This window comes from Callospermophilus lateralis, chromosome 4, assembly GCF_048772815.1.
Source record: "Callospermophilus lateralis isolate mCalLat2 chromosome 4, mCalLat2.hap1, whole genome shotgun sequence".
Lineage (NCBI taxonomy): Eukaryota > Metazoa > Chordata > Mammalia > Rodentia > Sciuridae > Callospermophilus > Callospermophilus lateralis.
In genome coordinates, this window is record NC_135308.1 from 159,881,478 (window position 1) to 160,003,373 (window position 121,896).

General features: G+C 39.0%; 1 protein-coding gene across 2 annotated transcripts; it reads left to right on the plus strand.

The window, feature by feature from the left end:
• The first annotated feature begins 40,984 nt into the window (after positions 1 to 40,984).
• On the plus strand, positions 40,985 to 121,552 carry Ep300 (EP300 lysine acetyltransferase). 2 transcript variants are annotated; one of them, XM_076855217.2, is made up of 31 exons: positions 40,985 to 42,266; positions 63,476 to 64,113; positions 72,080 to 72,256; positions 74,382 to 74,643; positions 75,737 to 75,850; positions 77,141 to 77,386; positions 82,862 to 82,955; positions 83,499 to 83,636; positions 86,060 to 86,177; positions 86,969 to 87,143; positions 90,126 to 90,203; positions 90,829 to 90,938; positions 92,734 to 92,871; positions 93,333 to 93,770; positions 95,989 to 96,168; positions 96,392 to 96,536; positions 98,738 to 98,856; positions 100,199 to 100,438; positions 101,057 to 101,145; positions 103,794 to 103,874; positions 105,376 to 105,432; positions 106,505 to 106,582; positions 108,544 to 108,611; positions 109,859 to 110,009; positions 110,142 to 110,288; positions 110,822 to 110,935; positions 112,505 to 112,670; positions 113,405 to 113,569; positions 114,971 to 115,132; positions 117,635 to 117,916; positions 118,286 to 121,552. In XM_076855217.2, exons 1-31 carry the CDS (start codon positions 42,173 to 42,175, stop codon positions 120,452 to 120,454), a joined length of 7,233 nt encoding a protein of 2,410 aa, XP_076711332.2. In that variant the 5' UTR covers positions 40,985 to 42,172; the 3' UTR covers positions 120,455 to 121,552. The 2 variants fall into 2 exon arrangements, with proteins under 2 accessions (XP_076711332.2, XP_076711333.2); XM_076855218.2 differs by lacking the exon at positions 77,141 to 77,386.
• The last annotated feature ends 344 nt before the right edge of the window (positions 121,553 to 121,896 follow it).

The window sequence follows — 121,896 nt, forward strand, 5'->3', positions numbered from 1 at the left end:
ATGATTTTAGTTCTTTTGGATAAACACCAAGTACTGGGATAGCTGGGTCATATGGTGGTTCCATTCCTAGTTTTTTGAGGACTCTTCACTCTGTTTTCCAGAGTGATTGTACTAATTTGTAGTCCTACCAACAATGTAAGAATATACCTTTTTCCCACATTCTCACCAGCATTTATTATTATTTGTGTTCTTGAGAATTGCCATTCTTACTGGAGTGAAATGAGATCTTAGTGTAGTTTTGATATGCATTTCCCTGATTGCTCGAAAGGCTGAACCTTTTTTATTTTTTAATGTTTATTTTTTAGCTTTAGGTGGACACAATATCTTTATTTTACACTTATGTGGTACTGAGGATCGAACCCAGTGCCTCGTGCATGCTAGGTAGGTGCTCTACCACTGAGCCACAAACCCAGCCCCTGAACGTTTTTTCATGTATTTTTTGGCCATTAGTGTTTCTTATTTTGAGAAATGTCTAATTCTTTTGCCTATTTATTGATTGGACTGTTTGCATTTTTGTTTTCTGACATTGAGATTTTTGAGTTATTTATATATTCTGGATATCAATCCCCTGTCAGAGAAGTAGCTGAAAAAATTTTTTTACCCCATTCTGTAGGCATTTTCTTTACTCTCTTAATCATTTCCTTTGCTGTGCAGAAATTTTTAGTTTGATGGCATCCCACTTATTGATTTTTGGTTTTATTTCTTGAGCATCAGGGGTCTTGTTAAGGAAGTTGGTGCCTGCACCTATATGATGGAGTGTTGACCCTATTTTTTTCTTCTAGCAGTTGCAAGGTTTCTAGTCTAATTCCTATCTTTGATCCATTTTGACATGACTTTCGTGCTGGGTGAGAGATAGGAGTCTAGTTTCATTCTTCTACATATGGATAACCAGTTTTCCCAGCACCATTTGTTAAAGACTATCTTTTCTCCAACACATATTTTTGGCAAGTTTATCAAGCATCAGATGGCTCTAAGTATGTGGGTTTGTCTTTGTGGCTTCTATTCTATTCCTTTGGTCGTCCTGCCTAACTGTTTTTGCTACTATAGCTCTGTAGTATAATTTGAAATCAGATAATAGGATGCCTCCTTCATCACTTTTCTTGTTTAGAACTGCTTTGGCTATTTGGGTCTTTTACTCCAAATGAATTTTAGGACTATTTTTTCTAGTTCTGTGAAGAATGTTATTGGTATTTTGATGGGTATTGCATTGAATGTGTATATTGCTTTTGGTAGCATGGTCATTTTAACTACATTAATGCTGCCTAGTCAAGAACATGGAAGGTTTTTGTCTTTCCATTTTCCCTTTGGTTTTGTTTGCAGTTCTGGGGATGGAAGTAAGTGCTTCACACAAGATAAGCAAATGCTTAACCATTGAGCTATAAACCCAGTCTTTGTTCCTTTGTTTGTACTGTGGGACATTTCATCTCTTCCATAGCTCTTCGCATCTGTACACTCTACAAGAAAAGCCTCTACAACAAGGGAGTAGGGAATCACCTGTAATCATAATCAGTAACATGATTTTTCCTTGTGTGTGTGCTGCTGGCTTATGTTGTCACACAATTATAATTTTTTTTAAATATTTTTTTAAGAGAGAGTTAGAGAGAGAGTTTTTTAATATTTATTTCTAGTTTTCCGCTGACACAACATCTTTGTATGTGGTGCTGAGGATCCAACCCGGGCCGCATGCTTGCCAGGCGAGCGCGCCACCGCTTGAGCCACATCCCCAGCCCCACAATTATAATTTTGAGGTCTGTTTATGGATCCAATGAACCTGAACTTCTAACATGGAATGCTTCTATCTGTCTGTCCCTGCCACACCTGACATTCATTCTGCTCTGTTCTATAAGGTAGACAATCTGACATTGGCTGCAAATGTGTGAAGGGCATCAATTAAAGTCCTACTGACTATTCCCAAAGGGATGTACTTTGAAACAAGGACAAGTCAGTGTACATAGTGGATTCCAGAAGTTTTTCTTTCTTTCTATTTTTTTTTTTTGCGGGAGGAGTACTGGGGATTGAACCCCGGGGCATTTTGCCACTGAGCTATATCCCCAGCCCTTTTTACTTTGAGACAGGGTCTCACTAAGCTTCTGAGGGGCTTGCTAAATTACTGAAGCTGGCTTCAAACTTGCAATCCTCCAACTTCAGCCTCCCAAGTCCCTGGAATTATGGGTGTGTGCTCAGACCCAGAAAATTTTCCCTAAATATTTTGGCCCCAAATCAGAGCATGTAGTAGCTGTTGTGATTTCCTTCCTTAAAAACTTTTATTTTTATTTTTTTGCTTTGGTTTGCATTGTTAAACTAGCATTACAGTATAGAAAATTTGGTAATACAACTGTTCAATTTCGTGTATTTTCTTTTAGTCTTTTATCAAGTGTATTTTAGGTTTTTTTTTAATCCACTTTTCTATGTTTAAAACTGTCTTTTTATTTTATTTTTTTATTTTTTTATTTTTTTTTGTGGTACTAAGGATTGAACCCAGGGCCTTGTGTATATTGCTAGGCAAGCTCTTTATCATTGAGCCATATCCCCAGCCTTATTTTAGTTTTTAGTATGATTGAAGTCATATTCCGTGCATAACTTTATGTTTATGTTTTTACTTTTCTCACCTGGCATTGTGTAAAAGAATTTTAAAGCCAAGTGTGATAGTGCACAACAGAGACAGAAAGATGGCAAATTTGAGGCCAGACTTTGCAACTTAGAGAGGCTCTGTCTTGAAATGGGGATGTAGCTCAGAGGTAGGGCACTTGTCTGGCACATGCAAAGCCCTGGGTTTAATTCCTAGTAAACACACACAAACACACACACAAAAAAAAAATTACTTAGAAAAGCATATGAAAATAACATTTTTATAAAACAAACTTTTAAGAAAAAACAAAATCCCAAGCTTCTACATACATAAAAATACATAATAGTGCCCTCTGCAATTTCATTACCACACTTTCAAAGATAGTATATGGCAAAGGTAATTCTTTTTTTTTTTTTTTTTTTTTAAGAGAGAGAGAGAGAATATTTTTTTAAAAATATTTATTTTTAGTTTTCGGCGGACACAACATCTTTCTTTGTATGTGGTGCTGAGGATCAAATCCGGGCTGCACGCATGCCAGGTGAGCGTGCTACCGCTTGAGCCACATCCCCACCCCAAAGGTAATTCTTTTATTACTTTCTTATGCCATGTGAAAAAAAAATTTCACTTGCTTTTTTTTTTCCTACTTGTTTCTTTTATTAATATTGAGGAGTAAATCACACTAAAAAAGTGTTTCTTGCCAGGCACAGTGGCACATACCTATAATCCCAGCAGCTTGGGAGGTTGAGACAGGAGGATCACGAGTTCAAAGCCAGCCTCAGCAAAAGCGAGACACTAAACAACTCAGTGAGACCTGTCTCTAAATAAAATACAAAAAAAAAAAAAAAATAGGCCTGAGGATGTGGCTCAGTGGTTGAATGTCCCTGAGTTCAATTTCTAATACCCCTCCCCCCAAAAAGTGTATCTTGATTTATGTTTTTTTCCTTTTTTTTTGGTGCTGGGGATTGTACCTGGGTCTTACCTGTACTCCACCCCTAAACTACATCCACAATTCCAATGAAACTTTTTTGCAGCAAATAGAGTAATATAATTTTTCATCCATTTTAAACCATGGGTGAAATTTCCACTGAGTAGAAAGGAAGCACTGGTAGGTAGTGGAGACAGTGTGTGTATGTGTGTGTGTATGTGTGTGTGTGTGTGTGTGTGTGTGTGTGTGTGAGAGAGAGAGAGAGAGAGAGAGAGAGAGAGAGAGAGGGAGAGATGTGTATCAGTGTTCTTCAGAGCCTTTGGTAAATTTTGCCATTGCATCACCCCTACTTCATAAGGCAAACGTTTTAATTACAATGACTGAATATTTATAAATATTTCGAGGATATGTATTCGATATTTTTGAGATGCAGTTTATGATGTCAATGTAAGAGTTTAACTTTTAAAGTCAATTTTAAGGGTTTACTAATCAGAAATTATAAGGCAACAGAAGCAACTGAAAGCTAACAATTAGAGAACAGCTAATTACGTGATACCATATACACTATCAATAGAATGCTAAGCAGCCATTGCAAGTGAGAATCATAAAAATAATGTCGCAACACAAAATGCCACTCTTGCCACGTTCTGTGAAAGTGCAGAATTAGGAACTTCATGTGCTCTGTGATTATTTATTTCATTCAATGCCTAGCATCCAGAAATACTCAATAAAGGGTATGTGCTATTTTTAATACCAAATTATATTTTTTAATTATTAAAAATTTGATAATGTAAAACTAACAACAATACAAAAATGGAATTGGAAAATGGACAAAGGGTGTGAATGGATAGCTCTCCTGAGTGGAACTGCACGTCAGATGGAAAAATGTTCAGTTTTCCTCAACATAAGAGAAAGGTGAATTATGATCCCTCTGAGGTATCATTTTAAATCAGATTGGCAGTCTGAAGAGTCTGACAGCAGTTGCTAGTGTGTAGATAAACAGGGGCTTTCTTACCATGCTTATGAGACTGTAAAGTGTGGCCAGCAGTTTGGCAATATTATGTAAATTTGAATTAGACATGCTGGGTGGGTGCAACTCAGTGGTAGAGTGCTTACCCAGTATGCACAGGGCCCTGGGTTCAAACCCCAGCACTGAAAAAAGATGGATTAGATGTGCCTAAACTAGACAAGGTGACACAAGCCTGGGAGTTCCTGGGGAAACACGGGAACCCAAGAGTTGGAGGCCAACCTGGGCAACCTAGTGAGACCCTGTCTCAAAACAACAAAACCAAGAAACAAACTAATTGCCTTCGACTCACTAATTCTGATTCTAGGAATTTATCCTATGATTTACTTAAAACATATGCAAAATAACACAAAGAAGCCTATATATTGTAGATTATTGTAATGTTGAATGATTGGAAATGACATAAATGTCCACTAATAGGGGTGTGTTTCAATAGTCTATATGAAGGAGTATTCTGTAGCTTTTAAAAGGGTGGAATTCCCAGCTACTCCAGAGGCTGAGGCAGGAGAATTGCAAATTCCGGGCTAGCCTGGGCAACTCAGTGAGACCCTGTCTTGAAATAAAGATTTAAGCCGGGCATGGTGGTGCATGCCTGTAATCTCAGTGACTCCGGAGGCTGAAGCAGGAGGATTACATGTTTGAGGTTAGCCTCAGTAATTTAGTGAGACCCAAGGGCTGGGGGTGTGGCTGAGTGGTTAAGTACCTCTGGGTTCAATCCCTCAATACCAAAAAAAAAAAAAAAAAAAAAAAAGAGGTAGATGGGTGTGGGAGTGTGGGTAAACACAAAAATGAAGACTTCAGTGTGTGCTATTAAGTGATAAAAGCAATGCGCAGCACAGTCTATACGGTGTGTTCCCCTTTGTATGACTAAGGAAGGTACACATTATCACACACACATTATCTCTAGAAGCATGAAGGCAAGTCCCTACAGAGGCACCAGGTTGAGACACAGTTTGTCAGGAGTAATTGGAAAGGTGCTTCCTTGTATAGTTTCTTCATACCTTTTGAATTTTGTAGCTTTTGCACGTTATCGAGTTTAAAAAAATGGGTGAAGTAACATCTGTTTAATTTTAAAAGTTGGCAAAATGTAACCACTGTTCTTTTAAAAATTAATAAAAATCAGCTGGGCGTGGTGGTGCACACACCTGTAATCCCATCTAGTTAGGAGGCTAAGGCAGGAGGATCGAAAGTTTGAGGCCAGCCAGGGCAATTTAGTGAGACACTGCCTCAAAAGAAAAAATACAAAGAGCTGGGGATGTAGCTCAGTGGTAGAGCATCCCTGGGGTTCATTTCCAGTACTGAAAGGAAAGAAGAAGAAGAAAATAGTCACAAAAATTTGAGGAGATAAATATGTTTAACCTGAGTTAAACATTACACCATGCACAAGGCCCCTGGGTTTCATCCCCAGCACTGCCAAAAAAAGAAAAAAAAACCACCAAAAAACTTGATGCGGAGGGGGGAAGGGAGGGTGCTGGGGTTGTGGCTCAATGGTAGAGCGCTTGCCTTGTACACTTGAGACACTGGGTTCAATCCTCAGCTCCACATTAAAAAAAAAAAAAAAAAGTAAATAATTAAAATCAAGGTATTTTGTCCATGTTCAACTAAAAAAAAAAGAAAAAACAACAACAACATGATGCCATGTGTATGTGTATCACAACATCTCATGGTGCTCTATTAATACATACAGTTTTTGTGTGCCAGTTAAAAAAAATAAAATTTAAAGAAAATTTTAAGCAAAAGTGGAGCCTATGGTCCTTGGGAAGCTAAGGCAGGAGGATCAATGGAGGAGCCTGGGCAACATAGTGAGACCCCCACCCCATTTAAGAAGCAACTGTGATCCTAAAACAACAGTGATCATCTTTGCACCTTTCTTCCAGTCTTTGCAAGACACATGCACATGTTGACAGTCAGGAGCTGCAGACAATCCCATTGTTTGCACGCCCTGCCGATTATTTTGCCCTTATGAATCAAGTGCAAAACAATCATTAATGCTGTTCTCCTTTCCATCGGCTATTACAATAGTAAAGGGAAAATGCCATTGCAGACATTTCTAGGCAAAATCTCACAGGAGCAAAGTAAGCACATGGACGAACTGCCCGGAATTCACTCTCATCAGATAAGAAGAAACGCCAGCCTTCTGGTATCCTGCAGTGAACATACCCTTGGGGTGTGTTTCCTATTCTTCTGGCTTCAGTTTTTCTGGTCTCTCTGCCAGTGGCTGGATGTGTCTGGTCAGTGGGCATGTGTTTTGAGCATTAATGGAGACTGTCGGATCAGTTGCTTCCTGTTCATGCTGGTTTTTGCAGCAAGGGTACAGTCAGGATGGCTGCAGGGAAATCCTGAACAGTGGACTGGCTGGTCCCTGGGACCCCAGAGAGTGTGAAGGCGTGGCTTTATTTCAGACTTTACAAGCCAGTTTCCAGCATCGCTTTTGCACGAGCCTCTCTGTAGATCCACCCTGTTTCTGATGGGTAGTACAGACCTAAGGTTATTTAAGGAAGCGTTTGCCCAGCAAGGATTCAAAGCCAAACACCAAACCACCCCTGGTTTGAATGCAACTGGGGGGCTTATGGGGGTGGGATTCTAAGCCCCTGCCTGCTCCCCCTCCCCACCCCCACCATAAGAGGCAGCACTGGCTACATTGACCCATCGAGTGTCATCAGTGATTTATGGCCCTGCAGGGCCCAGCTGTTGGCTGTGGACAAGGCAGCTGCTCAAGGTTAAGCAGGCCCAATGTAAGGGACTTGTCGGGGGATGGCCCCAGTGCAGTTGTCCCCTCTCAGTGTCAAGGCGATGATTATGTGGCCAGTCTAGAAGCCAATGAAAGCTAAGGAGGAATTGTAGGGTACCCCTGCCCCCAATACCCACACTCGCCCCCATCCAGTAAGGCCCAAAGCTCTCCTCACAGCCAAATCCCCCGGATAATTGGACTGACGGGTTATCTAAGAGTCCTGGCCCAGCCTGCAGGATCAGTAGGTTGTCAAAGCTGCTCCCCCCATGTCCTGTGGTGTCACCTGATTGTCACTCAACAAAGGACATGCATGGGAGCAAGAGCTGAGAGAGGAAGGGAACATCCATCTTTTTAACTGGCCCTTACTGAGCCCCAGGCTCTGTCCAAATGTTTCACTTGCATTTTCTCATCTATCCTTGCAACAAGCTAGTGAGGTAGATTTTACTAATATTCTCTTAAACCTTTTGAAAATGGAGATTCATAGAGGTTAAGAAACTAACCAAGATCCCTGTCTCTGGAGTCAGAGCTTTTAACAAAGTGCCTGCTCTTGGCTAGGCGGTTGGCATGGGCCAGTATTCCCTCTCCCCATCCATGCTCAGAGGCCAGCAGGACAATCCCGGTTTGGAGTTGAGGATGCAGGTGTGGGGCCTTTCATCAGGTTGCTCAGGCAATGAGTGTGGGAGCTGGGAGTGTCTCTGGTATGCCTGACGCCATGCTGTGCTCCTTTTCCTACTCCTTCAGCTTTGCTGCACTCCCCCATGCTGAGGGAAACTTCAGGGGGACCCATGTGCACTTTGTGCACTTGTTGCCAACAGGGGAGGAAAGCCTGGGGTAGACTCTGTGTCCTGCCTGCGCCCCCTGCTCACTCAATTGCACTTGATCCTTTCTCCTTCCCCGAACATCCTTCTCTCTTGACCTCAGTTAGTCCATATTTTCCTGGGTTTCTCTTATGCTGCTGGCTGCCCCTGTTGGGGCTCCTTGTCTGACTCTCCCTTCTCTCCCTCCACTGTGGAAGGTCCCCAGAACTTGACCCTGAACTTGCATACCTGTTAGTGTCTTTGTACTGAGCCTTACTCATTCCCACCTGTGACCTGATAACTTCCAATTCATTTCTCCTGCTCTAGAAGCTCCTCTAAGAGACACACTTAACTGCTCCCTTGACATTTTTAACACCTTTATTGAGATTTAATTCATATACCATACAATTCATCCACTTAGAGCCTATAGTTCAATGGGACTACATCTCCAGTTGTTTTAAAAGGACTACATCTAAGGGCCAGGATTGTGGCTCAGTGGTAGAGCGCTTGCCTAGCACATGTAAGGCACTGGGTTCAATACTCAGTACCACATACAAATAAATAAAATAAAGGTATTGTGTCTATATGTAACTAAATATATGAAAAAAAAAAGACTATATCCCTGCTTCTTTATTTATTTATTTATTTATTATTAATTTTGAGCCTGTAATAGTGGCACACACACCTGTAATCTTAGTGACTCTGGAGGCTGAACCAGGACGATCACAGTTTGAGACCAGCTCAGTAACTTAGGACATAAGGACTTAGTGACACCCTATCTCAATAAAACATTTTTTAAAAGGGACCTGGGGATGTGGCTCTGTGATTAAGCAACCCTGGGCTTAATGTTTAATCCCCAGTATGATATATATATATATAATTTTTTGTTTTTGTTTTTGTTTTGAGACAGGGTTTCTCTAATTGCTGAGGCTATCCTGTAACTTGTGCTCCTCCTGCCTCAGCCTCCCAGGTAGCTGGGGCTACAGGTTTCAGTCTAATGTTTTTAAGGTCTATCCATGTGGTAACATGTGTCAGTTCTTCATTTCTTTTATAGTCAAGTAAAATTCCACTGTATGGGTGGAATTTATGAATGGATAATTTCATTTCTCCATTTATCCATGGGTAGACATTCAAGTTTCTATTTTTTAGCTATTATGAACAATGATGTTAAGAAAATTGATGTAAACATTTTTGTGTGAATGTGTACTTTCATTTCTCTGGTATACATACCTAAGAGTGTGTTTTGCTTTTTTGCCACTATGGCTAAAAGACCAGAACAAATGTAGACGAGGAAAAGTTTATTTGGGGGCTCACTATTTCAGAGGTCTCAGTCCATAAATAGCTGGCTCCATTCTGCGGGGCTCGAGGTGAGGCTGAACATCATGGTGGAAGAGTGTGGCAGAGGGCAGCTGCTCATATGATAACCAGGAAGCAGAGAGAGACTTCACTGCCGAAGACAAAATACATACTCCAAAGCTAGGGCCACCTCCTCCAGCCTCACCCTACCAGGCTTCAGTCGCCAGGTAGTTAATCCCATCAGGAGATGAATTCACTGATTGGGTTAAGCCTCTCATAACTTAATCATTTCTCCTCTAAACCCAATCATTATCTCACACATGAGCTTTGGGGGGGACACCTCACATCCAACCATAACAGGGTGGAGTTATTGTAGCACAGGGTAACTCTACATTTAACTTTTTTTTTTTTTTTTTTTTTTTGGTACTGGCGACTGAACTCAGGGCCATTCGACCACTGAGCCACATCCCCAGCCCTATTTTGTATTTATTTAGAGACTGAGTTGCTTAGCGCCTCACTTTTGCTGAGGCTGGCTTTGAACTCTCGATCCTCTTGTCTAAACCTCCTAAACTGCTGGGATTACAGTGTGCACCACTGCACCTGGCTTCTACATTTAACTTTTTGAGGAACTGCCAAACTGTTTTCCCCTGTGATGTGCCATTGTGCATCCCTACCATTAATGTGTGAGGGCTCCCCATTCCCGCATCTTCTCCAACACTTACTGCCTGTCTTTGAATCCATTCATTCTAGTGGATTCCAGTAGTTTCTCACTGTGGTTTTGATCTATGATTTCTTAATGGCTAATGATGCTGAGAATGTTTTCATGTGCTTCTTGTCCAAGCATTCATTTCATCTGTCTATCCCTCCTTCCTTTCTTCCTTTTCTTTCTTTTTTCAGGAGATTTGAGTTTTTCATTTTTTTTAATTTCAAGGTTATTATGGCAGTTCTGGGTCCCTTGTATTTTCATTTAAATATTAAGATCAGCTTGTCAATTTTTTTTTAAAGAGAGAGAGAGAGAGAGAATTTCAATATTTATTTTTCAGTTTTCGGCGGACACAACATCTTTGTTGGTATGTGGTGCTGAGGATAGAACCTGGGCCGCACGCATGCCAGGCGAGCGCACTACCGCTTGAGCCACATCCCCAGTCCATTGTCAATTTTATTCTAAAAGCCAACTAACATTTTGATAGAGATCACATTGAATCTATAAATCAATTGGATAGATTGTATTCTTAAAATATTAAGATTTCTGTGAACATAAAATTGTCTTTTCATTTATTTATATTTTATTCGGTTTCTTTCAGCAGTGCTTTATAGTTTGCAGGTAAGTCTTACATATCTTTAGTTAAATTTATAGCTAAGTATTTTATTCTTTTATTTTTCCTGTACCTGGAATTAGTTTCCTAATTTCATTTTTGGAATGTTCATTGCTAGCATGTAGAAATGCAATTGATCATCATGTCCTGAGCTGCCTTCCCGTCACCCTTCCACCCTACAACATGCTCTGAGTAGAGAAGTTTTCTTTCTTTTCTCCTTTTTTTTTCTTTTCTTTTCTTTTCTGAAACAGAGTCTAAGTTGCTTAGGCTCTTGCTAAGTTGCCCAGGCTGGCCTTGAACCTGTGATCCTTCTGCCTCAGCCTCCCCAATGGCTGGGATTAGAGGTGTGCACCCCTGGACCTGGCGAAATAGTTTTATTTTTCCCTTCTAATATGGATACTTTTCATTTCTTTTTCTTACCTGACTGCCCTAACTAGAATAATGTTAGGTAGCAGTGATGACAGACAACATCCTTATCTTATTTGTGATCTTAGGAGGACGTCATTCAGCTTTCACCGTTAAGAATGAATTAATTATAGCCAGGTATGGTGGCCCACGCCTGTAATTCTAGTCCTTCAGGAGGCTGAGGAAGGAGGATCACGAGTTCAAAGCCAGCCTCAGCAATTTAGCAGGCCCTAAGGGTCTCTAAATAAAGTATAAAAAAGGGCTGGGGGGGCTGGGGATGTGGCTCAAGCGGTAGCGTGCTCGCCTGGCATGCGTGTGGCCCGGGTTCCAACCTCAGCACCACATACAAGACCAAGATGTTGTGTCCGCCGATAACTGAAAAATAAATGTTAAAAAAAGGGGGGGGGGGCTGGGGGTGTGGCTCAGTGTTTGAGTGCCCCTGAATTCAATCCCCAGTTCCAAAATAAAAGAAAAAGGAATGATGTTAATTGTGGGTTTTTCACAGATTCCTGTTATCAGGTTGTGGAGCTTCTCTCCCCTCATACTTTTTTGAGTGTTTTATCATGAGAGTGTGCTGGGCACATACCCTTTTCTGTATCTATTGAGATGATCTTATGGCCATTTTTTTAAAAATATTTTTTAGTTGTCATTGGATCTTTTATTTTATTCATTTATTTATATGCAGTACTGAGGATCGAACCCAGGCCTCACGCATGCCAGGCAAGCACTCTACCACTGAGCCACAACTTCAGCCCGGTCCTAGGGCTTTTATCTTTTATTCTATCAATGTGATATATTACATTAATTGATTTCCAAACATGGGGCAACCCTCAGGATTGATGATTCACAAGGACTCTGAGGACTTTGCATATGTTATATTCCCAGCTGAGATTTATCATAGTGAAAGGACACAAAGAAAGATCAGCCCAGGGAAACAGCACATGGGGCAAAGTCCAAAGCAAAGCAGGCACAAGCTTCTAAAGTGCTCGTCCAGTGGAGTCAATAGATGACAAGCCTGATTCCTCCAGCAGCAAGCTGTGACAACGCCGTCTGAAATGTCTGCCAGAGAAGCTCACGTGAGACTCCGTGCTCGAGGTTTATTACTGGAGCTGGTCACGGAGTCAGCTTCTGCCTAGCACATACCCAGATCACAGATTCCCAGAAGGAAAGCAGATATTTAGCATGAACCACATTCTTTGTGCAGTGGAGGTACAGCAAGCCACTCTTACCAGTCCTTAAATCCCTGTTCCCAGATGCCAGCCAAGGATAGAGTTCAAAAGCAGGCATTTCAAAGGATAGCCGTCTCAACTCTACCATATTAACTTTCTTCTGCAGAAGATGTTAAACCAATTTAGCATTCCCAAGATAAATCCCACTTATCATGGTGCATAATCCTCCTGCTTCTGTTTCCCTAGTGGCAGGAATACAGCCATGTGCCACCATGCTGGACACATAATTTTTATATAATATTGTTGGATTCAATTTCCTAGTATTTTGTTCAGGATTTTTGTATCTAAGTTAATAAGGTATATTAATCTGCAATTTTCTTTTCTCGTGAAGTCTTTATCCAGTTTTGCTCTCAGGTTGTATTGGCTTCTTCCAATGTTTGGAAAGTGTACCCTCCAATTTGTTAGAAGTGGGTAAAAGACTAGTACATTAGTTTCCTATTGCTGCTGTAAATAAGTTACCACAACCTTAGTGGCTTAAAATAACATAAATTTATTTTTTTATAACTCTGGAGATTGAAAGTCCAAAATGAGTCTCTCAGGGATAAAACAAGGTGTCAGAAGGCCCATTCCCTCTGGAGGTTCCAGGAAACATCCATTTCTGGTCCCTTCCAGTTTCTAGAGGTTGCTCATGGCTACTTCCTCTATCCTCAAAACCATCTGAGTAGAGGTTTTTCTTTTTCTTTTTTTTTTTTTTGGAACTAGGGATTGAACCCCAGGGGTGCTTACCATTGAGCCACATCCCTATCCCTTTCTATCATTTATTTTGAAACAGGCTTTCACTAAGTTGCTGAGGGTTTTACTGAGTCACTGGTCTCCAACTTGCAATCCTCCTGCCTCAGCCTCCTGAGTTCGTGTGATTACCAGCGTGCGCCAAGCATGCCCAACTGAGTAGTGGCTTTTCTTAGACTGTGTTCCCTCTGCTCCCTCTGCTTCCTCCTTCTTACGGTCTAGATCCAAGTCTTCTGAATCCCTGTTATAAGGACCCTTGTAATTACATCAGGCCCAGAATAATCTTTGCATTTTGACATTCTGAATTTAACCCCATTTGCAAAATGCCTTTTGCCAGATAAGTGAGCATTCATAGGTCTGTGGCTAGGACGTGGGTATCTAAATTTAGAGTTGTTATCCAAATACAAAAAAATTAAAAAGAAAGAAAGAAAAAAAGAAAAAGGAAAAAAGTGGTAATTTTTCAGTAGACCACAGTTGGTGTTAATTCTTTAAATATTTGGTAGAATTCTCAAGTGAAGCTCTCTGGCCTGTGGGAAGTTTTTAATGACTAATTGGATATCTTTACTTGTTATAGGCCTACTCAGATTTTTCAATATTTTTTTTATTCTTTATTTTATTTATTTGTTTTTATGTGGTACTGAGAATCGAACCCAGTGCCTCACACGTGCTAGACAAGTGCTCTACCACTGAGCTACAATCCCAGTCCTCAAGATATTTTTGAGTTAGTTTTGGCAATTTGTGATTTTCTAGAATTTGTCCATTTCATCTAAATTATCTAATTTATAGTACAGTTATGGTATTCTCTTGCAATTTTTTATATTTCTATAAGTTTATGTCAGTGTATTTTTATTTTTAAAATTTTGATCAGAATCTTGCTAACTTGCCCAGGTTGGCCTTGAACTTGTGATCCTCCTTCCTCTGCCCTTTGAGTAGCCGGGGTTAAAGGCATACACTACTGTATCAGGCTAATTTATTTTTTTAATTAAAATTATTTTTAACTGATACATAATATGCATATTAATGGAGGGCCATGTGATGTTTCAATACATGTTTTCATTATGTAATGTTTAAATCAGATTAGACATAGCTATCTCCTCAAACACTTATCATTTCTTTATAGTGAAAATATTCAAAATCCTTTCTTCTAGATTCTTTTTCCTTTCCTTTCTCTCTTTCTTTCTCTTTTTTTTTTTGGGGGGGGGGAGGAGGGGGCAAATACTGGAGGTAGCCCAAGAATTCTCTGCTCTACCACTTAACTACACCCAAGTCCTTTCTTAATTTTTATTTTGAGAGAGGGTCTCAATAACTTGCTGAGGCTGCCTTGAACTTGCCATTCTCCTGCCTAAGCCTCCCAAATTGCTTTAATTACAGAAGTGTACAGTCACACCTGGCTTCTTGTACCTCTTGAAATGTATAGTAGATTATTGTTATCTATAGTCTACATAAGCCTAAAGTGGACAATCTGAAAATATTTAGACCATGAAGAGATCAAGCAACTCATTTATTTATTTAATTTTTAATTTTTTTGGTACCAGGAATTGAACCTAAGGGTGCTTAACCATTGAGCCACATCCCCAGTCCTTTTTATTTTGAGACAGGATCTCACGTTGCTTAGGGTCTCACTAAGTTACTGAGATTGGCTTTGAACTCATGACCCTCATGCCTCAGCCTCCCAAATTCCTGGGATTATAGGTGTTTGCCACCCATAAGACCCTGTGATTTATAAAGAATATAAATTTGTTTGTCTGACAGTTCTGAAGGCTGTGAAGTCTGAGCTGGTATGCTGAGCATGGCACCAGCATCTGGTGAGGGCTTTTCTGCTGCATCTTAACATGGTGGAGGGCATCACATGACCAGACAGAAACCACGGTAGCTCAGGTCTCTCCCTCTTCTTATAAAGCCACTAATGCTACCATGGAACCCCTATCCTCATGACCTCATCTAATCCAAATTACTTCCCAACCTCTTTACTTCCAAGACTCATTAACAAATGAGTTTGGGGATTAAGTTTCCAATACATGAACTTTGTAAGGAACACATTCAAACCATAGCAGATTGGTAGTTCTGTCCCTTTTTTTGATCTTTCTTTTTCTCTCTCTCTCTCTCTCTCTCTCTCTTTTTTTTTTTTTTTTGCCAGAACTGAGGATTGAACCCACAGACATTCTACTACTGAGCTATATCCCAGCCCTTTTAAAATTTTGTTTTGAGACAATGTCTTACTTAATTGCTCAGGCTGGCCTTGAAGTTGGGATCCTTCTGCTCTGGGATTACAGGTGTGTTCCACCTTCTTTGACTTCTGATTTTAGTAATCTGCATCTTCTCTCCTCTTTTGTTAATGAATTTAAGGAAAAGTTTATCACTTGTGTTAATTTTTTCATGGGATCAACTGTTGGTTTTGTTGATTTTCTCTGTTCTTTTTATATTCTTAGTTTATTTCTGATCTAGTCTCTTCTGCCATTTTTTTTTTTTTTAAACTGGTAGGGAGCTTGATAAATTGCCCAGGCTGACCTTGAACTTGTCATCCTTCTGCCTCAGCCTTCTTTTTTTTTTTTTTTTTTTATTGCTTTTATTTTTTAAATACATGACAGCAGAATGCATCACAATTCTTATTACACATATAGAATGCAATTTTTCATATCTCTGTTTGTATATAAAGTATGTTCACACCAATTCATGTCTGCCTCGGCCTTCTGAGTAGCTGGAATTACAAAAGTGTGCCGCTGCACCCAGCTCTCCTTCCTTCTTTTTGCTTTGGGTTTAGTTTGCTCTTTTTCTTTCTCAGTTCTTTGTTTTATTTCATTTTGTTGATGCTAATGATCAAACCTGGCATCTCATGCATGCTGGACAAGGGCTCTACTGCTAAGATAGGTCCCCAGCTCTCTACATTCTAGTTTCTTTTCCTCCTCCTCCTCCTCCTCCTTCTTCTAATTGTTCTGAACAAGTATTTATAATGGAAAAAATAGCTTAAATATTTGAGAAGAAGAATGGATAAAGATATTTTAGATTCATAAGATAAAATGTAATATCTATTAAAATTTTAGTCTGAATAACTAGAAAAATGCTCACAACATAATTGGATTAGGATACAAAATAGTTTAAAATTTACACACACACACACACACACACACACACACACACACACTCTCTCTCTCTCTCTCTCTCACTGTGGACATAACTTCTGAAGAGGGTGCCAATCCAGGCACCACGGCTCACTCCGATAATCCCAGTGATTTAGGAGACTTAGGCAGGAGGGTTGCAAGTTCCAGGCCATCCTCAGCAATTTAGCAAGACTCTAAGCAACTTATTTATACCCTATCTCAAAATGAAAAGTAAAAAGTGCTGGGGATGTGGCTCAGTGGTTAAGCACCTCTGGGTTCAATCTCGGGTACCAAAAAAGAAAGAATCAAAGAGAATTTTTCTAAGAAAAAACTTTTTTTAAATGAGTTTACATTAGCCCAAGTGTTCAGTGTTGTAATCTACAGCAGTGCATGCTAATGTCTAGATTTTCACATTCACCACTCACTCTCCTCTTACTCAGAGCAACTTCCAGTCCTGCAAACTCTTTTCTTTTCTTTCTTTTTTGCGGTGCTGGAACCCAGGGCCTCATGTAGCACTACCATGAACTACATCCCCAGCAGCGGTAACTCCTTTTGTGGTAAGTGTTTATACACGTGTACTATTTCTTTGCTTTTTGTTTGTTTGTTTTTGGTACTAGGGATTGAACCCAGGGGTGCTTAACCTCTGAGCCACATCTCCAGAACTTTTTATTTTGAAACAGTGTCTCACTAAGTTGCTTACAGCTTTGCTAAGTTGCTGAGGCTGGCTTTGAACTTGCAATCTTGCTGTTTCAGCCTCATGAGACACTGGGATTATAGGCGCGTGCCATGGTGCCTGGCTATTTCTTTACTTTTTATACTTTAATTTTTACTGTACCTTTTCTATCTTAGATAACTTACATACATAGGTGTGATTATATTGCAGTTGCCTATGGTATTCAGTGGAGTATAGTGCCACACAGGTGTGTAACCCAGGAGCAACAGGCCCTCCCACCTAGTCTAGGTGTGTAGCAGGCTGCACCACCTTGGTCTGTGCAGGTGTACTCTGTGATGTTTACATTACGGTGACATCACCTAACAATGCAGTCCTCAGAAATGTCTTGCCTTATAGTTGACATCTTTTTGACATCCTTTCTCCATTTCTCGCTCCCCTACCAAACTTGTTACATAACTTTGAGATGGACACACGGTAACTCACAATGACAATAACACTAGATATGACAATGGTCTAAGCTTTTGCTGGTGAGATATAAGGAGATGTGTTTTGCCACAGCTGCCTGAACAGGAAATAAGAGACTGTTGTGTACCCTGCTCCTGCTTCTTCTTTATCTCTTTGCCTGAATTTCTTCAGGTAGCACACTGGAGCTGAAGGATGAACTCTACCCATTGGCACAGGAGGGCAGAGCAGGGAGCTGGAAGCAAATAACTTAGTGGAACACAGCTTCTATTCCTGCCTGTGTACATCTGGTATTTTTTATTCTATTCTAAGTCATTCAAAGTAATGTTGTTTTTGACCCTTTTGACTTCACAACACACTAAAGGGTCACAAGTGCAGCTTGAAAACTATCACTGAGCTACCTCCCCAGCAGTGGCAACTCCTTCCATGGTAAGTGTGTTATTTCTTTGTTTTTTTATACTATAAATTTCACTGTGCCTTTTCTATGTTTTTTTAAATTATTAATTTATTATTTTTATTTTCATATGGTGCTAAGGATTGAATCCAGTGCTTATACATGCTAGGCAAGCACTCTGCCACTGAGCCAAGGCCCCAGCCCCCTTTTCTGTGTTTAGATATGCTTAGATACACAAATACTTAAAATTGTGTTGCAGTTGCCTATGGTATTTGGACCCCCAAACCAGATGTGGTGGCTCATTCCTGTAATCCCAGCAACTCAGGAGGCTGAGGCAAGAGAATCTCAAGTTCAAAATTGGCCTCAGCAATTTAGCAAGGCCCTCAGCAACATAGTAAGGCCATCTCAAAAGAAAAAATAAAAGGGCTGTGCCTCAGTGGTTAAGCACCCCTAGATTCAGTCCTCGGTATCAAAAAAAAAAAAAAAAAAAAAAAAGAGTCTTGCAAGAGAAAGATTCAGGTTGAAAGGTGCCAGCCTGTGGCAAAGATAGAAAGCATATAGTGGCAGTTAGTTTCCAATGCAAGTTGCCCAAGAATCCTACAACATGGAGATTTTCAGGGCTAAAAACAAACATCTCTTTTGGTATTGCAAATTGCAAATTTGAGCAATGGGCTGGGGGTGTCACTCAGAGGCATAATGCATGCCTGGCTGTGGGTTACATCCCCAGCAGCAAAAACAACAATAAAAATTTAAGGGGGTGGGGAGGTGTAGCTCAGTGGTAGGGTGCTTGCCTAGCATGTGTGAGGCCCTGTGTGATCCCTGTGATCTTCAACACCAAAATACATAAATAAATGTAAACAACTATAAGGAGTGGTTTGGGAGTAAAGTCTTGGCACAAGATGAGTCTAACTTCTCCCAGAGGCTGTGAGCCTGGAGGCAAAGATGGCGCATTAAGGATGCCACCCTTCCTACCCCTGACTCAGAAGCACTGAAAGAGGTTGTCCTTAGGCTCAGCACAGCCTCATTTGCAGAACAAAGCATTTAGATTTTAAAAAGTATGTCTGGGGGCAGGGGGTTTAGCTCAGAAGTACAGCATTTGCTTAGCAAGTGGGACCCTGAGTTCCATCCTCAGTACCAGGTGGGTGGAAAAAGTGTATCTCTAGGAGCTCTTTTGTTGTGGTCATTTGTGCATGAAGCAAATTTAGTCTGGAAATCTCCTTAATGTTGGAAGGAATTATATTACCAAAGAAACCACTAGCTGGCCTATAAGTCTTCAAAACCTGCACCAGCTCTGAAAACTGGGCAGCCCCCTGCTGCCTACCTCTCCCGTATCTACAGGGGAATAATGGAAAAGGAAGAACCTCCCAGAGTGCAGAATGAGGGGCTATCTGAATGGTATACTCAAGAACCAGTTCTACTGCCATAGAGGGGAATCTTCCCTGTCCCTCTTCAGAGGATGACATGTTTATTTAGCCATGCTGGAGATGGAACCCAGGGCCTCGCACATGCTGGGCAAGTTCTTTACCACTGAAGTATTTGTGTGGACAAATAGGCTTTCTTTTCTCTTGGGTAAATCCTTCAAACCTTTTTTTCAGTTAAATATACATAACAAAATTGACCATTTTAACCTTTTTCTTCTCAAGGCGGGTTCTTGATACGCTGGCCAGTCTGGCCTCGAATTTGCTATCCTCCTGCCTCGATAGCTAGGATTACAGGTATGTATCACCATGCCAGGCTCCATTTTAATTCCTTTCAAGATATAGTTCAGTGATACCAAGTATTTTCACATTTTTGAGATACCACTTTCACTATCTATTTCCAAAACTTTTTCATCATTCCAAATAGAAATTTTGTATTATTAATAGTAACTCCCCATTCATCTCTCCCCTAGACCCTGGTTACCATTACTCTACTTTGTCTTTATGCATTTGCAAAATCTAGGTACCCTATATCAGTGAAGTTATATAATATTTGTCTTTTTGTGTCTGGTTCTTTTACTTATCATAATGTTTTCAAGTTTGTCCCCATTGTAGCATCGCTGACTAATATTTCATTGTATCTATATCCCACATTTTATTAATCTAATAATCTTAGGACACTTAGGATGTTTCTGCATTTTGGCTACTCAAGCAACACTGCTATGAACATGGATGTGCAAGTATTTGTTTGAGTCTCTAATTCAGTTTTTTATTACCATCAAGGAGTAAAATTGCTGGATCATATGATAAATCTGTATTTAACTTTTTGAGGAATTGCCAGACTCTTTTCCTCTTTTCCCCTTTTCAGCAAAATGGAACATATTTAATAATTATTTGGGATAACAGTGTAAACTGGGACTGTCCCAGGCAGATTGGGATACATGGTCATTTTTCCTATATATAGATATATGGCTGAAATGTTCAGAGAACATTGTTCACCAGTGTACATTTTCCATTTGTGCTATAAAACTTCGTTGTGCACATGGCCACTCAGAATGAAATTTGGTTCCCTGGCTGCCTTACAGCAAGGTGTAGCCATGAAACCAAGTTCTAGCGAATGGATGAGCCATGGCGGGCAGCTTCTGGGGGGTCATTCTTGTCTCCTGTCTTTCTCTCTCTTTTCTCCTGGCTTGAAAAGAGAGGTGATGGCTACTAGATCCTGAAGCTTGCGACACCTTGGAAAAAGAAGGTGTACAACACCGAACAAGGGGATAAGAGGAGGCCTTGTCCCTGACAACAGATTGGGATTCCTGATACTGCCCTGGACCACCTACCTCAGGATTTTTACTTGAGAAAGAAAGAAATTCTTGGTGTCTTTCTTTCTTTCTTTCTTTTCTTCTTGATTCTAATTCTTTCATGTGTTTCTAGTAGCTAGTTACCATTTTTTTTTTCTTTTTCTTTGAGAAAGGGTCATGCTAATTTGCCCAGCTGGCCATGAGATCCTCCTGCCCCAGCCTCCCAAGTGCTGGTATTATAGACAAGCACCATCGTTCCTGGCTTATATTGATCACTGTGATGCTCTAAAGGGGACCATTTTATGTTACTGTTCTTAGAGTGGAAACCAGCTGCAGTATCTGGCCTTCTTTGCTTTGTTGGACCTCAGTCTAGTTTGAGTTCCTTTGCCCTCCACACATCCTCCTTCCTTTTTCTCCTCAGACTTTTGTTCCCCCATTCCATGACAAAGCCTCTCAGCCTAACAGTCACTATTTTCTTCACCAATTGTCCTTCTTTTATATATATATATTTATTTATTTTTTAAATTTTTTACTTTTGTAGTGCTGGGGCTGTAACAGGGCCCCACGTCTGCTAGGCAAGCGCTGAACCACTGAACAACATCCCAGCCCATCTGCCTACTTGTTCTCGCTGGAACCTGGCTCAACCTGGCTGCCCCATAGGAGCCGAGGCTCCTGGTCTCCTCCTACGTCTTTGCCTTGCTCACTCTGCAGCCCCCTCTCTTGCTCTTCACTATTCCCCTTCAGTCTCCTCTTCTGAGGCTGTGTGCATGTCATCCCTGCCATTCCAGCATGCACACCAAGAACCTTAGCATCGCACCCTCTCATGGGGCAGGCAGTACAAGGAAAAGAGACCAGGGACTGATGCTGTTGGTTGTGGACCATGGGTTCCAATCTGAACCTGGTCTCACTAAGTTGCTTAGGGCCGGTTGAGGCTGGCTTTGAACCCATGATCCTCCTTCCTCGGCCTCCTGAACTCCAGGATTATAGGCAGGCGCTGCTGCACTCAGCTCAACATTCTTCAGGGGAGTACCAGGGATTAAACTCAGGGGCACTCGACCACTGAGCCACATCTCCAGCTCTATTTTGTATCATATTTAGAGAGGATTTCACTGAGTTGCTTATTGCCTCACTTTGCTGAGGCTTGTTTTGAACTCGCCATCTTCCTGCCTCATCCTCTGGAGCCACTGGGATTACAGGCGTGCACCACAGCCCCTGGCTCGTCATTTTTTTAAAAATATTTTTTTAATAGTTGGTAGACCTTTATTTTTATTTAATTATACGTGATGCTGAGAATTGAACCCATGCTGAGAACCTCACACATGCTAGGTAAGTGCGCTACCTCTGAGCCCCAGCCCCTGACTCATCATTTAAAAAAAAATTTAATGATTTATTTTTGGGAGTACCAGGGATTAAAACCCAGAGTGCTTAACCTTTGATTTTGTGTGTGTGTGGTGCTAGGGACTGAACCCAGGACCTTATGCATGCTAAGCAAGTGCTCTAGCTACATCTTTTTTTTTTTTAAGAGAGAGAGAGAGAGAATTTTTTAATATTTATTTTTTAGTTTTCGGCAGACACAACATCTTTGTTTGTATGTGGTGCTGAGGATTGAACCCGAGCCACACGCATGCCAGGCAAGCGTGCTACCGTTTGAGCCACATTCCCAGCCCCCTGAGCTACATCTTCAGCCCTAAACCCAGCATTTTAAAGCAGAGGATCCTTCTTGGCATGTGGACCCTCCCTCCTTGTGCTCTCGAATCTTCTCTGGTTCTTCTACTGATTTCCTGTTCAAGCCCCTCCAAACTTAAGTCCCAGCTCTGCCCCCATGAGACTTTCCATCCCTCCTGATGTGAGAGAGGTTCCAGGCCATTTTCCTCCTGATGTCAAATTCCAGCTGGAAGGTCAGTAGAGTCATCCTGTGCTTGGTTGTCCTCGTGGATTCCCAGGAAGATGGGGTTGGGGGTCTCTTGTCCTTCCAATCGTAGGTGTTTCCTTCAGTTCCATCCCTTTCTATCAGCAGTGGCTATAGCCATTTCACTTCTCAGTTACCAAAGGGCAGATTCACCTCATCACCATAGAACTAAATTTCTCCCAACCCTCCAGTCATAAAAAAGCATAATTTCCTCCTATTGACAGAATCTTTCCCTGTTCCCTGAAAAATGGTAAAGATTCCCTAGGCTTTGGTCCCAAAAGGGAATTTTCTTTCCTTTTCCTCCTGGGCTTTTTTTTTTTTTTTAAACTGGGAACTTAACCACTGAGTCACATCCCCAGCTCATTTTTAAAAATTTTACTTAGAGACAGGGTCTCACTGAGGTACTTAGGGCCTCAATAAACTGCTGAGGCTGGCTTTGAACTTTGAATACACAATCCTCCTACCTCAGCCTCCCAAATTACTGGGATTACAATGCCTGGCCGGTATTTTTTTTTTTTTTCATGAAAACAATTAAATGAAAATGATTAGGGCGGGGTTGTGTCTCAGCAGTAGAGTGCTCACCTAGCACATGCGCGGCCCTGGGTTTGATCCTTAGCACCACATAAAAATAAATAAATAAAATAAAGGTATTGTGTCCAACTACAACTGAAAAATAAATACAAAAAAAAAAAAAAAAGATTAAATGCTTCCATCTTGACTATGAAGAATTTCAGCAAAATACTTACAACTGGGTGGGTAAATTAGTTGTAAATTAGAAGTTTATTTGGCTCACTGTTTTGGAGCTTGGGAAGTCCAAGATCAAGGGGCTGCATCTAGAGAGGGTCTTCTTGCTGCTTCATAACATGGTGAAATCCATCACATGGCAAGAGAGAAAGAAAAAGAGAATAAAGGAGAAAAAAGGGGCTTAGCTCCCCTTTTATAAATAAACTGCTCCCACAATAACAACCTTAATCTATTTATGAGGATGGTGCCCCCATGACCTAATCGACTCTGAAAGGTTCCACCTCTCAACTGTCATATTGGGGATTAAGTTTCCAATGCATTAATTTTTAAATATTTGGTTAATTAGTTAGTTAATGGTACTGGCAATTGAATCCAAGAGTGGTACAGTTCTCTACCAATGAGTTACATCCCCAGCTCCTTCTTTTACATTTTTATTTTTTGAGACTGAGTCTCATTAAATTGCCCAGTCTGGCCTCAAGCATTCAATCCTCCTGCCTCAGCCTTCCAAGTTTCTGAGATTACAGGCATGTTCCAACATGTCCAGCACCAACATATGAATTTTTTTTAAAAATATCTTTTTAGTTGTCAGTGGACCTTTATTTTATTTACTATATGTGGTGCTGAGAATTGAACCCATGCTAGGTAAGCACTCTACCACTGAGCTATAATCCTGGCCCCCCAACACATGAATTTTGAGGGACACATGGACATATTCAACCCATAGCTGCGAATTATTTTTTTTTTAATATTTATTTTTTAGGTGTAGATAGATACACAATGCCTTTATTTTTTATTTTTTTCTATGTGGTGCTGAGGATCGAACCTGGGTCCCACCCATGCTAGGCGAGTGCTCTAATGCTAAACCCCAATCCCAGCCTAGTTGTGAATTATTCTGAGCTAGATCTCTGATTCCTAAATTTTTCTCTAATCTTGGTAGAGTTTGGTCATTTTGCCAGACTACTGAAACTGAAAAAAGAAATAGGCATCTAGTAGGGGGATGTGAATGCATTACATTCTGAAGACTTTGCTCTGTGGGGTAGACAGTGAGAGAGGAAGCAGGGGAGTTTGGAGTTCAGCATAGAGAAGGCTGGAACTGGTCTTGTGGAGACAGAGATGACTACAGGAGAACCACTCACACCCATGTTCTCCACACTGTTGAAGGGCCCAGGAGATTGGTGACCATGAATTCTAAGCTGCATCATTTGGCCTCTGCAGTGTACAACTTCCAGGGGGCATCACTGTCCTCGGTCTACTTTTCTTGGTCTACTACTAGCACCATTGTCCCCTATATTGTGACCTCAACCTCATATCTGGCTAGCTTATCAAGGACCAACTTTAAAAATGCAACTGCTAAATATTCCTCAAATCCATCCTCTTGTTTTCTTTCACTTTTTAACAAATTCCTCTGTCCTCTCTGCTCCTCTTCTCTCTATCCAGCTGATAGACTGGATGTGAGGTGTTTGGTAGAAGGAGATGTTGAGAAAGACTTTCTGCTTTTGGAGACTCCCTAACCCCTTGACCTCTACAGCTCTTCCCTCCTCCATGATCATGCCTTGTGGATCTTTCCATGGCCCCATGTTTCACTGTAAGCTCCTTAAGTGATGTGATTCTCCAAGATCCCTTACCGTCTCTATCCACTCTTGCTGGAAAGCTCATTAACTTCAAGTTTTAATTATATGTTGTCATTTTATAGGTCTTTATCTCACTTTTTAACTATTTATTATGTTCCACATCATTATTTCTACCTATTGGATATATTTATCTAGATATTTATTAGGTAGGTGCCTCAAAGGGTGGAGGATGAGAGAGAGACATTTTAGTCAAAGGGAGCAAAATTTCTGTTAGGAGGAAGATTGTGGATTGTGGATTGTGGCAGTCTCCTCCTAGCTATCCTCCTTGATATCTGGTCTTCTCCTGCTCATCCTCCATGTTACAGCCATGGGGATCTTTTTGATCTTTTTGAAGGGTAATCTGGCCATATTCTTTCTCTCTTTACCTCTAAAGTCATACTGCTATTTTCAGGATAAAATTCAAGTTCCTTGTTCAAGTACACCAAGCTTTTCAGGATTATATCTCCATCTCCAGCCATATCTATTTTCCTTTTCCACACAAGCACCCATTGCCTCAGATTGACTGACCCCCTGGCAGTTACTGAATATGTCATTTTCACTGTTACCCCTACTGCCCCTCCACCCCCAATGCCCTGCCCTGTCACTACTTGTTCATCTGTTAAGGAAGCCATGCCCGCTCATATTGGATTGGACATCCTTTTCCTCCTATGTGCTCCCACAGCACCACAAGCCCAGCTTGCCTTTCTCACAGCATGAGTTTCACTGCTCTCACTCCATTCATGGTCCCAAAGTTCCAAGAGGACTAGGACAGGATCTGGTTTGTCTCTGTGTTCCCTGTGCTGGGTGGTCCCTGGCACAGAATTGTTGAAAATACTTGGAAGAAAACTAAATGATAATGAAAGCATCTATCAGAGTTTCTCTTTTTTTTCTTCCTCCTTTTCTTTCCTTTTTTCCTTCCAGTACTAGGATGGAACCTGGGGGCCCTCTACCACTGAGCTATATACCCAACCTTTTTTCATTTATTTTGAGACAGTGTCTCAATAAATTTTCCAGGCTGGTCTTGAACTTGAGATCCTCCTGCTTCAGTCTCCTGAGTCATTGGAATTACAGGTGTGTGCCAGTGAGTCCAGCTAGGGTTTCTACTACCTATTTTTCTAAATACATTTTTCATGTTGCTGACAGTGTTAAATTCCTATTAACAAGATTTCATCATGTAACTTATCTGCTTAAAAAGCTGTCTTGATTCTCTTTCCTCTTATTTAGTTTATCACAGTTTAGCTTCATCCATTCCTTTGACTTAGGTTCCTTCCTTCCTTCCTTCCTTCCTTCCTTCCTTCCTTCCTTCCTTCCTTTTTCTCTTTCTTTCATACTGGGAATTAAATCAAGAGGTACTTTCCCATTGAGTTACATCCTCAGTCTTTTTTATTTTTTAATTTTGATAAAAGGTCTTAGTAAGTTTCTGAGAGTCTCATTAAGTTGCTGAGGCTGGCCCAGAACTTGCAGTCCTCCTGCTTCAGCCTCCTGAGTTCCTGGGATTACAGGCATGTACCTCTACACCTGGTGTCACTATTTATAAGTTGATTGTGCCCACATCATCACTGTTTTAAACTCAGAATTCTCTCTCTGCACCCCCATATGTATGTGTGTGTGTGTGTATGCATATATGTATATATGTATATGTGTGTTTGTGTATATATACATACATACATAGACACCTACATAAGTAGGTAACAATATATAATGTTTTACATATACAACAATATCACATATAATTTATCTAATTATATAATTTATAACGTGTAATTATTTTATAATAATGTTGTATTGATACATAATTAAATAATAAGTATTATAACCAACTTGTGAGTCTTGAAGAAACATTAAACTAAAAATTCAAATGCACATTTTCTGCTTCAAAATTTTTCCTCTCTTGTATTTTTTCTTAATAAATACCATCATAAATAGCATCATCAATCACTGAGTTTCTCAAACTGTACACCTGGAAGTCACCCTTAGGAGATGGGTTAAGAGCATGAATTTGGTAGCCAGACAAATGGCTTTAATTTTTTCTCTGCCATATGCTAGTTATGTGACCTCAAACAAGTTCCTTAACCTCCTTAGCCTTCCTGTCTGCAGACTCTCATTATGGCAGTATCTATTTGCCTAGCTTGCTGAGAGGACTGAATGACAGAATCATGCCAAGTAGTGGACAGGTGCTGCTACCTGATCGTTATTATTATAGCCATTTTCTCTCCCCACTCCATCACCTTATCACTAACTCTGTAGAACCTACATTCTCAGAATCCCTTGAATCTATCCCATCCTTTCTTTCCCCACTGCTACTTTCTTAATCCAACCTCCCATCCCCTCTTGTCTGACAACTGCAGACGCTTCCGGCCTTGCCCTTTTCAATCCTTTCTCCACATTTCTAGCGTAACTGTTTCTGAAAACCAAACTTGACTCATGTCAGCTTCCGGCTGAGGGGAGATCTTTCAGTTCCTCAAATGGACAGAGCTCTGCTCCCCTCCACAAATGCCATTTCCTCAGCTGGGGCCTTTCAGCCATAAGCTACCTCTATGGAGTGGCTCCCTCTTCTTTCTGCTCCCCAAGTAAACCTCCAGCTGCCTGTCCACCTCTTGGATGTCACTCCTCTGCACCACGTCCCTCCAGAGTGCCTCTGTGTGCTTTGTCACAGTGCTCATCACAGGTCAGGTTCATGCAGTGCTGGACTCTGAGTCCTGACACTAGACCAGGAGCCTCTGCAGGCAAGGTTTCTGTTCTGTTCAGCACCATTCTTCTACAACTTAGCCCATAATAGGAGCTGAATACTCCCCCCATCCTTTTTTTTTTTGTGGTACTGGAGATTGAACCCAGACTACTCTGCCACTAAGCTATCCCCAGCCATTTTTATTTTTTATTTTGAGACAGAGTCTCGCTAAGTTACCCTGGCTGGTCTTGAACAACTTGTGATTCTTCTGCCTTAGCCTTCCGAGTCACTAAGATTGTAAGCATATGCCATGATAGTGTGTAGCTCAATCATTTTAAAATTTATTATTTAATTTACTTTTAACTGGTAATACATGCCCATAGTAAAAAATCCAGAGGATGTAAAGGGACACAGAGTAAAAAGAAAAAGAAAAGTCTCTTTCTGCCCTGTTCCTCAACCACACAGTCCTTGTGCCTCTCTCTGTACCTATTTTATTAAGGATCCTTCCAAGATATTCTATGTAAATAAAAGTATATATGTACAGATATTGTGGATATGGTAGAATTTCTACACGGTATTCTGCACATGGAATTTTCTTACTTAACCTTATATCTTGGAAAGATAATCCTTTTCAGCTTATGTGAAACTGAATTTTTAAAAAAAATTCCGCATGGTGTCCCTTTTTAAAGATGTGTCCTAGATTGTTTAATCAATCCTCCATCATGGGCACTTAAATTCCTTTCAGTTGTTAGCTGTTATAAGCAATGTTACCCTGAATAGCCTTAATCACAAAAGTGATTATATCCATAGGATAAATCCCAAGAAATTAAGCTATTGAGTCAAACTGTGTGTGCATCTAATAGTGTGTTAGATATTCCAGACTGATCTCCATAGAAGTTCACTCATCTACTCTCCCATGCATAATGAACTACTATACATTCTTCACAAGATTGTCAACACAGTGTTTTCAATCTGATCATGACAAAAAGAGTGCTGTTGTAGTTTTGTCACATCCCTTTTTATAATTGAAGGTAAACATTTTATCATATATGTAAGATCCATTTGCAAAGTTAAAAGTCAAATGACAAAGTGGAAACTTATAAACCAGATCGAAGACAAACCAATAGAAAATTGAACAAAAACTTAAACTGGTATTTCACAAAAGAAGAAATTCAAATAGGTTAGAAGGGAGTTACAAATTAAAACTTAAAATGATGAAATGGTAGCAATTCATACCCATTGGAGTGGTTGAAATTAAGAAATCTGGCTGGGTGTGGTGGCGTACACCTGTAATCCCAGCGGCTCTGGGGGCTGAGGCAGGAGGATCACAAGTTCAAAGCCACCCTCAGCCACTTAGTGAGGACCTAAGCAACTCAGTGGTCTCTGTCTAAATAAAATACAAAAAAAGGGCTGGATGTGGCTCAGTGGTTAAGCACCCTGGGTTAAATCCCCAGTACCAAAGAAGAAAGAAAGAAATCTCATAGTCCAAATATTGTCAAAGAAGTGGAACAACAGGAACTCTCAGACACTGCTGGCTGGGATATGAATTGGTAAACTTGCTAAGAAAAAACAATTTGGCTTTATCTAGAAAAACTGAAGATGTTCATATCCTGTATCCCAGTAATTCCATTCCTAATGTCTGAACTCCTTGAAGAAGTCTTGTCCATGTATACCAAGAGTTGTGTAAATTAGAGCACAGAGTAAAACTGCTTTTTTTTTTTTTTTTTTTAAAAATTTAGTTGTTGATTGACCTTTATTTATTTACTTATATGTGGTGCTGAGAATTGAACCCAGCGCCTCACACATGTAAGGCAAGCACTCTACTAAGTGAACCACAACCCCAGCCCTGTAAAACTGCTTTTATACAATACAAATGGAAAAACTTTTTGGGGAAGGGTGCTGGAGTTTGAACCCAGGACCTTGTGCATGCTAAGCATGTGCTCTACCAATTAGCTACACCTCCAACCCCCAAAATGGAAAACCTCAGGTGGTAATCCATAGTAATATAGAAAAACAAAATTGCATTTTATTGATTCAGTAGAAACCACACAACAATAAAATGCACAGCTTCATGCATCAATATGGTTGGACTGCATAAAAATAATCTTGAGCTAAGTGAGTAAGTTATCAAAGAAAAGTATATAGCTGGGTGTGGTGGCACACATCTGTAATCCTATTGACTCAGGATGCTGAGACAGGAGGTTTGCAAGTTCAAGGGCAGCCTCAGCAACTCAGCAAGACCCTGTGAAAGGTCAAAAATAAAAAGTACTAGGGATGTAGCTCAATGGTCAAACACCCCTGGGTTTAATCTCCAGTACCAAAAATTTTTGTTATGGTTTGATTGTATATGTCAAACATCAGAACTGTGATTGTACAATTTTTATCATTTGTAATTTACAGTTCATATATTGAAACCCAATCACCAAAAGGATGGTATTAGGAGGTGGGACCTCTGGCAGGTAGTGATTAGGATGAGGGAAGAGCCCCTTGCTTTGTTTTTGTTTTTGTATGATGCTGGGGATTGAAAGCAGGGGTACTCTATCACTAAGCTACATTCCCATCCCCAGCCATTTTTTAATTTTGAGACAGGATCTTCTTAAATTGCTGAGGCTGGCCTCAAACCTGGGATTCCCCTGCCCTAGCCTCCTGGGTCTTTGGAATTACAGGCATGGCATCATGCCTGGCTCCTCCCCTTTCCTTGGGTAATATACCTTTTCCTACTTTGCATGAATCCTCAGACACTGTACAGCAGTTTAGCTTCACCCCTTTGACCTTTATATAAAGAAAATTACACTCCTTTGTGACCTGCTGATTTAGCTTAGGATGATATTTATGCAGTCCTGCTGTGTCAGTGCATGAAGCTCTGATTTGTTTGTTTCATTGCTGTGTGATTTCCACTGTATTAAAAACCACAATTTATCTTTCCACTTCACTATGCATGGACATTAGGCTTTCCATTTTTCTTGTATTAGAGATAGCTCTGCCATGAATGCTAATTTACATAATTCTTGCTACACAAAGGATCAATGACCTTATCAAGGAGGCAGTGTTCATTCCTTTTTGCCTTTTTGCTGTATGAGGACACAGCAAGAAGGTTCTCTCCAGGGACTGAATGTCAACACCAAAATTGTAATTGTAAATTATAAACAATTTTATTGTTAGTAATGTACCCAGTCTAAGGCATTTTGTCATAGCAGCAGAAGAAAAAGACTAAGACAATAGTACATTCCACAAGAAATAACAATAAAATGATAGGAATAGCATATATAATATACAATACCATTTAAATAAGAAGGAAAAAGTTAACATATAAAGAAACATAACTTTGGTTGCTTACATATACAAGGATTATCTCTGAAGCAAATGTAAGAAATTGGTTGAGAAGAGACTAGGTGGCTGGGGACAAGAAAGGGAGAACAATATACCTTCGAAAATGTTAAACCATGACTTGATTTATATAAACACATGCATTTTTATAAGACTGATTTTTATAAGACTCATTTTTATTTCCTTTCCTAAAATGTTGCATTTATTTTCTGTTACTGCACAAATTACCATGATGTCAGTGGCTTAAAACAACACAGATATTTATTATCTCACATTTGATGAATCAAGAGTCTGGGAACAACTTCTTGAGGTCTCCTGCTCAGCTCAGGGTCTCCCAGGGCAGCAGCTGGGTTGCATTTTAATCTAAAGTCTCAAATGAGAAAAAACATGCTTCTAAGAGCTTTCAGATTGTAGGCAGAATCTTTTCCTTTTGGCTGTGTGACTGAGGAGCCTGGCATTGGACTGCTGTTGGTTGGAGGCCTCTAATGGCAGATCCTAGGACCACCACAATGGGCTTCCTCAACATGTTGGTTATTTCATTGCTTCATTAAGCCAGCAAGGAGAATCTCTTGATACAGTCTGCTAAAATGGAGTCTTAGGTACCCAGCATAACCTGGAAGTGACAGCCAATCACTTTTGCCATAGTTTATTGGTTAGAAATGAGTCACAGATTCTGTCTATACTCAAGGTGTGGACTCAAGGAGATGAGAATTATTTGGCTCACTGTACAGTTTATTGGCCACAACTGCCTATAATTTTTTGGGGGAGGGGGTGCCCATGTTTTTGTTATGCTTTTGTAAGAGCTCTATAGATCAAATAAATTGATCCTTTCTTTGACACATAAGGTGCCAATTCAATACTTTTTTCAGGGCAGGTATTGGGAGTTGAATCCAGGAGAGCTTTACCACTGACCTACATCCCCAGACCTTATTATTTTTTATTTTGAGACAGAGCTTTGCTAAATTGCTGAGGCTTGCCTTAAACTTGAAATCCCCTTGCCTCAGCCTCCCAAGTTGTTTGGATTATAGGCATGCCCCATGGCACCCAACTTCATTCAATACCTTTTTGATAAACAAGCAAATGACTTCATGAATCTCCCACCAGTTCTTCTATACTCTTAGCTCCAACAACAAGGTCTTTCTAGAGTCTGTTTCCCTTACCAGGGAAACTGAACTAGGTCAAAGTTTAGAATTAAACAAAGGTTCAAGAATGGGTGAGAATATAGGGATGAACCTGACTACTATGTATGAACATAAAGCTAAAATAAAATAAAAAATAGTAATAAAAAGGTAATAATAATAAAAAGGACTCTCAAAATAGTAATAAAAAGGACTTAGGATAAAGTTTAGTGGTAGTATGCCCCTCATTGTGATTTACACCAAGATGAATCAAAGTAGTTTAAGGAGTCAACCTATAAGGTTGCAATTAGCAGAAAAGATCAAGTCTTCCTCTTTTTTGTGGAAATCCACTTGGAGTCCTGTGGTCTTGGAGGCCCACACAGAATGTTCTGTAAGGTAGGAGAAGCATGAAACAGTGCAGCCGTGCCTGTAATGACCTCAACTCTCCAAAACATCTTATGTCGCCATCTTATGCCATATATTCAGTTCTCCAGTAAGCCCGTGCCCACTGTCCGGGTTCTGGGCTTCGTGGCGCTGGCTGTGGCAGCTTTGGTCATGCTCCCCTGACCTATGCCTGGACTCCCACCCAAGGAGTTGTCCAATTATTTTGCTTAGGCTTCCCCCTACTTTTTTTTTTAATTGAGAAAACTACTCTTAGTTATTCATGATTCAGATACTACAAGAATGTAAAAATTTCCAGGCCATGGTATTGTCACATTGTCTTGCATGAACCTCTGTGTAAGTGTTCACTACAGAGTACTGAGTGTTTAGACTTCCTTCTTTCACTAGACAGCAAGTCCTTCCCTCCAGGATTTCCCTATAGACCCATATATCCAGCTGCCCCCCGGTGACCTCCCTATAGGTATCCCACAAGCACATCACCATGTCCAAAGATGCACCCACCTGAAGCACCCCCTCTGAGTGTCCATGTTACACCCAATCCTCTATTGTTGTATTGACTACCTTACATTGTAGTTGTCTGTACATGAGTCTGCCTCTCTCTAAATAGTGGGTTTACTATTTAAAAGAAGCCATTTGAATTTTATTATCTTTTATCCCTGGAGTCCAGCACAGTGCCCCCACATAGGCATTAATGAATGTTCATTGAACTGAATTGGATATTTGTATCTTCAGGGCAAGGGACTTGAGGGGTACCTAAGACATGCTCAGGACAGGCTTGTTACATTAGATTCTAGGAAAGATGCTTCTCCCAAAGCCCTCTGCCCACCCTCCTTCTCTGGCAGGCTTGGATTAAGACTGGGAGCCAATAGTTTGTCACATAGCAACAATAGTAAAGAATGAGCTACTGCAGAATAGAGCAGACGCTTGCCTGCTGCAGAGCAGAGCAGAGCTATTTTAGGTAGAGTCCCAGTCTGATAGGTCCATACATTGTGGCTATAGTTACCATACACATGACATAAGTTTAGGGGCTACCAGGAATGGAAAAACATCTGATTTGCATATCTATCTCTTTTATCATCCTTTGGAGCAGCCTTTTTGAATACAAAGGAGGGATTTTAGGTCACAGTTCTTCCTATTTTGAAGTTAATCACATTTGTATTTGCAATACTGTTAACACATTTTAATATTCCATGAATTTCCTTATGGATGTGTTAATTTATAGTTTATGCTATTCCAAGCAAAAAGAAGGACAAACTTCAGCCCAAACTTCCCAGCATGACACCAGTGATCCCTGATGGTATGGCTGGGCCCACTCTGTGTCCTCTTCTGCCTAGGCACCAGGTGCCAGGAATCAAGCACTTCTGCTTACAAACCAGACATCCTTGTTAGGCTAAAGGGAGCCGCGCTGTGTCCAGTAACTATTCATGTCTGAGTTTCTCTCCAAGTAGATGGTGTGCTGAGGATAGGAACAGTGAGTGCCTCCTCCATTTTTTTTTTTTTTTTTTTCTTGTTCAAGTGCATTGCCACTGAGCTGTATCCCTAGCCTGTCTCCTCCATCTTTGAATCCACACCACTCAGCACAATGTTGAGCACAAAGAAAGGCTTAATAAAGGATGTTCAGGGCATGGTTACCTTAGGTTCTGCTGGTTCACTTCAGTCCTAACAGTGGGACATCATGCCTAATGACATAGAAGGTGACAAGCTCTGTGTCTGCTTTTATAGGTTTGGTAGGCAGAGTTCTAATTTTATAGAAAAGATATTGTGTGTGTGTGCAAGGCTGTGAATGTTTTTTTTAAATAATTTTTCAGTTGTAGATGGACACCATATTTTATTTATTTATTTTTATGTGGTGCTGAGGATCAAACCCAGTGCCTTACACATGCTAGGCAAGCGCTCTTCCTCTGAGCTAACCCCAGCTCTCTGTGAATGTTTTTATGTGCACACAACACCCTTCCTTCTTATCTCCTTCTTTCCTTCCTTCCCTCATTCTATAAGCATTCATTGGCCATGAATTCTGCGCCAGTACCTGTACTAGGTGCTGGAGTTTTGAAGAAGTTGGAGACCTGCCTCCCCACTAAGGAAGTAGCAACAGTTCAATAAAAAGAGGCCTGGATTTGGGAGAACTGAGTTCAATCCTTGTCACCTTCTATGTCATTAGGCATGATGTAGCACCATCAGGACTGAAGTGAACCATTTTGGAGCCCCGTGAAGGACACTTTGCTTGCTTTATGGCTCCAGTTTCCAGATCATTAATGAGCACAAACACTTACTTGATATAACTGTAAAGAATCCAGATCAAAATATCAAAAATTCCAGGAAAGACAGAGATTGACTGACACCCTGATGGACAGGTAAGATAGATCATATCTTTTCCAAGACCACAAAGTCTTTGTTGCTATGGTAAAATAGATGAAGCTGGAGCAGAGGGACCCCCGTCCCAGATGAGATTCAAAACTCAATGGTATCCATTCATTTGTTCAAGAAGTTTGAGTTGCATCCCTGGTATGCATCAGGTCTTGAATTAGGAGTTGGGGAGAGAGAGTTCAACAACACAGTCATCTTTTTTGTTATCACAAGGAAAGGACCATCAAGAACCTAAGCACCTAGAATGAAGAGTTCAATGTGGAACCATTCGAAAGCACAGGGTGCTGGTTGGGGACAACACAGGCATCTGGAAGATCTGTGAGGGCTTTATAGGAAAAGAAATGTGTAAACTAAGACCTGATGGGTGATTGATAATTAGATGGGAAAAGGGGTGGGAGGGGTAAGGATTTCAGACAGAGGAATATATGTATGGTGTCTCAAGGGCAGAGAAAACATGGCACAAATGGTATACAAATGATTCTACTTGGCCGCAAGAGGGAAGCGGAGAGAAATGAGGTAGGTGGGCAGGCACCATTTCCTGCACATGAAACTTATCCTAACAGCAAAGAAACCCTTGACGTTTTTAAAAAAATTCTTTTGGGTCCCAGTTTCAAGCATCACAAACATTTATTATGTACAATGACAGTTCCCCACAACACTTCTCTTTCCCCCAAACTGTGAACAGTTTGGTGCATATTCCCCTGGCTTCTAACCCATTTTTATTAATAATTACATTTATAAAAATAGAGTCATCAAATAATTGTTAACCTCTTCTGTTTGTACTTAGCAATATATAGATATCTTTCCATGATAGTACACTTAATTTTTTTTTTTTTCAGAGTCCTGGAGATCAAACCCAGGGCGCCCCTCCCCTCTACACAAGGCAAGCACTCTACCACTTAGCTACATCCCTAGTCCTCAAAAATTTTAACAGATTGTGCTTAACCATTTTTGAGTATCCAGTTCAGTGTTATTAAGTATATTCATACCATTACCACTGTTTCTCCAGAACTTTTTCATTTTCTGAAACTAAAACTCTGTTCCCATGAAACAATAGCTCCCCATTTTCCTTTCATGCCCACCAGCATTCTGCTTTGTGTCTCTAGAAATTTGATTAAACTAGGTATCTCATATATGCAGAATCACATCCACAGTTGTGTGTGTTTTTTAAAGCTATTTTGTGAGTCTTTTTTAAAATATATTTTTATTAATTTATTTTTATGTGGTGCTGATGATTGAACTCAGGGCCTCACACCTGCGAGGCAAGTGCTCTACCACAGAGCTTCAGCCCCAGCCTTTTTTTTTTGAACTGGGTATTGAACCCAGGGATGTATAGCCACTGAGCTACAGCCCCAGCCATTTTTATTTTGAGACAGGGTCTTGCTAAGTTGCTGAGGGCCTTTCTGGGTTGCTGAGGCTGCCCTCGAACTTACCATCTTCCTGTCTCAACCTCCAGAGTCACTGGGTTTATAGGCATGTGCCACCATGCCAGGCTGCATCATTTTGTTGTTTTGGTGGTGGTTGTTTGTTTGTTTTTAACCATTTAGCTACACATGGGTTGTTAGTTTGTTTCCTCTGTTGGCAGAAGTGCAAGGGAGGCCACTGCAATACTACAGGAAATATTCTCATACCATCTCTATGCACTTGTAGGCTGTGTCCTATACATCCTGGGATTTTCAAAGGCTATAAACATTTGGTTTGTACCAATGCTCTATTCCCACCAACAGTGTATGCAAACCCAATTCTGCACATCCTTGTGTATGCTGGCACTCAATTTTTTTTCAAGAACACATTTTATTAAATGTGATATAAATAACGCATCCCTGTAAATGCTGACAATATTTTGGGTGAGTATATAAATCAGTCTCTTGTAAAGGGTGTGAAGCCACTTTCATAACCCTGTTCACATCCCCATTCCCATTTGCAAGAACAACCCCAAAGCACAAACCATTCTTCCCTTGATGGCAAGTGTTTGGGCAAAAACAATGTTGAGGCCACACTGATACAAGCCTTTTTAATTTAATTTTTGTAATACTTCCACATGACTCAAAATGCATTTGAACTAGAAAATAATTTCAGAAGTAGAGTCCAAAGGAAGAGACTGACAATTTGGGATGACGGAAGAGGATTAGGGAGGACTATGTGTTTTCATGGATGACTCTCAGGTGTCTAGCTGGTAAAGTAAGAGGACAGAGAAATTAGTCATAGGAATAGGGAAGACCAAAAGAAAAAAAAATGTGTAGATGTGAAGGTAAAAGGAAGGAGGTAAACTGAGACTACAGTGCCCGTGGACAATATAGGCAGCAAATTGGCCAGATGTAGACTGATGAACACACACTGGAGTAATGCATCTCCCCTCCTATTCTTTTTTTTTTTTTTTTTTTTTTAGTTGTAGATGGACATAATACCTTTATTTTATTCGGTGCTTGAAATTGAACCCAGTGCCTCATAAATGCTAGGCAAGTGCTCTGCCGCTGAGCCACAGCCCAGGCCCTTCTCCTCCTAATCTCGAACCCACTCCCTAAGGTTCTTCTCTTTGGCAATCAGAACACCTGGGAAGGCAGGTTAGTTATCAGAAGGTTGTGAGGTGCACAGAGAATCTTCAAATTGGATGATCATATGGGATATTTATTTCTGACTATGGAGAAGCCTAACATGCACTCATCTCATTTTTATTCTCTGAGTAATCCTTCTGAGTTGCGTACAATCCTTTTCATTTTAGAAAAAAATGATTGGAAGCAGCTACGGTGTACTGAGTGCTTACTACTATGTGACAAGCCCTTCAAAAAGCCTTTATTCATAAATTTTCATGTTTAATCCTTACAATAAAACAGGGGTGATTTTGTTGTGGTGGTGTTGATAGTGGTTATGCTGAGGATGGAGCCCAGCATTTCCTGAAAATTCAGTACACACTCTACCACTGAGCTATATCAAAGCCTACAATAAGTTAGGTCTAATCATGAAAGCTACTTTACAAATGATGAGTCTTCCCAAGTCACACAGTTACTACATCACAGAGCCAGAATTTAAATCTCATCTTGTTTCACTTCAGCATCCCTATTCTTACCTGCCAGTCTGCTGCCTCTTGGGCTCCCCAGCTACTGACCAACAACTTCTTCCTTTTTTTTTTTTTGAGGTACTTGGCATTGAACCCAGGGGCATTCTACCACTAAACTACATACCCAGACCTTTTTTTTTTTTTTTTTTGAGACAAGGTCTTGCTAAATTGCTGAGGCTAGCCTTGAACCTGTGATCCTCTTGCTTCAGCTTCCCAAGTAGCTGGGATTACAAGTATGTGCTACCATGCCCTAGCCTCAACGACTTGTTCATGAATGCATTCTTTTCTCTTTTTATTTGGTACTGGGGATTGAAGCCAGGGGAAATTTACCACTAAGCTGCTTCTCCAGCCCTTTTTATTTTTTTTTAATTTTCAAGACAGGGTCTTGGGCTGGGATTGTAGTTCAGTGGTAAAGTGCTTGCCCAGCACATGTGAGGTACTGGGTTCGATCCTCAGCACCACACACAAATAAGTCAAATAAAGGCAGTGTGCCATCTACAAGTAAAAAAAAAAAAAGCGGGGAGGTCTTGCTAAATTACTGTGAGTCTCCTTGAGTTGCTGAGGCTGGACTTAAACTTGCAATCCTCCTGTCTTAGCCTCCTGAGTTGCTGGGATTACAGGCTTGCGCCAATGTGCCCAGCATAAATGCATTCTTGTGGCAATCTTTCTTTTTTCCTTTTTAGTAATAGGTGATGAACCCAGGTCCTTCTGCATGCCAGGCAAGCACTCTACTACTGAGCTATATCCCCAGCCCACTTCCAAGAATACATTCTTTTTTTAAAAAAATATTTATTTAGGTGGACACAATATTTTATTTCTTATTTTTATGAGAATTGAACCCAGTGCTCACGCATGCTAGGCAAGCGTGCTACCACTTGAGCCACATCCCCAGCCTCAAGAATACATTTTTGATCTGCACATAATACCTCATGCTTGGCTAAATTTTTATTTGATTAAGTTAGATATAATTCAGGCTGATGATTTAAAAAAAAAAAAAAAGTAAATCATCTTAAGTCTCATCTGATTTGCCTTTGGACCCCCCACCCCCCCACACACACTTCTAACACGGCAGACTTCAGGACATCATCCTGGGTAAAAAGCCAGAGTTTAAATCCCAGGAAGATTCACCAAGCATCAGAGTTCTCTATTTACTTAGAACCTTCCCTCTTGGCCAGGACTGTGTCCTCTCAGTTTTCTCTCTCTCTCTTTTTTTTTGGTATGAACTCAGTGTGCTTTATCACTGAGCTTCAGCCCCAGGCCCCGCCCCCTCCTTTTTTTTTTTTTTTTTTTTTTTTAAATTTTGAGAGGAGGTCTCACTAAGTTGCAGAGACTGACCTCAAATTTTCAATCCTCCTGCCTCAGCCTCCTAAGCAGGCGCCTTTGCAACTTGCTTAGACCTCTCATTTTCTTTGTGGAATCTTCTCATAGCATGTTTTTCAGGTCTCCTTTGATTTTCTGTTTTTTTTTTTTTGATACCAGGGATTGAACCCAGGGGTACTTAGCCATTAAGCCACATCTCCAGCTCCCCTCCATTTTTATTTTCTGAGATAGTGTCTCACTAAGTTGCTTAGGACCTCACTAAATTTCTGAGGCTGCTTTGAACTTGTGGTCCTTCCTTGTGTTTCCCAAGCTGCTTGGATTACAGGAGTGTGCCACAGTGCCTTATTCCTTTGATCTATTTCTTAAACTGAGTCTTACAGTATCTTTGCCAGGTGGACAGGGTATGTCTGAATAGGAAGACTCAAGGTGGATCTTCTGCAAAACTAGTCAAATATTTTTCCTAAGGTCAGAAATCTTCAAAAATTGGGTAAGCAACCCTCTCACAAGGAAATCACAGACCATGGTTCCAGGTATCATCCTCATTTCCTTCCTTTGTCCTCATTACTATGAATGGAGGTATACACTGTTAAAGATTCCTAAAGGTCCATCTTGTTCTTCCCCCTACACATGAATCAATCCCCTAACAGTTTTAAGATAAAGAGGTATTGTCCTTTTCAATCTGCCTATTTTTCTACTGAAGTTTGGGTAAACTAGGCTTACTGTTTGTGCAACTGAACTCATCTTCCAAGACAACTTGAGTTGTTTTATAGGATCTTCACACCTAGGTTCTTTTGGTACTGGAGATTAAACCTAGGGCCTCACACATGCTAGGCAAGCTCTCTACCCCTGAGCTACATCCCCAACCCTACTCCTAGGTTCTTATTCTCTTCATCATTGGGGTGGGTCGGGGGAGAAGTAGGCCCAACAATATGTAAACACCAACTAAGGAGCATGAAATGTGAAATATGAGAAAAAGCTTTTAATCATCTTGATAGATAGTGGTTTGGGGTTTCCTTAGGAGGCCATTTACACCCTTGCTATCTTCTCCAGTCCCAATTTACCCAAGGAAGAAACACAGGGGAATCCCGTACTGTGTTGGAATGTTAAAGCATACTTTCTTCTTTCTACTGCAAACTTCTTGTTCCATACACCAGACTTCAACACCTTCCATTAATTAGTTTTGTTGTTTTTTCACAGTTACATTACCTTTAGTACCTTACATTTCTGCTTTTATCCCATACACTCTATTTAAGGCACTACCTAATGTGGTCTTTATTAAGCTGGTCTATTGGCGATGGGCAAAAAGAAATACCCTAAAAATATCCTAAACCTTCAGTTTAATGGTCAAGATTTGGGGTTTGGACCTAAAACATCCTCCCATTGCTGTTATTTTTCTAACTGCCGAAGTAATAAATATGCTTGTCCAAAAAATGAGAAAATTCAGATAGGAACAATTCGTAATAAGTGTGGTCTGGAGATGTGAACCATTCTCTTTGGGAAGACGTTGGAGGAAAGAGTGGGTGCACGGGGTCTCTGTCCTCAAACCCGGGACGGCGGGTATCCTCTACCTGGTGGATAGACCGGCCAAGTCGAAAGACCGGCCGCTCAAGGGCCCGGGACTCGGGGCCGTACCCACCAGCACTCCTATTAGTCCACCTGCGCCGTGACTTGGCGCCTTCTGGGGCGCAGCTCCCGGGCTCCCTCACCCCGGTTCCCACCAGTCCTCTACGCGGAGACCCAGCCCTAGCACCTTCCCCCGTAACTGTCCACCGACGGAAAATAGGTTCCGAGTCCGCCTCTGGCCCCCCCCTTAAAGCCCTCCCCTTTAAAGGGGGCCGCGGGGTGACGCCGGGGGAGTTTGCGGAAGCGCCAAGCGCGTTGGGGCCTTGGGCGGATCCCGTGATTGGAACCGGCCCCGCCCCCGGCTCCTCTTTCCCCCATTGTGTGAGCGGCTCAGGCGAGGCCCCGCCCCCAGCCACCTCCCTCCGGAGCCCCAGCCCCTCCCCTTTTTTCACCCCCCCTTGGCTCATTTCCGGCCGCCGTCGCTACCGCTAGCCTGTAAGGAGGGTTCGGCAGAGGGAAGAAACAACAGCCGCCATCTTGTTTGTGTGCTAGGCTGGGGGGGAGAGAGGGCGAGAGGGAGCGGGCGAGAGTGGGCAGGCGGGACGCCGGGCTGAGTGCGAACTGCGGGAGCGAGAGAGTGCGGAGGGGAGCCGGGCCGGAGAGCGGCGGCTGGGGCCGAGACAGTGGCAGGGGGCCCGGGGCGCACGGGCTGAGGCGACCCCCAGCCCCGTCTCGCCCGCACACACCCCCACCGCGGCCCGGGAGCCCGGCCGGCGTCGACGCCTAGGGGGGACCATTACATAACCCCGCGCCCCGCGGCGCCTTCGCCCGCCGCCGAGGGCGGCCCGAGCCGAGCCCGGGGGGCGGGCGCTCCCGGCACTTGGCCGCCGGGGGTGGGGGCCGTAGCGGCTGCCGTATTTATTTATTTTCCGCGGGAGCGGAGGGCGAAGCCGGAGAGCGCGGCGCGAGAGGAGGCCGCCTGCGCCGCCGCCCGAGCGGGGCCTCCTCGGTGGGCTCGGCGTCGGCGCGGGCGGGCGGCGCTGCCTGGCCCGGCCCCCTCGGCCCTCTGGGCCGGCGAGCCCCGCGCCCGGCGTCTTAGCCGCGCGATGTGAGGCGGCGGCGCCAGCCTGGCTCTCGGCTCGGGTGAGCTCTCTGCGGCCATTAGGGGCCGGTGCGGCAGCGGTGCGGAGCGCGGCGGCAGGAGGAGGGCTCGGAGGGTGGGGGCGCAGGCCCGGGAGGGGGCACCGGGAGGAGGTGAGTGTCTCTCGTCGCCTCCTCCTCTCCCCCCTTTTCGCCCCCGCCTCCTTGTGGCGATGAGAAGGAGGAGGACAGCGCCGAGGAGGAAGAGGCTGATGGCGGCGGCGGAGCTCCGAGAGACCTCGGCTAGGCAGCGGCCGGCCGTGGCGGGCCGGGGACTGCGCCTCTAGAGCCGCGAGTTCTTGGGAATTCGCCGCAGCGGACGCGCTCGGCGGATTAGTTCCTGTGCCCTCCTCCGGGCCTGGCGGAGGCCCGGCCCCTCGCACTTGCCCCTACCTTTCCTATCGAGTCCGCATCCTTCTCCAGCCACCGCGACCCGGCGAACAGAAAAAGGAACTTCCCCACCCCCCTCGGGTGTCGGCGGAGCCCCCAAGCCCACCCCTGGGAGCGGGGCGGGGACCCCAGGCCGAAGAAGATATTTCCTGAGGATTCTCGTTTTCCCCTCCTGTATCTCCGAAAGAATTAAAAATGGCCGAGAATGTGGTGGAACCCGGGCCGCCTTCAGCCAAGCGGCCTAAACTCTCATCTCCGGCCCTTTCGGCGTCGGCCAGCGATGGCACAGGTTAGTATCGGGGAGCCCCGGCCTTCCACATCCCCCTTCATCGTTTCTGCTCAGTCTACCTTTATTCTTCTGTATTTTTTCCTCTCTTTCTCTCCTCCTAGTTTCCTGCCCCGTAATTAATTTTAAAGGTGTTTGAATGAGCTGGTCGAAAACGTCCAGTGGCCCAACCATTTTCTTTGCCTCCTGATACATTCGTTGCAACACTATGTCATATCGATGTGTGTTCTGGAATTAGAGCTCTTAAGTGAGTGTTGTATGGAAATGGCCTTTATTGTTACTCCAATGCAGTTTAATTTGAGAAATGCCAATGCATTTGTGTGTAAGAATTTTTTATGCGATTTTAGTTTTGATTTTTGTTGTTAGTAATTGAGGAATTTTGAATTTTTTCTCCTTCGTTATACTTATTCTGTTTCCTTTACTTTCCCACTTTTCCTTTTCAAGATTTTGCTCCTTTCAGAAGATTTTCTGTTGAGAAGTAGGATGTAAAAAATCTTGGTTTTGTGTGTGTGAGATAGTAGATTTCAAGTTTGACGTAAAGTTTTAACAAAATTATTTGCTCTTACCAACCATTTTTAGCCTTTTTTTTCCTCCTTATTTGTTTTAAGAATCAATATGGAGCGCAGTTCATTTTACATCTCCCAGTTCATTTTCTCTGAGACCAAAATGTCTGAAACTCTGGGTTTTCGGGTTGGGAGAGTAGAGGCATTTTCTTTGCAGTTTGTCACTTTCTTATGGTGAGTGGGGAGAGAAAAGATAAATGATTTTCTGGAATTGTGTATTTGGAAATTGAGATTCGAAGTTGAAAGTGTCCCAGTCATGAACTTCAAACGTGAATTGTTTGTACAAAAGTTTTAAAATATGCATTAGGTTTGTGTTTGTTTTTGTCCTTATACTCTTCAAATATATTTGAAGGTCTTGGTTTCAGTTTAAAAGCTCTCTGATTCTTTTCTTCCTTGAGTTGTAGACAGTCCCTTTGTTAGGGGAAATTCAGGGAAATCTCTTCCATCATTCTTTTCTTTTCCTACTTACTGTTTAATGGTGTTATCCTGATGGCCAGCGACCTTCTCTTTTGCAGTTGTAGTTGTTTGAGATGCCTGGATAATGAAGAGGAAGAATGGCTGGCCATCTGACAGTCCCCAAGATGTTCCCCCTTACTATGAGCATCTCTTTAACTCCCTGAGAACAGGGACAACGTCATCCCTCCATCTGCCAGTGAGAGTGCCTAATGGAGTTAAATGTACCCTTTAAGTTTGCAGAAAACTTCTAAAGCATGTTTCTAAGTAGAGTTCATCTCAAAAGGATGAAAATACGAGGATATAGCAAATGCTTTGAATTTTTTGCTTTTATAGAGTTAGGTGTATCATAAGTCACAGGTCCAAGTTAACCTGCAAAAATTGAGAAGTAGGAGTCTTAATAGTGTTCTTCTTCCGAAGAACAAGCATTGGCCATATGTGAACTTTGATCTGTGCCTGTGCCTTGAAGTTTCTGGAGTTTTAAGGGTTGTTTTTTTTTTTTTTTTTTTTTTTTTTTTTAAAGCTCTTTCTCTTCAAAGTTCATACACATTAATATGTTGTATTTCTTTGCACTTACTACGGTGTCATTCAAATTTTAAAATCATCTTAAGACATGTATTTTCCTGTAGATTTTTGTGTTATTTCTTCAGTTTTTGTATAATACAGTTTTTGTTCTTTAGTTTTTGCCTAAGGTGGTAATGGATTTTACATTTGCATTAGCTAGTAACTGTTGTAGGGAAAACTTTATATGCTTTATTTTGTTGAGTCCTGATTTGAGCAGTTTAAACTTGGAGTTCTGTTCTTGTCTGTTCAGGTGCACTACTTATTCTCCATTACTGATCTGTGCCCTTGACTAACTTCTGTCAACTTGGGCTAACTCATTTTGGTAGTGTCATACCAGATTAATAAGCAAAAACTGTTTTACTTCTTGAAATGTCTTTGAATATTATGAGTCCTAAATGTAAAAAAAAAAAAAGAGTCCTTAAACATTGGAATTAGTTAATTCACTAATTCTTGAATTTGATCTTAACGGTTTTCTAAGATTTGTAGTGAGAGTTAATCCCCCCTTATCAATTCTTTACGCCTGGAATTCTTTGTACAATTCCAAATTTTAACCACTCTGGATTTTTGGGGGGGTGAGGGGTAGGGGATGAGTATTAAAAAAAAAAAAAAAACCTGCCACTTTCTGAACTTCACTTCATGCTGAGCACCATTACATTTTGATATTTTTTTGTGTAATGTAAGTTTGCAGGTCGTTTTTAATCGAGACACATTTAAAACTTCCCATTTCAAATTTACAACTTTACATTTTTGACTTTTAGCTTTACTATTTTATAAATGTAAAAGGAAGCTGTTCTTTGATATTTGATTATGATTAGAACTGGCCAAAATGAGCCAAAACTTCTGGATCCCAGAAACTTTCTTTTTTGGTACTGGACACTGAACCCAGGGGTGCTTAATGACTGTGCCACATCTTCAGCCCCTTTTTTTATATTTCATTAGAGATGGTCTTGCTGAGTTGCAAAGTGCCTCGCTAAATTGCTGAGATTGGTTTTGTTTTGAACTCGAGATACTCCTGCCTCAGCCTCCTGAGTACTGGGATTACAGGTGTGTGCCTGGCTAGATCCTAGAAACTTTTAAAAAGTTTCTAGTGTTAAGCACATACCTACAAAGGATGTTTGAGTGTTTTACTCTTATAGGAATGAAAACTGGAATCCAGTGGGTTGACATGCTAAAGTATTACAAAACAAATTAATACTTAAATCCCAGCTTCTGAACTTCTAAGATTAGGCCCTGACAGAATGAAAATGACTTATTTAATGCTCAAGTATAGTAAAAAATTTTGTATGTCAAAATAGGGAGAAAAAGAGACTTTTTATCTTTTCACCTTTATGATTGTTTCAATATTTGCATTTTATTCATGGAAATTTCTGTTTAGTTTGGGCTGGGCCTAGTGGCTTGGAAGGTTGAGGCAGAAGGATCACAAGTTTAAGGCCAGTCTAACAACTTAGTGAGTGCCTGTCTCAAAAAGGACTGGGGAAGTAGTGTAGTGGTAAAGCCCCTCTGGGTTCAATCCCCAGTACCAAGAAAAAAGAGAACATTTTACTTGGTTTGGTATGGTTAGGGCAAAATCATTCAATAATGAAATGCCTTTTTATCCTACCCCTTTTCTCCAGAAAAGACCATAAAAACTGTTTATAAAAATGTTTTGGTAAATTTGACTAGAAAAGTTAATAACAGGTAAGTTCTAGAAAAGTTTCTTGAACCTGTTTTTGATAATCTGAGTAGAAATGAGAAGGATGATCCGTTGCCATCTTTGCTCAGTGAATATGTTCTGTCACTGCTTTGTAAGCACTTAACTGCTATATATACTGAAAAGAACAGACTTTGGGATGATGGGTGGTCCTACTGTATATGTTGAGATTGGCTTAGGTTTATGCCTTCCCCACCTTCCCAGAGGTTCAGGGCAAAGTATAAAATATAGCAGCATGTCAACCACTAGATTAATGTATACATTAAAAAGATGGTAAGGATTTTTGAAATGTCAGTTTTACTTTGTCAAAATAATATTATGCACCAGTGACTTACCATCCTTAGCAGAACATTTTGATGGAGGCCATTCCTTTCTCAGTTCTTAGACCTGTGGTGTTATAATTTTATTTTTTAGGCATGAATGTTTACTTTAGAGTTATGCTTCTGGCATCTTTGGTTTAGTGAGGTATTACTGACTGGAGCATTTTACCAACTCCCTTAATTTTCTTTGGCCTGGTAAGATTTATTCTTCTCAGGGCCTAGTAAATTCATTGATAAAACTTGAAGAAGATTTTTTGTGGTCGATAGTGAGTAAAAGTGACTTTTTTTTTTAAAGTTGTAAGACACCCTTTTTCACCAGGAGTTCGTGTTCTATTGCAGGGATGGGAAATGTATTAGCATGTCCAGTAAATAGATGGGAGAGAAGTTTTGAGGAAAAGCTTTCTGCCTTGGTTACCTTTTGGCATTTTTTGTTTCTTTAATTTTCTACCTCTTCTAAACTAGTCCATAAAAAGGAAAAAAAAAATAGAAACAGTTGAAAATTAGTGCATGGTGGTGTTTGTAGAAACATTAAGTGGTTAAAAAGGAAAGAGGAAAAGAGTGGGAAGAATGTTGCAGATACAAGTGGGAGTGTAAAATACTTCTTCCTGGTGTATTTACAAAAACAATTCAGGAGTTATTCTGCCATACAACCAGATTGATGGAAAAAATAAGACATGGCTTCTTTTGAGTGTTTGTCCAGATTTTTAGTTTCCTCCTTTCTGAACCTGAATTTATTTATGTTTATTTTTATTTTTTGGAAGTATCAGAGATTGAACAAGAAGCCTCTGCCTCTTGTATGCTGGGCAAGCACTCTGCCACTAAGCTATACATCCAGTTTTTTTTTTGTTGTTGTTGTTTTGTTTTGTTTTAAATAACATGCTATTGCAGTGTTACCGAGGTTGGCCTAGAACTTGGGCTTATAGGCATGTACCACTTGTCCTCCACCTGAAGTTGAATTTTTTGAGTATAGCAAACAGTGAAATTAATGGCCAATTGAAACACTATAGCAAATATAAAATTTTTAAACACTGAATTTTTCAGATTTTTTTTCACATGATAGGTGGTAGTTTCCTTTTGAATTTTTTTTAAAAATTATTTTATTTTTTTAGTTTTCGGCGGACACAACATCTTTGTTTGTATGTGGTGCTGAGGATCGAACCCGGGTCGCACGCATGCCAGGCGAGCGTGCTACCGCTTCAGCCACATCCCCAGCCCTCCTTTTGAAATTTTAATAGGAATTTTTTATTATTGTTCAGTTCTCAAAAAGGAGTTAAGAGAATAAATATTAATTGAGGTATTAAGCCTCTTTTAAGCAATTTGGATATAATTTGTTTTCAGATGTAGATCCTTTTTATAAATGCTCAAAAGGGCAATTAGGAGTAATTTTGTTAAGTGAGAGAGATAGTAAAATTTAAACTACTGGGGGGAAAAATGAGTGGTAAAGAGAATGAGATTAGAATCAAGACTATCAGAGTATAGATCCCATACCTGTATTGACTGACTGAATCTTGGGCCAGTTACCTAATCTGTGTCTCAGCCTCTTTTCCTCAAGTATCACTTTATAGGATTGTGGTGAGGAGTAAAGGATGGTAATTCTTTTTTTTTTTTTTTTCTCCCTAGTACTTGGGATTGAATCCAGGGGGCTGTCCCACTGGGTACATACACATACATACATACATACCCCCAGCCCTTTTTTTTTTTTAATTTTAATATTTATTTTTTAGTATTTATTTAGTATTTAGTATTATTTGCGGACACAACATCTTTGTTTGTATGTGGTGCTGAGTATCGAACCCGGGCCGCACGCATGCCAGGCGAGCGCGCTACCGCTTGAGCCACATCCCCAGCCCCTCCCAGCCCTTTTTTAATATTTAGAGACAGCTGAGGCTGGCTTTGAACTTGGGATCCTCCTGCCTCAGCCTCCTGAGCCACTGGGTTTACAGGTGTGTGCTACCGCTCCTGCACTCCTTTTATTTTGAGACAGGGTCTCACTAAGTTGCTGAGGTTGTCCTTGAACTTGTGATCCTCCTGCCTCAGCCTCCCATGTAGTTGAGATTATAGGCATGCGCCAGCATGCTGAGCTGAGAATTCTTTTTATAAAATGCATAAAACTACTTGCTGCTACATAGGTTGTACTTATTAACTTTTAATTGTTTTTAACTTCATTGCCAAATACATCACAGGAAAAGTGGTAATATGTTTTGTTTTTTAAATGGTTATATATTTAGAGTAGATAAAGAGAAGGGCAAGTACATGAAGTTTGGATAGCAGTGTTAGAGTGTGATTTTATGATGTAGGATTACATCATCTACCCAAAGATTATTTTTTTTTGGAGTTTAAAGGATATGGAATAAAGATTAAACTAAGATTAAAAGTACTATATTATTGCATAGAATGTTTTGTATATGTAATTGAAGATGAACAGATATTTAAAGCATAATGAGAAACTGGAAAACAAATTGTTCTCATTTGGTATTGCTTAAGATAAGAATGGCTTTTTCTAAAGAATTGTGTGATTGAATACTATTTTTTCTCTCTTTCATTTGCTTATCTGGGTCTTAAGATTTTCTTATGGAAGAAGAAAAGTAGGAACACTCAGTGCTTTTCAACAGTTTGACCACACCCCATTAGAACTGAATTTTATATGTAGAACCAGAGACACTGTCTCAACAAGGGAACAAACAATATTTATTTTTACTACTTGTACTCCAATATTTTCTGTTTCTTTTTTTTTTTAATATTTATTTATTTTTTAGTTATCGGCACACACAACATCTTTGTTTGTATGTGGTGCTGAGGATCGAACCCGGGCCACACGCATGCCAGACGAGCGCGCTACCACTTGAGCCACATCCCCAGCCCCTGTTTCGTTTTTTTTAAGCACAGATTTGCAACCCAGTATATTGATTTCATGACCCACTGTTGGTGTATGAGCCACAGTTTGAAGAGTATTTGTTTAGAAGAGTTGACAAGATGGCAGTTGTTAAGTATTGAGGCAACATTTTCTGTATGGTGGGATTTTATCCTCAGTATAGGGAACACTGTGATATCCAGACAGACATAGTTCCTTCTTTTCCTTCCTGAAGTTTATAGATAAAGGGGAGAAGGGTGGGGGAGGTATAGGGGGACCCTTAACCCAGTAGTTATAGGCTCTGGGACCTGTCTTTGAGGATTGGTGTCGGATGGAATTTCATGGGTAGAGATAGGATTAATAAGAGTGAGCCCAGGCTGGAACAGGAGAATGTATGAGGCCAGAGAGGATGGCCTCTTCAGGGAACCTCAGGAATAGAAAGAAGTGCACCGTAAAGTGAATAAGAGGTCATTCATACAGGGCTGATGATGTTTATAGGAGTTTACACTTTGCATTTTAGCTGTTTTAAATGGACGGAACTAGAATTATACCTTGGAGGATTAATTTAAGTGAGAAGTTCTTTGGGAAGAAGAAGGGAAAAATAGAGTGAGCAGTGAGAAAATGTTTCAGTGTTGGTAAGGATGGGCTTGTCACAGAAGGTGGACAAAGGTGGAAAGATCTGAAGGAAGATTGATTTGATGTTAGGTAGCTCATGGAAAAGGCAATGATAATTCCCAAGTTTCAAGTTGGGGTAGCTGGAAAGGTGATGATTTACTATGTTAGAGAATGTAGGAAGATATTTTTTGGTGTGTAGTGTTACATATATAGCAAGGAGGCTAGTAATGGATTCAGTTTTGAATATTTTGAAGTGGTATGGTTCTCCTGAATTGAATAAGTCAATTTTCATTTGCTCTTCCTGTATCTCCTTTCAGCCAACGGAACATTGAATACCTACTAAGTTTAGGCATTTGGAATGTAAAGAATAGTGCTTTCTACTTTCAAAACCTTAAGGGATCTGGATGGTATATGTGTACATAGTTATCTCACAAGTTCTGTTTCTGAAAAGTTTCAAAGGAAGAGGATAGGGGTCATTTCCGACAGGGTGGGTTTTGGGTTTGGCTGAAAATCAGAAAAACATTTATTTGCTGGAGCTGAAGATATCTTACCTTTTCTTAAAAGTAGGAAAGTTGGAAGAGTGTTTCAGGTGGAACAAATACAAATGGTTCTATGTGTCTGTAACAAAGGCTGTGTAGTTGGGATTTTTTTTTTATTATTTTTTTTAGATGTAGTTGGACACAATACCTTTTTAATTTTTATTTATTTTTATGTGGTGCTAGGCGCATGCTCTGTCGCTGAATCACAATCCCAGCCCAGTTGGGATGTTTTCATGCCATGCAGGTGGAAGAGAATGTTGGGGTCCTATTATTGGAAAGACAAAACATGCTAAGAAATGGGCCATTTATCTTGCCATTGGGGTTAAAATTGTAGGAGCAGAAGAGTGAAATAGTAGACAAAAACTGGGAGAGAACATAATTGGAAGAAGATCAGGAGTAGGTTTTTCATCTCTTGAAATGAGCTTATCAGTTGCCTTGGAAGTTTATGGTAAATTAAAATTACCAAAGTGAATTGTTTTAAGATCCATATTTTTTAACCAATTAACATAAATGTAGAAAATATAGTAGTCACAAACAGTTCACTTTCCCCTTTGTTATTTACAGATGTGCAATTTTAGGAGATTTTGTTAAAGAGATGGTATGATACCTTCTCCATATAGGATCCCTATGGGCATTTGTTTGGAGCGAACCCCAAGGTGTACTCAGAATCAAGAAATGTTCAGCGATAGTTAAGCACACAGTATGTTTTTTTAAAACTTATTTTTTATTGTTGTGTTAATTACACATAATATGGACACATAGATACGGACACACAGTGTAGATAAGTAAACATATCATTGTGTTGTTAAGGTGGATTTTAATAAATAATAATATTCTCTTGTGGTTATTTTCACACTGTTACTGTATGAGAACATTATTGATAAAGAGCAAGGCAGATAGTCAGTGTAAAGCTTCTAAAAGAGGGTCCCAGTCACATTCCTGATTAGTTACAGTACTCTTATCTCTGTTTAAATTTTAATATATAAGTGATAATGTTTAAGAATGGACTTCCAAGTTAATCTCTTCCCAAAGTATAGCATCTTTCCCCAACCTCTTGCTGAGGATTGAACCCCAGGGATGCTTTAAAACTGAGCTATATCCCCATCGCCCCCTTTTAATATATTTTTAGTTTAGATGGACACAATACCTTTATTTAATTTATTTGTTTATTTATGTGGTGCTGAGGATTGAACCCAGTGCCTCACATGTGCTAGGCAAACTCTATACCACTGAGCTGTAACTCCAGCTCTTTCTTTTATTTTTTGCTTGCCTTTTAGTCCCCAGTACTAGGGAGGCTGAGGCAGGGAAATCAAGTCAGGAAGACTGCTTGAGGTCAGCATGGACAGTATAGCAAGACCCTTATCTCAAAAAAAAAAAAGTGCATATTTTAAAATTTGCTTGTGATTTTGCCCTTTGATTCTATTGGATTTAAAAGTAAGCAGTTGCCAGAATGAAGAAGTATGTGATCCTGTACAATCATCATCCTCAGTCTAAATATAGATAAAGAGATTTTTCAGTTGTTTTGGAAGTATTAAAAATCTTGTCTTCAGTGTGGATGTTTCATTTTAATTAGTGTTCCTTCAGATTTTGTGGTTTGAAATGTTTGTGCCTCTTTTTTTGATAAGTGTATTTGTTTTGTTTTGTTTTGTTATTCTGAGGATTGAACCAGAGTCTCTCACTGAGCTATATAGTACTTTTTTATTTTGAGGACTTGCTGTTTTGCTCAAGCTAACCTTGAACCTTGGGATCCTTTTGCTTCAGTCTCCTGAACAGCTCGGATCACACTTGACTGCATCCTGCCATTTCTTTCTTTCTTTTTTTAATTGTATCATATGTAAGGTATTAAAATTCTACTTAAAAATACAAAGGGAAAGTTATTTTAACCTCATATGCTTGTGAAGTTTGAATTGCCTCATATTAAAGGCTACAGTCTGGACACTGTGACATATACCTTTAATTTTAGCTGTTAATATTGAGGCAGAGGATGATGAATGAATTCAAGCACAGCCTAGGCAACATAGCTAGATTCCATCCCCTTCTGCTTCCCCAAAAGTCTAGTGTTTTGAAAGTTGCATGCTTTTAAGTAAACAGTGTAGGAATGACCCAAATCAATGATAACAAGGAATCTTTGTGATTAGTACCATATTTCACCACATAATTGCTACAGATTTTATTTTATTTATTTATTTTTATTATTATTATTTTTTTAATATTTATTTTTTAGTTTTCGGTGGACACAACATCTTTGTTTGTATGTGGTGCTGAGGATTGAACCTGGGCCGCACGAATGCCAGGCAAGCGCGCCACTGCTTGAGCCACATCCCCAGCCCTACAGATTTTATTTATTGCAAAAAAAGTGGGGTGCGACCATTATGTGACATTAAAAAAAAAAAAAACAACCAAAACTATGCCAGTATTACTTAAAAATCATTTATTACTAAGAAGTCTTTGGCACAAGATTAGGAAGCACAAATTACTCTTGCATATGAGTTAATATGGTGGCAACAATTATGCAGTGTTTAGCCAAACCATTATAAGAATGATGTTAGATAGATTTTGACTGGTGTGTGTGTGTGTGTGTGTGTGTGTGTGTGTGTGTGTGTGAGAGAGAGGGGGGGGGGTTCCAAATCCCTCAACAGGAGCTGTGTACAGGAGGCTCCATTCTGATCTCTGCCCTCCTCTGCACTCATTTGGCTCCCCCTGCTTTACTTTGATGAATTGGATGAATCTCCCCTTCCCTCTTTAGGTTGTTCTCTTTCTCCACTCTTCATCTGTTTAGCTTCTGCTCATCCTCTGACCTCACCATCAGAGTAGATGAAGGAAATAAAGGTTTCCAGATCTGGGATGTGTATTCTGGTTTTTTATTTATATTTTGCAGTGCTGGGGATTGAACTAAGGGCCTTATATATGCTAGGCAAGTGCTTTACTGTTGAGCTACATCCCCAGGTCTTTTTTAACCTCATTTTAATGTGAAGAAAGGAGAAACAGTGGGTGGATTCTGTTCTCTAAGTGGGTACTTGAGAATTTACTAGTTAAGGTTTCTTTTTTGGTGTGGTACTGGGGATTGAACCCAGGGCCTTGTGCATGTGATGCAAGCACTCTACCAACTGAGCTATATCCCCAGCCCTAGTTTTGGGATAATTAGTAAGGATTTTTACTTAATGAATACACCTTAAGAACAGAACTGACTTGATTTGACTTCAGTTTGCCTAAAGCACAAAAATAAACAGTTCAACAAATAATTTGTGACCCTCTAAATGAAAAAAAGTGTAACTGTAAGAGGAACTAATACGGTAGAATTAGATTTTGAGCTAAAATTCTTTTAAGTTTTGCATCCTATTTAAGTGTTAAAACTTTCTTGTAATTATGCTTATAAGACAGTGTAGTTTTTGGGATTCTGTTGTTAATTGTGCTAATTTTGAAGGTTATGCTTCTTGTATATATTTCATGGTGGATGATTTTAAGTTTCAGGAGAAATTTTGAATTGTCTTAATCTTTTGATTTTTGGAAAGACTAAGTGAGCAGAATTCATTTTACAAGGAATTATGTGGTTAAATCTGCTGTGAAGACCACAAGCAATAGGCACCATGGGTGATCTATAGAATCAGTACCCAATAATGAAAGGGTGATTTGACTCAATAGTTTTCCACATATTTAACCCAAACTTGTTTTTATTTAAATTGTCTTTTTTCCCCCCTTGGTGCTGGAGATTGATCCCAGGGCCATTCTATGTTCCCAACCCCTTTTATTTTTATTTTGAGACAAGGGATCACTAAGTTGCTGAAGTTGACTTGAATTTATGATTCTCCTGCCTTAGGTTCCCTAGTTGCTAGGATTACAGGCCTGTGCCACTGGTGCCTGGCAGATCATCACATTTCTAACACATGGTCCATTGGATAAATCATGTGTTATGTTAAATTTTGTTTTATTTTTTAAAATTAATTTATTTGGCACTGGGGATTGAATTTAGGGACACTCTGAGCCATATCCCCAGCCCTCTTTTATTTAGAGACAGGGTCTTTCTGAGTTGCTTAGTGCCTCACTTTTGCTAAGGCTGGCTTTGAACTCTAGATCCTCCTGCCTCAATCTGCCAAGCTTCTGGGATTCTGGGCATGCGCCACTGTAATTTTCTCAGGTTTATGAATTTCTGATCAAATCAAAACGAGACAAAGTGAATTATTTTATTTTATTTTTTTAATGTGCTGAGGGTCGAACCCAATACCTCACACATAGTAGGGGTAAGTGTTCTACCACTGAGCCACAACCCCAGCCCAGAAGTAAATTATTTAGAAGAAATACTTCCTTTTTTTACTTTTTTACTTTGTACTTTTCAACCTTTTGGGTTTTGCCCTCATAACTCCAACAAAACTGCTACCTAGTTACTAATTATCTCCCATGATCTATGTTCAGTGGATTTTCCTTGAAGCATGGGATGCCAGCTACTACAACTTTCTCGTTGCGGGACAGACTGGGAAATGTTGGGATTTTAACATCTTTTGTTGATTAACATCTTCATAGGTCATTGACCTCTGGCATTTTTTGATGGCCTCTTAGTGGGCCTTTTCTATTAATTAGGTACCTAATAGTCAGCACTGCGTAAGTTTTCCAACAGTAACATAAGCTTCACATTTTTCTCTACAGAAACATGGTATGTGTGTGTTTTCTGTTTTTTGGTGCCAAGGATTGAATTCAGAGCCTTGCACGTGCTAGGCTTGAGTTCTACCAGTGAAATATGTGCCTACCCCCTGCCCTGGTTAACTATACCAGTATATTTTTCCCTTGTCCATGCCCAAAATTTTAGGGTGGACTTTTTTTTTTTTTGGTAACTCCCAACCTACAATTTTTGATACCTCTGTCAGTTTAATATTTGTGCTCCAGGTATAACTGCTTACTTACATCATTTCCCCAGTAGCTTCCTGACTGTTCTCCCTGTCACTAGACTTCTCTGTTCTTTTCATTCTTCATCCTGTTTCCTTGAATTATCTCTAATAAATGCAAATTTGTTCATATAATTCTGCTTAAAAATTCTTTGGTGATTGAGTTTTTCCCTCTGGAACAAAAATCTCAAACTATATGTTGTAGGACCCTCTAGGTTGCTGCTGCTGCTTCTCATTGTCATTTATGTGATGCTTGGATTGAATAGAGCCTTGTGCATGCTAGAAAGGCTACCCCCTTTGCCTAGACTGCGTCTTGCTGTGTTGACCCGGCTGGCCTCAGACTAAACTCTGGTCTCAAGTGATCTATCTTCCTACCTCAACCTTCCAAGTGACTGATACTGTTGGTGCATATCACCATGCCCAGCTGTGTTGCTTCTAAATGTGAACATAGTATTTTATTCAGCTAATCTGAACTATATTCCCCATGTAACTATATTCCCCAAGTTGAGATAGGGACCTGAGAAAATGGTTTGAACCTTTATTTTTTCTCTTTCCTTGAAGGAAAAGGAAGAACCCAAGGAAGTTAGTCAGAGGTGTGATATTGAGGCTGCTCAGTAACAAATCCCACAGGTTTTCATTTATTGTTTATGACTAACTTTGGTTTAAAGTCATACTCTGATTTTGGTGTCTTCCACACACACTGTGTTGCTTAATTCACTGCTCATGAACTTGCTAGCAGGTTTTATTCTGGGAAGCCCTTGAAGAAAGACCTAATGGGGAGAGATTTGAATTTGGCAGTAAAAACAAAATTCACATAATAGCAGCTTTTTTTGGTTGGTGTTTTTCTTTGGTTGAAGATGGGGATTGAACCCAGGTCCTTGGGCAAGCACTCTATCTGAGGTATACTATACCACCAGCCCTTTTATGACTATGTATTATTGGTACCAGAGATTGAATCCAAGGGTGCTTTAACCACTGAACCACATCCCCAGCCCTTTTTATTTATTTATTTATTTATTTATTTTTGAGACAGGGTCTCACTAAGTTGTTTGCCTCTGTAACTTACTGAGAGTGGCTTTGAACCTGTGATCTCCTACCTCAGCCTCCCAGGCTCCTGGAATTACAGGCATGCACCACCATGCTCAGCCCTTTTAATTTTTTGAGACAGAATCTTTATTAGTTACATAGGCTGGCCTTGAATTTATGATCCTCTTGCCTTAGCCTCCCAATTAGCTGAGATTATAGGTATGTGCCACTGCTTCCAGCCATAATTTTTTTTGCGGGGGGGGGCGTACTGGGGATTGAATTTAGGGACACTTAACCACTGAAATACTGAAGCTAACTTTGACCTTATGATCTTTCTGCCTCAGCCTTACAAACTGCTAGGATTACAGGCTTGTGCCACTGCACCCTGTGCCATAATGCATTTTTGAGCTTCAGTACTCTTTTTTTCTTTTTTAGTTGTAGATGGACACAATATTTTTATGTGGTGCTGGGGATCGAAACCAGGGCCCCATGCTTGCAAGGCAAGCTCTTCACCACTGAGCTACAATCCCAGCCACAAATCTTCAGTACTCTTTAACTTTGCCAACCTCTTAATCACTGATTAGTGCCTGATTAATTTTTTAAGTCTGGAAATAATATTTAAAAGTTTGTTGTTTTCTCAGTTTAAAATTTTTTATAAAAGTTGTGGATTCTTATGATGTTCAATGATAAAAAAAATAAAAATGAAGGCTATTTTCATGTATAGGAAGGATTTCAGAGCGAGATGCAAGGAATTTGAACAGGTTCAAAATTCACAACAAAATAGTAGTCTCTTAGGGGAGTCAGAGTTGGCATTCAGTTACTATATCTGTTTTTAAAACAGAGGGAATCAGTCATGTTCAAATTTATGTCCTGCCAAGGAGGAATAAGGTTGTAAAGAGATTTGAGGAGAATGGATCCTCCTTCTCCCAGTTCCTTTTCAGTCAAAACTATAGTGTTTTATGTTTTAAGTAAATATGGAAACAAACTGTACTAAATGATCTTTGGTGGGGTTAACTTGGCACTCGACCACCATGCTATATCCCTCGTCCTATTTCATATTTTATTTTATTTTTAGAGAGAGAGAGAGAATTTTTTAACATTTTATTTTTTAGTTTTCGGTGGACACAACATCTTTGTATGTGTGCTGAGGATCAAACCTGGGCCGCACGCATGTCATGCGAGCTTGCTACTGCTTGAGCAACATCTCCTGCCCCCTATTTCGTATTTCAGAGACTGAGTTGCTTAGGGCCTCACTAAGTTGCTGAGGCTGGCTTTGAACTCATGATCCTCCTGCCTCAGCCTCCCAAGCCACTGGGATTACAGGTGTGTACCTCTGCGCTGGGTGCATACTGTACTAAAAAATCTTAAGAAACCTTTGTTCTGACCCATATGTGCCTTAGTTCCCCAGCACTCTGAAGGATGAGTCAGGAGGATCACTTGAGCTCAGAACTTGGATACCAAACAGGGCATTGTAGTAATACCCCGTCACAAACAAACAAAAGATTAATAATTTAGGTGTAGTACATCTCAATGAAAGGAAATAAAATAAGTTTTAATGTCCTGAGAGTTAATTGTTCACAGTTGGAAAGTAACATTTACAAATAGGACAAAGTGGCTTGTAGTATTTACATACTTTGTGCATAGATGACTGATGGTGGCTGATAGCATTTGGGATCATAAATGTCAGAACTTTGAGGTTTCATCAAAATAGTAATAATTAAAGTTAGGACTATTGACAGTCAATAATAGACAAAGTGTTTTCAACACTAAAAAAAAAACATAGTGTGTTTGATCATGGGTCAAGGTTTGTATTACTTTTTATATGGGGGATTGAACTCTGGGGTGCTTCACCATTGAGATACATCCCCAGCCCTTTTAATTTTTCTGAGTACTCAGCCATTGAACCACATCCCCAGCCCTATTTTGCATTTTATTTCGAGACAGGGTTTCACTGAGTTGCTTAGCGCCTCGCCATTGCTGAGACTGGCTTTGAACTCGTGATCCTCCTGTCTGTGCCTCCTGAGCTGCTGAGATTACAGCTATGTGCCACTATGCCCAGATTTTTTTTGAATTTTAAGACAGGATCTCAGTAAGTTGCTTAGGGTCTTGCTAAATAGCTGAAGCTGGCTTTGAACTTATGATCCTCTTGCCTCATCCTTCCATGATGCTGGGATCACAGGCATGCACCACTGCTCCAGGCATGTTTTAGTCAGCCTTTTCACTGCTGTGACTAAAGGACCAAACCAGCACAGTTATAAAAGAGGAAAGGTTTAACAATCTACATGGCTGAAAATATAAGGTTTTTAAATACAAGTAAGATACCTTTAATATACTATTATAATGTTAAATATCCAATTAGGTATATCATATGCAATTATAAGATACCTGGAAACACTTCACTATTAATAAATATATTTAATATTAGCTGTTTGTACCTTGTCTGTTTGAGCATGAGCAATGAATATGGGAAATGTACATGTATGTTTATTAAATGAAGCTGGGCCCATTGACACAGATTGTAATCCCAGCTACTCGGGAAGCTGAAGAAGAGAATCCAGTTTAAAGCCAACCTGGGCAATTTAGCAAGTCCCTGTCTCAAAATAAAAGGATGGGGATAGCTAGGGATATAGTTTAGTGGGTAGATTGTTTGCCTAGTCCTGGGTTCAGTTCCTAGTACCAAAAAAAAGTTATCTATTAAAAGAGACCTTTATCCATCGTATGCTTATAATTTGGTAAAGAAATAAGATGCCCACAAATAATTTAACTATAACCAGATGGGAAATAAGACATGAATAGTTGAGGTTTTAATAAAATGGGCCATTTTGGAAAACAGCAGTATTGGGATCCATTTTTGAATTGAAACCAGAGTATAGATCTCATGGTAGCAACTACAGTTAGAACTATTGAAATTAAGTTTAGGATTACCAGTTTAAAAAAAAAAAATCAACCCTCAAACCTTTATTTTCAGTATCTACTACTGTAGTAACTGACCCCCCCTTCATAGGAGACCCTAATTTGTAATGTTAAATATTTGTATCAACAAGAGACAGCAAGCAAGCAAGCACACTAGATTTAAGTGTAGTGCAGGTTAAATCCTCAATCTAGGGCCAAAAATTATACTTTCTTATTGCTGACATCATTATTACTTACACTTATCCTTCCTCAGTGAGATCTGTACATTTAGTTGTTATTTACTTCTGAGATTATTGAGAAAATAAATTATGAGAACCATATGTGATGTGCCAAGTATAGTGCTGGACATATTGAACATGCCTGATAAATGCTTGTCTGTCTCCTAATAGAGGAAGTGGTTCATTAAATAAAAATAGGTAACATGTTTATAGTGTGAAATATATGCCAGGCATGTTCTAAGCACTTAATATATTAATTTCATCCTTATAAATAAGACAGGAAGTAGGTATTTGCCTATTATACAGAGGTGGAAACTAGGTTGGTTGTACTGTGTATACTTTAGAATTATCTGATTTCCCTGAAAAACTTAGGATCTTGGGCTGGGGTTGTGGCTCAGTAGTAGAGCACTTGCCTAGCATGTGTGAGGCACTGGGTTCAATCCTCAGCATCACATAAAAATAAATAAGATAAAGATATGTGTCCATGTACAACAAAAAAACAAAAACAAACTTAGGGTTTTTGAGTTGGTAATTATATATATGGAGTACAGTGTAATGTTTTGATATATTTGCTTTGGATTTCCTATGTTAATAGTTATCACCTGCAGATAAGTTTTGTTTTCTTTTCAAACTTGTGATTTTTTTTTTTTTCTTATTGTTCTACTTGAGTACTCTAGAACAGTATTGAATAGTAATAGTGTTCTTTGGGCTGGGATTGTAGCTCAGTGATAGAGCGCTTGTATAGCATGTGCGAGACCCTGGGTTCCATCTTTAGCACCACATAAAAATAAATAAATAAAATAAAAAGGTATTGTGTCCAACTATAACTAAAAAATAAATATTAAAAAATAAGTAAAATAAAGATATTAATAGTGTCCAAACTACAACTAAAAAAAATTTTTTAAAATTGTGGATGGACCTTTATTTTATTAATTTATTTATATGTGCTGCTGAGAATCACCTCACACATGCTAGGCAAGCGCTTTATCACTGAGCTACAACCCCAGCCCAATAATACGGTGCTTTCTTTATGGAAAGATTAACCAAAGATTGATTTTCTCTGATAATAATGGAATTATTTAGGACTACCATGTGCCCATTACTGAGCTTCAAGTATTTTCAAGCCTCTCCCTTTTCACTGGAGTATTTTAGGGGTGTGTGTGTGTGTATGTTTCTTTCTTATTGAGATGGGGTCTCAATTTGTTGTCCAGGCTGGCCTCAAATTTATGATCCTTATAGAGTCTAGAGTAGCTAGGAAACAGGTGCAAGCAATGGTGTCCAGCTTTTAATGGAGTATTTTAAAGTAAATCTCAACCAGATCCTTTGACAGAAACTTCAGTGTGTCTCAGTAAAAAGGATTTATTTAACATTGTTGCTGTATCATCACACTCGGTGATTAGTCATTTGTTAATATTACCCACTACTCAGTCTGTAGTATATTGTGATTTCAGAAGGTGGTTTTACATTTGATTTGTTCAAAACAGAATCCAAATAGCTCCAGGTGTTGAATCTTTTATTCTTGTAGTACTGGGGATTAGACCCAGAATGCTCTAAGAATATAAAGAGTACACCTAAACTACATCCCCAGCCATTTTCATTTTTTGAGAGAAGATCTCACCAAGTTGCTGAGGCTAGCCTTAAACTTGCAATCCTTGTGTCTCTGCCTCCCAAGTCGCCTAGGGTTACAGATGTCTGTCATTGCACCTGGTGTATCTCTTTATAGTAAGCTTTTTTCCTTTTTCTCTCCTTTTATGCAATAATTTGTTGTAGAAATTGAGAGTTTCTTTTTGATTATGGTTGGAGTATTTAATTTTTGTAGTTGTAGATGGACAGAATGCCTTTATTTTATTTATTTTATGTGGTGCTAAGGATTGAACCCAGTGCCTCATGCATGCTAGTCAAGCGCTCTGCCACTGAGCTACAGCCCCAGCCCTGGTGGAAGTATTTCATTGGGTGTTTATCCATTTTTGTATGTTTTCACATTTTGCACAAAATTAATAGCATTGCTTTACTTATTTATTTTTTAAATAAACATTACTCTATCACTTTGAGGATCGAACCCAGTGCCTCACGCATGCTAGGTAAGCGCTCTACCACTGAGCCACAACCCCAACCGTCATTGCTTTATTTTATTTATTTATTTTCATTCATTAACCTTTCCAGAAGTTTTTTATTACTGTCTTGAAAGAGTCATTGTTTAATTTTATTGATACCCTATCATTTGTATCTTTTATGTTCTCTTTCACTTTTAAAAAAATATTTTTAGTTGTTGATGGACCTTTATTGTATTTATTTGTATGTGGTGCTGATAATTGAACCCAGTGCCTCACGCATGCTAGGCAAGCACATTACCACTGAGCCATAACCCCAGTCCCTCTCTTTCATTTTTATCTTTTACCATTTTTTTCTGTTCTTTTTCAAATGTAGTAACTTGGATGTTTACTTCCTGAATTTTTATCCTTATTTTCTAACATGTCTTTTAAAAAGTTTTGAATTGTTGTGGATGGAGATTGATTTTTTTTCTATGTTCAGTATGCTGATGCCAACATATTTTCTTGGGTAATCCAAGGGAAATGTAAAAATTGGGCATAAAATATGATCTTGTAAATAATATAATTAGCAGAAAAAAATGAAGAAAATAACAGCAGTTTATTAAGCAGTTGTCTTTTTTGGGTCAGGGTTTTTTTGCTGTGGTTTGAACCAGGGCCTTGAGCTTCCTAGAGAAGGTTCATTAACACTCAGCTATACTCCCAGCCTGTAGTTGTCTTTGAATAAAGCTTTAGGTGAATTTTATTTAAAACTTTGTTTTCAAGCTATTCATAGTTTATTATGTTTTCATTTATTTGTTTGTTTATTTTGGTGCCAGAGTGCTCAGGAGCACTCAACCATTAAGCCACATCCCAAGCCCTTTTTTGTATTTAAGAGACAGGGTCTTGCTTAGTTACTTAGGGCTTCAGCCTCCTGAGCTGCTGGCATTACAGGTATGTACCACCAAACCCAGCAAATGTTTTGTTTTTATAATAGAGAGGCCCATAGGATTTTTTTCAATAGGAAAGAGAAAGATCTGTAAAAGTCTGGGTTCTAAATCATATCCTGAGATTTTAGGGTACAAATCAGTTTAGTCAGTTTCTTTATGACCATATGCTTACTGTGATGGGCACTAGGCAAGAAATTGGTGTGTAATGGTAGGACTTGTGCTTGTAAAGATCTGCTGTTTAGGTAATACTTCCTTTCACGTGAGCTCTATTTGAAGAATTAAAAGGAAACAAAACTCAACATCTCAAATGATATTAGGTTAATACTGTCCATAGTCTTGCCATGGTACATTTGGTGATGTCTGGAAATGTTTTTTGATTGTCACAGTTGGGGTACAGGTGCTACTGGCATCAAGTGACAAGACCAAGGATCTGCTGATTATCTTTGTGAGGGGGGAGATATTCTGTACTCAGGGATGGTGTGCTCTACATTGACTTACATCTCTAGCCCATCTTTTTTTTTTTTTTTTTTTTTTGAGTCAGTGTCTTTAAGATGCCCAGACTGGCCTTGAATTTGCAGTCCTTCTGCCTCAGCCTCCAGAGTAGCTGTGACTATAAGTGTGTGCCACCACACTTGGTATTCTGCTGATCATACTATAGTCATGAGACAATCTCCCCTCTCCCCACAACAGAGAATTAGCTAGCCTAAAATGCTAACAGTGTCCATGTTGAAGAGCTTTGTGTCAGTCTATAATTTGTATCAACCTGGCTGATGATCATGATGGGGTGGTTTATGTTGAAGGGGTAGAAGCTGTTTTATATTGATCTGACTAGATTTTGGTTAAGGAAAACTATTCTGTAGACTATAGGTCATGTAAAAGTAAATATACTCAATTGGTTAAGGCCCTACTTTGTGTTTTAGACTCTGTGGTAGGAGCTTGCCAAAAAATAGTGGACAACTCTTGTTTTCCTGGAGCTTACACTGAATTTGTAGATTTCATTTTATAAATGGATGTTTTTGTTGTTGTTGTTGTTTTATTTTGACTGTGTTTGTATATCATGACATTTTAACTTGGTTTTTAAAAAATATTTTTTATTTGTACAGGGACACAGTACCTTTATTTTATGTATTTATTTTTTTAATGTGATGCTGAGGATTGAACCCAGTTCCTCACACATGTTAGGCAAGAACTCTACTACTTAGCCTCAACCCCAACCCAAAGTTTGTTGTTTTTATTTTGAATTTAGTTTGTTTTAACTTCTAAGGAAGGCTGGAATAATAATTGCATATCTTTTTCATGATTATTAGTACAAATTTTTAGCAATTTACCATGATGGGTGTTATACCAACATTCAATCCTTTTCCCCCTTGGTCTTATTTTAGGTACAATTCTTAGATATTTGAATCTGTTTGTATAACCAGAACCCCTTAATTTTTTTTTAGAATGGAAAATTGTAATACAGATAATAAATAGGTGATAATCCATGGAGTGAGGTTTGGAAATGATATTTAATGCTTACCCAGAACCAAAATACAAAGAGGTTTATGATTTTGGTTGTGTGAGACTTTAACTTTCATCTTTCCTCCTTTTTTTTTTTTTTTTTTAGATTTTGGATCTTTGTTTGACCTGGAGCATGACTTACCAGATGAATTAATCAACTCTACAGAATTGGGATTAACCAATGGTGGTGATATTAGTCAGCTTCAAACAAGTCTTGGCATAGTACAAGATGCAGCCTCTAAACATAAACAGTTGTCAGAATTGCTACGGTCTGGTAGTTCCCCTAACCTCAACATGGGAGTTGGTGGCCCAGGCCCAGTCATGGCCAGCCAGGCCCAACAGAATAGTCCTGGATTAGGTTTGATAAATAGCATGGTCAAAAGCCCAATAGCACAGGCAGGCTTGACTTCTCCCAACATGGGGATGGGCACTAGTGGACCAAATCAAGGTCCCACACAGTCCACAACAGGTATGATGAACAGTCCAGTAAATCCACCTGCCATGGGAATGAACACAGGGATGAATGCTGGCATGAATCCTGGAATGTTGGCTGCAGGCAATGGACAAGGGATAATGCCTAATCAAGTCATGAACGGTTCAATTGGAGCAGGCCGGGGACGACCGAATATGCAGTACCCAAATCCAGGCATGGGAAATGCTGGCAACTTACTGACTGATCCACTGCAGCAGGGTACTCCCCAGATGGGAGGACAAACAGGATTGAGAGGCCCCCCACCTCTTAAGGTAAGTAAGTGCCCTTTTAGTTTATGAACACAGTCAGTACCCATTTGATTGTTCCAGTTACTGATTTACTGTTCATATTCAATCTTAACATTGTATAGTATTTCCTGTGTGTTATATGTCAGTGATCTCTTGTGATGTCAGAGGTTTTAAAGAAGTTCTTCTATAAGTAAAAACATTGATTTTACAACTGACTAGTGATAGTTGGCATTATGCATCTTTAAGTAGAACAACTTGGAGTGGCCCTGGTTTTTTAAGTAATTTATTGGATTTTTTTGTTGTTATTAACAGAGAATGAACCCAGGGGTTCTTAACTACTGAGCCACATCCAACACCCTACACCCCCCTTTTTTTTAAAGTTTTTTTTTTTTTAATATTTTTTAGTTGTAGTTGAACACAATATTTTCAATTTATTTATTTTTATATGGTGCTGAGGATCGAACCCAGGGCCTCGCCTGTGCTAGGCAAGCGCTCTACCACTGAGCCACAACCCCAGCTCTCCCCCACCCCTTTTTTATTTTTTATTTTTATTTAGAGTCTTGCTAAGTTGCTTAGAGCCTCACTAAGTTGATGAGACTGGCTTTGAACTTGCAATCCTCTTGCTTCAGCCTCCTGAGCCACTGGGATTACAGACATACTTGAAAGGCTTTTCTTTTCTAGAAAGCCCACTTTCTTAGCTTTATTGAATACTAAATACATTTTAAAGACCTTTTAAATGTGTATTCTGCCTACATTCTAAGCATATCATTCCTCCTCTGTTTTTCTTAAAAATATTTTTTTTCCTTAAAATGGGATCATGCTATTAATGGCCAGTGCCTGTGGTTAATTATTTCTTGAATGATAGATGTCTGCACTTGGAAGATTGCAAATGGTTAAGATTTTCACAGGAGTCCAGGCAAACTTTCTAAGAGGGGTACTTGGAACAGCATTAAGAATTTTGTTCTTTTAAAAAAAAAAAAATTTTTTTTTGTTCTTGAGCAATTTGATGGGGGCAGAGAATGCAAGTATGAATTTAAGGCATAGGGACAAACATGGGGTGAGAAACTAAAATCACATGTAGGTAGACAAACTTTCCTATCTTCCTTCTTTCTTTCCTTCCCTCTTCCTTCCAGCTCCATAGTATAAAAAAATAACAATTTAGGAGAGTACTGTGGTTAACATACCTGCTCTGTTTTTTTCTGCTTTTCTAACACTTGTTGTGGCTATTTCAGTGTAACTTACTTAGAATATTTGGAATAAGAACCAGAAGGAGGAAGGTAGCCAGGCACGCTTGTAATTCCTGAGACTTAGGAGGTTGAGGCAGGAGGATCACAAGATTGAGGCTGGCCTGAGCAAATTAGCAAGGTAATGTCTTGAAAAAAAAAAGAAAAAGAAAAAAAAGGTTTTGGAATGTGGATCAGTGGTAGAGCATCCGTAGGTTCAATACCTACTACTTGATTAGGCATTATCCCTTGTCCAAAACAAAGCAAAACACAAAATGAGAAAATAAAATACCTCTTATAGGTATTTGCCCTCCTCATGTTTGTTTATATTCTTTTTTTTCTCCCCTCCCCTTTCTTCTTTTTTTCTTGCTGTTCTGGGGATTGAACCCAGGAACACTCTACCTTTGAGTTATATCCCCATCTCTGTGTGTTTTCGTGTGTGTTTATTTTTTAAAATTTGAGATAGGGTTTCACTAAATTGCCCAGGCTGGCTTCAAACTTTCAATCCTCCTGCCTCAGCCTTCTGAGTAACTGGAATTACAGGCTACCATGCCAGCCCAATGTTTATGTTTTTGTGGAGAGAGGAGCTGTATGACAGGTATTAAATCTCGACTAACTAATAAAGTATTTACTTTCTGAGTCTTGGCTTTTGTGCTGGAGATAGTGCATGAATTTAACTTCATGGAACTTACTTTCTACAGGACACATAAGGGAAAAATGTCTAATATGCCAAGCAAGTGCTATTGGAGTGTGTGTGGGGGGGTGTCAACTGTGAGAACAGTTAGTATCAGCATTATTTCAGGACCTGAATAATGGCAGCGAACAAAACACAAACTCCTGACTTTAAGGAGTTTATATATTTTTTTAAAGTTTTTTTTTGTTTTTGTTTTTTTTAGTTGTAGATGAACACATAGCGTCTTTATCCAACCCAGTGCTTCACACATGCGAGGCAAGTGCATTACCACTGAGCTACAGCCCCAGTCCAAGAGTTTATGTTTTGATGGAAAGGGACTAAATTATTGGAGTTAAGGAAGAGGTACGCATTTAAGATCCAAGTATTTTTATAGAACATCTAATTTTTTCTTTATGATAGGAAGAAAGACCTCCTAAATTTTCCTGTTGAAGATTAAAATAAATCCAAGTCAGAGGATTTAAATTATTAGCCAGCACTTGCCCCCTTTCACTTTACAAGTCCTAAAATTATCTTATGGGGCCTATGAACAGCAGTTGAGTGGAAGATGTGATCATGCTGCTAATAGAGATTTCAGTTTGATTAATACCGTATAAATTAATGTAAGGTTTTTATCTACTGTGGAACTAAGACTAAATTCATTCAGAAAATCTGTTCAGGGACTGGGGTTGTGGCTCAGTGGTAGAGTGCTTGCCTCACTGCATGGGACACTGGGTTTGATCCTCAGCACCATATAAAAACAAATAAACAAAATTAAGGTATTGGGTTCATCTAAAATCTGTTCAGTGAGAGAGCCTTTATGATCAGGAACACAAAGTTCAAAATAGATATTATTGAATAATCTCAGATCAGATGTGGTGGTATACACCTGTAATGCCAGCCTCAGCAATTTAGGGTCTCACTAATTTGCTTAAGGTCTTTCTATCTCAAAAATTAAAAAAAGGCTGGGTTGGTGTAATCACTGTAATCCCAGTGATTGAGGAGGCCAAAGCAGGAGGATCCCATGTTTGAAGCCAGCCTCAGCAACTTCGTGAGACCCTATCTCAAAAAATTAAAAGGGCTAGAGATGTCATAGTTAAATACCCCTAAGTTCACTCCCCAGTACCAAAAGTAAAATAATAAATATATTAGACTGTATAAAAGTACTTAAATTAGTGTTAAAGGGTCTTAATAGGTATTTAATATGTGCTAGGGTTAAGTTTGTAACAATAGTCTTAAAAAGAAATAGTTTAATTCCATCATATAGGTAAGGGAAACAAATCTCCAGAGTTGTAGAGAACTCTTGCTTTTTGTGAATTAAAAGCTCATTTTAATTGCTGTAGTTTAGTACCATTCAGTTATTATGATTCATGTATCAATCTAAAGCCTACACAGCCAAAAAACAAAGTGATAATGTTTGCTGCAACATTTGTACAATCTTCATTGCTAGAGTTATAATAACAGCAATAGTCATGACTACTTTCTATAATCCTTTCCATAGCTCCCTTAATGATCCCTGGTCCCTTCACAGACAATCCTGGAACATCTTTATTACTTCTTACTCTGTAATCTTAGGTCTGGGGAAAAAGAAATCCTAACCCATGTTTCCTCTGACTGGTTGATTTACATACTTTTGTTACCTGGATCCAGTTAGGTTCATCTCCAAATTTTTTTATACCTTATGACCGATGAAAATTGGTGTTTAGAATAACAAAAATCATGAGTTGGAGGTGTAGCCCAGTGGTACATGCTTAGCAAACTGAGGCCCTGCATTTGCTCTCCAGCACCAAAAACCAAAACAGACAAAAAGTCTCAGAGGGGCATTCATTCAATTGAGTATTTGCTTTAGGAGTAATCTCCTCCTGGGCAAAACAGGAGTGTTAATGTCAGTTTTGGAGCTCTTTTAAAACTAGCATCAGTTTGTGATGGCCCTTGCCATGTGATGTTGAATCCTGAACTGTAATGTTTTTAAACTAAGAGCTATTATTATTGCACCTCTGTTTTAGAACTTGAGTGACTTTGATTGAGCAAGTAGTACAGCAGGTAGGAAGGATTAAGGGTTCATTAGATGGAAGGCAGGGAAGGAAAATCCATATGGAGAGAAACTGAATAATAGTGTTATATAGTGTAGGTTGGATGGATGGCTCTAGTCTTTATTTGCTATTAACTGTGCTTTAACACAAAGACTTGCCAGTACAAATATATAACCTGGACATTTGTGAATCTACTTGATAGCATGAAACATCTAAATTGATTTTATTATTTCTTGAACCTTAAAATCACATAGTATTGACTTGCATTAACTATGGTGTGTGCAGCTCTGACTAAGACTTAACAGGGATTTTTGTCCCTGTTGTAAATGTTCCTAAAGTGTTAATATTCTTTACCTTTCATGCTCTGCTTTTTACTTTTCCTCTTTATCAATGTTTATCTATCTTTTCCTCCCTCTCTCTTTCTCTTTTTCACGTGTGTTGGTTCATTTGTATATTGGTTCTTGTGTTCCCCCAGCTTTCTAGGTTTTTTTTTTTTTTTTTTTTTTTTTTTTTTTTTGTGTGTGTGTGTGTGTGTGTGTATTTTTTTACTAGTAGTTGTTGATGGACCTTTATTTATTTATATGCCGTGCTGTGAATTGAACCCAGTGCCTCAAACATGCTAGGCAAGGGCTTTACCACTGAGCCACAACCCCAGCCCTCTAGTTTTAATATATTGAAAACTTAGAAGCAACCTGTAGAATCAGAGTTTTGGGGGGGGAGTGGTATTGGAGAATGAACCTAGGGTGCTTATCCATTGAGCCGCATCCCCAGACCCTTTTTAATTTTAAGTTAGGGTCTGTGTCGCCTAGGGCCTTGCTAAGTTGCTGAAGCTAGCTTTGAACTTGGAATCCTCTTGCCTCAGCCTCCTGAGTCCTGTGACTATAGGCATGTGCCATCATGCTGAGCATAGTCCCCTGCAGTTTTTTCTTCTAACTTCTTTAAACTGTGCCTTCCTGGTCCTTTGCTTTTTCGGTTTAGAGATGTCTGTGTGGTAATGGGCAGTTGAACATCTGGAACACATTAGCTATAGGGAGGTAACAAGATCAAATAACTACAGGGTAGCATAAATTAAGTACAGTATATTTTCCTCCTGTTTTATGTGATAGGGACTAGGAAAGGGGTACAGGAGATAGGATAGTGATAGGAAGATCTCTTTATCAGTTACTGTCATGCAGATGTGATAATTTTCATACTCTCTCTCATGAATATCCAGACTAATTAAAGAAACAAATGAAACCCAGTTCCCCCACGTGTAAGCATGCATACTGTTGGAATATAACTATTAGTACTTTAAGAAGCACATTTAGCAACAGCATTTACTTGAAACTACCAAACATATCCTGAATTCCTGTTTCTGTATTTGTCCCTGTAATCTTCCTGACCAGATTTATTTAGAATATTCCAATTATTGGAGAGGAGATTGAATCAGTAAGTTTTTTTATTCGGAATGATTTCTGTTCAGGTCACCCCATTCTTTTATACTGTTTTCCAAACTGTGCCACTCTTATTCTCATTCCCCCATCATCATCAGTGCATTGACCAAGTTACTTATCTCTTAGTTTCTTAATTACATTTAAAAATGGAACTCATTTGAGGTCATATTTATGTAAGCAGAATATAGAAACTGAACTTGTTCATATATTTTTTGTGGCTTTTATAGTGTTATTTCTCAAAGTCAGTAAAGTACGGTTTTGAATGTTTTAGGATGTCTAGATGATAAAGCTACAAAGTTAAATGAACTGAGGTTCTTTCCCTTGTTTTGGTCTTGGGATTGAACCCAGGGATGCTAAACCACTGAGCCACATTCTCAGCCCTTTTTTTAATGTGAGATAGGGTCTTGCTAAATTATTTAAGTTTGACTTGAACTTGTGATCCTACAACTTCAGCCTTCCGAATTGCTGGAATTATAGGCATGTGCCACTACACCTGGCTAGGTTCTTTCCTTTTTGTGCATGGTCTAACGTATAGAAGAGGCACATGTTCTAACACATAATCATCTATGTCATGTGTGATTTAAGGCTTCAAAACATGGCATTGTAAAAAAGGAACCCTATAATTATAGGACAATAGAGGATTCATAGTAGCAGCATTCAAAATTAAAAGGATGAGCAGAATCTGTATAGGTATTTGTTAATTATGGTTGTGCCACCTAAGTAAACAAAGAATGAAAAATGAAAATTAATTTCATGTTTGTGAACTTAGTATTTATTTTCTTTACAGGTTAGCATCACAATCAAATAGTAAAGGAAATGTGCCACTGTTCAGTTATAGAAGAAAAGCTTAAGGCAAATGTTAGAGTCTCAAGAAGCATTATGGTTTCGTAAGAAATGAGTACAGGAAATAGTAAGATGCCATGAAGAGATAGGCCTCATGAAGGTCCTGGTATACCATTTAATGTTATGCCCTCCATTAATAAATACAGGTGAAGATAGAAGCCAAGATCTCTTGAACTTAGTCTATACTAGCAGTGATGTGTTTGAATTAAGATGGTAACATTGAGCAGGGACATGGTAAAGATGTATGTGTGTGTTTTGATATAATTGAAGGCTCCTTTGATAGGATTGGATCTGGCAGAGAGGGATGGAAGCTGTGTGTGGCACCTTTTAAATCAAGCAGTAGCTATAGCATTCTGATTTACCGTTCTGAATGCTTACTGTTTGTCTCTAGTAGGAGTTGACTTAACTTTTGGGATCCTACAACTGGGTGGAGGGGAATTGGGATCTTAGGAATGTTTACCACTGAGTCGTACCTGTAGCCTTTTTTTAGTTTTTGAGATAGGGTCTTGCTAAGTTGCTGAGTCTGGCCTGGAATTTGTAATTCTGCCTCATCCTTCTGTGTAGCTGGAATTGCAATTGAGTAACCCCAAGCCCAGTTAGCTTTTAAATTATTAATACTCTTTTCAGTTAATCATCATCATACATAGTATGATGGTTTCAGGTGAACTAAAACATAATTACAGAAAACCTACTTTCAGGTATATAGGAGTTGCAAAGTCAACTTAGTTAAAGGGGTAAGCAGGTAACTTAATAAATAGAGTAGCTTGGTTTATAGGGCAGCAAGGATTAGTGTAGAGTTAAGATATTTGCATGCTCTTTCCAAGGATTCAGAATTAAAAGATTTAGAAAGCATTGTTATCAATGTCCCTTTATTTAAAAAAATAAAAATAAAAAATATATATATCTCACAAATCACCAGTTTTCTCTCTCTAAATAAAATACTGGAATACAAAAACACTTTGATTTGTCAAACTGTACAATGTTATATTTAGGGATTAGATGGCACAGGAAGTTGAGTTGAATTGGTCATGGTGTGTACATTAAATGTAAGTACATTGTATGCAACTTAATGGGAATGAATGGCAAACCTTTTTTAAGAGATAATTATATGAAGATGATTAAAAGTGTTTCTAAATACCTTTATCTCAAGTATTTACAGAAAAGAGTTGTAAATTTACTGTATTTCAGGCGCTTTGTTCTTGATCTTTAGACTGTACTTTCAGAGGCATTCTTTTTTAAATATGTTTTATGTGGTCCTGGGAGTTGAACCCAGAGGTGTTTTGCCACTGAGTTATACCCCTGGCACTTTTCTTTCTTTCTTTGTTTCTTTGGTGCTGGGGATTGAACCCAGGGACGCTTGACCACTGAGCCACATCCCCAGGCCTATTTTGTATTTTACTTAGAGACTCACTGAATTGCTTATGCCCTTGCTAAATTGCTGAATCTGGCTTTGAACTCATAGTCCTCCTGCCTCAACCTCCCAAGCCATTGGGGTTACAGGCTTGTGCCACCAAGTCCATCAAGGTCTTATTTTTGAGACAGGATCTCACTAAGTGGCCAAGGTTGACCTTAAACTTTCAATCTTCCTACCTCAGACTCTCAAATTGCTGGGATTACAGGCATATGCCATCACATCTGGCTGGTTTTCAGTGTTTTCTAATATGAATAGAGGATTTTTTTCAAAATTATTTTGTATATAATATATAGAAAATCAAAAGGGAAATGGCATAGCAATATCCTAGTAACATGGGAAAGGAAATTAATTTTTCTTCCGTTTCTTACTATTAGATAGGAATGATGAACAACCCCAATCCTTATGGTTCACCATATCCTCAGAATTCTGGACAGCAGATTGGAGCCAGTGGCCTTGGGCTCCAGATTCAGACAAAGACTGTACTACCAAATAGCTTATCTCCATTTGCAATGGACAAAAAGGCAGTTCCTGGTAGTGGAATGCCCAACATGGTAAGTACTTACCAGTTACCAATGTATGTTTAAATGGGCATTTTAACAACAAATAAAAGTGTAAAGTTTTGATACCTTCCGTATGTGCTAAATTTGCACATTATGAGCCTGAATTACACGAGGTATGTAATGAGTGAACCCTCTGAGGGAAGAGGAGGCTTGTGCGTTCTCTTAACCAATGAGAGTGTTAATCCAAACAGGAGCAAGTAAGCTACTGCAGTTTCAGGGAACTAGCCCTTTAGCAAATTTGGCTGGTAAGCATTTCTGAGGAATAGGAAAGTGAAACCTCTCTTCTCTTAGGGGAAGGATTCTCTCTCTGGCAAAGGATCTCAGTTCTCACTGACCGCATCTACTAGTTCTTTTTTTTTTTTTTTTGCTACTACCATACCAAAGTGTCTCTCAAAAGATATTTGTTTTTGTTTTACAGTGCTGGGGATCTCTCTACCACTGAACCATATCCCCAATTCCAGTGTGTAGTGGAATTTATTTGTTTGTTGCAGGACTGGGCTTGAACCCAGGGCCTCAAGCATGCTAGGCAAGTGCTCTACCAAGAGCTACATCCCCAGCTATTTTAATTTCATTTTGAAATAGTCTTCTTAAGTTGCCCACCAGGCTGGCAAATTATGGTCCTCCTGCCTCAGTCTGCCTCAGTCTCCTTGAGTAGCTGGAATCGCAGGGGTGTGGCACCACACCTTCCCTTACATAGTGTTTTTGTTTTGCAATACTGGGACTTGAACTCAGGGCTTTGGACATGCCAGGCAAGTTCTCTACTACTGGGCTATACCCCAGCCCCTTATAGAGTATTTTAAGCAGTTTTTCATGTGTGTGGGTACCAGGGATTGAACTTAGGTGCACTCTAAGCCACATTCTTAGACCTATTTTGTATTTTATTTAGAGACAGGGTCTCAATGGGTTGCTTAGCGCCTCGTCATTGCTGAAGGTGGCTTTGAACTCAAAGTCCTCCTGTCTCGGCTTCCAAGCTGTTGGGATTATACCTCTGTGGTGCTGAAAATTGAACCCAGGGCCTCGCACATGCTAGGGGAGCACTATACCCCTGAGCCACAACCCGGCCCTATTTGTTTGTTTTTAAGCATAGGGTCCTATGATAACTTTATTTCTCTTTGAGATGTTTTTGAGTTTTGTTATGATCACTGACTGTCTGTATTCTAGTCTTCTAAGTACTAGAAAAATAAAGATTAAAAACAACAACAACAACAAAAAAACACCGCATCCTTGTCCCTTAGAAAGACTTACATTTCTTTTTTTTTTTTTTTAAGAGAGAGAATTTTTTTAATATTTAATTTTTTTTAGTTTTTTGGCGGACACAACATCTCCGTTTGTATGTGGTGCTGAGGATCAAACCCGGGCCGCACGCATGTCAGGCGAGCACGTTACCGCTTGAGCCGCATCCCCAGCCCTTTAACACTTCTTTTTAATTGGAGAAATTAAATTTCTTCCACAGTTTGTAATTTTTTTTTTACTCCCTTGACCTACTGAATCAACCAAGAAGTTCCTTATTCTTTTATTGTAGTGGGGAATTGAGAGCCCTGGTTTATTCTACCAGTGAGTTTAAATCTTTAACATTTTTTGAGACAGGGTCTCATTGAGTTGCCAAGGCTGAGCTTGATTTGTAATCCTCCTGCCTCAGCCACAGCTGGCAAGTACCTCATTCTTTAAAATCTAAGGGAGTCTTACTCCTCTCCCAATGTATGTTCTTCACTTTGATTTAGTTCTTTGCATATCATATATTAATTATATCATTTGGTAATGCCATCTTTTTTCTTCTTACTATATTGAGCTTTTTTTTTCTCTTTTTAATATTTTAGTTGTCAGTGGACTTTATTTTACTTATTTATATGCGGTGCTGAGAATCTAACCAGTGTATCACTCATGCTATGTAAGCGCTCTACCACTGAGCCACAACCCCATCCCACTTGAGCTTCTTAATGGTTGGGGCCATCATTTATATATGTATTTGGATCTCTCCATCAAAAAATAATAATAATTTGCATATAGTAGACCAACCATAGAGGTTTTAATAGAAAATATCCAGATCCCTATTTAATAAGAGATAGCATACTGTGACATATCCTGTTAAATGTATCTTTATTGTTATATCCCATAGGGCCAACAACCTGCCCCACAGGTCCAGCAGTCAGGCTTGGTGACACCTGTTGCCCAGGGGATGGGTTCTGGAGCACATACAGCCGACCCAGAGAAGCGAAAGCTCATCCAGCAGCAACTTGTTCTCCTTTTGCATGCTCACAAGTGCCAGCGCCGGGAACAGGCTAACGGGGAAGTAAGGCAATGCAACCTTCCCCACTGTCGAACTATGAAGAATGTCCTGAACCATATGACACACTGCCAGTCAGGCAAGTCCTGTCAAGGTGAGTGGACCCACATTGGAAGGTGATGGTTTTGTTTAGAACTTTGATTATTCTGATGGTATTATGGGTGTATACATAGGTCCAAACTCATACATAAAATTTGTGCAGATTTTTTGGGGGTGGGGTATTGGGAGTACCAGGGATTGAACTCAGGGGCCCTGAACCACTGAGCCACATCCCTAGCCCTTTTTCATATTCATATAGATGCAGGGTCTTCCTATGTTGATTAGCGCCTTGCTGTTGCTGAGGCTGGCTTTGAATTTGCAATGCTCCTGCCTCAGCTTCTCAAGCCACTGGGATTATAGGCGTGTGCCACTGTGCCTGGCTGTGTACGTTTTTTTGTACCTCGATAAAGCTTTAGGAAATATTCTGAGTATACCACAGTTAATCCAGCTGGTAAAAGACCTCTTGGCTGTCTAGTAGTTAGCAATTATAAATAATGTTGCTAACAACAAAGATCATTTTGAGACTCCTCTACTCGTAATCCCTACTGTACCATTGGGAAATAATAAAAATTGAGTTCATTTAATGAGCCAATATCTAGAGATGGTATGAGAGTAAAATTCAAAGATCTTTCATTTTGAGATGGTCCTCACTGGCTTTGATTTGCCCCATTGTATCATCCTTTTCTTATCATTGAAGATATACTAACAGCCATGTACCCAAATATTCAACTTAATAGTTTCACCTAATTTAGTAGGAGTTTGTATATGAAGTAATTAAGAACTTGAGTATAGGCATGTGTTAGCATATTGGCTTAGAAAGAATATCTTTAAGTATGTCATATTGCATAGTGGTGGAAAATGGGGCCTCTGAAACCAGAGGCTTGGGTTTAAATCCAGCTTTGGCTACTGTGACCATGTGCAAAATTGCATAACTTTTTTCTTTTTTTTGGTGGGGGGCCTGTTTTCATTTAAATCTGAGTGTTAATAGGAGCTTCTAAAATCTGAGTACCAATAGGACCTATACAGTAGCACAGTTATAAAGGTAAATGTGTTTATACATTTATAGCACTTAGTGATTGATAAGTTAGCTATGGTTTATGTAAAAAGAAAATCCTACTCTTAAAAAAAAAGTTTTTTCTCCATTTTAGTGGCACACTGCGCATCTTCTAGACAAATCATTTCACACTGGAAGAATTGTACAAGGCACGATTGTCCTGTGTGTCTCCCTCTCAAAAATGCTGGAGATAAAAGAAATCAACAGTGTAAGTAATGAAGTCTTTTACGGTTTATATCACAACTACTCAGAGCCTCTCACTATGCTATTTGATAGAATCTAGAGTACTGTTTTTTCTTTCCTCTTTCCTTTTTTTTCTTTTCTCTTTTTGCGGTGCTGGGATTCAAACCCCAGAACCTCACACTTACTAAGCAAGTTCTCTACCGTTGAGCTACACTCCCAGCCCAGAGTCCTTCTTGATTATGTGAGGTTCCTATAATTCTGGGACTGAGGCTGTGGCTCAGCGGTAGAGGTGCTATAACTGCCTAGTGCTGTCATACTATGTTGAAAAAATGTGTTTTTTCCTTTCGCTTTTTCTGCTTCCAGTTAACCACATTAATTCCTAGAATCAGATTGTTTAAATAGCTAAAATAAGATCCAAGAACTCTAACTATCCATTCTTTTATTAAAACGGCCATAGGTGAATTTGGGTTCCATTTTAAATGCATGGAAATTTTAATATAATTGCTTTGACATTGAGCAAGTTACTCTCCTATACCTGAAGTCTAAATAACTTGAAATTTAAAAAAAAATATTTATGTTTTAGTTGTAGTTGGACACAATACCTTTATTTTATTATTAATTTTAATGTGGTACTGAGGATTGAACCTAGAGCCTTGCATGTGCTAGGGGAGCACTCTACCGCTGAGCCACAACCTCAGCCCCAGAAATTATCTTAACAGAAATAAAAAACTGATTAATCTTTTGATGAAAAAGTTTTTCTTACAGCAAAGACAAGTCATAAATAAAAATATATTTTAAAAGTACATCTACCACATCTCTGTCAACCCTAAAACTTTAAGCAGTGAAAAATGGAAAGCATGTGAAAATGGAAGTAAGTTCCATAAACAAATCATAAATTCCCCAGAAGAAAATTGGGAATAGGAGATAATTCACCAGAGGGAAGAAACACACAAAGTTCACTGTTAAGTAATGAAATAGAATTTTTAAAAATCTCATTGACAGATAAGATGCTACCCAGTGTTGGTATTTGTGTGGTTCTGGGGCATTCATATACTGTTGGTGGGAAATCTGATAGAGCCTGTTTGGTATTGTGGACCAAAAACCTTTCATACCTATGATCCCCTTCAATCCCAATCAGTTTTGCATCTAGAAGTTTTTTCACAGAGATAATGGGAGTCAAGATATGTATACTGAGATATTTTATGCTCACCATTAATAATAATTTTGTAGTTTTTTTGAAATTTAAACATGTTAGTCTTTCTTTTTTTCCCCACCATCTTTAATATTGTAATGCCATGTCTTTCATCTTCTATAGCAATTTTGACTGGAGCACCAGTTGGACTTGGAAACCCTAGCTCTCTAGGGGTGGGTCAACAGTCTACCCCTAGCCTAAGCACTGTTAGTCAGATTGATCCCAGCTCTATAGAAAGAGCCTATGCAGCTCTTGGACTACCCTATCAAGTAAATCAGATGCCACCACAACCCCAGGTACAGGCGAAGAACCAGCAAAATCAGCCGTCTGGTCAGTCTCCCCAAGGCATGCGGCCCATGAGCAACATGAGTAAGTTTGTGTCTTCCTAGTAGCAGAGATGATATTGGTTGGGGTATATAAATGACATCTATAATTGCAGGATTAACTCCTTATTCTTTTTCTCACTTTTCCCCCTAATTATGGATATAATTTTTTTTAAAAAATTACAGCCTAAAAGAGCTTTTATGATCCATATATCAGAGGTAACACTTCTGGATTACATCATTTTTTCTCCTTTTTTTTTTTTTGTGGGGCAGGGGGTAGTTTAAATTTCTAGAAATGAAAGTTTAATGAGATCCCTGTGTTATTCTGTATTTCCTTTACTGTGTGGATATGTTTCATTATCAGTATCTAGTATCTTTTTTAATGTAATATTTCATCTTATATAATGATCTATTACAAATGGACTTTGAGGTTTCCAATTATTTTGCCGTTTTAAAACTCAGTAGAGACAGGTGCCAGTGGCTCACGCCTATAATCCCAGCGTCTTGGGAGGCTGATACAGGAGGATTGCGAATTCAAAGCCAGCCTCAGTAACGGCAAGGTGCTAAGAAACTCAGTGAGACCCTGTCTCTAAATAAAATACAAAATAGTGCTAGGGATGTGGCTTAGTGGTTGAATGCCCCTGTGTTCAGTGTCCAGTCTCCCCCCCTCAAAAAAAAAAAAAACCTCAACAGAAATTGTATTTGGCTTAAGGTATTGCTTTAGTTTGAAATGTATAGAAATGATCGTGGTTATTGTTGCTGTAGATTTCCATGTAACTGGCAGCAGGAATAGTGTGCTGTGCCTCTGGAAATAGATTTTTGAATAAACTGGTTTGTCGGTGTTCTGATGATATCCTAATTTGGTGTTTTTTCTTGCTCTGTGTATATGTGATAAAAGAGCTTTGTCCTGTGACTGTCCTTTTGTTGTCAGGCTGTTAAATATCTAAATTATTTTGTTTAAAAAGTTAGATTGACAGTTTTGTTTTTTGTTTTTTTGTTTTTTCTCTTTCTAGTTCTGGGGAGGGAACCCAGTGAGCCAGACAAATGCTTTTCCACTGTATCACACTCCTATTCCTGTTCCCTTTTTTCCTTTTTTTTTTTTTTTTTTTTTAAACTTTTTCCCACTGGGATGTTCTATTCCTGATTTTATTTTATTTTTTGGTACTGGGGATTGAATCTCGGGACTTTTTACTGAGCTACATAACCAGCTCTTACATTTTTCATTTTGAGACAGGATCTCACTAAGTTGCTTCAGGCTGGCCTAATGTGGTGATTCTCCTGCCTCAGCCTCCCATTTCACTGGGATTACATGTGTTTCCCCACTGTGCCCAGCTGGTATTTTTATTATTTAAGTTGACCTTCAAGGCATTGCCTCTTCATCCTCTTGTGTTTACTAATACTAATCATTCCTTGGTATTCACAGGGTCTGGTTCCAGGATTCCCCACAGATATTGGAATCATGGGATGCTCAAGTCCCATATACAAAATGGCTTCGTATTTGTATATAATCTCTAAGCAATGTCTTATTACTAGGTCATTTAGGAACTGGAAACAAGAATAAAAGTCCGAACATGTTCAGTACAGAAAAAAGTTCTTTTCCCTTACTTCCTTTTATTTTTATTTATTTAATTTTTTTAAGATGTCGACGGGCCTTTATTTATTTATATATTGTGCTGAGAGTTGGACCCAGTGCTTTACACATGCTTACTGAGCCACAGCCCAGCTCCTAAAACTTCTTTTTGTGCAGTGCTAGAAATTGAACCCAGGACCCATCACATGTTAAAGCACGTGCTATATCACTAAGCTACCACCCCGCAGTCGCTCTAGTTAATTTCCAATTTTTCAGCAAACAAAAATATTATGCCGCTTTCCCAAATAGATGTAAAATGGTAACACTGCCTCACCCACATCATTTTAACCCTAAGGTATTCTTAGGAACCAAGTGAAGAAGATGGATTAGATATGTAATTAGAAATTTAGGAAAATTCTCTGTCATGAGATTGGGGCCATAAAAAATGTCTGCATGTCCACCCCAGTAATAAGTTCTTCTTTGGTCATCAATGCATATTTGGGATAAAGGTAGTATTTTGGTGAATTCTTTGTTCCTCATTTCCAATATATGAATAAAAATTTTCCCTTGAATTTTGTTTTGGATTTTTTCAACCTACCTAGAGTTAGATAAAGATGTGTGTACATATCCTTTATCTAGAGTCACTACTTTTCCACATTTTTGCCGTATTTGTTTTTTTCTGCATGGATTTGAGGCATCCTACCTTTTTTTTGTGGGGGGGAATCCCAATTGTTTATGATTAATTATATTACAACATATATCCTAATAATAAGGACACTATTTTTAAACTATCAACCCTGAAAAATTTAATAGTTATTCAATAATGTCATCTAATATATACAATATTCTTTTTTATATATAATATTTATTTTATTTTTTTTTATTGGTTGTTCAAAACATTACAAAGCTCTTGACATGTCATGTTTCATACATTTGATTCAAGTGGGTTATGAACTCCCATTTTTACCCCGTATGCAGATTGCAGAATCACATCGGTTACACATTCATGTTTTTACATATTGCCATACTAGTGACTGTTGTAATATATACAATATTCATTTAAATTTTCCCACTTTACCCCAAACTCTGAGTGTACATTTTTTGTCATGTGTCTTTTAATCTAAAAGTCATATAATTAAATTGTCTCACTGTATGGATTTGTCTGTTTATTTCCCTTTTAAACTTTTCAGACTAATATTTCTTAGCAGTGGTATATGTGTGAACATTTTTAAAATATCAGTCTAAATATTAGTATTTATATTTGCCCTTAGTGCTTTTTTGTGGGGGACTGGGGTATTGAGGATTAAACTCAAAGGTGTTTTATCACTGAACCACATCCCCAGCCCTTTTTGTTTTTTTAAGACAGGGTCTTACTAATTTACCAGCTGGGACTGGTCTTGAACTTGGGATCCTCTTTCCTTAGCTTCCCTAGTCACTGGGATTACAGGTGTGCATCACATGCCCAGATTAATACCTATTCTTTATAGTATCCCTGTTTTCTTGTTGCCCTTCAAATTTTCTTATTATCTTTCGGGTATTTTATGAAAATTCTGAAACTGTTATTATGAGAAACTTATTTTCCGTTTGGTTTTGAATTCCTTTCCCAAAGGCTTGTGTTTCCAATACTTGAGATCTTTCAAAATATTGTATTTATTATGGATGTATATCACAGAATCTTTACCTAAAATATGTAGTACTAGTGAGGATAAAAAGCCTAAGCAAGCATAATGATGTCATGTGGAAGATATGTTCACAATTCCAACTTGGGTAGCAGACATGTCTCTCACTGTGACACAACTGGCTGTAGTACCGGATTATATCGGGCTGTGAATTGTAGGTAACTGTGATGTAGAACAAATGATATGCAGCATTCAGACATTCTGTGCTGGAGTGTGGAGTAGACATCCTATGTGGGCTTGGTCTCCACATTAAACCTCTAGTCTGGCTAGGTAGGCAAATGATTAAGTAGACAGTGCTATGTGATTTTTCTTACATGAATCAGGTTGGATTGTAGAGATTCTATAACAGGGAAGGGGAGAGAATTTTTTTTGAAGCCTAGAATTTTTAAATATATAATTCAATTACAAAATTGTCTTTTCTGTGTTGGAGCTTAAGTGATCATGCTGGACCATGTTCTCAAATCTGGTTACTAGTGCATTTAGTTAGTCTGAAAATTTTATTGGGATGAAATCCCTTTAGAAAACACAAGTATATTCTCTTGCTGGTTTTCAGGTGCCATGAATTTTCTTTTCAAATTTAAGCCATTAGTGGGAACCACTGTTAAATGAATCTGGAGAATTTGAAAGAATGTTTTTCTATTTCCTGTGGCATCAGAAAGCAGTAAAATGAGCAAGATTATATATTGTGTAACCACAGTTTTGTTTTTTCCTTCATTGTACTATTGTTTTGCCATCAGTAAAACATCTGTTACACATACAATTTTTCTACAAAGGTATTATCTACATATGAAGTGTCTATGGTGACAAATAGAGAATTATGGACAACACAGTTCTATTTCAGAAAGACCATTCCAGCAACTACTTTTCAGAGAGCCAGCCTGTTGACATCAGAAGGAAGGTATTTAGGGACCAGAATGAAAGACGTCCACAGTACTTGTCTTCATTAAATATTATTTATAGATCTAGCCTATTTATTTGCATTTCAGTGTGAAATTTTGTTGTCTTTACAATAACTTGAGGGAGTATATTAATAGAACTTATCAAAAAAACTTTTAACATGAAAATCTGGTTTAGTGTGAATATTGCCATTAGATACTTTAAATAAATAGAATATTCATTATAATTGTTTGTTGAAGAAGTGGATACACATAGAGCTTTTTCAAATCATTTTGAAGGAATATTCAATTAAATTCGTTTTTCTTTAACCCTAACAGTACTTCTCATCCCACTGTCGAGCAATCGACATACTCCTATGTCCTTAGATAAATTTTCTGTGCTTATGAAAACATATATATGTATAGTTCAGTTCCATGAATGGTTTTGTTTGTAGTTTTAAATTTTTTTTCCTTCTTTTAATATTACTGAATCTATATTACTATAGAGTCTGGGTCTACATAGATATAACTGTAAGACAAATGATTAGAAGTAGAAATTCTAAGTGAAAGAAGATGTGCATGTGTGTTTATATGTTTAATGCCTGGATATACCTGTCCCTAGAGTTTTGAAACATTTGAAAATGTTTCTTTCCTCACATTCTATTTTTGAACATGATTTCATTTATTTATTTATTTATTTATTTATTTATTTATTTATTTATTTACTTACTTTGGTTGTTGGGGATTTAAGCCAGGGTTGCTTTACCACTGAGTGTCCCCAGCCCTTTTTTTAAAAAAATATTTATTATTATTAGTTGTAGTTGAACACAATATCTTTATTTGGATCGAACCCAGGGCCTCGTGTGTGCTAGGCGAGCGCTCTCCTGCTAAGCTACAAACCCAGCCCCCTTCCCCAGCCCTTTTTGTTTTTCATTTTGAGACAGGGTCTCATTAAGTTACTGAAGCTCGTCTTGAACTTCAGATTGTACTGTCTCAGCCTCCTGAGCCTTGGGATTACAGATTTGTACTGCTGCGCCCAACTCAAAATATAGTTTTAGACTATCAACTTGTAAAAGTCTTGACTTTTCATATAATAAAAATATATTATTTCAAATTCTTCATCTATGTGTACAGTTCAGCACATTTGCATTCTTTTTAAAACTATTGTATTTCTTTTTCTGGGAATTGCCCATTACTTTCCTGTTGAATTATCTTTTTCTTAAGGTTTTGTAAGGGTACTTTTATGTATTAGCTTTTATATGTTACTAATTATATTGCTAATAATTATTTATTGCATGCGCTACAGTTTTTTTCTAATTTGTCATTTGACTCAGCTTATGGTGTTTATTGTATGGTTGCTATTTTATTTATTTCTCTCTCTTCCTATTTGCACTTAGGTGCTAGTCCTATGGGAGTAAATGGAGGTGTAGGGGTTCAGACGCCGAATCTTCTTTCTGACTCAATGTTGCATTCAGCCATAAATTCTCAGAAGTAAGTTTTATTTTGACCCTGAATCACATTTCCAATACTTAAGAATTTCTTGAATGTTTTAGTTAGCTTTCTTGATACTTTCTTTATGAAATAAGAGAAACATGTTGTACTTTCTACTCTTATTTTAAATTGTATCAGTAGGAAGTTTAAGGATCACATCAGCATAAAAATAGAGTTTGATATAGTCCATTGTTAGGAGTCCCATTATCCAAGGGGGTTCCCTGAGATGTTATGTCCAAGTAACAGCTTTGTCTTTTGTCATGATCTAGTTTTTCCCAAACACAATTCTTCATTCTTCTCTTACAGTAGGAAGCATAATTTTTTTCCCCTCACACCAGTGCAATGACATAACCCGCACAGATGCAGTCACACGCATATTTTCTCTTATGCACATATACTTGCCATAGGGTATTATTACCCCCTTTATGGAAATAGATTTGCCATTGGTTATTGAACCTATGTAGTAATCACTCTCAGCACTGATTAAGTGAGGTCTTCTTTCTCCTGCCTGTCACTAAATCTATTTTTATGGCTATTTTGAAGCCCAATGATGAATGAGAATGCCAGTGTGGCCTCCCTGGGTCCTATGCCAACTGCTGCTCAACCATCCAGTACTGGAATTCGGAAACAGTGGCATGAAGATATTACTCAGGATCTTCGAAATCATCTTGTTCATAAACTGTAAGTAAGATTGTGGGCATGTCTTTATTTATGAGAGCTATCATGTGAGCATTCTTCCAACCTGCTAGGCTTTTAACCACCAAAGAAATATTACTGATAATCAAATTATTGATGTTGATAATTCTGTTCTTGTCATTCTTGCTTCTCAAATTTTGTAGATTTTCAGCTTTAACATTATGTGAACTATTCTCCCTAGTGCCAACAATGAATGAACTGATTAACTATTGTTTATTTTAGTGCCATTGCCTTGCATGATTTATATTTCATATGAAAACTTAATTCTCAGTTTTTTAAACTATGTAGAGGGTAAGATCCTTTTCTTTTAATCCTGGTATGATTTTTATTATGTTGACAAGTTGAATCTAGTTAGGTGGTCTCTGGTCTTGTGATCTTTCTTTCTTTTTTTTTTTTTAAAGAGAGAGAGAATGTTAATATTTATTTTTTAGTTTTCGGCGAACACAACATCTTTGTTTGTTTGTGGTGCTGAGGATTGAACCCGGGCCGTGCGCGCTACTGCTTGAGCCACATCGTGCCTAGCCCCTCTTGTGATCTTTCAAATGTCCTCATAACAGCTTATGAAATACTTTCTGCATTATATGAATTTGTTATATGCCAGGTGCCGCAGTCTGGCTGGGCACAAATCACGAGCCACTCACAGCTTTGTAGATTCAAACAGCAATTCTTTATTCCCGGTCTCACACCGGCCTTCTACAAACACGCTCTTGGGGAAATCCACGTTCTCTGCCCAAATCCACACCTCCACTGGGCTTCTGTCTCCCAAATATATTCTGAATCCCGTGAGAACTCAAGGGGAACTCAGGCAGCAGGATACGCCCTATTCTAAGGGGGAATGCCCTAAACTTGGATTATCCTAAACCGGGAACACCCTAAACACGGATCCGCCCTGGTCCTTGAGCAAGGTCACCTTACATGCAATGTCGCTGCAAAATGGGGGTACGCTGGCAAGGAAATTGTCATACCTACTTGGCTCATGGCTCCCAGCAGCCAGGTGCTCCTCTTCACAAACTCCATCTTGAAACAGTTTTTGTCAGATGTAAACATAAGGTAAAATATAATGTGCCCAAGATCAAAAAGGCAGAGCTTAGATTCTATGGATTAGACTTTACCCTTGAAAAAGCATGAAGCATTTTTTCTTAGAGAAAGTAAGTCTTTCCGTTTCATTTCCACTCAATAGCAGGATCTCCTTTGTTTTATTACCCTGCCCCTCTTTTTTTGTTTAGGGAGGGGATGTTTTTAGAGAATGGAACCCAGCAGTGCAACACCACTGAGCTATACCCCTAGTCTTTATTTCTTTAAGTTGCTTAAGCTGGTCTCTAGCTTGTGATCTTCCTGCCTCAGTCTCCTGAGTTATTGGATTATAGACTTACAACACTGTACTCAGCATTTTTATTTAAGTTTTATTTTATTTTTTAAATACTTTTATAGTTGTAGATGGACACAATATCTTTATTTTTATTCATTTATTTTTTTTATGTGGTGTTGAGGATCGAACCCAGGGCCTCACATGTGTGAAGCAAGCGCTCTACTACTAAGCTACAACCCCAGCCCATAAATTTTATTTTTTGTAGTCCTCTAGGGATTGAATCCGGGCTTCACTCCAGCAGGGCAAGCACTCTACCAATGAGCTACATCTCTAGCCCCATTTCTTTTTACTTATCATTATTTTGTTTTTGAGACAGTATCTCACTGAGTTATCTGAGCTGGCCTTGAACTTGAGATTTTCCTGCTTTTCTCTGCCTTCCAAGTAACTGGCATGTACTACTAGCCACATTTTTCAAATTGACTTGATTGGAATCATCAGGCTTACCTTAGGTTGGCTTAAATTTTTTTTTTAAGTTGTCAATAGAATTTATTTATCTATCTGTGGTGCTGAGAATTGAACCCAGAGCCTCACACATGCTAGGCAAGTGCTCTACCAAGGCAAGAATGCTGTGGTTTTAATGAACTAATAAGGAATAACCAAACTGTTATTTTGTAATTTAAAAGTTTTTTGTGCTTTCAAATTTTTCTAGCAACTCAAGTTGTGTCTTCTAAATTTTCACTTCCATCATCTTGATCTGTTTTCTTCTAGTATACTGTACATTTGAACTATCATGACAAAGGTCAGGATTTTTTGTTTGTTTATTTAGTGCCTTATAATTTCTTGAGTTCTTCATATAGAGTAATATTAGGGACCGGAGAATTTTTATGGAGTCATTTCCTATATGTAATGAGGACATTTTGTCTTCACACAAAAAAATAATTTCATTTTGGTAAGTATTGCTGTATACGTGACTACATCTCTTTTCCCCTTAACTGTATGTTCGTTGTACAAATTGGGGAAAGTATAGAGTATTGTACATTTGTATGACATGAATGAAAAGTTGACATGGTATTACAATAATAGGATTTTCTGTTCCCAGTGTTCAAGCCATATTTCCTACTCCGGATCCTGCTGCTTTAAAAGATAGGCGGATGGAAAATCTAGTTGCGTATGCTCGGAAAGTAGAAGGCGACATGTATGAATCTGCAAATAATCGCGTGAGCATCTGATTTTTCTTTTCTGTTGAGAATCAGAAATGAGTCTGTTCTGGTGTTTAATTTAGTCTTCTGTAACATAACAAGTGATACTATGCTTCCAGGAGTACTCCCTTTAGTTACCTCATCTTTTTTTTTTTCAGTACAGTCAATATAAAGCAATTTCTTGAGTGTATATCACCAAAATTCTTATTTATTTATATATATCTTTATTTTATTTATTTTTATATGGTGCTGAGGATTGAACCCAGGGCCATGAACATGCTTAGGCGCATGCTCTACCACTAAGCCACAACCCCAGCCCAAGATTCTTATGTTATTTCCACTAAATACAGTGCACTGAACTTGCTACTTTATTCATTTAGATTGTGTTTCTGTCAACTTAAAAAGTGACTGAGCTTTGTGCTATTTTCTCTAGATCATGGTATATAAACTGCTTGAAATTGTTGTCTCAAGTAACAATGTAGTTTCTCTAATTAAACTTTCTTTCCAAGTTGACACTAACTTAAAATGTAGGATATTCTTTCCATGTCTTATAAGTTACCAGTGTATATTTTGGAATGCTGCTTTTAGAGATTGTGGTTTATTGTATGAATTCATAATAAAACTATTGGCCACATGATCATTCCAAACATGAACTTACTGTTGAAATGACCAAAGAAGATAGATTCGATTTTTTTCCATTTAGTTTCTGTCTACTTTTTAAATGAAGCTTATATTTGTTCTTTGTTAATTTTTTCAGTTAACCAGTGATAGTTCTTTTACCCTCTACTCTCTTCTTTTACTTTAAAAAGGCCGAATACTACCACCTTCTAGCTGAGAAGATATATAAGATTCAGAAGGAACTAGAAGAAAAACGAAGGACTAGACTGCAGAAACAGAATATGCTACCAAATGCTGCAGGCATGGTACCAGTTTCCATGAATCCAGGGCCTAACATGGGACAGCCACAACAAGGAATGACTTCTAGTAAGTGGCTTTTACTTATCTTGGGATGAAGTTGATTGTGTTTATGTGTGTTTTCAGTACTAGGATTTGAACCCAGGTCCGTGTGCATGCTACCACTGTACTACATCCTTTGCCCTTCTATTTTATTTGGAGACAGGGTCTTAATAAATTATCCATGCTGAACTCAAAACCTGTGATCTTCCTGCCTGAGTCTCCCAACTAGCTGGGACTAAAGGCCTGTGCCACCTCACCCGATTTATAAAATGGTTTCCAAACAAAGCAATTAATTTGTATAAGCTGTGTAGTTGTTCTAGGGTTTTCAAATGGCCTTTTGCCAATAAAATGAATATAGTTCATCCATTAGTAAAAACAGCTATTGAGGGCTAGAGAGCTTGCCTAGCAAGTGTGAGACAATGGGATCAATTCTTACTACCACATATAAATAAATAAAATAAAGGTCCATCAACAGCTTATACACACACATATATGCATATGTGTGTGTGTCTATATATGTGTATATAGTGACAGTTGATGGGGCTGGGGTTGTGACTCAGCAGTAGAGTGCTTGCCTAGCATGTGTGAGGCACTGGGTTTGATCCTCAACACCTCATGAAGATAAATAAAGGTATTGTGTCCATCTATAACTAAAAAAAATTTTTTTGTGGTGTTGGGGATTAAACCCAGGGTCTTGTGCATGCCAGGGAGGCACTCTGCCAACTGACGTATATCCCCAGCCCTAAAAAAATATTTTTAAAAATGTCAGCTGAAGAGTATATTAAGATTTTGGGGCATTATGCTTAACTTGGTAATCTGACATAATTTTTTTTAGAGCCTAAAATAGTCTTCTCTAATAGTGGAACATAGAAAATAATGGCTTGCCTGTGACAGGCAACTAGTAGAGGTAGGCCGGCTAGGTGCAGGGACCCCATAAAGGCTTAAATACTTCCTGAAAGTATTCAAGATCATGTTGCAATGTCATGCTTCCTCTTTAACACAACATATTTTGTGTCTTGAAACAAATTTTTAGAAGCATAGTATCATTTAAAATCACATCTGGTCATTTCTGGTTGTAATACCATTCTCCTAAACATTACTTCATTCATTCATTGACTTATTAGGTTCTAAGCAGTGAAATATGGTGTTGAGACACAGACATAAGAACACAGGCTGTTGAAATGATGTAAGAAAGGCTATGATAGTGGGTATTTGTTCCTCTTGAGTTGAAACTCCAAATAGCAATTCTTACACCATCTGTTGACCATTGGAACTGAGGAATTCATCTTCCTCAATCCTTGGCCTTTAGCAGCCATATTTGAGAACTACAGTGTGCCAGATGCACTGATTTATTTATTTATGTGGTTACTTATTTATTTTTGGACACAGTCTCATTGATTTGTTTGTTTGTTTGTTTGGAGGCATGGTCTCATTAAGTCACCCAAGCTACTAGTGTAGAACTTGCAGTCTTTCTACTTTGGCCTCCTGAGTAACTAGGACTTTAGGCATCTGTAACCACATCTAGCTAAATACACTCTTCTAACTGAACAAAATATAAAGAATTAGAAAGAGCAACATTTCTGGCAGAAGGTATAGTATATATGGAGCCCCAGTGGCAAGGGAAGAGGAGCATACTTTTTGAGTAGGTATAAGGAAAAAATGTTTTGGAATGAGAAAACAAGGATTAGATTTGAGAAATGATCTCATCAAAAAAATAATGATTCCGAAAATAAGAGAAAATGAAATAATCTGGGTTTGATCCTGAACTAGTATAATTATTTGGGAAATAGAGAAGTACACGTTTGAAATACTAGGGTTGGGTAGAATTTGCTCAAGTAGTATCAGTAAAATAATATGGTAAGTTTGCTGTTAGATCATATTAAATCTGACATTTTATAAAATTAGATCCTTGCCTTATTCCTATTTATAGAAATTAGTCAGACAAACTTAATGATTTTGAGGTTTAAGAGAAATGTTTGAAATTGAAATAGACTATTCAAGGAAATGTAAAAGGAAATTAAGAAATTTCTCTATAACTAGGCACTACCTGAAAGTTTTTTTTTGTTTTGTTTTGATTTTAAGTTTTATTTATCTATTTATATGTGGTGCTGAGGATCAAACCCAGCGCCCCACACATGGCAGGCAAGCGCTCCACCACTGAGCCACAACTCTAGCTCCAAACTGAAAGTTTTTAAAGAAAAAAAAAAAATAATAATAGAAGGTATCATAAGCAATACTGGACTGAACAAACTGAGAAAAGTATTTTCAATATTAAGGGTGCTAATCACCTTACTATGATAAGAGAGAGAGAGAAGGGCTGAGGTGTGGGTCAGTGGCAGAGCGCTCATCTAGCACGTGTGAGGCCCTGGGTTTGATCCTCAGCACCACATAAAAATGAATAAATAAAATGAGAGTATTGTGTCTAATTACAACTAAAAAATAAATATTAAAAAAGGAGAAAGATTAAACAATAATTATGGAAAATATATATGAAAGAACAAGTAACCAGATCAGTAGAGATATTTGGAAGGCTCTTTAAAAGTTAAAAATGCTCATTTACTACAGGTTATGAGCTGTCTGAAGTGATGGGTGATATCTCCTTTGAGGAGGGTCTCCCACCTATGTGCCTAAGGTTTGACTGTGCAGCACTCAGGAGAAAGGAGCTGGTCACTGAGGCATCTTGTTTTGTCACAGGATGGTAGAGAACTAATATTTTTCTCTGTACACCTTGTTGGATATATAGATGATCTAAGAAAACAGTAAAATTCATATATATATAAATCTCATTGTTAAATATTTTTATTTTTGTGTTTAGGAGGCACATGATATAGTTCAATATAACATGAAGACATTTTCTTCAGGCTCATGTCTAATTTAGAATGTTTTTCTTTTGAGATTCAGGCTGATTTTTTAAAGCTATTATTAGCAATATATTGTAGATTTTTGTTTTTTTTATTGAAGGGCAGCTGGTACAAAAATACTTGTTTAACCATTTCTCTTCCATTCCAGATGGTCCTTTACCTGATCCAGCTATGATCCGTGGCAGTGTGCCAAACCAGATGATGTCTCGGATTACTCCACAACCTGGTAAATTATGAAAAAAAAAAATCCATTTTTAACAGTCTCTGTACTATAAAATTATACTTGCCATATTTTTTTCTTGCTTTAGACCAGTAGCAAATATCAAAATTACCTGCATGTCAAATTAAAAAACTTTTTGGGGTTGGAAGCCCACAGAGGAAGGGGTGTTGGGGGGGGCGGGTAAAGAGCAGGTTGTCTGGCAGGTCAAAGGGCAGATGACAGTAAATGATAAAACATCCATTTCAATACAGCTGGCCAATTTGGAATTTACTGCACCTTATAAAATTTCATTTAGAAACCATATGTTAGTTAACAATCCACTTCTTCAGCTGTTGTGAATGAAATATTCATTTGTAGTTATGAGGTTGAAAGAAAGTTTTTGTTATTAGTCCTGAGAAAATTACACAGAATTAGATATAAAAATTCTTATCTTGGGGCTGGGACTGTAGTTCAGCGGTAGAATATATGCCTGGCATGTTGGAGGCCCTGGGTTCGATCCTCAACACCATAAAAAAAAAAAGTAAAGGTATTATGTCCAACTACGTCTAAAAATCAAATATTTTTTAAAAAAACCTCCTATCTCTCACTTCCTTCAAGGTATTCAGATGTTATGTTTTACATGAATTCACAGGTTTAAATCAGTTCGGTCAGATGAATATGCCCCAGGCCCCTCTTGGACCCCGGCAAACCTCTCCTCTTCAGCACCATGGACAGTTGGCCCAGCCTGGAGCTCTCAACCCGGTTAGTTTGACTTCTTTGGGTAATCTGTTTGACTTCTACTTTATATATTAAAAATCTTTTTTCTTCATTTTTACTTCATATCATAAACTACAAGATTTTGTTCTTACACTGCAAATCTGTTGTATTTGGCTTTTTATAAATATGATAAAATGATGTGTTTCAGGATTAGAATAGTTTTAGTATGGCAAGAACTAAATAATATACCACAACTGGGAAAGAAATATTAATAACCTTAAATTTTGCTTATCTTGTTTAACTAGAAACTACTTTTTAGAAATTTTTCCTAATTTCTAATCCTGAGATAATAAGTGGATGTAAATTGAAGAAAATTCATGTTAAGGAAGTGGAATTACATACTCAGTTTTGCAGTGTGAGTACTGGGGATCAAGGGTACTTTAATATTGAGCTATATCCCCAGCCTTTTAAATTTTTGATTGTGAGGTAGCATCTCAGTTAATTGCCAAGGCTGCTCTTAAATTTGCCATCCTTCTACCTTGGCCTCCTAAGTAATTGCCATGGCTAGGAGTACATGCATGTGCCACTATGCCCAGTTCTTGTGTACTGAACTAGGGGGAGAGAGGGGGTATTAAGTACATTGAGGAATTAATTATGGTTAAACTACAGTAAATTAAAACACTTTGTAGGTAATAATTTTAAAGTTTAGATAATGGCACAGAAGTGGCTTGTAACTTAAAAAAAAAAAAAAACATGGCTAAAGTGTATGTATCATAGCTGACAAAAAACGAACAGGCCCCATCCCTGGAGTTTCAACATTCACACTTTCTATAGTTACCTCTTTCCTTTAGTACCTGTCTTCCCCTCTCCAAGCAGAGAATGATCTTTTGCAAGGGTAATAGAAAGGCAGTTGTCTGATTTAGAAACTGGAGAGTAGAGACTTAGCATCTTGCGGTTGCTTTTGTAAAGTCTTAGCCAGCCAGCCAGCTCCTGCCTTTGTCCCATATCTCAGCCTGCCTTTTATATTTACCAGGTGCCACCATTTCTTGGGCCTTTTTGAAGTTCTCCAGCATCTCATTAGTCTGTCATATTTAACCATGCATCCTGTTTTTATAATTTATAAGGCAGTGGCTTTTTCTTTAAAGTTTATGAAGTTTTCCTCTTGGTACTCTAGATTTCCTGCCTACTGGTACACACCAGTTAAGGCCATTCTCAGCAGCATAATGAGACCCTGTCTCAATAAATAAAAAGGGTTTGGGATGTGTCCCAATGTATAGAACACTACTGGATCCAACTCCTAGTACTGCAAAAAAGTAAAAAGTAAATCAATAAAAGTCTGGGTTTATGTAGAGCAATTTTAGAAATGAGATTTAACAGTCACTAGAGCATTTGCATATCATCAATCCTGTCAGATTCAGCAACCACTTGTAATATTTTGGATTTACCTGTTAGAGTCTTATTGTTGATTTTATTACAATACCAGTAACATGAGCAGAATGCTCATACAATTGTAATTACTCTCTACACTTTTAACAGTGTGCACACAGTTGCCTTGATACTTTGTCAAAGTTCCAGGTATATTTGTGTACCAAGAGAATGTGCTTTTGTACACATCTTCTTGTTATTTTTTTAGTAGGCTTGGGTAAACACTGAGGCTCTTCTGTTAAACATTGGCAGAAGAGTTGATTCTTCCACAACTTTATTTCTCCCTTCGTACTCTCACTTCTGCATATATTCTCTTCTTTTTGCCTTTCTTTGCTGGAAACAAAGCCAGAGAAGTTGATAGTTCCAATTGTAGTAGAACTATATTGAAGCAGTTTGTTGCTCTGATTTTTTGCAGCCTATGGGCTATGGGCCTCGCATGCAGCAGCCTTCCAGCCAGAGCCAGTTCCTCTCCCAAACTCAGTTCCCATCACAGGGAATGAACGTAACAAATATGCCTTTGGCTCCATCCAGCGGTCAAGCACCAGTGTCTCAAGTATGTTTCACAAATGGATTTTTTACTTTGTTATTCTCTTGATTTAGGTTTTTACAATGATGGGTGGCAGCAGAGAATTAGGGAGGGAAAACAGGATTGTTTATTTGTTTAGTAACAGTTTTGGATTTCAGAACATGAAGAGATTATTCAGTGATTTTTTTTTTTTTTTTTTTTAAGACAGAGGAGAGAGAATTTTAATTTTTTTTTTTTTTTTTTAGTTTTCGGCGGACAAAACATCTTTGTTAGTATGTGGTGCCATTCTGCTGAATGGTTTGAAGTCTCTTTGGTTAAGTACTAAATCAGTTGTGTCATCATTCATCATCATCATCTGGGGGGCCAGCAATAGGATTTTTTTATAGGGTATTTTAAAATAGAGACCTTGCTGCTTTCTGTTTAATCATTTTATGTCCTAAATATATAACTTGTCTATATAAATACCTTTTTTCCCTTCATTTTAATAGGCACAAATGTCCACTTCTTCCTGTCCAGTGAACTCTCCTATAATGCCTCCAGGTTCTCAAGGGAGCCACATTCATTGTCCTCCTCTCCCTCAGCCAGCTCTCCATCAGAATTCACCCTCTCCTGTACCCAGTCGTACCCCAACCCCTCACCACACTCCCCCAAGCATAGGAGCTCAGCAGCCACCAGCAACAGCAATTCCAGCCCCTGTTCCTACACCTCCTGCCATGCCACCTGGACAACAGCCCCAGGCCCTGCATCCCCCATCCAGACAGACACCTACACCACCAACAACCCAGCTTCCTCCCCAAGTGCAACCTTCACTTCCTGCTGCTCCTTCAGTCGACCAGCCCCAGCAGCAGCCTCGCTCGCAGCAAAGTACAGCAGCCTCTGTTCCCACACCAACAGCACCACTACTGCCTCCACAGCCTGCGACTCCGGTAAGCGGAGATTGGGTCTTACACAGAACCACTTAAATTGTTCTGTATTTTATTTGTGCACTATTTCTAGTCTTACTTATTTCATCTCTTATTTCTCCATGGATAGAATGGAACCTTTTCCATTTTGTTGCCTAGCATAGAAGGAGCTGGGGTTAATGGATTTCTGAGTCTTTGTAGCACTGTTTTTGTTTTTTTGTTTGTTCTTTCTTTGCAGTGTTGGGGATAGAACTCAGGGGCACAAACACTGTGCTACATCTCCAGCCTTTTTATATTTATATAAATGTGTACACACACACACACTATTTCTACTATTCGTAGTTTCTTTTTTGGTAGGTGGAGTACTGGGGATTGAACCCAGAGGTACTTGACCACTGGGCCACATCCCCAGCCCTATTTTGATTTTTTGACAGGGTCTCACTGAGTTGCTTAACGCCTCACCATTGCTGAGACTGGCTTTGAGCTTGTGATCCTCCTGCCTTATCTACCTGAGCCGCTAGGATTTCAGGCATGCACCACCACACCTGGCTACTTTTTCTTTAAGACAGAAGTTGCTGAGGCTGTCTGGAATTTGCAGTCCTCTTGCCCTGATTATAGGCCTATATCACCATGCCAGCACTCTGTAGCTCTAAACAAAGTTAAAAAGTTATGATTACGGCTGGGGTTGTGGCTCAGAGGTAGAGCATTTGGCTAGCATGCGTGAGGCACTTGGGTTCAGTCCTCATCACCACATAAAGTAAAATAAACACATTGTGTCCACCTATAACTACGAAATTAAAGAAGAAAGTTAAGCTCAGGCTGGGAGTAAGACTCAGTGGTACAATACATGCATAAGGCCCTGGGTTCCGTCCCCTCCACCAAAAAAGAAAAAAGTGATCTAAGGTGAAAGAATTATAAGCCCACAACATGTAGCTTCTTTGTGACAGCTTGGTTATGTTTATGGTAAAAGGTTCAAATTTTCATCTAGTACATGAGTCTCTGTTAAAAGAACTCTGTAAGGCTTAGACTTTCTGCCTTGATGATTGATACTAATATTTTAGTTCAGTCATGTTTGTGAATTAAGTCCCAGCAGTAACCTCTAAAAAACAAAAGGGCAGAATATAGAAAAGACCAAATTTTGAAGATGTGAATTTGGTGTCAACATACCTTATATACAAATAGAGATATGATAAATGGTGGTATAAAGGTGTACTAAGAATTGTATGCAAAAAGAATTAAGAGAGCTCATGTATAATGGCATAATTTGGTGTGAACATACTTTATATACACAGTTACAAAAAATTGCTGTGAATGGATAATTATGAATGTAATGCACTCCACTATTGTCACTATTGAAAGAAAGAAAAAAGAAAAAAAGCTTTACATCATGGTTTCATTCTTAAAGTCTTAAGAATGGTCTTAGAGACAATGTTGCTACAGAAGTACTAAATAAAATCATTTGCTATGTTTAAAAAAAAAAAAGACCAAATTTGCTTGATCTTTTTCTTTAATATGGTAAATTTGAAAAATACGACTAATTATGACTTTTTTTTGTTCCTAATACAGTACTGGGAATAAAACTTTGGGCTTTGCACACGGCACTGTACCACTGAGCTAATTCCTTCAGACCTGTAACATTTCTTTTTGGGAACTCTTCGAGGAAAGATTAAAATTGCCAGAGCTGGGGATGTGGCTCAAGCGGTAGCACGCTCGTCTTGGCATGTACAGGGCGATGGGTTCAATCCTCGGCACAACATAAAAGTAAAATAAAGATGTTGTGTCCACCAAAAACTAAAAAATAATAATATTATTTTAAAAAATAAAAGATTAAAATTGCCAGGGATTCCAACACATGCTTGCGTTGATTCAGAGTAATCATTGTGTATGGAAGTTCGCTATATTTGTTCTCTCTGCTTTTCTGTGTATTTGAAACTTTTGCTAATGAGAGGTTAAAAGAAAAATAGTTATCCTTTTGTTAGTTGTTTCATTTCTTGATACACATGAGCTTCTCTGAGAAAGTCATCTTTGGAACTCCACTACTCACATAGTTCCACAGAATGGTAATTAGCAAAAAATAATCAGCCTGTCTGTATTACAAAGGCCTTAATCTCCTGTTTCTAAATTGCGCACCATAAGTGGATATATGGCACTAGCCAAAATATTGGTGTGTAATTCTATGTAACTTAAATTCTACTTGTGTAATTGGCAAACTTTTGGTGTGTTTCCCCTTCTTTCTCTATAGCTTTCCCAGCCAGCTGTAAGCATTGAAGGACAGGTGTCAAACCCTCCATCTACTAGTAGCACAGAAGTGAATTCTCAGACCATTCCTGAGAAGCAGCCCTCACAGGAAGTAAAACTGGAGGCCAAAATGGAAGTGGATCAACCAGAACCAGCAGACACTCAGTCGGAGGATATTCCAGAGGTAAGAGTAAAGCAGGTAACTGCTATGATTTGATTATGACTCCTGATTTAAAGAAAAATATATTGTAGGAAAATATTCTGATAATTAGGTCTAATTACATTGATTTTTTCCAGTGAGAAAGACTCCAAATATGTCCAGGGGAGAGAGTTAATTATGATATTAATTGTATTGTTTCCCTACTGAATATTTTTGAAATACAGAAAATACGTCCCTTATCTTTTAGGCTAAAGCTGAAGACTGTAAAGTGGAACCTGCAGAAACAGAAGAGAGAGGCACAGAGTTAAAAACTGAAATAAAAGAGGAGGAAGACCAGCCAAGTACTTCAGCTACCCAGTCTTCTCCAGCTCCTGGACAGTCAAAGAAAAAGAGTAAGATTTTTTAGGCAGTCTGTTTCTGGAGGCAGAGAAAAAACAAAGACCCAGAATGGAACAGGATTGGGCCTCTTGGGCCTCAGAAATAACCAGTAACGTGATTTCATTAAGTTTGGGGCCCTGAGCTTGGTTTACTATTATTGAAAAAGAATTTTTTTTCCTATAGATATTTGCACTTGCTATGACTGCTGAGTCAGTTGTGCCCCTCATTTCTTCAGGGTTTATTCATTAGCACCTTTGAGAAATTATCTTTTTCAGAAGAGAAAAATGGCTGAATTATATCCTTGACTAAAATGCAGGAAAGAATAACACTAATAACAGTAGCATTTATGGTTTGCCTTCTTTGTGACAAGGACCAGCAACTATATCACTTAAAAAACTACACAACAACTCTGAAGGTCGTTTTAGTTTCTTAAAATATTCTTTTAGTTGTAGATGGACACAATACCTTTATTTCATTTTTATGTGGCACTGAGGATCAAACCCAGGGCTTCACATATATGAGGCGAGTGTTCTACCACTGAGCCACAACACTGAGGCAGCCTAAGTCTGAAGTTTTTAACAGGCAGGAAGACTAAGACTTAGCAAGTTTAAGTAACTAGCCCCAGGTTATTCAGCCAGATAGTACCTGGGCAGAGTGTTCAACTCTGATAACTCCCAAAAACTAGAACTAGAGCTTCTTATGGCTCTTGGTGATCCTTAAGGTAAGTGATCTGCTGAATCTTAGAGATGATGTATATAAAAATTTTCCAAAAATATAATATGACATAAAATACCAAGTTTAAAATTTTTCATTCAAAATATTTGTTCAGTGTTGAGATGGTATTTCAATGTAGGTAGGTTGTAGGTAGGTTGTAACAAATGCAGTCTTTTTTTTTTTTTTTTTTTTTTTTAAGTTGTAGATGGACACAATATCTTTATTTTTATTTGTTTATTTTTATGTGGTGCTGGGGATCAAGCCCAGGGCCTCACACATCCTAGGCTAGTGCTCTACCACTGAACTACAATCCCAGCCCCACAAATGCAGTCTTAACTATTAGGGATCTCTCTTCAAAACATTTAATCTGTAGGGCTGGGATTGTAGTTCAGTGGTAGAGTACTTGCCTAGCATGTATGAGGCATATTTATTTATGAATAAATAAAGACCCATCAACAACTAAAAAAATTTTTTAAAAAATCTAATCTAACACATTTACTCATTTATTTTGAATACAAAGAAGTCTGAGATAGAACTCTCTCCTCTCTGTAGTGTAAATTTTTTTTTCATGGCAGTTCCTCACAGAAGTGAACAATATCTAAAAGTACTAACAAATATGTACCTGAAGGTGAAGTTAATTTTTAGATCAAGGCCTTCCCTTTCTCAGAGTATTTTGTTTTTATTTTTATTTATTTTAAAGTTGAATCCTTAATCACTAGTTTCTTGAATGATGGCTTAAATTAATTCCATTTGCTGGAAATGCTAGCAAATCTTTCTTGACTTTTGGAAAAAGAACAGGTTTTGAATAATTAAGACTCTTATTCTTAACAACAAGAATTTAGTGTTCTCTCCCTCTCTCTCTCTCTCTTCTTTTTTTTTTTTTTAATTTTACACATAAACCCTAGTATCCACTGTTAAAATAATACACCACTTTTACTCCTCGGCTCTAAAACATCAAGCATTTTAATCAGAGACTCTTTGAGTGCCTTCAATTCCTTTAGTGATAGGACAGAATCAGGTCTATTTCTGACTTTGTTACGTAAATACTGGTGTCATGAAAGAACATTTTCTGTTCTCTTACCAGCAGTATCTTTCGGACTATTATTTTGTGACATCTCTTCATAGATTTTTAATTGTCCTTGGCTTCTCTTTCTACTTAGCCGAGTCTGTGTTAACTGAATTTATGACTGGAAAATTAACTGAGCTTATAATTGTGGTGACAAGTCATGCTGTTTTGAAGGTACTTCCTGTAAAGAGCAGGAGTTAGAATCAGGAAGCAAGCCCTTTCCTGGAGGACAGTGTAGTCACCTTCCATGCTTGTCAGTAAACCTAGGACCTCCATCATGCTAGGCAAGCACTCCATTGCTGAGCTATACCTCTAGCCCCCAGTATAATCACTTTGGTATTTTGTGAGTCTTGAAATACTTAAACTTCAGCTTGAACGTTTTCTTTTTTTAATGGTTTGTTTCAATTGATAATCAATTTAAATGTACTTTTAAAGTTTTCAAACCAGAAGAACTACGACAGGCACTGATGCCAACATTAGAGGCACTTTACCGACAGGACCCAGAATCCCTTCCCTTTCGTCAACCTGTGGACCCTCAGCTTCTGGGAATCCCTGTAAGTATTTATTTTCTTTGGTTTTAATTTGGTACCAGTTTTATTGAGGTGTAATACACATACAAGTCACCTATTTAAAATTCATCGTTCAAAGGGTTTTAGTATATATTCTCAGAGTTGTACAACAGTCACCATAATTTTAATTTTCTTTCTTTCTTTCTTTCTTTTTTTTTTTTTTTTTTTTTTTTTAGTTGTAGGTAATCTTTTACTTTATTTTTTGACTTAGTTTAATATCTTTCAAGTTTTAGGTGGCAGTTGGGGAGAGTTCAGACATTTTATAGCATCAGTCAGTACCTCAAGTTAGGCATCGTGGCATGTGTCTATAACCCAGCTCTTTAGGAGGTTGAAGCAGGAGAACTAGGAGGTTTGAGTCCAGCCTGGGCAACATAGCATGACTCCATCTCTAAAGTGAAAAAAATCAATACTTCATCCCTTTTTGTGCTTTAATAATAGATAATACCACATTTCATTTATTCATTGTTTAATTGGTAGACATTTTGGTTATCTCCACTTTTTGGATATTGAGGGTAGCACTGCTTTGTATATTCATGTTTCATGTACATGTTTTTATTGTAGATATGTCTATATTTCTCTTTGGTAACTACTTTAGGAGTAGAATTTCTGGGTATTATGATTTATGGTGGACCCAAGTTTTGTGTCCTTTTTTTTTTTTTTTTTTTTTTTTTTTTTTTTTTTTTTTTTAAAGAGAATTTTTTAATATTTTTCAGTGGACACAACATCTTTATTTTATGTGGTGTTGAGGATCGAACCCAGCGCCCTGCACATGCCAGGCGAGCACATTACCGCTTGAGCCACATCCCCAGCCCGGTTTTGTGTCCTTTTAAAAATGCCGTTATATACACCAGACTGCTAGCAGCTTTCATTGGAAGGTTTTAAAATTGTATTAGACAGGATACATGAGTGCTTCCAGGGGCAAAAATCCTTCAGGAGTTCATTTTCCTTTGACCTTAGATGTAGCACTGAAGTTCTCTGGGCTTCATTTCCTCATTTTTATAGGCCCCTTCCAGTGAGTTTTTAAGACTTGTCTTCTTTGTACCAATCTCATGTGTACTATGGCATAGCAGCTGGAGTTACTTTGGGGACCATCAGCCTACTGTCTTGAGAATCCCTACTAGCTTTATTCTCCTTGCCCTCTGAACCACTTCATGTGTATATAAACTGATTTGAAGATGTGATGGATATTAGTCTACTCTTAGGAATATAGACAAGTCAAAACTTCAATTACATGGAAAATTAAAGAGTATAATAGAGTACTCCATTCTGCCTCAAATACACTGCCCAAAGAGTGAATAATGTTGTTTGATGTCACTTGTCCTTGTAGGATTACTTTGATATTGTGAAAAGCCCCATGGATCTTTCCACCATCAAGAGGAAGTTAGACACTGGACAGTATCAAGAGCCTTGGCAATATGTGGATGACATTTGGCTCATGTTTAATAATGCCTGGCTATATAACCGGAAAACTTCACGGGTATACAAATACTGTTCCAAGCTCTCTGAGGTCTTTGAACAAGAAATTGACCCAGTCATGCAAAGCCTTGGATATTGTTGTGGCAGAAAGGTAAGAAATGGCTTTCAAATCTGCCTTTAAATTATAAGATGTCTTTCTCTCTCTCCCTCTTGTTTTCTCCCTCTCCCCTCCCTGTGCTGGAGATTAAACTCAGGACATCGGGCATGCTAGGCCTGTAATCTACCACTGAGCTACATCCTCGGCCCTAAGAGGACCTTTCTCTAAATGCACTGTTTATTGTTAGTTTCACACATCACAGTAGTATATTATTTGTATAGAATGGGCTTTCTGTAAAGACATTTTATACACAGGCATGAATTATATGGCAAACTAGACCTTAGAATGCCAAATCATCAGACTAAGCTCATCTGGAATAGGAGCTCTGTCCTGTTCCACTGTATGTGTACATTGCAGAACATCTACTAGCTTTCTTTTGCATACCCAATTACAGTGTTTGAGCTGTACTTGTCCTAGGGGTCTGTGGAATGGGACAGAAATAAAAGACTGCTTAGTCTACCTCAGATGGTGAACTTCTATAGTATTCAATTAGAATGTTTTTTGGAAACTGAAGTAGTCTGTTACATCACTATCTCTTGTTTAGATTTTCCATTGTGACTATTCTAACTCACACTTCACACTGTGCTCTTTAACAAAATATTTCTGTTGCAGCTGGAGTTTTCTCCACAGACACTGTGTTGCTATGGCAAACAGTTATGCACAATCCCTCGTGATGCTACTTACTACAGCTACCAGAACAGGTAAGCTTGACCACATGTAGACTGCAGTTCATGTGTCCTCGTGTCTAGGAAGTTGCATGCAGCTGAACAAGCACACATGCATCATGGTTACTTGCTTGAATACACCTGTACGCCACAAGTTCTATCATTATTTTCTGCCCTTGCTTGCAGAATTATAAAATTTCCTAGCAAAAAAATACCCTTGCTTGAGTTGTCTGGGCCTTTATTTACTTTTGTTTATTTTTTTGTTGTTTGGGGATTGAAACTAGGATCTCAACACATGCTAGGCAATAGTGAGCTATACCCCAGCCCTGGGTTTTGTATACAGGAGGAACCCAAGACCTTGGGAAGATATGCAACTTTGTGAGCTCCTGGGACTGTATCCAGACTCCACATCTCTTTATGTTGTGCTTTTATTAATTGTCACAGCCTACTGTAGAACTTTGAATTAAAATTTATTGGTTTTAGATACTATTATATTTTTTTCCTGGTACCAGGGATTGAACATTAACTACTGAGCCACGTCCCTAACCTCTTTTTTAAATATTTTATTTAGAGATAGGGTCTTGCTGAGTTGCTTGAGGTCTCAGTCTCCCAAACCACTGCAATTTGCAATTACAGGTGTGTGTCACTGCACATGGCTAAAATTAGGTATTGTGAGGTTTTTTTTTTGTTTGTTTGTTTGTTTTCTATGTATGGCCTATCCCTTAGTAGCTCTTAGAAGAGATGAAAATAGGATTTTAGAGTATTTGCTTTGCTCTCTTCAAGTAAATTAAAAGGAAAACCTTCAAAATAGTTCTGTACCTGACTTCACTAAAAAAAAAAAAAAAAAAAAAAACTAGGTATTACAGAGATTGGTAGACTTGTAATGAACTAAGCATTTTCTCATGCTCAGTTAGTAACCAATAATCACAAAAATTGCGTTCATGAATCTGTTTTAAACATGATTAATCTCATGTTTTCAGTAATGAGGCTCCAATATAGCTTGCATTGGATGTTTATTTTGCAGTTTCTGACTAGTAACAGCAGGGCTAGGTAGTTAAATGCCTTTAGTTGTTTAATAATACCAAACCTGGGGCTGGAGTTGTTACTTAGTGGTAGAGCGGTTATCTAGCATGTGTGGAGCACTGGGTTCAATCCTCAGCACCACATAAAAATAAATAAATAAAATAGAGGTATATCAACAACTTAAAAAATTTTTAAAAATAATAATACCAAGCCCATGGTGTTGGGGTTTTGTTGAACTTGTGTGCTACAGATGCATTTCTAGCCTTGAAAACTCACCCAAACTTTGTTTACTTAGAAGAGTTCATTGAACTTCTAATACTTTGTAGGCATTAGATCCAGATTTTTTTTTTTTTTTTTTTTTTTTTAAATTCCTTGAAAGTCAGGAAAGGGGAGACTAAAGTTACATAAGCACATTGTATTTAAAAATTCAGGTAACAACTGGCATGAAACTTTCCTCATGTTATAATCTTGATTTATGCCATTTTTTGATTTTTAACAACAATGTACAGTACTTTTTTAAAAATGTTTTTTAGTTGTAGTTGGACACAATACCTTTATTTCACTTATTTATTTTTATGTGGTGCTGAGGATCGAACCCAGGGTCTCATACGTGCGAGGCGAGCGCTCGCTGAGCCACAACCCCAGCCCCCGTTTTTTATTTCTTACCAATGCACATTTAATCATACCTGAATACACCGCTGCTTCCCCCCGCCCTTTTGAAGTATATAATGGGTATAATGTGAATTTAACTACTTTGTGGAATCCATTCAGTGAAAAACTATCTTTTTTACTTAAGGCTTCTTTAGGATTGTATTTTATCTTCTTTAATCACTTGTTTTTGGAGGAATTATTTTCTTCTACTGTATCCCTAGTGGGTCTTTTTTTAGTTACCAAGGATTACACTCAATTACTGAGCCACATCCCCAGCCCTGTTTTGTATTTTATTTAGAGACAGGGTCTAACCGAATTGCTTAGCACCTCTCTTTTTGCTGAGGTTGGCTTTGAACTCGAGATCCTGCTGCCTCAGCTTCCTGAGGAAGCGTGCGCCACTGTGCCTTGCCCATCTGGGTTCTTTTGTTTTTCTTTTTGGAAGTGGGAAGAAGTGTGTGATTGCCATGTTTAGGTAGTGGTGATAGTGACAGTCTCCTCTCTGGTATATTTATCATTCTTCCTCCTCCTGGTTATTTACATCAAGTAGCATTAGCTAGTGAAGTGAAAGGGTGTGGGTCTGTGTAAGTGAAACATTTTTATTTTATTTGCTGTAATCATTTGCTACTTGTGATCCCGTTGAGATATTTAATGCTAATCTGTGCTTTGCCTTGGCTTTCTGCTTTGTGTTGTCCTGTCTTGCTTTTATGTTTTTTGTTGTCCTGCAATCCCTCATTTCTTCGTTTGTTTTGTGTTTTTTTTTTCTCCCTCATGCTTGTCGTTGTCTGCACTTGGCTTTGATTGCAAAAAAACAAAAAACCAAACCAAAACCAAAAAACCCAAACTGTGTGGCCCATAAATCTGCATCATTGAATGTCCTTGTCGCCGTTGATGACCTGCTCTCTGCTCCCGTCCCCCTCCTTGGCCTGCTGTGATTGGTGGCTTCGTTGCTTGGCTTGGGCTGTGTTGTGTGAACGGAACAGTTCACCCCAGTATGGCCTTCTTGCCGACAGGTATCATTTCTGTGAGAAGTGTTTCAATGAAATCCAAGGGGAGAGCGTTTCTTTGGGGGATGACCCTTCCCAGCCCCAAACGTAAGTAGCTGCATTATTTTGAGAAGTGTTTTTGTTTGTTTGTTGGTTTTTGTTTTTTCTTCCCTCCCCTCAGTTTGTTTTCAGATGATGATACTTGGGCTTCTACAAGGTGTTAGCTGTCTTGTATCATAGCCATTAGTCTCGGGTGGATAGTTAAAACTTAAAAAAAAAAAACAGAAGTAACTTCTCAGTTGTACACTCACATTTCAGATGCCCAGTAGCCATCTATGGCTAGTTATCAGCACATAGCCATCATGGCATAAAGCTCTACTAGACAGTGCTGATCTAGGGATATGTCCACATTGGACAGTCAATTTAGAGTAAAAGTACCCTATCTTCTGAAAAATTAACAGTCTTAACATGTAGGGCTTTAACGGACCTAGTTGGGTTTTGCAGTCTCATAAGCTCTTACCAGTTTGGTAAATGCCAAGAAAACTTTTGAAACATGTAGCCTTAACTGCAATTTTAATCTCTAAAATTTAGATACACTATTTATTTAAGAAAGAGTAACTCTTTAAACAGAAGATGTGGAGTACATTCCACAAAAGTAGTAAAATAGTACAAACAGGATTCTGAGAAAACCTGGTTTTTCCAAACTGGATTATAATATTGCACTTCCCTTTCAATCACTATTGAAATACAGGATAGAAGTTATGGGATCTAGTCTGAAACTGTAGATGCTGGGAACCATGGTTTCCCAAGGAGGCATTCTGACTCTTGGCTAAAGCAGGGAGGTTCACTCTAGGGCAGGTTTCACTGATTCAGAAGGGGAAGTCAGTTTAGATAGAGTAGAAGTGGCCTATCAAGTGTTCCAGACTTAAAGGCAATAAGTCTGGCTTAAGTCTACATTTCTAAAAGTTCCCAGATCTTCCTGGTGCTCTTTGACTTCAGATCATACTTAGAGAGCCTAAGACCCACCATTCAGATAAATGATTCTCTAGGTTATAACTTGTGTAGGAAATGCTTTTAAATTTGGAAGTGTCCCCATTTTTGTAAGGAAAAATCACAGTATCAATGTGAGCCTCTAAAGTTGATTCTAGGCAGAACATGTGAGATCCATAGCTTCTGTATGTACTAAGGCCTGAGCAGTATGATGTGCTGGACTTCAGAAAGGGCTGCCATGGGAGATTGCTTTAAATATATATGTGTATATACTGTATATGAAATAGAGAATTTTTGTCCTTCAAAATTAGCCTCTTTTGGGTAACTATAAGAATCTGAATTATGTACACTTAGCCTCCATTTCTACTGTCAATCAAAAATAAGACTTGAACATCTGTGGATTGTTAGTATCTATAGTTATAGTGTTCCTGGCTCCCTCTGATACCAAGGAGTAACTGTATTCTTAATGTTGAGATTTTTCTACATACACACACACACACTCACACACCCCTAAAGTATCTAAATTATCCATCTACTATGTGGGTGTGATCCCTTTAGTTAGATATGGTTAGATTGCTCTCTATTGCCTTTTCTCATAGTGTCTATTTTCTCTCCTTAGTACAATAAATAAAGAACAGTTTTCCAAGAGAAAAAATGACACATTGGATCCTGAATTGTAAGTAGTTTCTCTTGACCAATCAATACACTTTGACTTTTTTCCTTTCTTTCATTCTCGTTTTCCATGATCAGATGACTATATTTCTGTGTTAAATCTACATGATGTACATTTAAATCGCCAGAAAAAATATGGAAAGCATTTAGGAACTATGCCTGTTAGGTTAGTTTGTATTTCCAGGTAGTAGTGTTCATATATATTTTACTGAATGATTTAATCTTTTATTGTGGTGGTTCTAAGAAACCAGCGCCTCACATACAGTAGGCAAGCGCTTTACCACTGGGCTATATCCCCAGCACAGCTGTTCATAGTGTTTCTATGGGCTCATGTGAAACATCACATTACCTCTGCTCAGTGCTTTGTGTTCCATGTTCCATTATGTCCTACATTTACAGTGCATGCTCATAATCCCCTCATTTGAAGTGCCTGGAGCACTGAAAAATATACCAGTTTTTTAGGTGTTTCTACAATGGATGGGGATGGTATTGGACTCGTTGAGATAATACAGAAATTTGTTATGTACAGAAATTTATACTGTCTTTCCATAGTCAAATTTAAGATGGTCACATTTAATGACTATAAACACTATAAACATTTTTAAAAATAAAAAGTTCGTTAAATTGTTTTTCCAGTTTTTTTGGGCTTGACCTTGGCTAGCTTTTGAATTGTTAGAAATACTGGAAATTTGGGGGCTGGGGATGCGGCTCCAGCGGTAGCATGCTCGCCTGGCATGCGTGCAGCCCAGGTTCGAATCCTCTGCACCACATACAAACAAAGATGTTGTGTCCGCTAAAAAATAAATAATAAAATTCTCTCTCTCTCTCTTTAAAAAAAAAAAAAAGAAGAAATACTGGAAATTTTAAAAAAAAATTAGTTGTCAATGGACCTTTATGTATGCATTTATATGTAGTGCTGAGAGAATCAAACCCAGTGCTTCATACATGCTAGGCAAATGATTTATCACTGAGCTATAACCCAACCCTGGAAATTTCTTTTTTAGTTACTACTTAATTTTCAGTTTGAATTTCATTGAAGTTTCTGTGTTAATTTTGGCATTGGCTTGCAATTTCAGGTTTGTTGAATGTACAGAGTGTGGAAGGAAGATGCATCAGATCTGTGTCCTTCATCATGAGATCATCTGGCCAGCTGGGTGAGGCTTATATCAATGTTTTCTCTGGAATTTTTCTTCATGAATATTAAGTTTTTTTCTTTGCTATAACCATTTTTACCTTCAGAGTTACTGTCTTTAAAATGTTTTCTTTGGATTGGGAAAAATCTCAGTATGATTTAATGTTTGAAACATAAAATAACCTAAAAGCCAAAAATAAAAAATAGATTTCTCTCTTATTTGCATGCATTCTTTTCATTCATATATGTATATTTTATTCCGCTGGGTGTTACATTAAAATTGTTATATCAAAAGTAAATCTTTTGATAAAGCAAGTGTTAAATGTCATATAGCAATAGAAAAATAGATACAGATAAGATATTGGTGAGGGACACTTGTTACTACTTTAGAACACATGCTATGAATGGTATGATAAATGATGACTTTGCTAAGTGTTTTGACTTCAACAGTTTTTGGTGGGGATGGGGACAAGTTACATAGCTGTACTTGCAGTATAGGCTCATATTGAGAGAGGGACAGACAACCTTTCACTGTGCAATAGTGGGGCTGATCCCAGCTCCATTCCCAAGGAAGAAGGGGAAATACAGGGCTTCATGGCTCCATTACACGTTGGACAAATTATTAATGCTGGTTTGATGGTCACATAGGAAAGGGGAAACTAGTTAAATTTTTTACAGAAAATATGGAATTGATCCCCAGCACGGCCAAAAAAGGTTTTTGGTTTTTTTGTAGAAAATATAACTCTAAGGAAAATTACAATAGGTGATTTTTAGTTACTACTTAATTTTCAGTTTAAATTATCTTGAAGTGTGCTTTTTTAGAGCTCTATTTAATAATTGTAGACTTGATAAGAATGATTATGATTAAAGAGATTTCTTATGGTTACTACAATTTAGGAGCAGTCAGCTAGTTTGAGATAATATTTACATTATTAAGCTTGCTTTTTTTCTAAATCAATAAAGTAAAAAATAAGATTCATTCTTCTCTTCCACCCAAATTCCTCACCACCAGAATTACCATGGCTAACAATTCCCACATCTATTTCTGTTTACCAGCCATTATGTTTTACTGATGTAAATACTAGTTCTGTTTTTTTAGTTTTTGCATCTGATAGATCAGGGACATTCATTTATGTGTGCTGCATTTTGGGGGTTTTGGGGTTTAGTTTTGATTCCTTTAATTTTGGATAATTACTAGAGATCAAAGCCAGCAACTTAAGACATACTAGGCAAGTGCTCTACCCCTGAGCTGTATCTCCAGCCCTTTTTATTTTTGAGATAGGGTCTCAAAGTTGCTGAGGCTGGCCTTGAACTTGTGATCTTCTGCCTCTGTCTTCCCGGTAGCTGGGATTACAAGCATGTGCCTCTGTGCCCAGCTTTTAGTTTTGAGAAAGGATCTTGCTATGTTTCCCAGGCTGGCCTTGAACTTGCTCTTCTCCTAGTTCAGTCTCCCAAGTAGGTGGGATTACAGGGGTATATCACCATGCCTAAGTCTGCTGTATCTTTAATGGATCCTTAGTTTCTGTAATGTACTGTAACCCATTTAGTTAATTATTGATGTTTATGTGATTTCAGGTTGCAAGAAACTACATGTACACACACGTAATTATAGGAACAAAGAGAATGTATGTTTGAAATCAGTTGGTTCTACTTTTAAAATGTACATTTCTACCTGTAGCACTTAGGAAATATCAACACCTGTGCCACTGTGATTGGCCAGAAGAATATTCCTGTCTTAGTTTCTAATCTAATATTTTCATATATAAACCAATTTATTTGCCCTTCACATTTCTTAAAATTTTTCTTATTGATTCCTAAAGGTGCTGTGTGTATTCTTTGTATTAACCTTTTGTTGTATATGCAGAAATACATGTGTCTGAATTTTAATTTTATGCAGATGACAAGTTTTGTTTTTTGTTGTTTTTTAATCTATGTTAACTTAAATGCTATGTTGTGTAAGCAAAGTCTTGGTTTACATTTTAGATTTGTCTGTGATGGCTGTTTAAAGAAAACTGCACGAACTAGAAAAGAGAATAAGTTTTCTGCTAAAAGTAAGTTTTAATCTTACTTAAAGTTATTTAATCAGTAATCTACTGAAAGTTGAATTGTAATCTGCATTTTTGTGTGAAATTGATTAGACACAACATGTTTTCCTTTTTTATATGTTTCTCCTCACTTGGAGCATTTCATAATGAGGACCACATGTGGAAATAATTGGCCAGAAATGCCATCCTCTAAACAACAATATCATTTATAGGGACGACATTTAGGCTTCACATGATCTTTTCCAGGCAACGTGGGGCAGGAGAATTACAAGTTTGAGGCCAATCTGGGCAACTTACTGAGACCCTGTTTCAAAAATAAAAAGGGCAAGAGATGTAGCTCAGTGGTAGAGTGCCTCTGAGTTCAATTCACTGTACTGCAGAAAAGAAAGAGAATATTTTATCATAAAAGTAATTGACACTAATAATGTCATTGTAGTATTTCATCTAGTTTTATAGATGCTTTTGCAGTATTTTGGTGACCTATGGATTGCTTTGACTCCTATACTGTTTTTCAAAATGCTCAACCATTATTGTGGCTCTATGGTAGACCTCTCACCTAGCATATGCAATGCCCTAGGTTTGATCCTCAGCACCACATAAAAATAAATAAGTAAATGTCCAACTACAACTAAAAAAATATTAAAATATATATTATATTGGGCTGGGGTTGTGGCTCAGCAGAAGAGCGCTTGCTGCACTTGTGCGAGACCCTGGGTTCTATCCTCAGCACCATATAAAGATAAATAAATAAAAATTTAAATAAATAAATAAAAAGATATTGTTCTTTCTCTCTCTCACACACACACACACACACACACACACACACACACACACACACACGCATATATATATATTGCAAAGTCCATGTTGATGTTCATTGTTCTATGGATTTAACTTTTGAAAACTTCCCAAATAGTTGAAATATGAATTTAGACATTATTTGAGTACTTTGCTTCCTTTAAATACCACATACTTAAATCACAGTGATACAGAGAATTATGCATAGCCCCACTCTGACATATAAACAAAATTTTCTTCCTCTGCCTACTTCCCCATATCGACTACCTAGCTAACTTTTTAAAATTTTCTGTCTACACTGGGAATGAGGAGCACAATGAGATTTGAGATTGAACCTCAAGACTGATAGTAATTTCAATAATCTTGGTGAGGTTCTTTGTTTTGGTATTGATTTTGTTTATTCTTGGGGTTGAACCCAAGGCCATACCTTTTTAACTTTTAATGTGTGTTCTTAGGGTTGCCATCTACCAGGCTTGGCACCTTTCTAGAGAATCGAGTGAATGACTTTCTGAGGCGACAAAATCATCCTGAATCAGGAGAGGTTACTGTTAGGGTTGTTCATGCTTCCGACAAAACTGTGGAGGTCAAACCAGGCATGAAAGCAAGGTATCTATTAATTTCCCTTTTTTTCTCTTTCAACTATGGATCCATAGTTGTTCATACCTAGGTTCTATTGGTCATTCCAACCTGAATGATATATGTTGTGTTTTTTTTTCACCTCTAATCCGTATTGTGTAGGTTTGTAGATAGTGGAGAGATGGCAGAATCGTTTCCATACCGAACCAAAGCCCTCTTTGCCTTTGAAGAGATTGATGGTGTTGACTTGTGCTTCTTTGGCATGCATGTTCAAGAGTATGGCTCTGACTGCCCTCCACCCAACCAGAGGTATGACTGCCTTGCTTTGGCTAATTTCTAATTTGTGTAGGGCTTGAAAATAATAACAGATAAAAAAGCATTACAGGGTTAACACTTAAGTATTAAGTCAAACAGATTGACAAAATGGTCCCCAAACAGAAAATAACTATACAACGCTTCTCTTAAAGGATATGAGTAGCAGCCTGGAACTAAACTCATACATTTCAGAAAATTAACTTAAATCTAGGTTGCTAATATTTGGAGTAGGGTGTTAGAAATTCTGTCTCCCAAAACAGTATGAAAGGCAAGAATAAGAATTCTGTAGAATATATTCAATATATATATTGATTGGTATAATATGTGCCATGCTGGATATTAATACAGGAAGTTTAAGGCTCATGAACTTCTCTGAAAGGTCCACAATCTATTTGTTTACTAATGTTAACAAGCTTGCAGTTGAAAGGGTGAGCAAAGAATGTAGAAGAAAGGGAAGGTATTTTTAGCCACATAAAATAACAATTCTTTGTGATGTATGTCTTATTTTTTCTCCGTTTTTGATATAGGAGAGTATATATATCTTACCTCGATAGTGTTCATTTCTTCCGTCCTAAATGCTTGAGGACTGCAGTCTATCATGAAATTCTAATTGGATATTTAGAATATGTCAAGAAATTAGGGTAAGTATATTGATAATTTCTTTTAAACAATGTTATTGTGGTGATGAGAACATAGGCGGAAATGTTTAAATACATAATTTTTACATTTTCCTGACCTTGGTTCTTATCTCACATTAACTATAATCTGAACATTATTGGAGCCCCTATGAAGTTAAGGCTACTAATACAAAGGATTATTTTCCTAGTTTCACCCATCCTACTTTAGCTTTATTTATTTAATATTTATTTTTAGTTATCGGCAGACACAACATCTTTGTTTGTATGTGGTGCTGAGGATCAAACCCGGGCCACACACATGCCAGGCAAGCACGTTACCGCTTGAGCCACATCCCTAGCCCCTTAGCTTTATTTTCTTCAATTGAAATTGAATGTTGGTTTGCAATCTCCCTCCCCTCACCCCATCCCTCCTACATACTGGGATGGAAACCAGGGGCTACATCCATATCCCTTTCTCATTTTTAATCTTGAGATGGGGTCTTACTGAATTACCCCATCTGGACTTGAACTTATGATCTTCCTGCCTCAGCCTTGCAAGAAGCTAGTTATGGTGTGTGCCACTGTCCCCCACTAAGGGCCAAATCTTTTATTTTACTTATAGATGGACACAACACAATGCCTTTATTTTTTTGTGTGGTGCTGGGGATCAAACCCGGGTCCCGCCCGTGCTAGGCAGGCGCTCTATCGCTGAGCCACAATCACAGCCCCATTAAAGGCCAAATCTTGAACTGCATTTGATCTTGTGACACCTGAGTATTAAGACCAAAAACAAAACTGTTTTAAAGGTATTCCATGTATACATATCCTAGAGAATAAAACGTGGAAGGCAAGTTTGCCTAACCTTTTGTTAAAATGGGCCATGTTCCTTGCATTAAAATCTTCGTTTGGGGGCTGGGGTTTGTGTCTCAGTGGTAGAGTGCTTGCCTTACAAGTGTGAGACCCTGGGTTCCATCCTTATCACCACATAAAAATAAGTAAAATGAAGGTACTGTGTCCAACTACAACTAAAAAATAAATATTTTTTAAAAATCTTCTTTTGGTGGTAAAATATAAATCTAGGATTTTGATACAGAGCTAAATAATCCCCTCTCTGAATGAAATTCGCCATACGGCAATGTGAGATCCATTTTTATTGCTATGTATTATGCCTAGTTCTGGCCTAATAATTTTGATCTTATGTTAAATTGTGCAGTTTGTTGAGAAAAATTATTGGCTTCTGTATCGGCTCTACCCATGTGGTTTGAAGTTTAAATTCTACCAGGTACAGTGGTGCACATGTTATCCCAGCTACTTCATAGTATAGGCAGGAGAATCTCTGAACCTAGGGCAGCCTGGGCAACATAGTGAGATCCCATCTCTTATATGAAGGGTAAGTGCAGTGATGCATGCCTATAAGCAGGAGGCTAAATTGACAGGGGAATCCCAGGCCAGAACCCTGTCTTAAAAGAAAAAGGGATAGGAGTATAGTTCAATGGTAGAGCACCCCTGGGTTAAATCCCCAGTGCCACAATAAATAAAACATTCTGTCTAGAATGAATGACCTCTTGGTGTTCCTTCTCTTTGTGGTGTTAGATATACAACAGGGCATATTTGGGCATGTCCACCAAGTGAGGGGGATGACTACATCTTCCATTGCCATCCTCCTGACCAGAAGATACCCAAACCTAAGAGACTGCAGGAGTGGTACAAAAAGATGCTTGACAAGGCTGTGTCAGAGCGTATTGTCCATGACTACAAGGTCAGTTGGAGTATGAAAATATACTGTATTCTTGGCTACTCTGTTTTCTGTCTTTTTACAAGTCTTCTGTTTTCTGTCTTTTTACAAGTCTTCTGTTTGTTTTCTGTCTTTTTACAAGTCTTCTGTTTGCTTCTTCCACATAATTGGCACAATTATGCTAATTTGATAAAGTGTCTTTATTTTATACAGATGAAAATTTTCAAAGAAACACTAGGTGTTAAAAGAGTTGTAGATCAAGAAATCTGTTATGGCCAATTAAAATAATAGACATGTTATTTAAACATCAATTTAGACCATCTTATGATGTGCACTAAGTTGAAGAAAACAACAAAATTTTTCTTTTCCAAGCAGCCCAGCAAACTATTCAATAGCAACAACAGTTCCCAGTGTTGTAGTTTGGGTCATTTTTGAACATAAAGCCTCCTGGAATTAGAAGGAGGGCTGCTAGTGCTAGTGCCATCTCTTAGACCTAGAGGAAAATACTACACCATGTGTTTGTTAAAGCAGAATATATTCCTATCATCATGAGTATAGGAAAGAGAAAATTGGGATACTGACATCAGACCAGGTTTTTTCACTGTTCATGCATGACACTAAATATCTTCCTGACATATAGGTTAGGGATAAAATCTCAGCCAGCTTTTAGAAGACATTTTAATACTTCATCTTGTGTCATATAATCAATGCTTTAAGAAAACATAGAAATTACTATTTGTACTGTGATGTTTTTATAGGATATTTTTAAACAAGCTACTGAAGATCGATTGACAAGTGCAAAGGAATTGCCATACTTTGAGGGTGATTTTTGGCCCAATGTTTTGGAAGAAAGTATTAAGGAACTGGAACAAGAGGAAGAAGAGAGAAAGCGGGAAGAAAACACCAGCAATGAAAGCACTGATGTAAGGGCATTGTTTTCTTTTCACTGTCTGCCTTGAATCTTACAAATAATCCAGATAGGAGCTTCACTTTTTACCTTGGTGTGAAAGAACTCTTTTTAAATTGAGCAAGATGGCTGAGGACATAGCTCAAGTGGCATGTGTGGGGTCCTGGGTTCCATCTCCAGCACCATGAAAAAATTTTGGCAAAAAATGGTGGCTTAGAAAGATTTCTGTATGATTCTGTTTCTCTGATTATCATCCTCTCAGCATCAGACTCCCTTTCACAATTTAGATGAGTAATAAGTGATAAAAGAAACAAGAATTAATTCTAAAAACTGACCTTGTGTGTGGTGTCGTTTTTTTCCCCCATACTGGAAATTAAAACCCAGGGCCTTGAGCATGCTAGGCATACCACTGAGCTACATCTTTACAGCTGTAAAGAATTATCTATCTAAAGGGCTTAATTATGGATATTTTAGACCTTGAGGGCCATACTTCTGAAATCTGTTTTTCACCTTTTTCCTTCCAGTCTCAGGAATAAAAACACAGGGCCTCATGCACATGAGACAAGCACTTTACTGCAGACCTGCATTCTCAGCCACCGCCACATTCCCCCCTTTAATTTTTAACTAAGAGCCCTTTCGTATGGCATTTATGGCTATTAAAAATTAGGCCTGGGACAGTTTTGCTTCTCCATCACATAGAACTTGGCTTAGTAATCCTGACAGTCACTTTCCAGAGCATATCTAGAATTCACTGTACTGGCTTTTTTTTTTTTTTTTTTTTTTTTTTTTAATTGGAGTCCTAATTAGATTTCTGACTTATATAAAAGAAATCCTAGAATTGGGGATGTTGGCTTAGTGGTAGAGCGCTTGCCTCGTGTGGATGAGGCCCTGGGTTTAATCCCCAACACCATATACACACACATACAAATTCTACATAGCCTTTTAGTTTAAAATACTTGGTTTTTCAGGATGGGTTGGAGCTTTTTTGTTGGTTTGTTTTTTATAGGCTCATACAATTCTAGAATGAAAGTTGGAAGGATACAAAACCAAGGTCTTATGGATCACCCGCTCCATGCACTCTTTACTACCCCATACAGCCATTCCTTGTTTCTTAGCCATGATCTGGGCTTTGTTCCATCATTGGGGTCTGTGCACTGTGAGGCTCTTCTAGGCAGAATGTTAGGGATGCATCAATCACCTTAATGAAGGATCAGGTCTGCACTGGAGAAAATTGAGGCAAATATATTAGTAAATATTAGTTTGCTATAAATAGCAGCTTAAAAGTGAAGAGTTTGTGAAATATAAGTTTAATCTCTAGCTTAAAAGGGGAGAAGAGTCATTTTTTTCTTCAGAATTGTTTACAAATCGCTTCTTAATAAAACCTTAATGTTTTCTTGTCTTTCTGGCCACCATATAGGTGACAAAAGGAGACAGCAAAAATGCTAAAAAGAAAAATAATAAGAAAACCAGCAAAAACAAGAGCAGCTTGAGTAGGGGTAACAAAAAGAAGCCTGGTATGCCCAATGTATCTAATGACCTCTCCCAGAAACTATATGCAACCATGGAGAAACATAAAGAGGTAAGAGGCAGTCTCCAAGAGATGGGTGAAAGAAACGACCCACCCCAATTGGCATTTATGATGTAAGCACCAAACCACTGAAAACTAATGGGGGAGAACTCATTTGATGGTGATTGGGAAGAAAAAAGAGTCTTAGTGGGTTTTATAAGACAGTGTTTATTAGCTTGTGTGGTCGTTGGATTTATAACTCAAAAGTATATGCATAGTTTGTCTAACTCTATAACGTTGTCTGTTTTTATTTTTTTATGCGGTGCTGAGGATTAAACGCAGTGCCTCACACATGCTAAGCAAACACTCTACCACTGAGCCACAACCATAGCCCTCAAATGTTCATGGTGTTTGGTGAATGTTGTTTTTCTAAACTCCTTAGAACTCCCATTAGCCAGCTGGGCACAGTGGCACATACCTATAATCCCAGCAGCTTGGGAGACTGAGGCAGGAGAATCACAAGTTCAAAGCCAGCCTGAGACCTGTCCCTTAATAAAATACAAAATAGGACTGGGGATGTGGCTCAGTGGTCAGGTATCCCTGAGTTCAATCCCCAGTACAAAAAAAAAAAAAAAAAAATTTAACTCTATTAGCCATTTCAGTTTGTTTGTAATGGTGCTTTTGAGAAAGAAATGGGGAAAGAAAAAAAAAAAGTTGACCGTAGCTTTGGAACCAGGCATGGTGGGGCATGCCTCTAATCTCAACAATTTATTGAGACCATGTCTCAAAGGGATGGGAATGTGATTCAGTGGTGGGTTCAAAAAAAAAAAAAGTAAGATTAGGAAGTAGAATTAGAGAAAAATCAATCATTCACATATATACATATAACCCTTTTTTTCTGTATTAATTTTTTACATTGTTTATTTGTTATGGGTAGTTGAGGATATAACTGGAGTTTCCCATAAGAAAAACCAAGACACTTAAAGTTTTGTGGTGGTGGTGGTTTCAATATCACAGTTCAATTCTTACAGACACCAAGTTATTCTTTTACAGGAAGTGGCAGTTATGTGGAGAGGGAACAGAAAGTTTGATTTTAAATATGGAATTACAACTATTGGTTAAGCAGTTTCTTTGGAAGAGAAATAAATATGTAGAACCCTCTCCTGTAATTATACCTTATAGGTATTCAAGCATCTTTTCCCATAGTCCACTGCTGTGCCCATCCCACTTTTTTTATTGAGGCCTAGCATACTTACGTGGTTATTAGAGAAATACAGGCTTGATACCATAACCTCAGCCATGCTATCAAAATGAAGAATTCCTGAGTTACTAATTGGGTATTAACTATCAACAATTGATAGTTACTAGTTACTAGCTCTTTTAATTCTTCAAACAGTAGTTAATGCTAAGTTTAACTTAAATTGTGGACACATTCATTCCATGACTGGGTTTTAATCTTAGGGCCTGAATTCTGAGGCTCTGGAGTAGGTTATAAATCAGTGTATTAGCTTCACTATAGATTGCCATGCTTGGCCCAGTGCATTGCAGATCTTCCTGCCAGTCTGCAGATTTTCAGTCTGTTAGAAACTGGCTAAAACCAGCATGGGCTGCATAGCAGATTAGAGTAATTAGTTGAATAAAAGTTTATAGTTCTAGGGCTGGGGCTGCTACTCAGTGGTAGCACCTGGCATGTATAAGGCACTGGTGTAAGTAAGTCACTGGGTTCGATTCTCAGCACCATATATAAATAAATAAAAGTCTATCAACAACTAAAAAATAATTTAAAAAAAAAAGTTCATAGTTCTAGCCAGGCACAGTGGTGCACACTTGTAATCCTAGTAACGTGAGAGGCTAGGGCAGGAAGATTGCAAATTCAAGACCAACCTCAGCAACTCAGCAAGACCCTATCTCAGAAAATAAGAAGAGGATGTAGCTCATAGTGATAGTTCCATCCCCAGTACCAATTTCATGGGAAATGATGTTTGTTCCAAGTTTTCAACCTTCAATGAAAAAAAATTTGGTTTTGGTTTGGTTTTGGTTTGGTTTTTCCACTCAAGAAACTTACCCTAGTGTCACCAACTAATGTCTGGTCCTGTGTTCTATTCCAGGATATTGAGTCAAATTGTGTTGAGTTGCCTTTCATTTTGAATTGTTGTCAGCTTTTCTTTCTTTCAGAGACATGAATATTTTCTTGATGAGTAGTTAAGCAGATTTTCTCTTTTTGAGTTGTGTGATTATTTGCTCGCAATTAGATTCAGGTTAAACCATTAGTTCCATCTTAGACTGTCTTGAAGCAAAATGTTCACTGTATACTGGGCCTGATCTAGACCATTCTTATTTTTGAAGGATTTATTGAATCAAGTGGGAAAGATAAAATAGATACATTATACCTAATCAGAGAGAAAGAGAGAACATTATACCTAATCAGAGATAACAGAGATAGGTGAATAGGAGGAGGGGTAAGTATGGTAGTAAGCTAACCCTGCATCTACCTACTCAGCCCGCTGGGTGCTGCCCAACTTCTTTCTGCTACAGTTGCACTCTAGAGTTAGAATAAGCTTATCTGTTTGGCAGGTCTTCTTTGTGATCCGCCTCATCGCCGGCCCTGCTGCCAACTCCCTGCCTCCCATCGTTGATCCTGACCCTCTCATCCCTTGTGATCTGATGGATGGTCGGGATGCATTCCTTACCCTGGCCAGGGACAAGCATCTGGAGTTTTCTTCACTCCGACGAGCCCAGTGGTCCACCATGTGCATGCTGGTGGAACTGCACACACAGAGCCAGGACCGCTTTGTCTACACCTGCAATGAGTGCAAGCACCACGTGGAGACACGCTGGCACTGCACCGTATGTGAGGTCAGTACCAGGTTGTAGGAAGGAGGGGGTTCTGGGTCTTTATTGTCTTAAAGGGTGATGCAGACACATGTTACATAGTTGAGAAAGGGCCCAACCTCATGTTTGCTTTTTTGTTTGGCTTGGTTTTAATTGTAGATGGACATGATATTTATTTTTTATGTGGTGCTGAGGATCAAACCCAGTGCCTCACACTTTTGAGGCAAGCACTCCATCACTGAGCTACAACCCCAATCCCTGGCCTCATATTTGAAGAGGCTAGTTTTACCCTGTTCAAAAAGGAGCTTCTGTAGCCTACGCCAAGTATCTAAAAATGCTTTTGAATGATTTAATTCTCCGAGAATTGACCTGCACTCCTTATTTTTTCCCCAGGATTATGACTTGTGTATCACCTGCTATAACACTAAAAACCATGATCACAAAATGGAGAAATTAGGTCTCGGCTTAGATGATGAGAGCAACAACCAGCAGGCTGCAGCCACCCAGAGCCCAGGAGATTCTCGTCGCCTGAGCATCCAGCGCTGTATCCAGTCTCTGGTCCATGCCTGCCAGTGCCGCAATGCCAACTGCTCTCTGCCCTCTTGCCAGAAGATGAAGCGGGTTGTGCAGCATACCAAGGGCTGCAAACGGAAAACCAATGGTGGGTGCCCTATCTGCAAGCAGCTCATTGCCCTCTGCTGCTACCATGCCAAGCACTGCCAGGAGAACAAGTGCCCTGTGCCGTTCTGCCTCAACATCAAGCAAAAGCTCCGGCAACAGCAACTGCAGCACCGGCTCCAGCAGGCTCAGATGCTCCGCAGGAGGATGGCCAGCATGCAGCGGACTGGTGTGGTGGGGCAACAGGGCCTGCCCTCCCCAACTCCTGCCACTCCAACCACACCAACTGGCCAACAGCCAACCACACCACAGACACCCCAGCCCCAGCCCACCTCTCAGCCCCAGCCTACCCCTCCCAACAGCATGCCCCCCTACTTACCCAGGACTCAGGCTGCTGGCCCTGTGTCCCAGGGTAAGGCAGCAGGCCAGGTGACCCCTCCAACCCCCCCTCAGACTGCTCAACCACCCCTTCCAGGCCCTCCACCTGCAGCAGTAGAAATGGCAATGCAAATTCAGAGGGCAGCTGAGACGCAGCGCCAGATGGCCCATGTTCAAATTTTCCAAAGGCCAATCCAACATCAGATGCCCCAGATGACTCCCATGGGAATGAACCCACCTCCCATGGCCAGAGGTCCCACTGGGCATCTGGAGCCAGGTATGGGACCTACAGGAATGCAGCAACAGCCACCCTGGGCCCAAGGAGGACTGCCTCAGCCCCAGCAACTCCAGTCCGGGATGCCAAGGCCAGCCATGATGTCAGTGGCCCAACATGGTCAGCCCTTGAACATGGCTCCACAACCAGGATTAGGCCAGGTAGGTGTGAGCCCACTCAAACCAGGCACTGTGTCTCAACAAGCCTTACAAAACCTCTTGCGGACTCTCAGGTCTCCCAGCTCTCCCCTACAGCAGCAACAGGTGCTTAGTATCCTTCACGCCAACCCCCAGCTATTGGCTGCGTTCATCAAGCAGCGTGCTGCCAAGTATGCCAACTCTAATCCACAACCTCTTCCTGGGCAGCCAGGGCTTCAACCACCTACCATGCCAGGTCAGCAGGGCGTCCACTCCAATCCAGCCATGCAGAACATGAATCCCATGCAAGCAGGAGTCCAGAGGGCTGGCCTGCCCCAGCAGCAGCCACAGCAGCAACTCCAACCACCCATGGGAGGGATGAGCCCCCAAGCGCAGCAAATGAACATGAATCACAACACCATGCCTTCACAATTCCGAGACATCTTAAGACGACAGCAGATGATACAACAGCAGCAGCAGCAACAGGGAGCAGGGCCTGGAATTGGCCCAGGAATGGCCAACCATAACCAATTCCAACAACCCCAAGGAGTTGGCTACCCCCCACAACAGCAGCAACAGCAGCGGATGCAACATCACATGCAGCAGATGCAACAAGGGAATATGGGACAGATGGGCCAGCTCCCCCAGGCCTTGGGAGCAGAGGCAGGAGCCAGTCTACAGGCCTATCAACAACGGCTCCTTCAACAACAGATGGGATCCCCTGCTCAACCCAACCCCATGAGCCCCCAACAGCATATACTCCCAAATCAGGCTCAGTCCCCTCACCTACAAGGCCAGCAGATCCCCAATTCTCTCTCCAATCAAGTGCGCTCTCCCCAGCCTGTCCCTTCTCCACGGCCACAATCCCAACCCCCCCACTCCAGCCCATCCCCGAGGATGCAGCCTCAGCCTTCTCCACACCACGTTTCCCCACAGACCAGCTCCCCACATCCTGGACTGGTTGCTGCCCAGGCCACCAATCCCATGGAACAAGGGCATTTTGCCAGCCCGGACCAGAATTCAATGCTTTCTCAGCTCACTAGCAATCCAGGCATGGCAAACCTCCATGGTGCAAGCGCCACGGACCTGGGACTCAGCACCGATAACTCAGACTTGAATTCGAACCTCTCACAGAGTACACTAGACATACACTAGAGACACCTTGTAGTATTTTGGGAGCAAAAAAATTATTTTCTCTTAAGACTTTTTGTACTGAAAACAATTTTTTTGAATCTTTCTTAGCCTAAAAGACAATTTTCTTTGGAACACATAAGAACTGTGCAGTAGCCGTTTGTGGTTTAAGCAAACATGCAAGATGAACCTGAGGGATGATAGAATACAAAGAATATATTTTTGTTATGGCTGGTTACACCCAGTCTTTTTTTTCCCCCCTTGTGTGTGTGGTTTAAGTGTGCACTGGGAGGAGGCTGAGGTCTGAAGCCAACCGTATGCTCCTGCCTTGCACCTCCAATAGGTTTTATTATTTTTTTTAAATTAATGAAAATATGTAATATTAATAGTTATTATTTACTGGTGCAGATGGTTGACATTTTTCCCTATTTTCCTCACTTTATGGAAGAGTAAAAAAAAAAAAAAAAAGAACATTTCTAAAACCAGAGGACAAAAGGGGTTAATGTTACTTTAAAATTACATTCTATATATATATAAATATATATAAATATATATTAAAATACCAATTTTCTTTCTCTGGGTGCAAAGATGTTCATTCTTTTAAAATGTTTAAAAAAAAAAAAATCCCCCTTTCCTCCCTTCAAGTCAACTTTTGTGCTCCAGAAAATTTTCTATTCCGTAAGTCTGAGCGTAAAACTTCAAGTATTAAAATAATTTGTACATGTAGAGAGAAAAAATGACTTTTTCAAAATATACAGGGGCAGCTGCCAAATCGATGTATTATATATTGTGGTTTCTGTTTCTTGAAAGAATTTTTTTCGTTATTTTTACATCTAACAAAGGAAAAAATTAAAAAAGAGGGTAAGAAACGATTCCAGTGGGATGATTTTAACATGCAAAATGTCCCTGGGGTTTCTTCTTTGCTTGCTTTCTTCCTCCTTACCCTGCCCCCACACACACACACTTTCTGTAAAACTTGAAAATAGAAAGCAAAAACCCTCAACTGTTGTAAATCATGCAATTAAAGTTGATTACTTATAAATATGAACTTTGGATCACTGTATAGACTGTTAAATTTGATTTCTTATTACCTATTGTTAAATAAACTGTGTGAGACAGACACCTGAGCTTTGTTTCACTTCTTGGGGGCACATCTTTGTCTTTATTGCCCGATTGCTTAGGATTAAGAGGGGAAAAGGAAGACCTTAGTTTAAAGCTGCCTTAACAGATATAATGAATTCCTATATAGATGTTGGAGAATTTGTCCAAAGTTCAGAGAGGAAAAAAATACAACATTCCAAATACCAGTAAGATGTCAAAAGTTGAGCTGACAGGATCATCATCATCTAAGTAAGTAAGTAAGGATGACCTCGGTGTCTTCTAATTGCCCTCTTATCTGGGATGAAAATGAGGACCCACGGGATCACACCTGCCTAAGTCAAAAGGAAAACCACTAGAAGTTTTGC

Coding starts and splice junctions, on each gene's coding strand:
- Ep300 (XM_076855217.2), top strand. CDS start 42,173: ATGGCCGAGAATGTGGTGGAACCCGGGCCGCCTTCAGCCAAGCGGCCT. Junction 90,939..92,733: donor AGCCTGGAGCTCTCAACCCG/GTTAGTTTGACT, acceptor GATTTTTTGCAG/CCTATGGGCTATGGGCCTCG. Junction 96,537..98,737: donor TGGACAGTCAAAGAAAAAGA/GTAAGATTTTTT, acceptor GTACTTTTAAAG/TTTTCAAACCAGAAGAACTA.